This window comes from Podarcis filfolensis, assembly GCF_964270895.1.
Source record: "Podarcis filfolensis genome assembly, chromosome: 9".
NCBI classification, from domain to species: domain Eukaryota; kingdom Metazoa; phylum Chordata; class Lepidosauria; order Squamata; family Lacertidae; genus Podarcis; species Podarcis filfolensis.
The window spans coordinates 48,982,259-49,104,154 of NC_139610.1; the positions used below are offsets into that span (position 1 = coordinate 48,982,259).

The 121,896-nt window shown below is 39.5% G+C and overlaps 1 protein-coding gene across 37 annotated transcripts; it reads right to left on the reverse strand.

Annotated features, from left to right (window-relative positions):
- Positions 1-4,684: 4,684 nt before the first annotated feature.
- BLTP1 (bridge-like lipid transfer protein family member 1) lies at positions 4,685-107,875 on the reverse strand. 37 transcript variants are annotated; one of them, XM_083631478.1, is made up of 88 exons: positions 107,714-107,875; positions 99,553-99,679; positions 98,143-98,259; positions 96,709-96,787; positions 96,126-96,190; positions 92,546-92,732; positions 91,115-91,196; positions 90,250-90,443; positions 88,238-88,317; positions 87,599-87,749; positions 85,423-85,579; positions 84,769-84,847; positions 83,961-84,052; positions 83,071-83,188; positions 81,663-81,818; positions 79,685-79,782; positions 78,603-78,781; positions 78,349-78,455; positions 76,613-76,818; positions 75,879-76,106; positions 74,711-74,848; positions 73,697-73,873; positions 71,366-71,494; positions 70,697-70,816; positions 69,957-70,237; positions 69,028-69,278; positions 68,318-68,573; positions 66,815-67,658; positions 65,859-65,929; positions 63,882-64,055; positions 61,945-62,065; positions 61,515-61,658; positions 61,055-61,182; positions 60,392-60,594; positions 59,975-60,172; positions 59,677-59,888; positions 59,184-59,335; positions 58,319-58,469; positions 57,077-57,229; positions 56,469-56,709; positions 54,395-54,543; positions 53,611-53,830; positions 51,690-51,848; positions 50,444-50,619; positions 48,956-49,131; positions 47,432-48,138; positions 46,951-47,196; positions 46,215-46,308; positions 44,624-44,674; positions 41,205-41,411; positions 39,945-40,183; positions 38,745-38,989; positions 38,177-38,282; positions 37,305-37,402; positions 36,832-37,017; positions 36,253-36,421; positions 35,754-35,965; positions 34,587-34,646; positions 33,832-34,030; positions 32,421-32,480; positions 31,288-31,514; positions 30,089-30,289; positions 29,763-29,893; positions 29,284-29,407; positions 27,600-27,709; positions 26,910-27,000; positions 26,381-26,443; positions 24,747-24,991; positions 23,766-23,981; positions 22,224-22,404; positions 20,917-21,013; positions 18,949-19,110; positions 18,700-18,839; positions 17,854-18,034; positions 15,776-15,979; positions 14,697-14,876; positions 14,289-14,426; positions 13,180-13,437; positions 12,578-12,728; positions 11,625-11,782; positions 10,886-11,078; positions 10,466-10,683; positions 8,554-8,805; positions 7,850-8,053; positions 7,411-7,605; positions 6,045-6,179; positions 5,564-5,729; positions 4,685-5,312 (listed from the first exon to the last, which is right to left on the reverse strand). In XM_083631478.1, the coding sequence occupies exons 1-88, from the start codon at positions 107,858-107,860 to the stop codon at positions 5,096-5,098; spliced, it is 15,390 nt and encodes a 5,129-aa protein (XP_083487604.1). In that variant the 5' UTR covers positions 107,861-107,875; the 3' UTR covers positions 4,685-5,095. The 37 variants fall into 37 exon arrangements, with proteins under 37 accessions (XP_083487604.1, XP_083487603.1, XP_083487580.1 ...); XM_083631477.1 differs by having other exon boundaries at positions 13,180-13,440; XM_083631454.1 differs by having other exon boundaries at positions 20,836-21,013.
- Between the last annotated feature and the right edge of the window lie 14,021 nt (positions 107,876-121,896).

Genomic DNA, 121,896 nt, shown 5'->3' on the forward strand with positions numbered 1-121,896 from the left:
TTCACTTTGATCCTAAAACTTAGCTTATGAAGACTCTTGAAAGCAGCTTAAACACAATAAAAGCCTTTTCCAATATATCTTCCACGTATATAAATCAACTCCTTAAGGGGGACACAAACTTCAAAGAAATGGCATTAAATATACTTTTAGTCACTGGTTTGCACATTTTAACCACTCGGACAGCAAAAAAGCAGCAGAACATTTGTGTGCGTGCTAGTTCTTGGACGTGAATGTATCACACACAACATTTTACAAAGTTGGCTGAATTAATTTAAAAGGCAAACTATTGTGCGTGATTAAGACCGCGCAGTCTTAAAGCCCTTCCTTCTAAATCCTTAAGTAATCAACATCATTTCTGAAATAACATTAAATATTTAAGACACCTGATACAATTTCCAACTTGCTTGCATATGCAAACACAATTATGCGCAAAATACCAGACCTGTTTTCCATAATGTAGCCTCAGTAGATCACATATTTGGTTGGCACTTTATTTGTGGGGTTTTCTGCTGCTGTAGTTTCCTACAGGCTTAAAAAGGTGAGTGCCCACAACTGAAAAAAAAAAGCCCACAAAGTTTCACAATGATTAATAAGGAAAATTGTGGTTTTTAAAGCCAGAATAGAAGCAACCAACCTTTAAAGCAAGGTGATGGCATGGTAATTTGCATTGCCCTTACAAACAGGTACCAAACCAGCAAAATAATAATTGCCAGTCACACAATTCTTCACTTTTAAACTGTTCAGCCTCACTTATTTTAAAGCATCATAGCCAAAGTATGAGAAATCATGTAAATACTGATTAATTTATGCAATAATTTTGTATGGAGGATATATTAACCAAATCCAACTTATAGTTAGGAAAAAGGCTTTCAAACAGCGCAGAGTCACTTCACATTCAAATTCAACAGACCGAAACAATACTTTTTAAAGAAAACAGTTGTTTTTGAACCTTTGCAGGCAGAGCCAGCAATGTGGATTCTCAGTGTAAGGAAAAATAATAACAAACAGATACCTGAGCTCTGTACATCTAAGAAACCCAATGCATGTGATTGTGTATCTAAACACCCATCTCTGGCGGATTAGATTGTCACTCACTGTAAGAGAATGAGGAGAATGTAGATCTAAATACACTGCATAAGCCAATACTTAGGCACTTGTGCAAAATGACTGACAAGTTTCAAGGCCAAAGGATTTTGATTAATATTTTGTCAATCTAACAATGTCTTATACATTCATCATCCATACTGCCACAATTTTAGTGAATTCCTCCCCGCCCCCCCCCCATTCCTGAGATATTGTAACATATCAACCAGAGAATTAACATGGACACAAATTTGAGTCACTTCACAATCTGATTTTAGCAAATAATAATAACCACTATTAATTCAAGAAGGACGTCACTAAAAAGGTTCAGACAAAACACAAAGCCAAAATCTGTTTGGCTTAGAATGCCACAAGCCTCCGCACTTCTTTCCAAATTTGCTTATCGTTACTGATTAAGAGACGCCTGCTTCTTGGGAGGAAAGCAATGACCAACCTAGACAGCATCTTAAAAAGTAGAGACATCACCTTGCCAACAAAGGTCCGTATAGTAAAAGCTATGGTTTTCCCAGTAGTGATGTATGGAAGTGAGAGCTGGACCATAAAGAAGGCTGATAGTCGAAGAATTGATGCTTTTGAATTATGGTGCTGGAGGAGACTCTTGAGAGTCCCATGGACTGCAAGAAGATCAAACCTATCCATTCTTAAGGAAATCAGCCCTGAGTGCTCACTGGAAGGACAGATCGTGAAGCTGAGGCTCCAATACTTTGGCCACCTCATGAGAAGAGAAGACTCCCTGGAAAAGACCCTCATGTTGGGAAAGATGGAGGGCACAAGGAGAAGGGGACGACAGAGGATGAGATGGTTGGATAGTGTCTTCGAAGCTACAAACATGAGTCTGACTAAACTGCAGGAGGCAGTGGAAGACAGAAGTGCCTGGCGTGCTCTGGTCCATGGGGTCACGAAGAGTCGGACACGACTAAACGATTAAACAACAACAACAACAACACTGATTACTATATTCAGAAGCAATTAAAATTACAGGAAGTGCTGACTGCACAGCTAAAACAGACGCAATCTGACACACCCAGCAAGAATCTGACAGTCATTTTAATAATTCTGTTCTCTGATTGTCTTTGCCTTATCCAATGAAATGAATAAGAACAAGATACATATATGTATAGCCATTAGAGAAGACTACAGAAGTTTCCAGCATCTATATTCTTACACACCAACAATAAGTTCAGCCTGTGTTTGAAACCATGAACATAAATGCCTTACCAGCTGCTGATCCTCTAGTTCAGTGATGGCCAAACTTGGCCCCTCCAGCTGTTTTGGGACTACAATTCCCATCATCCCTGACCACTGGTCCTGTTAGCTAGGGATGGTGGGAGTTATAGTCCCCAAACAGCTGGAAGGCCAAGTTTGGCCATCACTGCTCTAATTGATGGATGCTGCTAAGTTGGTCTTCCCTTTTCTGTGATGTTGTTCTTCGTATGCAAAGTATACAAACTCCCAGTGGCTCTTGATTCCCTGGCTATAACATTTTAGCTTGCCTGAAGGAGTTCAGAAGGTTTGGGCAAGTTGTTTTCATTGGGCAGAATACTTTTGGACCCATGGTGACATTCACATTGGGTTTGAAGGCACTTTTTAGTGATATGTGTGAAAATGTCCTTAAAATGTTAATATGCTTTATTTTCTACAGTCCCTGGCAAATCAAGTTGAAATCCTTCTCAACCTGTCCTCCCTCATCCCCAAATACTGTATATCATTTTATAACTAAATTTAAAAAATGAGGAGATGAAAATATCAGAAGCACTTTGGAAACCAGCAAGACCAGCAAGGCTCTTGGATGATTTGAAAAAGATAAATTGTTTTAAGAAATCCCAAATATTAAAATGTTTTATTCCTTCAGGATGCTCTGGACCCCTGGGCCTACCTGGCAGCGAGTTGTTATGCCAAATCCAAAGGTCAGGAAACACAGTCTAGGATAGTGTCCAGAGTCAAACCCAAAGCACAGTCCCGTAAAAGTCCAGGAGTGTCCCAGTCAAAGTCCAGCAACACAGGCAGTTCAGCAGACCCAGCACCTCAGCTCTGCTTGCCTTTTGTTCTCTGCCTGCTAATTGCAGCATCTGGGCTTGATGAGGCAGGTGACCCTCACCTGTTTCAATCCAGCTTCAGCTGAGAAATCACACACCTCCTCTCAGAGCTAATGAGTCCCAGCTGGCCAGCTAGGGAGCTGAGTTGTGGATCTTTTTTCTCTCACTATATTTTTAATTAAATTTTCTGTTTTACATTTTAGAATATTCATTTAAACCACCTTAAGATATCAATGACTTCCGTACTTCTCTTTTCATAGTTCATTTTGCAAAACATAAATCCCTGCCTATTTTACACAAACTAAACCATTCAGTATTCCATTTTTACATCCATCAAAACGTATTTACACTGTTGATTTTATCTTAATGCTGCCAATGTTTTCAAGTGTACACAATTTCCCTCCATATATTCAATAAACATCTTCTTTAAGCGTGTGTTCTTCTTGTTTTCTTATTCTATATGTTAGGTCCACAAGTTGCGCATATTCTATCAGTTTAAATTGCCATTCTTCTTTAGTTGGGACCTTGCTCGTTTTCCATTTTGGGGCTAACAAAACAAGGGCCACAGTAGTGGCATACATAAATAACCTTTTCTGACACCTGGGAATTTCCGTCTGAATTATCCCCAACAAAAAGTACTTTTTAAAAAAAAAGTACTTTTAAACATTTTTTCAGTTCATTCTGAATTATTTCCCAATACACTTTTATTCTTTTACAGGTCCACCACATATGGGAACTGGGCTGTGGTTCTTGCCTGTCTCAGCCTCCTGGAGTGTCCTTCCTGCTGCTCCCTAAGCCTCAGAGCCTGCTGTGTTTGGGGGCCCTTTGGCAATGGGTCCAGAAGCTGTGGTTCCTATGCACTGACCCCAATCTCCTCTTCATCCTCCATCACACTGAGAGCACTTGCTTCCCCAGTCCCAGCTACACCCCTTGTAAAGACCCCCTTCCTCCTCCCCGTTGACCTGCCAGTTCATGACACGGGAGGGTATTCTGATTTGTTATCTATCCCCTTGGATTCATTGTCTGGGCCAATCTTCTGTATCTCCAAGGGGAGGCAGGTCCTCACCCTTCCAGATTGGTTCAACCCCAGGCTTCCTCAACCTCAGCCCTCCAGATGTTTTGAGACTACAGTTCCCATCATCCCTAACCACTGGTCCTGCTAGCTAGGGATCATGGGAGTTGTAGGCCAAGGGGGTGGGATTAAGTGGCAAATTCTCCCTCCTCCTCATTCCTCTGGACTTCAAGGGAGATGTACTTTCAGTTCCTTCAGTAAGTCCAGACTTAGTACTAGAGCTGCAGGAGGCCATGGGTGTAGCATCTGAGTTCTTGTTTGCTTCATTGTAAATGATTATTTAGGAAGGTGTCACAGCAAAGCCAACTTTTCAAAGCTACTATCTGTAGGCAAATCCCATGAATGCTTTGGCCAAAATGCTGATCACACTGAATTTAGTGTTAACAGTTTTGTCATTATTCGCCTGCCTTCCTCACTCTCAGCACTCCTAGGATAACATTTTTTTAAAAAAATAATAATAAAAAGACCAGTGTGTTGACATTAATTTTTATTCCAAGTATAACAAACTTAAAATGATTTAGCACTATAGCAATCACGGTTCCATAAATTAAATACATATAGAATTTATACAATCTACATTGACAAGAAAAAGCCATTCAGGGAATCACATTATCCAAAAGGGTTTTTTCAGTGTTATGGCAAATAAAAGTTATGAAAATTCACAGTTAATCTGTAGCTTAGAGATGCAAAATATTGCACATAATACAATTGTGAATGCTAAACAGCAGCTTTACAGTTTTTCTTCACAAACATTGGTCATGTAGTACTAGACTGAATACAAAATGGCATCATGTACACCACGGTAAACAGTTATTCACAACGTCAATCAAGTTTTAAATAAAGTAGCAAAAAACTGCTGGGTTCTTTCAGTTGCCCTGTTAATTCAGTGATCTTCTTTATCTTTTCCTTTTCTTTCTTTCTCATCCTGTAGTGCAGTGCCAAGCTTCTTGATAAGAACTGACAGAACTTTGTCCAGTGGGTCCATGACCCCACGCTGAAGCCATTTAGGAATAGTAGTTCTTGCATGATGGAAGCCTAGCTTCTGAAGAATGTAGTCAACACCTACTGGGTCAATTTTCCTTCCAGTCCAGGAGATTAATCTAAAAGTTAACATATGTTAGCATTGTCAATAACTGAACATGCAAATGAAATAAACATGACCACTGAGAAGGGGAGAGGAAAAAAAATTAGGGAATGGGGAACAGAATGAAGTGGCTGCAATACTAAACAGAAGCACTCCACACTGCAATGTAAAGTTCCCTTGCTTCTCTCTCACTATGTAGAACCAATCTAGAAGGGTGGGAATATTTCAATTTTCCCAATTTTACTGCAAACAGAATGACTCATTTACCTGAGTGTGGGCTCCAGATGCCATGTATTGCAGATAAATTCTCTCCAATCCACAGTAGTGTAAGTAATACTTTCTTCTGCTCCCTTCTCAGCAGAGCTCTCATCAAGTACACTGATGGGGCTTTTCTGTCCCGGCCGACTAGAAAAAATACGTGGTGGAAAGATGGCTAGAAAAGGGTAAAAACAATAAGGCATAGATATTAGATTTCTTTAAAATGCAGATTGAATTGTTAATGTAATGACCAAAGATGTTCCTAATTATAATTACTATTCATTAAATTTCTATATTGCCCTTCACTTGAAGATCACAGGGCGGTTTACAATATAAAAATAAAAGCAATATAATTACAAGGCATGTTTACATATAGTATTTTAACTGTAATAAACTGTAGTTAAAAAAATGCTCATTTTAATGTGCTAGGCTTCATTAACTATTTGTGAAGTGTATCATTTCCAAATCATCCCGAAATTGATCTACATACCTTTCTCCTTTTCTTTAAGATAAGCTGATACCAGGTCATGCAGAAACATTATCAACTCAGCATCCATAGTTACACATATGTGATCAGTGAATTCTGTAACAACACTGCACTCCACTTTTGGCTTAGCACTGGGATCTGTAACAAAATGTTATAATTTTGGCAGAGGTGATTTGCATGCAAACTTTTTAATGGCAAATGTTAAAATGCGCTAGTATTTTAAAAGTGCTAATCATTTGCAGTGTGATCTTAAAATAAAAATCCTACTGATACATTTGGCATCTCTCCTTGGCGAGGCAGGCACACACTGGCTTCAAGATGATATTACAACTACTGCTCTACACCACATCTCCAAACAGAAGTTCTAAACCAGGAGTGGGAACTGGATCTGGCCGGTGCACCAGATTATCTTTCCTGCCCTTCGGAGGTTGAATCTGACAAGTGGGGTGGAGACACCCATCTGCCAGTCACCTGATACCACAATTATATCATGTGACTATTTTGCCCACAGGGGCCTTCAGAATCCATTTTCAAAGTGGTATTTTAAGCAGTGCTTTGAAAGGGACTTTTGAAAATTAAGCTAAAGTTCTGATATTTGGGTTTTCAGAAGCCTCTTTCAAAGCGCTATCTTGGCCCAGGGTTTTGTATAGGGCTTTGCAGGCCCCACTGATCAAGCTTACTGGTGATGCCAGCAAACCTCCTTTACCTAACCCCACTCCAGATGCAATGTTTGATGTCAGGTGTACTGCAGGTAGCTGTAGTTGGGGTGAAATGGCCTTACAGGTCAAATGAGAAGCTCTAGTGAGCCGAATTAGGCCCACAGACCAGAAGTTCTAAATAGGACACTAGTGCAGTGCAACTGGTGTCAAGGAAGCCCATTAAATGGTATATATACCATTGCTTGTGGGATCAGAGTGACAGCAGACTTACTACAGTGGACCCTCAGGTTATGTTACCTTCGGGTAATGTAACTTTTGGGTTGCGAACATGGCAACCCCAGAAGTGTACACTTCCAGGTTTCACTGTGCATGCATGCACAAAAGTGCTCTATTGCACCACGTGCATGCACAGAAGCAGTGCCTCTAAATGCAGACTTTTTGGTTACGTATGGACCACTGGAACGAATTAGGTTCATATCCAGAGGGTCCACTGTACTTTCTTTCCTTCTTTCCTTTGGATTAAACAGTTAGAACTGATTTAATTTTTCAGCTATTGAACCAGATTGCTAAATGGTCTTCATCACAAAAACAGTTTATATGTTTAATGCTTTTATGCCAGATTATCTCAGATTTTGAATAATACTCAATTAACTGTTCATAAGGTATGAATTAGGTTTGTAGTTCAGAAGGTATAACACATCGCATTTTACCTTGTAATAAAGGTTCCTGTGGCTGTTGAACATGAATAGATTTAAAGTCCAGCTGCATCCTTGGTAATGCAAAGATAGTTTCGGTCTCATGATTGTAACTGGAGCCTCCTCTGAATCCACTTAACAAGCTAGAGCTTTTCACTGTTGTGCTGTTCTCTGGGTTGTTTGCATCAACATTTCGGAGAAGGTTCAACTCTGCAAATACAAAGGAAGTAGAGCTATGTTTTGATTTCACTGGGCTTCGGATTGTTATCACTGCTACTCACAGATCATTTCAGATACTATAACTGAAATTAATTCAGCATAGTTCTGCTGAACTCTGTAGTCCTATGTGCTTAGTATGCTGCTGCCCCACCTTCTTTCACTTTGAATTGTAAATTCATGCAATTCCACCAGCAATAACCAGATCAGCAAGCAGAAATGTGATAGAAGGCCTCACCTTCATTCCTTGTGGCTGTAACATAATTGAACCATTCTTTCACACTCGCCACTCCATGTGGTGGGTTTTCATGGCGCCTCCTTGTGATCTTGGTGATGGTTGCCATTGGGCTTTCCAGGGCTCCACATGGCTTTGTGACCATAGTATTGTGACCCAAATGGAAGTCTAGTGTTTGCACAACATAGGTAGAATGTTCACTAGAACCTGGAGGGGTGGGGTGGTTTAAAAACATGGTTATTTGCTTACTGAAGAGCCTAATCATGTTGAATGTAATTTTTAACAAAAAAAAGTGTAGTTTGCATAATTACAGAGCATGTATGCAATAATTGGAAGTAGAGAAAAACTCCCACCATGTATTGTATCAGATACTGGATTTAATTTGGTATTTTCCTTTGTCTGGAGACTCTTGTCGGTATATAGACATGCAATCACTAGCTTCATAGAATACTAGACTGTCACACCACAACCACAATTCATCTTGCTTCAAGAAGTCATGGAAAAAACTTCTCCTGTTCCTGAGTAGTCATTGGGTTATAAACTCCTTGGTCTGATGATTCCACATGCAGCCAAGCTTTGGCCCAAGAGGTCAGCCCAGAGTATGAAGTTGTCCAGCCCAGATCTATGCACTTAATGCGCTTGTAGAATTTACAACTTAAAAGGATAAAAAATATCTATAAACAGAAAGGAGAAATAAGTTTTGATACCTTCTTGCCAAATTTTTTGTGCTTCAGTCCAAAAGGCAATGTTAGGTTCTTCAAGATGAAACAGAGCCCATGATTTTGAACGAAAATTAGGTCCATGGAAACATGCCAATGTCATGTGATTTCCATGCAGGCTCATAGAGCCTCCAAACTGCATTCCATCTTCCGGTAAAGGAATCTGAAATAAGGATATGTGGCACCCTGACACCACCTTTAAAACTCCTGGCCAATGACGATGATGTGCTGCATCCAGTACTGTGGGGAAAAGCATACAGAATAAACAGTGGCATTAATACCAACTTAACAGAATCTCTGCCTTTCTGTGTGTGTCTCTAGGGAATCTAAAACTTCTGAGCCCATCCAGAAATATACACATTAATTATATATACATAGGTCAGGCTCTTCCAAAGCTGAAGGTACATTTATTGCAGAGAGATCAGCAGCAATGGTATGAACAGATTCTTGAAACTATCTAAGTAGATTTATAAAACTTAGATTACTCCCATATATAAACAAAGAAAGAGCTATACTACTAAATAAAAATATGAATCTCAATAGCATTTTTAAATGAGGGTGTTTAAAAAATGCATGATGTGAAAAACCACAAGAACATGGACTAAAGTCTTTTGAGGTGAAGTTCCATTTTCTTTTACCCAAAAGGAAGTAGCTTGAAGTACAAAGTACTTCTAAACATCTAATCTACACTTGCATCAAAAACGAAGGCATAAAGAATGAGCACGCACTTTACAACTCTGCATACCACTTCACTTTCTCATACACTGGTACTCTGCATACCAAGTCACTCTCTTAAGACATGGGTAGTCTGCCCAAAATAAGGTATTATTTTGATTGAGTAGTATGGCTCTTTTGATGCAAAGTGCTTGCTCATCTTTTGTGCCTTGCAATGCTGATGTAAGTAGATTAGATGTTTAGAAGTACTTTGTGCTTCAAAACTCCTTCCGTTTGTAGAAAAGAAAAATGAGTTTTCACCTCAAAGGACTTATGCCAAAGTTCTTGCGGGTTCTCACAGCAGGATACATATATTTTTTTAACACACACATTTAAAAATAGAGATGTTTTTGAGATACACATTTCCGGGCTTGGAGATACAAGGTCTGTAGGCTCATGATACTCACATCTAATACAAGGTGAGCATTACAACCTGTAAATTTTCCTCTGCTTTGTATTTTAATGCAAGTCAAATAATTCAACTTCCCTCCACTGTCCCAACAAGCCCCGAATTAATAGCCTTTTGTTAAACTATATTATCCCAGGACTACTTGCACCCGGCAAGCTGATATGCAAGAAGCCTCTGGGCAGTATAGTTTTTATCAAGGGCTTCTAAAATCAGGGGGGAAGAGATTGCCCAGCCACTTGCTACCACATTATCAATAGCAGCCAGGTTAAGTGGGGTGGGAGATGCTTGAGAAATGTGTCAGCCTATGAACTGGGGACTTAGTGGGTGGGCTGCCCCACCAAGCAGAGCTATTTCCTGATTCTTAGGAAACAGCTCGTATTATTCCAAGCCAATCTGGCAGAAGGCGTTCTCGGTAGCGGCGCCCACCCTGTGGAACGCCCTCTCATCAGATGTCAAGGAAATAAACAACTACATGACTTTTAGAAGACATCTGAAGGCAGCCCTGTTTAGGGAAGTTTTTAATGTTTGATTCTATTTTTAATATTCTGTTGGGAGCTGCCCAGAGTGGCTGGAAAAACCCAGGCAGATGGGTGGGGTATAAATAATAAATTATTTTTATTTTTATTAGCTTTTTATTTTATAATCACATTTTTGAGACTTTGGAACCTGCAGTACTAACACCGCTACTTAAATTATTAAACACTGTTCAAGCGTTTCATGAAATCGGAATATAAAACTTTTAATTATGAAATGGGCTAAAGCAGTTTCAATACGTACATTGCTGGTGTGAGCTTTTCTCTGCAACATGGACCACACTCTTTGGGGGAAGATAAGGAACAGGTCCCCATGTAGACAAAGCTCTCTTGCTGGTATCAAACTGCTGAGTAAAGAATTCTTGGAGCTTCATTCCTATTTTGATGAGGTCAGGTGTGGTTGATCGGGAAATCATTACTTGAAAAATATCCCACTTCAAATCTCCATGGACAAATATCTCACTGAAACATTGAAATGAGATAATATCCCTTGTGAATTCATATTGTTTTACTTGGTTATAATGGGAGGATAGTCTATGTGTTTAAATGTAGCAACTACAGTAGAAATGGGATAACAGCTTAAGAAGGCAATTTTTAAAAATAGCTTTGATTAGAAGCCACATGAGCAGAAATGTACACCATTAGATATGGCAAGAAACCTTACCTTTTATCAGTAATACTGGATTCAAAAGTATTGTAGAGATTAACTTTCCATTCATCCTGCAGTTTAAGGTCTGCGTTACTGAAAATGCCCATTAGGATGCTGGACCCCATGTAATCAACCCGTGCCTCAGTAGAACCCATGGTAATCTGAATTTTGTGATTTGGCTGCTGATTGGGATGTTCTGAAATATGAGCTAAAAAAACAACATTTGCATTATATGGGAACAAGATAGTATCTGGCTTGCCTCTCTCCCATAGTTTGCCAATACACAGCCCAATCCATGTCATAAGATTTGAGGTCTCTCCCAGCTCCGGATGACAGTAGGAGAGTGGATCACTTGCAACATGAGAATTGGACTGCCTGAGACAGCTGCTTTTCTGTAGCACACCTGCTCTCTACTTTCAGCAAACTTTCTAGTGAGCATGGGCAACTGACAGTTTCCTGCTATTAAGAACTGAAATGTGCCACAGAATTCAGCTCAAGATTTGAACAGCACAGCGGAAGCTAGGAACTGCCGGGCAAAAACGGGACACAATCTAGCCAAAGTTGTGCATTTCTTAGGCCCAGTAACTTGAACGAGAGAGGTTTTAACAACACATTAAAATCCATACTTCTATGGTTTCACTGAGGCTGGATTATAGCCTTTCTCTGCCAAGGAAAAGTATATGTAACAATAAAAATGATTGACGTATTGTGTGCATGCACACATACAGACACACACACTGACATTCCAACTTACCCACCATCTCCAAGGCATTAACATCTATGGTACCACCAACCACTCCACCTCTAGAATCCAAATGTGACCTGCCAAGACCGACTGACATGCTGATTTCCCGATCTCTATTACTGCCCACAGATAAACGGCCCTGGCTTTTCAAACCACTAGTAGTCCACCTAAAACAGGGACAAAAATGAGAAAAATACATTGTATGCCATCTCTGCCTCTCATATGTCAAAAATAAAAGTTGGGAAAAGCATTTAAAACTTTACAAGTAATTTAAGTATTATGGAAAACGTTCCTTTTTTAAATCATACATGGGCATAACAAAAAACAAGGAAAGCCGAGCGCCAAAATTTAAATTTTAGAAAGGAACTATATTTATGGATCTAGATGAGAGAAATGTTTCCCTTTTTTCTTTTTTTTTACTGACAAGGTTAACATGTTTAATTAGAGAAAAATCTTTTTCCCCCTTCAAAATGCAACAACATTTAATACAGACACACAAAAAATAAAATAAAAAAAGAAAGAATATAGGAAGAGAGAGAAAAAAATAATACTATACATTTCTTATATGTAAATGCCATATATTTACAAACTCACAAAAAAGAACAAAAACATTACTGTAAATTAGCTAAAAAAGACTTCCAAATATTTTCATTTACTATATCTATTCTTTCCTTTATAATGCACAGTCTCAAATTAATTATTTTTGTACGTCCAAACATAATATCATTTCCACCTTTTATTTACAAGAATCGCTCTAGTTCTGCCAGGAGATTCTTATTCTTACAATAATTTTGTTAGATATTCCTTAAATATTCTCCATTCTTTATATACATTCTGTTTTGATTGATCTCTTACTCTCCCTGTCAAGCATCTCACTTAGACTACTAGAAGAAAAGGTCACACAGACATACACACATATTTGAAAGATTTATTTTGATTACAGGACTCAGAAATTTACTTACGTAGTATTTCCCATTACATTGCTCATGTTCATTTGGACATTTAATTGCTTCAAATTCATAACAAACACAACCAGCGTTTCCCATGGTGTCACTTGCTGACTTCCAACTTTGTTTGATTTATTAAATGGAGTTGATGTTTTTGAGACAGTATCTAGAATAAAACATCACCAGACTTTGTAAATTTCATATTAAAAAGTAATAATGACATGCCAGTTTTAGATACAATTTGTTTCCACTACTGTGTGAATTTTGTTAGAAAATGTTTCAGTAGCGGTGATGATTTCACGGGGGAAAAACTTCTTACCATTATATATTTGTATGATCTTGTTTAGCATCTCTACACCAACGTCAGCAGTGGCTAAAATCAAAGAGTTGTCATGCAGAAATAGTCCACACGACTTGAATCAATTTCCAAATTTGGCTTCAAAGGAACGGCTAACATGACATCATCTCCCAGTGGCTGATAATAGTGACATGATGGTTGTCAGAGCTGATTAAATTCTTGCATGCTAAGATTACAATCGCTATAAATCTAAATGATATAGGGCATGACACAGTAGCATGCAAAATAAAGCAGTAAAAGGAAAGAATGATATTCGTACCTCTCTGGGGAACTGAAGAGTCTGACACACTCCTGGATCTTGAAACAGCTGGAGATTTTAAGTTATGTGCTGCTGTTCCAGGTGACATATTGCTGTTTGTGCTGTGCTCATTGAAAACATTAGGAGACTGAGCCATGTGTGTAAATGAGGCAGACTGGCTTGGCTGCTCCCAGGTTCTACAGTATGCTTTTCGCGATGATTCAGGAGACATGTGCTGGTTTACTCCTTCAATAGAATCTGGTGTCCCGGGGCCAGATGCTACTGAGAAATAAAATACAGTGGTACCTCGGGTTACATACGCTTCAGGTTGCAGACTCCGCTAACCCAGAAATAGTACCTCAGGTTAAGAACTTTGCTTCAGGATGAGAACAGAAATCGTGCTCTGGCGGCGTGGCAGCAGCAGGAGGGCCCATTAGCTAAAGTGGTGCTTCAGGTTAAGAACAGTTTCAGGTTAAGAACGGACCTCCGGAACGAATTAAGTACTTAACCCGAGGTACCACTATAAAGCTTACATTACCATTCTTTGCACTGAATGGCAGGTTATTATTAGCCAAAAGCAAATGTTATCAGATTGTCAAAGCGTGCGTTTCTCCAGTGTGACCTTGTTTTTTATCAGCCCATCCTATATCAAATTTGTCACGGTTGCAAGATACAGAAATTAATGAATTACTAAGGGTGGGATCCAATAGTGCACCAGAGTGTGTGCACAGAAGTCACTCCCCACCACGCAAACCTGCTCTAGAGGGTCCCCCAACCTCCCAGGGCAGATCTTGGGTATGTGTGATGGGGTAGAAAAGGGAAGAGAGAAAGCCCCATTAGTACAAATGAAAGTATGTTGTGCAAGCAGGACAGCATACTTGGATATAAGCTTAGGAGTGAACCCTGTTTTTTAAAAAGTTCAGATTCAAGGCCAAGACAAATCATACATATATTAAACACACCTTCGCTGTTTACTTGCATCACAGACTCCAGCACAAAAAATGTTCACAATATTAACTAATCATACTGTTGAAATACAGCAAATGAATGAATGAATGAATAATAAAATGAGCAAAGTACAACAGCTAAAAATTCTCTACATTGTAATCTGGATTTATTTAATCACTTACCTGGGAGATTTATTGTTTGGTCCCCGAGAAAGAGGCGTCTTGCAATACTCCTCCTGTACCAGGCTCTTGGAAATGCTAAAATCTCACTTAGTCTCCTCATGTCATATTTAAAGGAAGCAGATCCTATATCACACACAGCTAACAAAAGAATTAAAAAAGTAAGTATAAAACTGGATGTGCAACAATATGCTCCGAAGTGCTTTCCTCCTTTTTAAGTAAGTTTAGCTAATTATATTTACACAGTATATTTACATATTGCTTCACACAACCAGAGGCATCCCAAAATGATTTACAATAATAAAACACGTAAGAAATGCTAATTACTGTTACACCCATAAATGCAATGGAGCATATACAACCATGCTGCATGGTGGCCTAAGTCCAACATTAAACAAGATTGATAAATACCAGATATGTTTATTAATGTAGTATCCATTTTGCTTGCAGATTTGCTTGCAGACATGCTCTCAAAAAAGGTAGCACCTCCTGAACGCCTTATTCTTGAAAGGCTAACTTTTACAAACTCCAGATTGATGCTCAATGAATCTTTACGACCAGTAACTGATGAGGGTTCTTCATCTACATTTCCTGAAACCATAAGGAACAACATAGCAGTTTTCACTTGTTTTGAAGCACCCTAAGTTGTTCTTACTAGTGCCTGCATATTTCAGCTTAGCACAAAAAGACATAGGCACTTTGGGCTGTGTAACACAAACTGTTGATAATAGCAGCTATATATCTCATTTGTTCTTTAAAAAAATTGTAAAAATCAGCTAGGAAAGATTTTGCATATACTAGTGGAAAGGACACTAACACACCCATGAACTCTATGAAATGCATACACAGAAAACTGCATCTTTAATGCACAGTGGTGCCTCGCAAGACAAAAAGAATCCGTTCCGCGAGTCTCTTCGTCTTGCGGTTTTTTCGTCTTGCGAAGCAAGCCCATTAGCGGATTAGCGGATTAGCGCTATTAGCGGCTTAGCGGGCTTAGCGGATCAGCTGATAAGCGGCTTAGCGATCAGCTGTTAAGCGGCTTAGCGGATCAGCTGTTAAGCGGCTTACGGGATCAGCTGATAAGCGGCTTAGCGATCAGCTGTTAAGCGGCTTAGCGGATCAGCTGTTAAGCGGCTTAGCGGCTCAGCTGATAAGCGGCTTAGCGGCTTGGGAAAAGGGGGGGGGGAGGAAAAAACCCCCGCAAGAATTCGCAAGACATTTTCATCTTGCGAAGCAAGCCCATAGGAAATTCGTTTTGCGAAGCACCTCCAAAACGGAAAACCCTTTCGTCTAGCGGGTTTTTCGTCTTGCGAGGCATTCGTCTTGAGGGGCACCACTGTACGTCCACATGTATTGAAATGATTGGCTTTTCATAGCAATAGAAAAATACTTTTTGCAGAAACTCTTTTGTATTTCTCTAAGAACAGCCACCCCACCAAAGCTTAAGAACAACCAATACACGTTTGTGAAATTTTATATTCTGCAATTACCTAGGGATCCTGATCCAGAAGACAATCCTGCCACACTGGACTTCTGCTTCCCTGCTCCATACGGATGAAATACATAGAGAGAGAAATCGGACATGCAGGCAGTGAAGCTCAGACCTGAAGAACTGCTGCTAGCGCCTGTCAAATCTGACTGGCTACTACTATGCCGTGTTCTGCCAAAAGGACTGCCCAGTCCAGGCGATGAACCTATAGTGCAAAATGAAAGAACAATTTAAAAAACAGCACAGATTAAATAAATTACATGTACCTTAGTTCAATCCTAAAGATCAGCCATGAGCTCTCTCTTGATTATTCCATTTGAACCATCAAATATGATGATACAGACATGTAAAGATATGAGCCCAATTCAGGAGTTATACTCCCATGAGTAGGGATATGAGTATGTTAGCTCAGGCCCCCATAACCCTCCAGGTATTCAGCAGGGAGCATCTATACTTACAGAGGCTCCTCATGCAATGTAGAAACCTGCCTTTTCAAGATTCTGTTTCACGCTGGAAGTCTTCATGGGCAGAGCAAGCTCTGCACTGTAGACGGCTTCCCTCCATTATTGCGCTTATTTTCACTTACATATTCCACTTACTTGTGAGTATAATGCCCAAATAGGACTATATTCTAGGTAAAAGGTAAAGGGTAAAGGGACCCCTGACCATTAGGTCCAGTCGTGGCCGACTCTGGGGTTGTGGCGCTCATCTCGCTTTACTGGCCAAGGGAGACGGCGTACAGCTTCCGGGTCATGTGGCCAGCATGACTAAGCCGCTTCTGGTGAACCAGAGAAGTGCACAGAAACGCTGTTTACCTTCCCGCCGGAGCGGTACCTATTTATCTACTTGCACTTTGATGTGCTTTTGAACTGCTAGGTTGGCAGGAGCAGGGACTGAGCAATGGGAGCTCACCCCGTCACAGGGATTCGAACCGCCGACCTTCTGATCGGCAAGCCCTAGGCTCAGTGGTTTAGACCACAGCGCCACCCACGTCCCTTCTCATGCAATGTACAAACCTGCTTTTTCCTTCAAATTAAAAAAGTAGCTTTACATGAGACAAAACAATCTACAACTCAAATTCCCATTCTGATACATGCAACAAATTATTATTTATGTGCACATGGTGCTTTACTGACAACAGAAACAAAATTTTGATGAATGTTGCCCTTAGGATATTAAATCTAAATTTTGACAGTGAGGAGATAACTGGAGAAACAGAACGAAGATCGAAGAGATGTTTCCCCCTTCTTAAAAAAGTAAATCACTTAAACATTAAATGTTTCCAAAGAGGAAATAACAATGCACTGAATACTTTGGTTCAGTGTTACATGCACAAGCCTCAAGGCTCATGCACATCCCTCGCCTCCTCCTGCACAGGAGATTAAAAGCTTCCATTTTCAATTAGCTGAACCCAGACAAACCTTAGTGTTACCTATGGTTTAAGGCAGGCATGTCCAAAGTCCATTTCAGGGCCTAATGTGGCCCGCTGGTCGGTTTAATCCAGCCCCTGTGGCTGCCCATCTCCTGGGGGTAAAACACCCCCAAAAAGCTCAACAACTTCAATCCTTAAAAAAGGTGAACAATTTTGGTCAGCCCTCACGCATGTTCACTTCATCAAATCTGGCCCTCTTTGAAAAAAGTTTGGGCACCCCTGGTTTAAGGAAACAAGCCAACTTAAACTGTGGCTGGTTCTTCTTTCCCTGAACCATAGCTAACATGAACTACAGTTCTCTATTTGCACAAAATTAGAATCATAGACTAATAGAATTGTGGAGTTGGAAGGGACCATGAGGGTCATCTAGTCTAACCCCCTACAATGCTGGAATCTTTTGGGCAACATGGGGTTTGAACCCATAACTCTGAGATTAAGAGTCTCATGCTCTACTAGTTTCTGCAGTTTGTTGAAAATGTAAAATGCAGCTGTGCCAAATAAAGAAATATCAGATGGGGGCGGGGGGGGGAGCTCATCCAGGTTAATTCCTGAAATGAATCTAAATGGAGCCATTCCATAATTGAATTGTTTTGCACACCTCTGAATAACTAGAAATGTAACAGGATTTTTTAATTTCATTTTTTTACCTGGAGAGACTGTTTTAGAAGGCATCTTAGATCCACTTTGCATAGCATTTTCCGTAGGACAGCTTGTACCTAAAGTTTCTAGTTCCCCTCGATTCGAAGAAAATACAAGATCAAGGGAGGGAAGTTTCAACATGCATTCTACCCGTGACACAGGTAAGCAGCTGAACTTGATCTGTGAAGGCTGAACAAGAGAGAAACACATTTTTAGGACACATATCAAACCATATAATCAGAACAGAACAACTACCAGCAACTTCTGTTAACTTTTCTTTTATGCCTTTATGCGAGTGAACTATAATGATAGCCACTTGGCGGTGACATAGCACCCACTGGAGAAGACATCATTCAGCTCCAAGGAGCTTACCATATAAAGTCTGACAGCAGGGAGAAAACAGTAAGGAATAAGGAGGTTAGTATCCTCTACTAACCAAAGTGATATTGTTTGTGGGAGAAATGCTTGGAGGACAACTTCCATATCAGCAAATCAAGAAATTTAGGTTGCTTTATCACACTTCTCACATAACAAGAATGACACATGAATCAGCCTGTCTTAGGCTCTTATCTGTGCTAGCATAGATGCATGGATTATTATAATTTGGACAACTATGCTAAGTGCACAGATTGACTGTCCCCTCTCTAGCTGTTTCCGCAGTCTTAGGATTTAGCTATATTGTAAATTCATTGGAATAAGGGTGGGATACAATGTAACAAATCAAGATATTAAGGTGTCAGTTCTCCCTCTTTAAACATTTCCAAAAACTGTGTAACACATACAAATAACTATCAGTTATGCCATTGACTCTAATGGGACATGAACTGCCCTCAATATGTAACTCATGTCCTCACCTGGACTCTTACATAAACTACAACATCAACAGGGAAGGATGAATATGCCGATGTTGATGAAGATACTAAGGAGGCTGTAGATTCTTCCAAAGGGTCTTGCATGTCAAACTGCCCCATATCCTCATCCTGTGAAGTGACAGCTAAAAAAGAAAAGAAAAAAAGAACCAAGGATATCATTAAAACAGAAAGGAACATTTTAATGGAAGTGGATCATAAAATAAAAGATGTGGTAGAAACAATCTGTGATACCTGCATAATTCCTTTCTATTGGAGTTATAGGGATTGTTTCAAGGGCCTTCTCTAGGAAGTCTAACAGGCAGGGGCTAATCACCATTTCCTCTGGCAAAGACTGGAGTGCAACCCAAGCGTATAGTTTTGCTGTTTTTACACCACCACTTCCTTTTCCTTTGGCTGAAAAGTTTGAGGAAAAAACGGTTTAGTGGAATACTAATTCAACCATTTCAATTAGAGTACAAATTAAAATACAAGGTGTGTTTATTTAAGTCAATATCACTCAAACCATTCTGGATGATTAAGACAACAATTTACTCCTGTCCAATGGACGAAATCCCGTGAGGTTTTTCCATGTACAATGTTGCTTCGTGTTGATTCAACTAAAACATATTTCAGTGCTTTGTCTTCAGCTCTGCTAACTCCTGCTTTCAGCACTCTCCCCTCCAACAAGCTGCCACTGCTGTTTCCCCTCCAATGCTTGCAGCTTGGTCCCCCATGGCACTGTTGCATTCTGCTCCCAACCCGTGGTTGCTGCCACACAGGAAGAAGTCAAGTTCCTTTTGGCCTGCCTTATAAATTTCTGATAGTGCCACCCCCACCAATCCCTGCAGGGAAGAAGGTAGCCTCACTGCAGACACTGATGAGAGAGATTGTGAGGCAGGTGCTGACTGTGCACATGTTTTGGACATGAGCACAGCGGTCTAGACGTTAGTATTTTGCTCACTGCTGCTGCAGCTAGCGACCTGAAGCAGATGGGACAGACAAGGGAGCTGAGGAGACACAATGAACAATGGAAAAAAGAACAAATGGGGAAGAGTAGAAAAAAATCCTGTAAGACTTTCACAGGCCGCAACAACTAAGTAGAGACGAAGAGTGAGGCGAAAGTCTCTGGTAAGGAGGAGGGGAAAGGCTGAGATTAAACCACACTGAGGAGAAAACAAAGTAAACCACTCAAGTCTCAAAAGATCAGGAACTAACCAGAGACATGGGTTGTTACCTCACAACACACTCACACAAAAACACAAATAATAACGCACAGGCCTGAGAAGCAGAAGACAAGAGAAAGAACACACTCTAAACATCTGCTTCAAGTAATGGCAGGAATGAACTGAGACTGCAGAGGGAAAGAAATCCAGAAACTTTCTTTGCAGCAACAGCAGTCTCGCTTTCAAATGCTAGGGGGAACTCAAGTCCCAGCTGAGGACATATTAGACTCAGAGAAGAATGGATAAAAAGTAAGAGCACATATTTTCTGTTTTTTCGAGATAAGAAACAACATGCAAGAACAAAGTGTGATTTGTTCTTCGTTTGTTCTTAGCTTGTGGCTGGTGGGGAGAGAGTTTAACCCTGAGTTATGGTTCTGAAGACACAATAAATTAAACCTTAGGTTAGCATAAGAACAGGGCAGGAGCAAAGCAGCTGCAAGCTCCTCTCCAGAAATCTGTACATTCGCACGATCCTGATAAGCCGCAGTTTGGGTTACACTGTGTCAGGCAAACCAGGCAAATATGTATGTAGACTGGGTCATATTATAATGCTTGACTTCAGTCACACAACTTTCAGTGCCGAGGCCTCTGAAGTAAAGGCAAAGTAAGTAGGGAAAATTAGTTTTATTTGGTGAAATAAAGTTTCTACAGAGAGAAAATCTAATAGAAAAAGAACAAGAAATCGATGAGAGTCTTTAAGGTGCAGGGAAGTTTCTATCCTGTAAATTTTAGCAAAAATTAGAATTATTGAATAGTACTGGATGTCTGTCAGTGTGTTTTAGGAGTTAATAACCATGATCGTATCAATCAAGTAGGATGCTTTATTAAACTATGAAGCAGATTTAGATCTAAGCATGGAACTCCACAGTATGGAGAGAATTAAAGCAAAGGTACAGCATGTAAAAGAAATCTCTACCTGATGGGAGAGGTGGGGGTTGGGGAGGAAGTAAAGATTTAGCTTTGCTGTAGGTAGGAGGCATGGCAGTATCTTTCATACCATACAACTTGGATTCTTTGGAAAGGGTTCTTGGCAGAGATGACCCTCGGGATGCATTTGGCGATTCAGTCTTTAACATCTTTGAGTTATAATGTAGCTGAAATGAAAGAAAAGTGTAGATCCATCACCAGTGTGTGCCACAAATGAAAAAACCCTGCCTATTTATGCATTCACAGCCACAGTTCCCACATCTAGGCAGAGCAACAGTTTCTTCAAAACTTCTTTTTGAAAAGAAGGAAACCTATTATTTGAAGCAAAGCTTTATATTGAAACATAAACATCTTCAATTCAAAACTGCTCTAATGCACTAGAAGAAAAGTCTTGCCAAACTGGCAATATTCTAGCTGTCATTTTCTCACAGCTAATTATTGTCTTTGCGTTGGGTTTCTGGGCTGCTGTCCTTATATCATTTATACAAGTTTGATAATTTTATTATTGTGATTTATCATCTATTATATTTTTAACTGTTACTGGGTGTTGCCTGGAGTATTTTCTTTAAAAGAGAGAGACAGAAAAGACGGTGTATTTTAGAAGAAAATAAACAGGCTTTGTTCAGGCTCTAGTTTGCATTCCATAGTGTTAGAAACTCTGCGTATTTGTTTTGCCTAGAAATATCGCAGGTGGTATCTTCTGCATTTTATGGCCTTTAAGGCTCATGGTACAAATGCCCAAACAGTACATTGCCAATGCCATGTCTACAGAAGAGCAAGAACAGCAAAAGCACCATCCTTGTAAACACTTTATGTAACCTAACTTTCACTACATGAAGTTTCCATCCACTCAAAACACTGTCAATATCCAGGCATTTACCCACCATAATATGCTTTAGAATGGAATGCTCATCTCAGCAGATATATCTCAGGGTTTGTACTGATACCTTATTTAATGGTAAAATCCAGGTTTTGCCACGTACTGATTTTATACTAGAGGCTGGGTTAAAAATGTAAGTTCCATCTAGCCCAACATATTGTTCCTAAAAGCTGTCTGTCTGGTTAGGTTAGCATTTCCAGGATTTACCTTATCTTGAAGGTTTCCATACTTCAACTTGGTAACAAGGTTGCTCTGTAAACTATGGAGACTATAATAACAGACAATCCACATTTGCATCATACCTTGTAAACCCAAAATAACCGTCACTTATCTAAAATAGGATTTGTACTTCAACGCATATGTGTAATTTTCAGCATCACTGAAGCTGCACCACTGAGATTAGGAGTTAAGGGATAAAAAAAACTTTGGTTGTACTTGATCACCTTTGTTTCAAGGAAAAGACCAACATCTCCCAGCTTTCCTCCATGCTTTTTTACCTTCACATCTACACCAGGAATGTAAAATACTGTTGTTTCCAGGTCACCGGACTTCGTCTGCAGAGATGATGGAACTTTCTTTCCAGCCAGTAAGTGAGTAGTTGATGCATAGTTAGTTTGAAATTTCTTCTTTCTTGAAGGAGACTCTTGATCTAAACTTCTGGAACTGCGATCATAGCTTCTAAACAGTAAACAGCAAGGCACAGCATGACTTAACAGGAATGTAAGTGTAACATTATGTTATTTCCAAAGCTGAAAGTGAGCACTGCTAGGAATAATTGAAGATAAACCATGGGTTGGATTCAGAATTCCGTAAGCAGAATTCTGTACATGGAATGAGGTGCTTTGTGTCCTAGCTTCTCCTTCTCTTGAAGGCTCCTGTTGCCTCAAAAAATATTCTCCAGAGAGTTGAGGGCTCCAGAGAGTGTAGGAGATGGTGTGGAAGGCTGTATGTGGAATTAGTGCAAAATGCTTCCTCCTTCTGTTCATGGAAGCCTCTACTGGATCCAAGCCTCTTCTGTCAATGCAAAGACTCCTTCCATTTGTAGAGGAGTACCTCTGGGTCTCGGGTGGCGCTGTGGGTAAAACCCCAGTGCCTAGGACTTGCTGATCGCAAGGTCGGCGGTTCGAATCCCCGCGGTGGGTTGAGCTCCCGTCGTTCGGTCCCAGTTCCTGCCCACCTAGCAGTTCGAAAGCACCCCGAAGTGCAAGTAAATAAATAGGTACCGCTTTATAGCGGGAAGGTAAACGGCGTTTCCGTGTGCGGCGCTGGTGCTGGCTCGCCAGATGCCGCTTAGTCACGCTGGCCACGTGACCCGGAAGTGTCTCCGGACAGTGCTGGCTCCCGGCCTCTTGAGCGAGATGAGCGCGCAACCCTAGAGTCGGACACGACTGGCCCGTACGGGCAGGGGTACCTTTACCTTTACCTCTGGGTCTAACTGTATATAGTTTAATATTTATGTCTGTTTCATTTATTATATTGCCTCCTTGAGCATTTTATTCAGGACTCCATTTACACAGACACAAACCAGAAGTAATAAAATATGATGACTGCTGCTGCAACCCTGCAGACGTTTTGGTTGCTTAAATTCAGCTGAAGTAGATACAAGTCCCATCTATGCAAAACTGCGTCCTAAGAATCTTTCCTATCACAATGGAAAAGAGCCACCTGAATGTAGTTATGTTCCATCTATATATTCATGATTTAGAGAAGACAGACAGATCTGATCCATCAAGTTCTGTATCAGAGTTCTCAATACTAACCAAGGTTTCACATCTATAAAAAGAATGGATATTATTTAATGTTGCTGAATGGAAAAAACAATGGCTACCTATTTAGATCGTTGCCTTAAAATAAAATTGTTCATTCCTTAAATTTTTTGTATACGGGACATAAAAATTACCATGAACCCTGTAGCATATGGCATATAATGTAAATTGCTGGTTAATCTTATGGAGACTTGGAGAAGATTTGTGTCAGAAGCATGCTGCTCTTCTCAGTATGGCTTAGTGAACCTGCTCCGCTTCCAGCAGGGCTCTTACCTCCTTAAGCTTATGTCATCATGTTCTTGCTGAAGCGTTGTTGGATGAAGCACACACTTTCCACAATCAATTTCAACTCTCACATCAAGTTCAAAGTCAATATTCCTCTCTGTAGTTGTGCCAGTCACACTTCTGCTGGCCGGAGATGTTGGCCACCGTTCAGTAAACAACTGGTGGACAGCAGCAAAACCTGTTGCTTTCTTGCGAGAAAGAGTCCTGTAGAAAGCAAACAACTGTTTTGGAGCTCTTGACGAAAAGAAGCTTATCCAACTTATTTCATGCGAGGACTTGAAATGTTTCTTTAGTGTTTTACTATGCTACATGCAAGGGCCAAACTATATGCGAAGTGGATGCGTTTTACTTTCATTGGAAGCAGCTGTTCTAGAGTAAGATTACCAGATTTTTTTCCAATGCATCCGGGGACACTTTTCAACTTCAGTAGGAATGATATGATTTTGTATGGGGACTGATTTGTAGAAACGGGGACTGTCCCCGGGAAACAGGGACATCTGGTAACCTTATTCTAGAGGCCGCCCCCCAACTTGGTTGGATTGCGCTGTGATGCTGGGGGAAGGAGGCTTACCTCTTTCCTCCAGGTCTCACTTAAATCACTTAAATTTGACTCCCCCAAAGCCACAAGGGGGCATCCAAATCACCCTCCCTCTTGTTGCTTCCATAAAAGACACTGGGAGATCCGTAATCAGGTATACTCTTCCGGTAAAGGGGAGGAAGTTAAAAAAAAAAAATCCGAATACATGCAGCACACTTATCTTAAGTTGATATTGCAGTGCACATGTGATTCAGATCATTCAAGCATTTACAAGGGATTTAGGAAAACAGCAAATGCTTTATATGGAAGCAGACTATTAGCCAACCTGTAGCCCTCCAGATGTTAAGAGTGATGGGTTTCTTTATCTAAATTACTGTTAACTAAAAGCTTAACTTTCACAATTAAGGTATTGTTTTTAATAATATGCTCACTGTGTTTTCCTGTAAAAATAAGGCCTCTCTCTTTCATGATCATCTTCTTTTTCAGAATCCTCACTAGTTGAAGACAAGCTGTCATCTCGTCTTCCTTCTTCAGGCTGGAAGGGAATGCTTGGTGAGAAGACAGCTGGAGTTTTGGGTGAATTGAATACTGAGCATGATCCTTCACTAGTGGATGAGTAATGGGATGGACCATCAATGGTTACTGACAAAAGATCCAATTCTGTCTCCTCTGGAAACTAATTGCAAAGAAAAAAAAAAGACATCCAAGTTATAGCTACTATCTCTATCAGAGGGAGTGGGGAGAAATCAGGTGTCTGAAAGGCAAAGCACATCAAAAAATTATCCGAAGTAATATTTATTACTTTGGACTGTCCAAGGAAATTAAGCCATGAAACATGTTTACAAACAGATGAGTGAATGATCTAAGACAAGCACCTTAGAAAGAGAAATTAAAAAACAAAGCAATAAGCTTAGGTTGGGAATACATACTAATATGAATGGTGATTTTATAAAAAAAATTAAAAGCAAAGCTACAGAACAGCAAGAAACCCCAAGACCACCTGCAAATAAGAGGAATGAACAGAAATTGTTAGTGAATGGAAGTGCATGCAAAATTCTGGTGGTACAAAAGGTATAATACTATCTTTACAGATATGCTTTTAAAGATCAAAGTAAAATAATTAATACGACCCTGGGCATTTTTTAAGGCTAAAAGGTTTCAAGAGGCCTTCATGTATACTGGTTTGGTTTTAGACGAGCATTTAAGTTTCAAGGAACGCTGCAATATGTATAGGGATCAGGATGTTCCAACTTTATGCTTCTATCCTGGCTTGCTTTCCTGGTTTGTTAACCGACAATAAACCAAAGTTCATTGGTTTGGACATAATAGGGAATATGCATATACAATTCGAATGTCATTAGAAAATGACATGTTTAAAGTGTTTTGATTCCCATACTTTGAGTAATGATTTATGCCTCAAGATCTTGGGTTTAAACAACCTGATATAATGTTTTGGGCACTCATTTAGATTGTCATTCACCGCCCATTATTTTAAGGAATGGAATCTTGTCTTGGCCTTTTTAGAACTATCAGTGTCAACATTCTTGGTTTGTTTAGCGAGACAAAGGTACATTTCTGATGAGGAATAACATATCTCAAGGCTTTTATATGTTATTTTTTCTTTTATTGTTTTGTTTGTATAATGCCTAATAAAGGTTTGAATAAGTAAGATGAGGAATAACTGATCTTTCATCAGCAATCTGTCACTGACCACATCAGCTGAAACAGTCAGCCTATGACAATAATCTAAAATTTAGCTTCATATTTCTGATTTACAAGGTCCTCTACCGCCTGCCTTTGTTTTAGAGATATCTATTTGTAGTTTTAAAGTTTTAGCAATCCAAATATGTTAAAGACATCTTACGACCTACCAGACTTCCATGGAGAACAAGCTCCAGAAAAAGAGAAATGATTAACACCACCCAAGAAAAAGAAGTACTGCACTTTGCCATATTGCCAGGTTTGCGAGTGTGTTGCCTGTATGCGTTATGATTAGCTAAGAGAGATGATCAATGAAGCGCTTTTCCATGCGATTAATTAGTATACTTATTGATTTTGCAAATACCTGAAAATACCCTTCCCCTGGAAGGCTGGATTGTTGTGCAATCCCCAAAACTGTTTTATTCAACTTAATTAAAAGTGAAAAAAGAAACAAAAATTAAAATAAGCATATCAAAGACACTGGCGTGTTTAATGTGGTAACGTTGTATAAAAACCAAATTTCATTAGTGAACATAGCAATGGCTATATATGACAAATTACTAAAAAACTTAACACACCAAGCATGACAGAATGCATTATATGGATAACATGCACATGTATGTAACATTATATACAAATACACTAATGAATACACATATTAAAATATGTATATCTTTCACACACTAGTTACTGAACTGAAGGTAGTCTAAAGAATGCAGAATTAAATCTGAATACATTTTAATTTTTCTTTACTTGCGATATTTGAAATATGCAGCTAGGGTACTGAATTGCCAGACAAACTTTCCCATCTCTATGTAACAATCACCTATTCTTAGTATATATTTCATCATGGGACTTAATGAATGCAGCACAACAGCTGATGGCTGTCTTACCGTGTCCTGTATGTTGAAAGTGACTCTGGGTCCTGGAGATGCTCCATCTACACGTATTTCTGGGAGGTCCTCACTTTCTCCAAGACGTGTACTATTACATATATAAAAAGTCATTTAATATTATTAATGCAGAACTTCTCAGTTATTTTATTCATATAGTAAATCTAGACAATAAAGGGTAAACACAGAGGCATTTCTGACAGTTGCTCCGTTATTGTGGGACTCCTTCTCAATTTAGATCCACAACCTGAACATCTTCTAGATGTTCTAGTCCTGAGTCTTTGGATTAGGCAGATTAAATGGCAATTCACTGACTTGCAAGAAACCAACTATTTCACATGGTTAGGAGAGACACAGCTGCACTGGATACAGAAGGTGTATATAATACTTGATTTAAAGTGGTAAAACTAAAGTGGTAAAAAATTTAAGTGGTGGGGCTCTTCAGGGGGGGTTGGCTCAATTTTCAGTCATTTCCATCCAGTTCTATGGGACAAAGAAAATGGAAGGCAAAACCTGAATCTCCACCCCCAATCTGAATTCACCTATGGTGGTGTATATTAAGTTGCTGTTCAACCCATGGGGAAACCTAAATTACTAGACAATAATGAGCAGATGCAGAAAACATACAGATTAACACCTTTGACCTCTGAACAAGTACATGCATTTGTGTGTGTTTTTTAATCACCTTACCTTGCTCTGTCCATTCTTTTCAATGGTGGCCTTCCAGATGCTGTAATACTTTTGGATCGATTATAGCTAGGTTTGTAGCCTAAGCCCCATTTATCTTTCAGAGATGCTGCCTAAAAACAATCAAACAAAAACAACATTATTTCAATATTCCATCAACAGGACACTTACATAGCTTGACACTAAGGCAAATCAACTATTTAGGAATGCTACTTACCTACACATTCACACAGGCTACAAATATTGTACATCAAAGGTATGTACAACATACAAAGGTATGTTCAGTATGTAGAAATATTGTACATACTGAAAAAGTTAATTATGCTGAAGTTCCATTGAGGTCTGAATCTATTTGGCCAGCTGGGTCACATTCTACATTAGGTCTGCTTAACGTAAGGTCTGTGAATAGATTTAGACTCGCTCCTTAGAGCTATAGGTTCCAAAGGAATTTCAAATGATTGTTGGGCTGGATCAAAAGGTTGAGCAGGGTTTCAAGAACTTCTCAAAAGTGTAGTTTAAAGTATCTCATGCACTTCACCTGCAAGCAGATGGTTGGCGCTGTTTGCTTACCGGAGACATGCATAAGATGCTTCAAACAGCGCTTCTGAAAAGCAATGGAAGGCAGTCTCCACACTCATGTTTCAGCTGAAATGGGAGTGTTGGGGTTTTCTAATGTGTTTCTCCTTCATTTAACATAGAAGGGGACAGCTGCTTCAAACAAGACTTTAGCAAAAGGCCCCTGTGCTCCTGTTTCAAGCTGAAATGGAAGGGCAGCACAGGGCTGTCTTAAAGCCTGGGCAAGTCTCCTCACGCTCCTTTTAAACTTCCCAGATCAGATGTAAAAATGGAGGGGGGGGCTGGAAGGGGCTCACAGTGCTGTACATTAGATTTGGCCCGGGAAGCCAATCTTGAGAAGGATCAGGCCTTTGGAGCTGAAAAGGTTCCCCCACTCCTTTGGTGTAAAGAAGGAAAAAAATAGTAATTGTGAACACAACTCCAGAGAGAACAGTAAGCCAGCACAGATCTGTGGTGGAGAGTATGGGATGAGAGAACACATTTAAAGGGATAAGACAGCAGGTACTGTGAAATGGAGAGAGGAAAAGGAAGATGGGTTCATATAATCTATATTATATGGAAATAGGTGCAAAAAACCCAGAGCTGACAGAAATTGCTAAAAATGAAACTGCTGACTTGCACCAAAAAGGCTTTTCCATAGTTAACACAGAAATGCATCCCTCTTCTGTAAAAAAAAAAGTGGCTCTCAGAGTGATTTATGTACCTGTGTCTTGATGATATTTATTTAAAATTTATACCGTGCTTGGTTGTAAAACAAAAACTCCCCTCAAAGTGGTTTACAAAAGGTAAAACAGTAAAATTATCAATAAGAAGAATTAACAATAAGAATAATGCAACATTTTGAAAAAGAACATTTCAAAACAAACTATAGCCAATCATTTCAAAGTAGCAGTCACCAAATGCCTGGGTGAACAGGAATGTTTTCAAATTCCACCTAAACACTAATAACAAAGGGGACAGCTACACAGGGGGCATTCTGTAATTGGGGGGAATCACTACAGAGAAGGTCCTGTCATATCAGATACAGTGTTCTACTATCTTTTTAAAATGTGAAAACAATGTTCATGTAGCAATGCTACGGTGCTACAAAGGAATCTTAAGAATTGCTCACCCGCATACTTGACCTGCGCAGTTTTTTACGAACATCTCGGCGAATATCATTGACAGCAACCGACTCCAATTGCTGATAACGTTGAATTTCTTGGTTTATGGTTCCTTCACTTGCACCCAGTTTCCTGAGGACAGAATGGTGAAAACTCTGAATAGAAAACTAAAGACAATTTGGTGTGATGATTAGAGCGGTGGACCTGGAAAGGGGAGGCACGGGTTCAGGCCATTGGACTAGATGACACTTGGAGTCCTTTCCAACTCTACAATTCTATGAAATCCTGACACCAGTCACTTTCTTCTTGCCTGACAGAGTTGTTGTGGGGATAAAAGAGGACAACTATATGCCATGGAGATGTTTGGAAGCATAGTGGCATAAAAATGTAAGATACAGTTTTAATCAAAAAGGCAGGTCTCTCAAGTTGATTTAATTATTCTGATTAAAAGAATTTTTTTTTTTGGAAAGGAAACACGCACACTTACTTTAGATCATCAATTACTTTGGCTTGTTCATTCAGCTCCCTTATGTCCACTAAACGTTTCACATACTTTCTTCCTCTCTGCTCTCCAGTCTGGTTATTAGATATCCCCTGCCTCCTATAGTCAGCATTCTCCTATTTAAGAATTAGAAAAGCATTTCATGTCATTGTCCGTTAAAAGTGGTAGCATTTAAGCAGAAGACCAGGTTTTCTACCACCAATCAAAATAGCATGCAAAATCATTTTGAAAAGAAGCCAGCTGATTCTTGATTTGCCAGTGACCCACTGATTCCACCATTCATTTAAAGAGATGCTATATATGCTACATACATGTCCCCATGAGCAAGACCTGCCCGCTTTTAAGTGTGAATTGTTAGGATAAGCAGTATCACTTGATGCTGATCCCGACAGATATTCTACAGGAACAGAGTGACGATGGCTTTTGGGGCTCAAGCCCAGCAGGTGATTTACAATCCGCTGCCCAAAAGTGAGCTTGTGTACATCTCCACATAGTGGACCACCTTCTGATTTCTAAATGATAACAAATAGCAAGATTAATAACTCAGGAAACGTTGCCACCATTCTCCTTATCGTCTGGCCCTTCTCTTAGGGTTCCTTGCAGGTTCTCTTTCTATTCTTTCCCACAAACCTTGGCTCCCACATGGTCTACAAATGCAAGCTACTATGTATTACTGTTAATTCTAGAAAGATGTAGCAAATTCATCTACCCTCCACCCGGTCCTGTTATTCCTGTACATAACCAAGCTGTCCCTCACCTGACATCAACTAACTGGAATTTCTACTTGTCAGGGTCTGCAGATTGACACTGGTTTGCAGATAATCTTTGAACTAGATTTAGGTTTGTTGTTTAAAGCAGTGTTAGCCAATGTGGCACCCTCCAGAGCTTGTTCAACTACAACTCCCATCATTCCTGGCACAGGCCATACTAGCTGGGGCTGATGGGAATTGCTAGACTACAACATCCAGGGTCACTATGTTGGCTACCCCTGACTTAAGAGTCTTCAACAAATCATTTCTTTTAAAAAACCCTACTACTACACTGTAAATAAATTTCAGTACTGGGATAACTAGCTCTTTAATTTTAACTGAGGAGACCAATACTATGCATGCTTCTTTGGAAGTGAGCTCAATTGGACTTGCCTAGTAAACATATGCAGAACTGCAGCCTTAATCCAATACCAACATTCAAAGAACTATAAACCTAGTTCTGGGGGTCCAAAGAAACTTCTTTTCCTCTAAACAACAGTTCAGCAATTGAAACTAAGGGGAATTCTAAAAGCAGTTTGTGCTATGTTCATTAGCTGTTCAAACAACACAAACACATTCCATTGAGCTTAATGAAAGCTCCTTGCAAGAGTCTGAGCCCACAAATATAACTTGAATCATGCTGCACTCTGTTAATACATATTACGAAATTCTTATGTCTAAGCAAATATGCAGTATGCCAAGCTGCTATTTTGCTTCATGTATTAGAATTATATTTAAGATTTATTAATCAGTTTACTAACCACACTAACAGCAGGAGACATGTTATCAACTTCATCCTCATCTGATAGGTCAACCATGTTAACAGAGTTAAGGTCAGCAATGTCATCTAAATCTTCTTCTCCTGTCAATGTTGTAAGGGTATTTCCTAGAGCATTTAATCTTTTCCCAATGTTAGGATCCATGTGCACATCAATGCCACACATCTTCCATAGCACATTAAGAGTCCATGTCCCAGCACTATTACTTTCTGTTTTGATAGAAAAAAGGGGTGGGAGAGAGAGCATCACATTTTTTATTTAGGTATCAAAAACTAGTATCTAGTATTTCACCAGCAGCTTAAAACATTTTTTCTCAGTTGTACTGTACATGGTTAGAAACATCATAGGCAGTTGACCACATTCTGCAACACACATGCTGCATACTCTTTTTGTCTTTTTGGCAGATGGGAAAAAAGGATAAAATAATGAAGGATTGTCACAGGAACAAGAAAAAATGTGCAGTGCTTTCTTCAAGTGGGCAATTAACCTTTATTTACTATTGCTATTACTTTAACATTTACCTCAACATCTCTTATATTTTCACATTCTTATTCAAAGGCTGAACAGAATAATCACACACTGAACTAGAACCATAGAATTGGAAGAGACCACAAGGGCCATCTAGTCCAACCCCCTGCGATGGAATAGTTTGCTCAAACCCATGACACCAAGATTAAAAGCTATACAGTGGTACCTCGGGTTACATATGCTTCAGGTTACATATGCTTCAGGTTACAGACTCCGCTAACCCAGAAATAGTACAGAACTTTGCTTCAGGATGAGAACAGAAATTGTGCTCCGGCGGTGCGGCGGCAGCGGGAGGCCCCATTAGCTAAAGTGGTGCTTCAGGTTAAGAACAGATTCAGGTTAAGAACGGACCTCCAGAATGAAGTAAGTACGTAACCAGAGGTACCACTGTACCAGCTTTTGTAACATTCTATAATGTTTTAATCCAACTGTTAAGACCCACCCCCTAACAAGGTTACAATTTGTTCCTGAATATAAATCTCCTGTATTAAAGACTAAGATGGGATGACAGGTGTACAATAAAAAGGAAGACTCACACAGAGACTAAAGCTGCTTTGAAATAAGTGCTGATTTGAAATAGCTCTTACCTGCAGCTGCTTGCCCTGTTGTTCTTGAGCACACTTCGTAGGTGCCATCTGGCACTACGCCTAAAGATGTAAGAAAACTACAGTGAACCTAACATCACATCACAAGGCTTTTTAGGTGAAACTTGCACTAATATATAATCAACCATTTCCTAACGATATTTTGTTCTCCTGTGGTGGTTAAATAAACAGGAGTGGATCAAGATGCTCCTTTCAGCAAACAGAAGGATTCCTTCTGTCCACAGAATGGACTCTTTGTAAATCAAAGATCAACCTTCCCTTCTTCCTGCAGTGCCCTGTGCCACCTCCCCACATGGTTCTGATTGGTTCCTCACCGCTGGAGAACTTTTTTGGGGGGGGGCATAGAGGGTTGCAGAAAGAAGCAGGAATCACTGAAAATCACTTTCCTCTATTAAATTGGCAGGAGTGGCCCATGCATGGAACTCTGTTCATGGGAAGACTGTATCCACCCCATTAATTTTCTTGAACTGGCATTTGGACATTTCTTATAGTAATACTAAATTCTTATTTCTGTATTCTTCTATATAGGGTAGGCATTCCGCCCCCCAAGCACTTTTGGATGCCATTTGTTCTGAAAGTGTCTGTCCGGTGATGGAAGGGTCCTATCAATTGAAAGATACAGGAGCCAGTTTCAGCACACAGACACCAACCCATGTCCCCTATAAATCTGCTCTGGGAAGAACTTCTGAAGGACAGCAAAAGTGAGAGGAAATCGACAAAAAAGACTTCTCTTCCTGTTCCACTAGATAAGCCTTCCGTCAGTGCTGACACACCAATGGATGATCCAGGAAATAAGAAGAGTTTGGAAGAGTTTGGATTTGATATCCCGCTTTATCACTACCTGAAGGAGTCTCAAAGCAGCTAACATTCTCCTTTCCCTTCCTCCCCGACAACAAACACTCTGTGAGGTGAGTGGGGCTGAGAGACTTCAAAGAAGTGTGACTAGCCCAAGGTCACCCAGCAGCTGCATGTGGAGGAGCGGAGACGCGAACCCGGTTCCCCAGATTACGAATATACTGCTCTTAACCACTAAACCACACTTGTCTTACTTATTTTTCTAAACATGAAGGTGAAACACAAGTTAGGGTGGTATTCCATGAATGCATACCATCAGTACAAGTATTCCCACTTGAGCAATGAGACACCACCCCTTTTTTCCTCCCCTTGTGCATGCCCACACCCTCCCCAAATATATTCCAGAGGGTTCGGGAAACCCTGAGAACAGATTTAGTAGGGGAAGGAGAGGAAGAGAGAGTTCTATTGTGCAAGCAGAAATCCTTGTGCTGAGAGAACGTTCATGGAACACTATGTAGGAAACACCTTATGCTTTTTTGTGGAGCTTCTCAAAATGTTCAGAATTAGCAATAGCCGAGACAATAAGATAAAGGCTTACAGGCATTCATGACTAGATCTCCCCGCACTTCTGGCTTCCAGTCATCCCAGCTCGTTTCAAAGCCATCAGCAAAGCGAATGCAGAAGTTTTTAAAATGACCTTTGCTGACAAGAGATTCTGAAGAGCAGGCAGTAATTAAAGTACTTTCAATGGTCAGGACTAATGCAGAACCAGTGTCCAGATCAGCTGTATGATTAGACTGAAAAAAGCAAGGAGCTATTGTATAAAAGTCTATTTCAGAAATAAGAAAGAATTCAGGCTGAATTCCTCACTCATAGTCATTTCTAGTCTCCCTTTATGAAGTAGGTAAACACACACACATCAAAATTAACTTATATAAATTAGTATTTAATCAATAACTGGATCCCTGGCAGCTCTCTTAAGATCAACCCCCGACAGCAAATTCCTGCTTTTCATTACAAGTATGCACAAACTTGTAATTAAGCCCATCTTTATGAGTTTTAACTTTAAGGGTTATTTCCTAATGTTAGTTATTTACTTTACAGTACCTAGCATTATCTAGTTTTACAAAACATCCTTTTCATGGATAAATCCATGATAAGCAGCATTTTTAACAAGCTAGCATATATCTAGAGGCTGCAGCACAACATATAACTGCAAAAGGCAGTTTTTCAGTTTCAAATCTAACATGAACTTCACAGGAATATATAAAGCGCTCTCAGTTACATTCTACATTCTATTACACATGGGGAAATACAGCTCATCAGATGTTATTGATAACACTTATTACTTACACAGTAACTCTGTTTTTCTTTCTGTCCCCCAAAATTAATCTTGTGGCCCTGCCTCTGAATCTGTACCAATATTAAAAGCATTACATTGATATGTTTTGGTCATTGAGATCTTTTAAAAGCAAAAGTATAACAAGATATGTATTGTATTCAACACTAAGTCACCCAAACCTTTTAGCTTTAGTTGTACTACAAAATTCAATTTTATGGTACATATCATACAATCCCAACTGTATCCATCATTATAGATAATTATTAGACTATGATATAACAGTAAATATACATTCTTTCATTTATTTTAATCCATATCAATTGCAATTTATTAAATTATATGTTGTGTTTTCCTTATAAGGCTTTAAGAGTAGTGTATATTATATTAATTCTTTCAGGGACAAGGTCACATCATCTAGTTCCAACATCAGTGTAGTTTTTAGTTACACTGTGCTCTAATGTGCAAATCAAAAGCAGGTGGACATAAAACATATGCTTCTCATTTATTTCAGCTGTACCATCACAATAATAAGAAAACTTCACTGTAGAATTTGGAGACTTTTAAAAAAAAAATGTTTTCTAACGAAGTGAGTAAGAAACATAGCTTGTGATATGTGCTCTCTCTACAGCATAAATACAACGCAGTACTAATTCAAGTTTCAGGGACTCAAAGAATTGGACTCAACTATTCTACTAAGAGCAGACATTGAAATTAATGAACCAAACTTAGTTGTGTTTACTAGCATCAGCGGAACTATTCCAAGTAAGAGTAGCACTGAATACAACCTAAACTGATTAATTTATAAAATATTCACAGTTTTAGTTTTTTAAAAGATGTACATTGTTAATGGTTACTATGTAGGTATACTTTAAGATCTTATCACATACTTAAAAGAATATTAAGAAAATAAATTGAATCTATAAATATTAGTAAAACGACCATATTAATTATAATCTGAAAAATGTATTTCTGAAATTAAGATAAACCACTTGCAAGTCTTCAAACATTTCAACACATTCAGTTTTGAGATCTCTAACCATCAATGAAAAGGATTACTGAAATTTTTGAGTTTTGTAGCTTCTCTCAAACAATAATTATTACCCAGAAGAATACTGATACCGCAATAGTAAACTTCAGTATCATTTAATTTTTAAAAATTATGTTATTTTCTTTAATACCTGTGGTGTATTGGTGATGGGAAGGCAAATTCCCAAGTCATTAACTGTTAGCTGGAGGAAGAGTGTCCCAAAAGCTTGAGCAGATGTCTGCTGGATTCCAGGTAACATATCAACTATTTCCTTTGTAGCCATATGAATATCTTTATTCAAGGCCATTCTCTGTTCATTCCAGTTGTCATAAGCAGCCTTGTAGTTCAGCCAGAAAAGCACAGCTTAGCAAGGGGAAAAAATGTTTTCACTATTTTAGAACAAAATAATATAGAAAATCATTCTAAGTTCAGCTATAATAAATTGCTGTGCCCTGTCAGTTATTGAACACATGTTTCTCTGTCTTGTTCTGCTTCTGGGCTACAATATATGTTAATATGGCATGGAACCAAGTCAACATGATTCTGGCTTTTGGCCTTTTAATTAAAGTAATATTTCCTTGCCTAACCATAGTTTTCAGTGCACACGTCTATTTTGGTAAAACAAAAACCAACACAGGGTCCACTAGTACCTCTGTCAAAGGCCACAGGCTGAGCAAAAACAATTGGTCGGTTCAAAGTAATGAGCACAGCTTCCCGATCTGACGAACCACTGATTTCTTCTCTCAGAGCATTTCTTAATCCAATTCGGGTTTTAAAATAAGCAACTTGATGGAAGTCTGATCCAGCTTCTTCATAAACCTTAAGACATTCCAAACATATCAACAGGGAGAATACAGCAGAGTAAAAAACCAAGCTTGGCAGGATCCAAACATAATAATTTTAAAATGGAGGTATAAACGTACACTTATTGGCTAGGGACCAGAGTTGGAGCAGATTTGGGGGAGAATGGGAGACCAAAAAAGAAGCTGAAAGCACCTCATTTTGTGAGTGGAATTCAGCTTATTAGAACAGGGTGCTTCCAGCTCCCTTTTCAGCTTTCTGTGCCCCCTCTATTTCCACTCACTGAAGCTTTTCAGGATCCTGTTAACAGAAGGGCACATGGGGATCTAATCCAAAGTTTTATAAAGCCATGTTTAACATTTCTTTCTTCATTCCATTTTGAGAACCAGAAAATGTCACCAGCAGGCTGTAAAATCATAATTACTCACCTGATGTTTGACGATTTGTCCCAATGCCAGATTTAAGTCCACTTGGCATTTACCGAAGAGCTTTAGGTAGCTGGCACTACCAGGCATTGCTTTGGTTTGCAATCTATTTGAGAGCTCCAGTTCTATTAGCCCTGTTTCAAATCTTACAGCCCTCATAGATGGTGTGGTGGCTGTTACCTGGATACCCTAATAATGTAAAGGAAGGACACCTCAGTCTCTCAAACACATTTTTATAAACATATCATTTAAGAAACCTTCTGCCTTTCACAATAGTTTCCATGAAAGGTAATAATTCTTTTGTTTGTTCCTTTAATTTGGAAAATATTATTAGAGGAGGAAAACAAAGCACTGAAAGACATCCTAATACCCAAGAGATACGAGATTCCCTGCATACTCATTCACTATTGATTTCACATTTCATTACAATATAACCACTGGCCACACTTGGAAGAACCCATGAATATCAAACATACTTTAAATTGCAGACTCAAAGAGTAGAGGAGAATCTTTGGCTTTTCTCCATCAGTTGTTCCATCATGTTCATTCCAAAGAGGAATAGGTTGCTCCCCTCCTGCATTTATAATTAAAACAACACAGTTCCAGAATTCAATTAAGCATTTGTCATTTCCACAAGATTAAGGCTGAGGGAGGGTTTAAAAAACACACCTATCCAACTTTCTAAATGCAACTGCCCAATATGATTTAGCTGTCACTTCTCCAGTCCCAAAGGTAAAACAATATTTGAGAACTCAAGAGTAGTTGTAAGAACAACAAATATTAAATGATTATATAGTATTAGAAATGGACAGACATTGTTTTCATAGTACCCCAACCCATTCAAAACATGCTGGCATGTATAAATGGCATACCTTGACTTAGAGATAATTGCTACAACACACTGATTACTATTATATCTGACTAAAACAATAACAGCACAGTTTTAATGACAACAAAGTAACTGTGCCATCTCTCCAAAAATGAACGGCATTTGACGAGTGGTAACACTGTTCCAGAAAATTACATAATAAAAGAAATAGTAAGTCAGTGAAATTTTGCAAAAACGCATTCCTACCAAAGGGTGGTATTTTAGTATTAATCATTTCCAGAGCAGATTCACTAAAATAAATTTCAATTGGTCTATTCCGAATATATGACTTAGTTGGACATCACCCACAGTGTGTAACTATTGCCTGCTTGTGTCTAATACAGAATGGAAACATCACAGTCCACATTTTTTTGAATAAAATGTGACTTCAGATACCATAAATAGTAGGAAGCAACATTAGTGTGGAGCTTTGAGTGCTGACTGTTCAGTTTAGTAATGTTTTCAAGCAGTTAGGCTTACCTGAGACTTTCTGTATAACTTCATTGACCTCTTTCATAAATACTTTCTGCACAAAAACCAAATGGTTCAAAAGGTCTGTTGTAAGGTTATGCTCAAAGGACCCAACCTGGGAGGAAAGGGAGAAGCCTTTTAACAGATGTTGATTCATGATGAAGGGCTTGAAGCAAACAATAGGAAAAAATGTAACATTTATTTTTGAGATGGAAGAATTTCTAAAACTAAAATGCACACAACTCAAGATACAATATAGTTAGGAAGATTTATGTGGCAGAACCTGGATGTAAGGAGCCACATGGTAGAAGCAGAACTGTTTCAGACATCTTATGGTTACATAAGCACAATCATAAAAATATATTGTTATGTAAACTTTAAATATACAGTTGTAATGTATAAATGCTAATGCTTTTTATTGGGAAAAAAATCAGGCTAATTTGCTTTTAACACCTGATTCTATCAGTAATTTAAATGCATATTTTATCTAAACCCCTGTGAGGCTTTGAAGATTAAGTTGCATATAAATCCTGTTAAAATAAAAATGATAAATAATATATATATGTAGACTACATACCTCAGCTACACAGCGCAAATAATTTCCCTGGAGATAATAACCTTGCTTAGTGGGCAGCTCATCTATACTCCATATTTGATCTGAATAGGTATCATGTTCTTCCATTATGTATTTGCCTGACATAGTTACAGGAGGAAGATTAAGACTGGCTGAAGGAGGTATAGTAGACATATCAGTGGCAGAGACTTTGGAAGTGAACCGCAACCTGTGATTTGGCAGCTCAAATGTAAACATTGTTTGTGCACCTGTGAAAAGAAAACAGTCAATTGACTAGTCTACATTAATTCACTGCAGCTACAGAAACAGTTACCCACTTCCTACTTTCCATGCCAATGCTATCCCTTCCCCTTGATGAGGCTGGATTTCAACAGTTTTTATCTCATATAATTCCTCAGAGGGTATGGAAATTATGCAAGTGCAAGGGAGGTATGCCTACCAGCTGTCCCAAAACACAACCATTACCATATTGGCCCGAATATAAGCCGCACCTTTAAAATTCAAGGGGAGAAAAGACAAAAAGACAATACCTGAATATAAGACACTTCCTTAAAATTCTATAGGCACTCACACCCGTTCTGTTTTACCGTACATCTGTTTCAGCAGTGATATCGCAAAAGACAATTTATGTAAGGTTGCAAATTTAAGCCGAACTTTAAACTTTTCACAGTCAGAATTTGGGAAAAAAAGTGAGGCTTATATTCAGGCCAAACAGTACTTTTTAGGACCTATTCTATTCCATTAACGGCTATTCCACTCCATTAACAAGCTAAAAGTAAACAACAGAAATCAATGAACAAAGTACACTGCATATGCAATATTAAGATAATATATCATCTCTGCAAGACAGGAGGAGGTTCATATTTAAAAATTTGAGAGTTAAATCCCCAAACTTTTTTGTTTCATGGCACTCAAACATCACTGAAGACCTAACTGTATATTGCACACAAAATATTACATATTGCTGTCTATTTAAAATCCTTCCTGAGTGTGGCAATAGCAATTCAAGCAGCCACTAAAATGCGAACTAATGATGCTTTGTTGTGATGCAGAACTATTCTCTTTGCAAAAGGAAAACAGACAACTGCTGTTTAATGATTTAGCTACTTTCCACACACCAAATCAATGCATTTTTTTACACCTAGAGCATTCCCACATGTGCCAACCAACCTGGGAACACCCCCCAACATGAAGCAATGTTACCTGTCATTCCATGACTTCTCATTCTTCCCATCTTGTATTCCGCTTTCAAAGATGGCAGCAGTGCTGCTCCAATCGCAATTCCATCAATCATGGCACTGAATTTAAGAACTATGGGCTTCTTTTCCAAACCTTCTGGCAACTGTGGAAACTCATTGGTTTCTACAGGCGTCTGATTTACACTTGTGGGTGTTTTTTCTGCAGGCATTGGTGTTGCAATATCTTCTTTTGTAGGCTGGGCGCTATTTGTTTTTTTTTTTAAAAAAGAATACCAATTACTAGATATTAAAAACATTGTAACATATGAGCTTGAGCATGCAAATTTAGTTCACCCTAGCATGCGGATCAAGCCTCGAAATAGACACATAATAATAATAATAATAATAATAATAATAATAATAATTATTTATTATTTGTACCCCGCCCATCTGGCTGGGTTTCCCCAGCCACTCTGGGCGGCTTCCATAGAAACCAAAAATACACTAAAATATCACAGATTAAAAACTTCCCTGAACAGGGCTGCCTTAAGATGTCTTCTGAATGTCAGGTAGTTATTTATCGCTTTGACATCTGACGGGAGGGCGTTCCACAGGGCAGGCGCCACTACCGAGAAGGCCCTCTGCCTGGTTCCCTGTAGCTTTGCTTCTTGCAATGAGGGAACTGCCAGAAGGCCCTCGGCGCTGGACCTCAGCATCCGGGCAGAACGATGGGGGTGGAGACGCTCCTTCAGGTATACTGGGCCGAGGCCGTTTAGGGCTTTAAAGGTCAACACCAGCACTTTGAATTGTGCTCGGAAACGTACTGGGAGCCAATGTAGGTCTTTCAAGACCGATGTTATGTGGTCTCGGCGGCCGCCCCCAGTCACCAGTCTAGCTGCCGCATTCTGGATTAGTTGTAGTTTCCGAGTCACCTTCAAAGGTAGCCCCACATAGAGCGCATTGCAGTAGTCCAAGCGGGAGATAACCAGAGCATGCACCACTCTGGCGAGACAGTCCGCGGGCAGGTAGGGTCTCAGCCTGCGTACCAGGTGGAGTTGGTAGACAGCTGCCCTGGACACAGAATTGACCTGCGCCTCCATGGACAGCTGTGAGTCCAAAATGACTCCCAGGCTGCGCACCTGGTCCTTCAGGGGCACAGTTACCCTATTCAGGACCAGGGAGTCCTCCACACCAGCCCGCCCCCTGTCCCCCAAAAACAGTACTTCTGTCTTGTCAGGATTCAACCTCAATCCATATATCAACATATATCAACTGCGATACTCACACTACAGTTGGCTGTCTGATGAGGTCAGAGATTTGTTTCGAGAGCTGATGAGAGCTGCGTACCATCATGCTGTGCAGTGTAGCTGGATGCTGAGGAATGTTGATGCTAATAGCCCCTACTTTGAAGACTGCAGCATTGTTTGTTTTCAGCCCCCTTTGGGCACTATAAAGAGCCTGCGATTTGGCAATGCTACATTTCACCACAGTTCTAAGAAGAAGAAGAGACTTGTTTACATGTTTTAAAACACAAAGCAGCTCCAGTGAATCATCTTGCATCCTCAGTAAAATTTATCAGCAATTCACGCTCTAACCCTATCCTCACTTACCTAAGAGTAAACTCCACTGAACTAAATGGGGCTTACTTCAGCGTAGAGGTGTGTATGATTGCATAGTTGCAGAGACTAATAGTCAAATTTCATATTACATGGGAGATTCCCATTCCAGGAACCTAAACTGAAGCTGACAATTGTGGCTAGAAACCAGCAAAGAACGACCGCAAATTAAGCATGACTACTGTCAACTGATGCAGTCATTTGCTTTAATTACATGCATGGGCATATGCAGCAAAATAATTCCAATCATTAAAAAAAACAAAACACCACACTCTGGGCAAAAAGACAACACAGACAGACTACCATGCAAATCTCCCAGTAAAGGATTTTACTTTTACTGTTTAAGAAGATAACCTTTCCAATAGCTAATTTCAAACAGACAAATAGATTACCTAATGAGAACACTGAAATATATCTTTCCCCACTAAAATGCAAGCTTCAATGAAAACTTTGTAGCTACTTTATGTTTCTGAAGTAAGCAGAAAAAGAGCAAATGCAATATATTTTAAATAGAAAAATAAAGAAAACTTGAAACACAGTTATTTCATCACAGTTGACTGACATGTATGAATGACAAATACTACTCGTACCATATCTGTACTTTAAATAGCCTTTCCAATTTTCTTGGGGATCAAGAAGCCAACATTTCATACTTTCAACCAAGACGTAAGTATACAAAATGTTATCTATCAAAGGAGAAATTTCCCCTATACTTGCCTTTCAAACACCTGCAGCCAAAACCTAATACTCTCACAAGTCTTGTGAACTGCACTCATTATATAGAAAAAAATGTGAAACATTTCATTGAAATTTACTTTTGTGTATGTGGCTTAGAAATGCAGCCTTAATTGAAATACTTGATCTTAAATGGTCTTGTTGAGACCAATTGCTTAGATCAAAGGTGGTGAATCTCTTGCCTCTGGGTCTATTTAGATCCACCAGATCGCCTCATTTGACCCTGTGAGGCTGTTTTGGCCAAGCTGTGCCACCTGCTGTACACCTGACATTTTATATGATGCCATGTGAGGGGCAGGTAAAGGAAGAAATTGGACAAAAGAGGTTTTGCAGGCACCTACAAAGCTCTTCCCCCAGTGCTTGCCCAGTGACCAATTAGTCCTGTGCTTTAGCACTTCCCAAGTGTCAGGCACAGAGCTTGCAAAGGCCATTACATCACTTTCCAAGCAACTAACCATTAGCAGTCGAGTGATTGGAAAGTACTGCACAAAGGGGTTTGCAAGCTTTCTCTGGAAAGAAAAAAACACATTCTGTTTTGAAAATGAATTTCTTTTCTTTCCAAAGGAAGCAGTATGTATTCAAAGTGCTGGAGAAATTTGAACATTTTTTCTTTTCATTCCAGAGAAGCAGTTATTGTGGAAACTGCTTTGAATACAAACTGCTTTCTCTGCAGATGGAAAATGCTCCAGTTTGGGAAGCATTTTGTCTTCTGCAAAGATTTCAAAGGGCCTTTTGGAAGCCACCCCCTCTGTGCCAATTAGCTGACTGGTGGGCCTGAAAGCACATCTTCAAAGGAAGTTGCTTTATCTATCAGCTGGTCACCGATGACTGGTGACCTCCTTTGGACTTTGACAAGTGCCAATCAACTATCATCAATACTGATTTCAGTTGATCAACAGGTAAGTGGTCCCACTGACCTGTCAAACTTGGCCTATGAAGGGTGGGTAAGGCAAGGCTCTAAGCTTGCTAGCTGGATCCAGTTTCCCCGCCCCTGGTTCAGATGAAAAATAATTCTTTCCATCATATGCCTGCGCTGCCCAGGGCGGGGCGAGCTCCTAAGGGGCGTGGGGTGTGCCTTCCCAGGTGCGGGATAGCGGCTTGGGTGCATGGGGTGAGCCACCGATGGCGGACATTTGGCGCGCCACCCGTGACTGCCAAATGTTACCCCCCTCAGTGAAGGCACCCAGGTCGGTCCGCCCAAACCACACACCCCTTCCTCTGCCCCTGCTTTCCATACACTGCTTTCATAAGTCAAATATCCAAAATTCATAAGCCAAAATATCTCTCACACAAAGCTGCTCTGAATCATTCCTTGTGTCAGTTATATTGTCCGAAAGAAGAGTTCAATTTCACCTTGGTGATATCCATCAGTTCCTGAGGTAACCTGAACCTAATGCTTTTTCTTTATTTCTGTGCAACATCCAGAGTTTTCATGACAGGTTTTTAGAATAAAGTTTAGCTGCATGATCACAAGTTATTTGGTTTGTCAACTTCCTTGACTCATGTAGCAGAGACCTAAGCAGAAGAGGTAAATATCTAAGTCAGGCTTCCTCAACCTCGGCCCTCCAGATGTTTTTGGCCTACAACTCCCATGATCCCTAGCTAGTAGGACCAGTGGTCAGGGATGATGGGAATTGTAGTCTCAAAACATCTGGAGGGCCGAGGTTGAGGAAGCCTGATCTAAGTCCACAAAACCACAGTTTCGGCTTCTGCCACTTGAGGTGTGTTTGTGTATGTGTGCACTGCAAAATCTAGTACCTTCAAAGTACAGCACAACTGTGGGGATGAAACCCAGCCCACCTATCCAGCTTCAATATTAAGAAAAGGGCTGCATCTTGTTATTCTTACTAGAGGGAGGCATTCACGTAAAAAGCAAAATTGTAGACTCTGGAAGCATGGAGTCTCTAACTCACATACCGAGTTGCCTTTACACTTTTATTTTTAAAAGTTGAGGTGAGCCCACCCACCCATTGTTGAATACATAAAGTCATTACTGACATGTTAGCAGCTTGCATAACTTAGTGGAAAATCGTAAGGTAAGATATAAAATCAATATAATTTACCTGGGTTATCCTCATAGAATTGTCTGACATTTTACAGTCTATATTAGTGACTCTAGACAAATAGTTTGTGATTAGGGAAGAAAACCCTGTTTCAAAACTATTTTATGTTATTGAGCAAAAATAAAACACTTAATCTTTTCTAATATAGGCTGATCAATATACTATATCAATTCTATTTCATGTTAATTACAATTAAGGTGCAGCTGGTTACATTAAACACAAGAAAACCACATCTCAGCTACACTACACACACTGTTAACTGCAAGCCATTTAAACATAATGTGACATACAGAAATTCTTGTTTGGCTGTGCTTGTTGGTGATGTAGGGAAATCCTCCAGTCTACGAGTGAAGATTGGAAGAAAGCAAAACAAAAACAAAGCAAAATAAAGAACAGTCATGCAGAAGAATTAGTCATATTTGTAACCCACAATAAGACCAATTGTCTGAAAACACTATTTTTTTAAGCAATGGCGTTTTGCAAGCATGGGGGATCCAAGGAATCCTCAGCAAACCCATTCATTTCAGTGCAGATAACATTTCTGCCTGTACCAATAGGGTATGTGCAGAGCTGTTCCTGCCCCAGCTGGGAATAAGGAAGTCAACTCATGCAAGAGCCTCTTGGTTCCATACTATACTGTCAACAGAAGCAACAACTACACTTTGAACCAACTTTTAATTGCTTCTTGTGAAAAACTTCAACTATCCTTCACGACAAGACAAACTTTGCTTGCCTATATTAAATTCATATTTATCTACAAATTATTGGGACTAATACAGATTCTAAAAGTGTGTTGGTGATGAAAATGCTGCCAAAAAATAAAGAGTACTATTTCATATAGTACATAAATCAGAGGGAAATGGTTTGTAGTGTCTTGCTATTCTAGTTTAAGTGCTCAAGTGTATGACAATATCATGCAATTACAAGTGTGTGACTATTAGAAATGTGAATATATTAGGAAAATCATTCAAGATGCTCATGCAGAAAAGGTGGGTAGATTTGTTTTAAACACCCAAGCGCAAATATAAAAGTGAAACAATAGGGCCACACTTAAAGGAAGTTCAGATTGTCTTATAAGATGCAACCATAAAGAATTAAAAACTATAAAGCATTAAAAAAAACAAATTGCTGTTCTAAGAATTACTGTACACAGTGGATCTGTCAAGATAGAATAATATGAAAGGATATTGAAACTAAGTACAAAAATTTACATAAGTCTTTTCATATAAATATACATATATAATAGAATCATAGAATTGTAGGATTGGAAGGGACCCCAAGGGTCATCTAGTCCAACCTCCAGCAATGCTGCGATGTCATTTTCATCCAGTCACAAAAAACTGTACAGAATTCAAATAGTTATAATAATGATAATAATAAAATGAACAGTGGTATAAAAGAAATGGGATTGGGGATAGTTTGAAACTGATAAAAGCTTTTTGGTCAAATATATGCCAGAAAATAGGGCAAAGGGTAAGATACTCAGGGAGATCCTTTTAGGTTTATAAAAGGTGGCTGGTTTGACACACTTCAATGATGATGCAAAATCTGCTGAAACAAAACAGTCTTGACTACGGAAAATATTCTGTCCATTTCCTACTATGAACTGGCTGCTCAGAAATACTGTGCAATGCTATAAATATTTAATTTTAGTCATCTCAGATTATTATATTTTATGCAGTTGTATCTAAATGCTTGAAGCCGGACAGAAGAGTACACAAAGGCATTTCTTTCTCGTCACTTTGTCAGTTTTAGCTTACTTACATATGACAGCTCCTTGTAATCCAGTCACATAAAAGCCTTAAAAGAGCAGGACGGGCTATAATGGAGGCATAACTGCTTTTTAGAGAATATGTATCACTTTCTAAATTGTACACTCACTGGATATTTGGTGTGATCCCTTCCAGAAGGACAATATTAACGCCACCTATATGAGCAGTAGCACATGTCTCGGTCATCTTTTGATGCAGTACATCTTCAAACAGAAAAAAAACAAGACAAATGCGTTTGATGTAGTACAAAAATATGTATTTCCTGCATGCATATTTGTGTTGGAGAGGCAACAGGCAAAGCATAACGAAGATGCTGTTAAATTTTAATTCTAGAACAGGGGTTGTCAACAGGGGTGTGCATGTGCTCGCAGAGGGCTTTTCCTGTAGCCCACAGGGGTCCCTGACCCCACTGAAATTTGGCTTGAAAGATGCATTCTGCTGTAACCAATAGGGCAGGCTGCTGTGTTTGGTTGCAGGGTGTGTGTCGTGCCCATAAGAATTTATTCAGTCTGAAAATGTGCCCATGGGCCCCAAAAAGCTGGCAACTCCTGTGCTAGAAGATATTTATCGTTATCACTGTGGTAAAAGCTAAACCACCTGGAAATAATTTTACTACCACAGTGGCATGCTATGAACATTTCAATTTAAATAAATATTTTACACTAATTTGATTTGATTTTTCTACTCACTTAAGTTTGGCTGGGAATTTTCTCTCTTTCTGTTACTGTGTATTTCAGTAGCAAAAACAGGATTATCAAAAATGATCTGATTATCTCACACACACTTGGCAAATATTATATATAAATTCGACAAAACAAGTATGTTTCTACAGATAATTCTTCTACCTTTCATTTTTTCTTTGAGTGTGAAACTGCCATGGATTCTCTTCAGTTCTGATTCCATCGTTAGCCCACCAATATCCGCTTCAAGATGTGTGCGATTTACCATGCCTATTCCAAAGACTATCAGGGTCACATGCTGAGGTTCAGATGTGACCAAACTGCGTTTCCTCTGTGTTCTACTTAAGCTGCTGTTATCCTGCTCATTTTCAAATGCAACCCTACACGCAGGTTCAGTAGGGCTCCGAACACCTACGAGAAAATGCATCAGATCAGGAAGTATTTAGGCAAAATTGACAAGACCAGAACCTACAATTACTTTATTCATCAAAAGATTCACATGCTACACTTATGTATAAATGCTATCAGGGCAGTTACTGCAGTAATATTCTGCTAAATTCAATACAGATATTATACACTTGCCTATTAAGCCTGTATAAGTGTGAACTAAGAATTATGCATGTTCCGTATCTTCAAAAACTCTTACCTGCTGGATAAAACGTTTCAGAAGATTTTTCTAAAATCCCTGTTGGATCAGATATAAGAGAATAAAAGTTCAACAGTTTATACATATTTTGCCAGCACTCTGCAGAAGGTTCACTCTGCTCTGACACTGTAATTGAATCAGAGTCGTCCATATGAATGGTCACATGATCAACAACATCCTTTGAACCTTTCCTGGATACTTTAGAAGTTCTTCTTTCTGATCTCCCCAGTGAATTTTTGTTTCGAGATTCTCTTTTATTGTTCTCATTGTTCGATCGCTTGTTTTTTGCATTGTTCACTCTGTTGACACCATTGAGACTCCCGCGAGAGCTGCGACTGAAGTCAGAGGAACGGAAATCTCTGTGTTTGCGGGTTTTGAAGGTGGGCGTTGGAGAAGCTGAACCAGCCGTGTATCTGCTGAGTTTGATGTCTGTCTGCGTGGCTTTGATGTCATCTATCATGGTACTGAACTGATGAATAAGACGAACCAGTGCCATATCTACATGCTGGCTTATAGACTGACATGAGATTGTAAAATTGCAATGGAAGGTGCTATAATGACGTTTGTTAAAGTCATGAAAAGCAAGGGCATTGGTGGAGTTTTGAGGTGTGCTCACTGACTTCTCCATTATAACAGCACTGATGCTAAAAGTTTCCAACATTAATGCTGGTTTGAATTCAAGGGGAGGAAGATTGACTGCTCCTTGCCTAAGAAAGAAATACAAAACATTTTTAAGATTCTGCAACAGCTAAATGTTAAAATCATTCTCTGATTGAAGACTATCCCTTCATATATTTTAAGATATTAGGAAAGAGCCATAGTTCAGTGGTAGAGCAAATGTTTTGCATACGGAAGGTCCCAGCTTCAACACTGGCATCTTAAGGAAGGCCTGAACCCTGGAGAGCAATTGTACATCAGTTTAGACAATACTGAGCTAAATAGACCAATAGTCTAATTCAGTACAGTTGTACCTTGGGTTGACGAATGCCTTGCGACTTGAACATTTTGGCTCCCGAACACCGCAAACCCGGAAGTGAGTGTTCCCGTTTGCGAACATTCTTTGGAACCTGAACGTCTGAAGCGGCTTCTGTGGCTTCCGAACACTTTGGAAGTCGAACAGACTTCCGGAACAGATTCCCTTCGACTTCTGAGGTACGACTGTATACGTATACAAGTATCCATGTGATTGCTGACACCCTCAAGGAACTCAGTGTCACATACTGACTCGAAGTGTTAAGTTTTAAATTTTGCACTGTTTTGCTTGTAAGCTTCTGTTGATGGGCATTTTAGCCACCAAAGCAGCCTAATGTTTTAAACACATCTATTCTAAGCTTAAAATTTAAAAGACGCAATTGTAACTTCAACTCTTAACTAGTTTTCACTTCATAATTTCGTTAAAGTCTAGGATTAAATTATTTTTGACTTTTTAGGAAAAAAGAAAGCAGATAGAATAGAATGAAGTAATAAAGCAATACGTTCATGCTCTTTAATGCTGAATAGATTCATGTAACTTGACTACTATACCTTCGGGCTCTTTTGCTTCTCCTCTCTTTTGCTGTATCTGAATCCACAATATCTGCCCTAAGGCAATCCAGAGTCCCTGAGAATGAAAGATGCTCTCCAAAGTACATCCTGTAGCACAGGGGCGCTGCATCCTGAGACTGAATTCCTGTGTGGCTTAGAAGTGGTTTGAAAACAACCTATTAAAAATAGAAACAAGTTATTTCTTTAGAGCTATAAAAATTGCTCAACACCTGCAGAAAACATAGCTGCAATCTTAAAAGCACCTCTCATACTTTAAGCATTTCAAAATGACGGTATTATTGGAATAATATAGTGTTCAAATCAGTGTGTAGTCCAAATCAGAAAGAAAAACATACATTTGTAAAAACCAGGCTCAAGACACAAGTGCTCTCTGTTCCTCTCTTTCTTTGATGTGAATTCCCTCTCCATTCCATTTGAGTATAATATGGCAAAAAAACCTTTGTTTGAGCAGGAGACTGTGACAAACCCCTCCCTCCCTGAACCAGGGAATTCCACCAGGTGTTGGTCCAGGACAGGCAAGTTCAAGAACATGGCAGTGACCTTGATGAGAAAAGCGGCCCCAATAAAATGGGTGGTTGCCCTGCCCATGAGGGTCCATGTTTTGAGTCAGGCTGGTGTAAGTGTCCATGAACCACATCCCCTGTATGATGTCTCTGTGCCACACAGCCACTCGCTCCAGGTTAGCCTGCCACGAGGGTATGAATAATGCCACCTTTCAAGGAAGGATTAAGGAGGGGTTAAAGAAGAAAGGGGGCTGGCTACCTCACTGCCATCAGAAAGAGCCTAGCACAAACAGTACCTACCCTGCGCATCTGCCACTACTGCAGGAGACCCAGCATCCAGGCATGAGAACTGGCTATTGCTGTGGCAGCAGTGGGATTTGTGCCAACAGTCACCCTCTCCCTCCTCCACCCTATTTTTGGATGAGGCCCCTGATGTTCAGTTTCTGTCCAGCTCCTCCTGAGGAAAATACCTGATAGTTAGGGGCCATAATCTCTCTCTCTCGTTCCCCGTGCCGTTGTAATCTGCAAACCCTGTGAGATAACTCCGCTACACCCCAGAGGTCTATAGCTCACACAGTGGGAAGCACTGGTCTAGATCAATGAAATTGATCTATGTGCACAGGTGCCTTCCATTCTCTGCTTAGGAGAGCTGCCAGACTTGCCTCAGTTCAGTGGCCTACTGCTCTCATGGCCCAATATCAGCAGTGTGTGATATGCCTTCAGTTATTCTGGGATGGCAAGATATAATTATTACTCATTTCAAAGGTTGTCATTTCATAATGAGATGCTGGTGAGACATCACAAATTGATTTGGAGAAACAACCTTTTATAGGTTAGGGGGAAAATGAAATACTGGAGCAGCTAAAATGTTACCATAATTGGACACTGGGGTAACTATTTTAGCTCCTTCTTTGGTTTCTTGGATAAGTTATTTATCCTCCAGTTTTAAAGGCAAAACACTCACCTGGGCATCTGCAAGTTGAACTGCAGGAAATCCCTGGTTACCTTCCTCGATTCCAGCAATGTCATCCTGACTCGTACTGTGCTGTGAATGTGTACCATCCAATGTGTTCTGATCACTGGACAATACTGTATTGAAGTCAGATGCTGACGGTATAGTCGGAAGATTTGGAGCTACCCCTACAAAATAGTTCCTGCATTAATTATACACCAGCATACGTAGTGCTAAAATATGTAAAGCTGTTTAGTTTACTGAGCAAGAGGAGAATTAAATTCAAGTCAGGGAAGAGGGACATTTTTATGATACAGCACCAGTTTCAGCTGGCATATCATCTACTCACAGAGGAGCAGGAACTGAAGTATGAAAATTACCACCCGCAAGCTGTATTCCAGCTGGTGAAAATCAGATTTAAAAACTATATCCTTTAGTGCCTGGAGTCTGTACCACCTTTGTTTAGAAGGACAGCATGATAAATGGCCTTAAGTCTCCAATCATTTGGCAAAGCAACACATATTGACACAAATATCAAGTGAACCTAAGGGTCCCTTTCCAATTCTACAATTCTAAGATTCTAATAACTGCTTTGTCTACACCCTTTTATTTTTGAGAAGAGTAATTAATGGCTGGCCTTTCTTCAGGAAATCAAATGCCTGAAGTTGCCATTCTGGTTTTTCACAACCCATGGCCTTGATAGCAACTTCATGTTCACAGATGGCATATCTCTGAAAACCAGGTGTTGGGGAGCAAACAATGGGGGACGCCCTGCTAGTGGGTTTCTGGAAGAATCTAGTGAGCTCTGCTGGGAATGTAATACTGGACAGGATAAATCAGTAGTTCAATCCAGCAGGACTCTTAGAATCATAGAATTGTAGCGTTGGAAGAGACTCTGAGGGTCATCTTCTGAAATGCAGGAATCTCAACTAAAGCATCTATGACAGATGACCATCCAACCTCTGCTTAAAAACCTCAAATGAGAGTCCACAACCTTCCTGATGTTTAGTTGGAATCTCATTTATTGTAACTTGAAGCCATTGGCTTGAGTCCCACCCTATAGAGCAGGAAAAAAGAAGCTCACTCCAACTTATGTTTCTACTTTGTCTGAATGTAGCAGCCCATGCCTGAAATTTATCAGATTCAGTTAGCAACCAAAGAAGATTATTTCTAAATGAACAGTCAGCTCCTTAAGTATTTCATAAGAACTGCATACAATAGTCAATATTCAAGCAAACACTGAATTTCCGATCAGTACCTGTTGGCAGACTATTGTGTGCAGATTTGGTGACGGGAGACTCTTGAACCACACTTCCTCTGTTGCCCACAGCATTTGACATCCAGTTATAGAAACTCACAGATGATGGTTCCGATAATAAAGGATGTTCAGATAACATTTCAGAGGGCATGGTGTTCACTAGGATATAAAATAACAACTGACCACTTCATGCACCATAAAACGTGGGTTCTGTAGTTATACTTGTGATATATTTTTCAACTTCTGACAGACAGAAAAATATTTCAAAGCACACAGAGAATGTCAACTTGAAAGCTCTTGTTAAATAAAAATATCACAATTTGGGAATGAAGAGGAGGGAAGAAGACATTTGCCCATACCTCTCACTGCGCTAACAGTCCTTTCCTTCCTGTGCTTAAATGAACACGTTTATCAGTATGTCACTGATCTGAAGGTATTAATATTTTATCCTCCTGCCTCTGAAAATTCTTCACTATTATTCTCTTCTGCTCTTTTACAGAGAAACGCATTGGTGCTAACTAGTGTGCTTAAAACTAGCTGTACATTTTAACTATGTAAAAATCTGTGCACACATTTCTATTGTTGAACATCAGTAACCGTCAACAGAGCATTAAAAATAAGGTTGCAAAAATAAGACTTCTACTTGTTCATTAAACAATGCTCCAGTCATTAGAGTGAATTCTTCACTGAAGACCTTTATTGGAAGGAAGAGTTGTCTGAGGAACAGACTAGGAGGCAGCTAGCATTTCCTTATTAGTCTCAGTTACTACTGGTAAAGTTAAAATGCTTTAGGTCTTTCCTTTTCTTAATATATCTTTGCAGTAGTGTTTGAGCTAGGTAATATAATGCTATTTCAATAGGAACTATGAAAGAAGAGGGAGGTGATATTTGTCTAGCCCTTGCTGAGTCTTTCTCCAAAGGACAAAGGGAACGTTGGCCTTTACAGGAGTGTAAAGATGTCCTCAAGTGGAATATGAGCTGAAGAAAGCAATGGGAAGACTTCAGAGGGTCAGGACACATCACCACCAACAGGTGATGTGCTACAAGTATGTCACAAAGCGAAGTCCCTGAGAAGAGCAAACAACTATCAAACTACTGAAGGGGGAAAGACAAAAAAAAACCCCAAGCTATAAAATTGTGTTCATTGAGGACAAATAATAAAGTAAAAGGTAAAGGACCCCTGGATGGTTAAGTCCAGTCAAAGGCGACCATGGGGTGCGGCGTTCATCTTGCTTTTCAGGCCAAGGAAGCTGGTGTTTGTCCACAGATAGTTTTCTTGCTCATGTGGCCAGCATGACTAAACTGCTTCTGGCGCAAAGGGACACTGTGACGAGTGCCAGAGAGCACAGAAAGGCCGCTTAGCTTCCCACCACAGGAGTACCTATTTATCTACTTGCATTGGCATACTTTTGTACTGCTAGGCTGGCAGAACCTGGGACAGAGCAATGGAGCTCACCCCGTCGTTTGGATTCGAACCACCGACCTTCTGATTGGCAAGCCCAAGAGGCTCAGTGGTTTCGACCACAGCACCACCTGCTCCCTATAACTAATAATAATTAATAATAATAATACACAATACTATCTCAACTATGCACAAACAGAAGACACAAAAATTTAGACATTTGAGGAGCAGAGAAGGAAGAGAAAGAGTGGAATTCACTGTCCACTTTCAAGAAAAGACAAGAATGAGGCTTCAGAGAAAATGAGCATGTCCTTTGAAACAACAGTGTTCCTGCCTTCAAGCACTCGGGGTAGCATACATCCCACCTGAGGACATCTTACACTTAAGGAGGAAAGAACATCAACCTTAGTGTCTGGGCTATTGGAAGGCAACAAGTAGAGCAACATCAATTTCGTGAAATTAAGCTATCAATCAATGCTTTCACGGCTAGAACTGAACCATAATACAAGCATTCTGTACCTGCTCTTGTTAAAGAACTACTTTTAGGGGCTGCAGCACTTCTTTGAGGGGTCCCTTCCAAGAGATTGTGTAGGCTAGGAAAGCTTCCTGTCAAGTAGCTGAGTAGGCTCTCTTTTCTTGGACTTTCTTTGGTAAGCAGCCCAGAACGACCAGCATGTACCGGAGAGTCTGTAGCTGTATCCCCACTAGTGTAGCTCAGGGAGTGATATGGATGGATACCCTGAAATGTAAACATAGGCATTGCAGTAAGTCCACCAACAGCCAGCTCCTGCACATGTTTATTTATGTACAAGTCACACCAATTAGAACCAGAGGAAGCATCAATTCCTGTAAATTACAGCCCAAAGCATAGCTTGGATTGCAGCCCAAGACATAGCTAGACATCAGTAGGTCTGAATTCTCAGTAAACACAGTTAAGATCAGATGGTAATATATATATATATATAATTCTTTTGAGGTTTCTATTTATTTGTAACTTTTAGGCGCTGCTGCCCCTTAGTCACTCTGCTTGCCACAACACCTTTGCCAACCCCTCCTCTCTTTACACATGACGAACCCCCACCCCTTTACACCTCACCCACCTGCTTGCATATTTCCTCACACTCGCCCCACAGCCCTCACCCGCTTTAAAGAATGGAGAAGAGCTTCAGATTATGGTTTTCTGAATCACCTCCTCTCTGTGAAACCTTCATGAAGCTACATTTGATGCTGGGGGAAGGCACTGCACAAAGTGGCTTGTTTTATATCCGATCTCCTCCTCGTTTTAAGAATAAAGCAGTTTTACCTTTATTTTAAGACCAGAATCACTATGTGTATGAGTCTTGGATAATTTCCTCATAATCTCAGCCCCTGTCACAGGACCAGAAGAAACACCAGCGGGCGGGGGGCGGGCACCAGTTCCTTCCAGAAGCATTGTATGTTCACTGACAGTGGCTGAAACATCCAACAGTTGCACGGATTAATTATAGGAGAAATGTAGCCAAGGCTATTGGTTATTGAGGATGCTTATTACTAGGTTGCCCTGTAAGTGCTCATTTACATCTGGTACACGGAATTGCAGACATCTGATTTAAACCCAGTTTGAGACCCTAAAACGTGGGCCTGTTGACATTTCAAAGAGTATAATGCATTTCTGAAGACTGAGCTGTTCACATCCATTTTTTTCCTTGTCTCTTTGCCACAACTATAAAGTAGTTTTCCATTTGTATGCTCTTTTCACAATTGCCTTTGCATCAAGATCTTCTTTGTCAATTTATGGCAATCTAAGTGAAAAGCTTTATGTAGCAGCATTGTTATGACTGTTCTTCATATTGTACTTAAGATACAGCAAAATTACTAAGAACCACAAATATCGATTTGTTGAGTCTTTTCTAATACACACGTTTTTCAATAGTTGTGTGGGAAGCAAAATTGTAATTCAATATAGTTACATAATGGTAACAAGACTGGTGTTCAGAACTGCAATATTTTCTTTCTTGTTGGGCTAAAAAGCTTCAGAAGGTGCTGCCAATTCTAAATAAGTATGTACTTGCTTCCAAAATGTAATATTTGCTGCCAACTTCCACACTCTAGCATAGTTGTCCATTTCTAAACGTTTTGATTAATTCCCCCCCAGTTTTCCCTAACAGAAGAGCCCTCTTCCAAGTGTTCCTTTCTCCATGCCATTAACAAGGTGAACAGGAGACAGCAGAGACAAGCAAATTCACCCAACCGTCCACCTCCCTGTATAAACTGTAGAGCAACTATCTGCAGCAGGAACTGGCTCTTCTCATGTAGGTCCATCACGTTCTAGAACCCTGGATAACCAAGATCTTAAAATACTCAAGGATCCTACACAATTAAAATATGCTTCCAGCTGCAGTCACCCTCCAACTCATGTAGGGCAAAAGAAGCAGGGATGAAAGGGATGGGAAGAACATGCTTATCTCTGTATGCAATGTTAATCGTGTGGAGAAAGGAATACCTGAATAGACAAAGACTGCATAACCACTACTAATTAATTCCACGTGGCACAGACAACACTTCTGTGTAGGTTGAAATCAAATATGTTTGATAAATTTGCAAGAAGAAATGCAATAGCAGATATGTAACTGAACTTACTGTCCATGCTAACCATGTTTTAAATTATTACACACTAAGATCTCTTTGATTCTTAATTGCCTGGGTGCCTGATTCAGCCACCAAGCAATTTTTTCTGGCCCTCCAAGATCACAAATTTTGGTAGCAAAAATGAAAAGTATTAAGTAGACACGGTTTTGGGGCTTACATCTTTTCACTCAGTCAGCATCCTGACGGGGATGCAAATTTTCAGTCTTCAAATCAATCATTTAATGAGTGGGCAGGGAATCATAAGTTCTCCATCTCAACTGATCAGAGGAAGAGTCTGAGTGTCTTCTGTCCTGTTTGCACATCCTGTGTGTGCACGTTGAGTGCAGCATAGTCACACCTACTGCTGCCATGCAGCCCACAGAAGGCTGGCCAAAGGTGAATGTAGCCAAAAAGGTTAACTATTCCTGTATTAGAGGCTATAACTTCAGCTTGTGAAGCAACTAATTCGAGTACCTTATTTCATGGATAAGCAAGGAACGTATATACTAGCCTTAAGCATTCCATTCCATAATGAAATACGCATAGCACACAGAAGGAAAACACAGAAGCAATTATTATTATTTATTCCCAAAACAAAGTAGATTAACTCAAAGAAAACAAAACCCAATGTGTGCTTGTGCAACTGACAGTCATTAAATAAGAGGACATTTATGGAGTGGGAAATAAGAAAGAAGAAAAAGAAAAGTTTGACACAGTACATTTACAGAAGCAAGTTAATCTGAGAAAGTGTAGCTGAAATACAAAGATACCTGCATCAAACTCAAATTCTGCTCCGTCAGCACTCGTGTCACTTTGAAGACCACCTCCATTGTCTAGGCCAAAGCCATCCTCTTGCTCATGGTGTACAGTTGACTGGAGTTTCATCGGCTGAGCCGGCCTATGTAAACTCACCCCTTTGAAGGCTGGCGTTACCACAATGAATTTCATCCACTGTCTAGCAAGCGCAATGAGACCTTTCTTTAACGTCACCAGAGCAGGAAGGCCATCGCTCTAGAAGACAAACACATAGCACATTCGAAAAACAAATTCAAAAAGGGGAACTCCTTTTAGGCTGTAAAAGGGGGACCCAACCAGGGTATGCAAGGAGCCAACCCATACTTCTTTCAGACAACAGATTCTACCAGCTAGCCCACAACAGCCCAGCTGGGATGGACCTTCAAGTTCTTGATTTTATTAAAAGAAAACAAGGTTTAGTTTTTTCTTTTATCTTACCACATTAATGTCTCTGTGCTATTTCAATAGAACACTTTATGGCCAAAGCAAGTCAGACACTTGAAAACATACAGGTTTGGCTAGGAAATTTAAGAAAATAATTTCTACTTAAATACATTTGTAAACACATGACAAATTAGCTTACCATAGTTGCATCTTCAATGATGGAATAGTTTGCTTGATGAAGATAGTGGTGCAGTATATTACACAGCAAACAAGAAGGATTTTCTTGTAGGTAACGGGCTAATTTAGTGAGTCTGTTGTACTTGCTTCTTAAAGGAAAATGTATGCTTTTGTTCTGAACATATAAAAGTGGTTACATTTATTAAATTCACTGATTCAATACATCAGAATACATCAATACACAACACATTACAAATCTAGAACCAGGCCTGCACGTATTGTGCATATACCAAAACCTAGATACAGAATTATATTAGGATTTTACTATTTAAAGGCATTACCATTTTAGCAACATTGTAATATTTCATTATTTTTGATTGATGTTAAAACAGAAGGTAGACAAAACCTACCTTCTTATGCATTTCACATTATATGAAAACTGCAGAAAACAAATAAACCTAACAACATGTTTTATGAACCCACAATTTCTTTGTTGAGAACAAATCCCTAGTCTTTCAGTCTCTTCCTATAGGACCCATGCTGATGTTTCCATGTGGTTTTACTCCTTTTCTGCTGAATTCAGTTGCATGTCTAGTATTCATCTTCTACCACAGCCACATCAGTACATGACAAAATACTAACTACTCAAGTACTGCAATTAGTAGTGAAAATTATTATGCAATCAGAATAAATTAAAATACAAGTCACCTGAGCACCAAAAAACATTCATTCTGTTTCTGCAAGGATCACCCTAAAAACAATTTGAGATGCATGGAAAATGTAACGATATATTGAGTAATGTTTTGGCCTGGTTTCATATGATAGCCTACTAATGAAATATTAGGGCTAGAAATAACTACTGTAAGGCAAATAACTAGTTCAAAGCCACATGCAGAAGGACAGTAGAAGTGTTAATATCAGGCCAGAAAAAAGCATTCAGCACTGTTCCAGTACTTTCCAAGGTTCAGGTATTTGAATGTACAAGTAGAATTATTTTTAAAAGGCAAAGATGCCAATATCAATATCCATTTCCAGAGTGGCATTACAATATGCACATTTGCATTCTGTTTGTCCTCCAAGATAGTATACATGAGGTTATTCCATGTATTCTAAAGGAACAGGCTAGGAAAACTATACTGGGCTAAGAAGTGTTTGCAACTATGAATCCAGTAGGGCCTGCCAACACACTTCTGAAAATTATACCACTTTTAAAGGAGGTAGTGATACACTTAATTGTTTATCTATTCATCAACAACACACCCACCTCTAAGGCTTCAGTCATTATACAGCCCATGACAGCACAAACTCGTAGTGTTCCTTCTGTTTCTAATTTGTTTAAGGAGGACTTCACTTGATCAATAGGAAGAAGCCAAGCACCAACAGCAGGAGTTGCTGTGCTCAGAAGGTTCAGCTGCCTGTTGGGGGAAAAAATCAGATATAAAAGGATAATTTCCTTAGTAGCAACTCTGGTGATTGAATATGGAATTTCCATTTAAATATCCTTTAACTGTACACTTGAAAGGTTGAATTATTTTTCCATAAACACTAACAACCCTGCGTTGAAGCCCAGCTTTCATCTGTACCTATTAGGAACCCAATCCAAAACCAGCTCATATAAAGCATGTTAAGTTCCAAAAGTTTATTATAGACTTAGCAATGCAGATCAAGGAGACAATGCTAGCGAGCAATGCCAAATTTGGATAATTATGAACTGAGGTAATTGTTAAGTAGACCTTTGTTATGACAACAACTACCTACTGCAACAGTTGAAGTGAAAGCTCCTCAGCTCAGGAAACTCAGGCGAGGAGCTTGATCTGGATCAAGACCCTAGCATGGATAGCTGGGGGCTTTAACTCTTTGTCTCCTGCTAGGATCCTGATCTAGAATGCCAGCAATTTGCATAGGAAGAAAGGTTTAACTGGGAGTTGGGGAGTTCCCCCACCCAATACAAATTATAGACACTGAGGGGAGACTCTTCTGGACTGAGAGCACATCAGGGTCCCCATTTGTGTATGTGGAGGGGGGGACCCTGTACTTCAAGGCAAAGATACATAGCTAACATACCATGTGGTTTGGCCTAAAAGACTATAGTACACAGCCTGAATACTCTAAAGCGGAAACCACCATACCTTGAAAATATATGGGCAGGTGAACGCACATTTGTAGGAGCAGCAAAACTGAACCAAATTTCTTTGATTGTCAATTTCATGCTACAAGAATCAGGCGGAGGTGGCCTTAGAGGGTGGTCTTTTTTCAGATCATCTGATTCAACCCCTTCATCCTATATAAAAAAGATAAAGGGGAGAGAGAAGAAAGAAAGGTGCAAGATAAATCTGTTTTTCAGAATGGAAGAAATGCTTCCAGTTCTTTAAAATATTCTGAAAGTGCTTGTGGATTGCATGCTTCCCCAGTGGGATGCATCCAAAGTGAGCAATGACAGGAAAGTCAGATCCATTTAGCAAATAAGAAAATGTGTTGCTACCAAACAAGAGCAATAGAAAACATGCCTTGTACTGTTAAAACGGAAAGTGGTCAAACCATCGCAAGAGGTTATTTATTTATGATTGTTTTGTCAAAATCAGTATATACATGTATATAAAGAAAAAAGAAAACATGTCTCACCTGCTCATCTGAAATGGAATTTGGATGAGTGTCTGATGCAGCACTTAACTGATCACAGGGGAGATTTTCGTCAGAGACATCAGTATTGTAACCACTACCGGTTGGAGAATCAGAAGAATTGTTGGATGCAAGCAATCCACCCCTTTCTGCAGCTGAAGATTTACCCATGTTCCCAAATGTACTATATAAAACAGCACCAGACTGTCTGCCACCTAGAAGTATAATAAAAAAGGAAATGTTGGTTTGCTCAATTTATTATGTTAGGGCACAAAAGAAATGGTCCAATATGTTGCTTTACCTTTTATTGTCAAGTTTTCGATTCCACACTCAAACATTATCCAGCCCCATTTCTCTTGGCTGGGACCTATCCGTGTTACATCTGGAACTGCCTGATGATCCGTTTCATCTACAAATGAAAAGTCGTCCAACTCTTCCAATGTGAAAAGGACTTTTGATTTTTCAAAAGGAATCGCTGTTATGGCACAGGTCCCAATATCTGCAGGGAGGAAAATATTGTTGATATCAGTATAGCTGTCCAGTAAAATGTTATTTATTTCATTTGTGGGAATGTAGATACAGTTCAAGACATAAGACTAGAGCAGTGCACATTTTAGGCATTGTGCTATGGCTATACGTTATTCCAACAGTGAAAATTTGCTGCAATGAGTCAATTTTAACAAGAAATAGGTAATATTTCTTGTTAAATACAGTTTACCTGCTGTATCAAGGCCCCTGAGCTGCCCATGAATACGGTGAATATTAAGCTTTGCTGCAATTTCTTTTCCTTTCTCTGCTCCAGCATTTGATCGCAGAGAACCAGAAGACTGAGGCTGCATTTTATTGGTATGGACATACTTGTCAAAAGTTACAGAGCTTCTCCTCGTTTCGGTACTGTTTGGATTTTCTTCAACAACACCCCTTTTAAATAAAAAGGAAATATTTGAGTCATTTCTTAAACTTCATTTGTACCATCAGCAAACATATTTACAATTCAAGTGCTTTTGTTGCCTAAATAAATGCTAATAGCAAACAACAATAACTGATTAGGGCAATCAGGTGAAAGTCATAGTTCTCACAGTCATTACTGCAAGATATACATCACAAGTCTGCCCTATATCATCTAATATGAAATGCCTATCGTACATAGGACAAGATGGTTAAACCGTTTTTAACGTTTCCCCCAGAAATCTACACTGCACTCGTTTGGAGACAATCTGGAATGATTTGAACCCATCCCTTTCTTTTTCCATCTCAGTTTGAGACTTACTTTCTAATTTAGGAAGAAGTTGCTATCAAGAAATTGCTCGACGGGAACTTTATTAAGCTCTGCTATGTGACTACAAACAGACACTATGAATTATCAAAGGTACTCCCTTACCTGTTCATACGAACCTGTGTAGCAATCCTATCAAAACACAAAGCCACTAAAGAAACATGGGTAACATTTTTGCTTGCAGCTGTGCCTGACGATTCTTCCACTGACGCTTGCAGTAAACACAAGTTTACCTACAAAAAGCGATCCGAAAGAATAATGAAAACCTTTGCCGTGTTCTTTAAGGATATAAAACAAGGCTTACTTTTCATCCCACTGAATCCAGAAAAACCAACAACCTGAATATCACTTCACCCAAATGCTGCTAAAATAACAATGTTAACTGAACAGCCAAACTATCTTGTCTGAAGTGAGATCAAGAAAAATGGAGTGTCTTGTCCCCACGCAGCTCTCCATTTTATGCCTTAGTGCCCCACTCCATGCTGCTGGCACAATAAGATATAACATTAAGCTAATGCATAAAATTACCAGTCTTGCAAGTTTACTTGATCATATTGCTTGTTACCTTGGGCAGTGAAACATTGGCTTGAAGACCTTTAATGGTCACATTATCTTGCTTGAGAGAAAGATTTGTCTGTGTTTTTACTTGTGTTGTTCCTGCAGCAGGGGTTTCTATTTTTGTTCCTCTGATATCCTGCTTGGAGGACAGCTGGGGAGAAAGTGATGCCAGTTAGTGCTCCATTTAGCCCGTTTAAGCTAGCAGAAGTAAAAATGGCACATAATTCAGAGAGTTCAGAAAGATCTTTTAGGTAAGGAACTAAAGCAAAGTAACTTAATCAAAAGCTGTGATGTCTCTCCCTGTTCTTAAGCAGGCCACTACTACTTACAAAAGAGAGACAGAAGCAAACATCACCATGGCTATTTCCTTTCCAACCCCACCTTCTGTGAATAAACCTTATGCATTTAGTAAAGATACTATGACATAATAAACATACATTTTCTGAGAAGGTTGTTTTTCTGTTCTGTACAGCTTCTCTGAGGACCTTACAATGTAAATCATCCACAATTGCTGCAGGGTGACATGTGCAAGCGCAGTGAACCATTGCCTCGATATACCTGTAGGAAAATTAGTTCAAAACAATCTCATAAGAAATAAAATCAAGACACGAACCATACATAGGTTACAAACATTTATTAGCTTAGCTTTTTAGAAAAATATGGGTGTGAGGTGGGGACGATGGGAAGGGGAGATACTGAAGCAAGTTGAGTCTAAACCTTTTCTCTAAAACCATTTGCCAGTTCTGAACCTAGACATTTGCTTCTGGCAACTGATCAAATTTCCACAAATATTAGGTTCTCCTACAAACCCCAAGCAGGAGTCTTGTGCTTCCTCAATACATGGGAAGCCCTCCAATCAATCCCTGCAAAGAGACAGTAGTGACCTGCTTTTGTGGGTCCCTTTGCTTAACTAAGTTTCACATTTGGCAGCCCTATGCTTCTCCCAACCTTTTATGGTCTGGCAGAACATGGGATAATGGGGTAGGGTCTCTGTCAGGACCAGAACAAGTCAGTGTGTTGCATCACTGGAGTGTGGCACAACATGAACACTTAATAGTTTGTTGGGACTGCCTAGCCAGTTGGCCTTGGCATGTACTACAAATTATCCTCCTATATTCTTAGAAACGTAATGTGTTGTCACATGCTGCAGTTCACTTTGCTTGCCAACAGGCAGTCATATCAACATGAGGAATGGCAGGTAGGCCCAAGCAAGCTGTTTAACAGAGAGAGGCCCTTTACTCAGCAGTTTAGCAAACTATTGTGCAAAGTGCTTCCCTATACCTTAAAAAGGGTGTGGGGCAATAGGGGAGGGCCTTGGGTAAAGCTGGAGAGGGATAGGCAAGGGGGTGGATAAGGTATAAAGGGAGGAGATTGGTAAGGTGTGGGAGAAGGGCAATGGGGTAGGGAGGGTTGGTGAGCAGAGCAAGCAGAGGTGACAGCCAGTGTGGTGTAGTGGTTAAGAGCAGTAGACTCGTAATCTGGTGAACCAGGTTCGATTCTCCGCTCCTCCACATGCAGCTGCTGGGTGACCTTGGGCTAGTCACACTTCTTTGAAGTCTCTCAGCCCCACTCACCACACAGAGTGTTTGTTGTGGGGGAGGAAGGGAAAGGAGAAGGTTAGCCGCTTTGAGACTCCTTTGGGTAGTGATAAAGCGGGATATCAAATCCAAACTCTTCTTCTAATTAATACTGGTGTTTTGCAACCACAGTATTTCAACAATGCAAGAGGGAGAGATATCTCTAGTTCCAGTGAGACAGATAAGAAAGGACATTGAAGTGATCCTTATTTGGCTGCAACTCATTTCTTAAAATATGTCAGGCTAGCTTCCTGTGATAAGGCTGGGTGATGGGCCATTAAGGGAAACAAAGGAGAAAGGCTTTGTGTGAGATGGCAAATGTGAGATGGCAAATGGGTGACCGCTCCCCCAGCTCATAGTTAGTTAGAAGTTGAACCCAGAGTTTGGAGCTGTAGAGTAAAGCAGCAAACTATTTGAATCCAAGGCTGTGGCTATTGGAGAAACAAGACCCTTTTGGGGTGTTGATGCTGTGAACTGCTCTATTATAGGCTCAGGTTGTATATATGTATAAATAAATTATATATCCTAAAAACACCACAGTTGCCACGTGCCTCATTTCCAAAAGGAAACATGAACCCTGGGTAAGCACCTGGAACCTCACACCACTCAGAGATTGGGCTGACATGCAGCAATACTTTACCATGTCAACATTGAGGCTGGTTATCCTTGACCATTTGAAGCACCAAAACAACACCATGACTTGTGCTGCGGCAACAAGCCCATGTATGTGATCCCATCAGCTGTTTGTTATAAGTTCAGACTGTTAGGTTCATTCTTCTCCCCAAAATGTGAAATACCTGTCTAAAGCTTCTGCTACAAGAGGAGTGAGAACTACATCCACAGTTCCTTTTATTTCCACAATAGCGGTTGTTCGTGTCTGGGAAACTGGGTGATCGAGCGTCCATTCCTCCGTTATTGTTTCATCATCTGTATTATCAAGGATTTTCTTATCCAAGGGAGTATATGGGTTACTAAACAAACAAAAGTACAAATTATTAGTTTTTAAAGAAAATATGCAGCTGCTTTCTATTGTTACTTGACACAGCAGAATTTATTAGAAGCATTTATTTGGCTAACCCTCTTTTCAAGATACAACTATCTTGCAGTGCTAAGAGCACAAGGTGAGAGAGTTTAATAAGCTGTCTAATTTGAAGAATGGCAGGTGTTCACAGAAGGCCAATTCAATCACAAAGATAAGAATCCCAGTAAGACTGCAGCATTGGCACATTTATTTGTTGGGTGTTTTCTCAAATGACTAGCTTAACCTAACCTCAAAAACATATTTTTGGTTCATAATTCAGTGATTCGTAAATAAGGATGTAGTTTATGCTGTCAGTTCAGGACATTAAAGGCATAATTGCTTTAGCCAATTAGCAAGTGCCTTCAGTCACAATGTAAATCAGAGATTACTAGTACCCACAGGGCACATATACTTCTTTTGTCTCCTTCAATATTTCCTAGAAGACTCAGCCCAATATGTCTAATGAAATGTACTACAAAGCATTACACGGACATTCAAAGGGGAAAAGATGCTAGGGAAGAAATGTGGGTTATCTAAAGAGAGCTTGCAAGCTTTATGCTTCAAAGAAATCCAAGTACAATCTCAACAGTGTCAGCATTAAACAGCTTCTACATGCTGAGCTGTACATGACTGCATGCATTATGGAAAGCAAACTGCAAGTGACTAGTATGCATGAGATTATCAACAGCTCCAATGACTGAAATTTGTTTTGAAAGCAGCATGCCTTGATTCATCATCATAAACAAGCTACCCTGAATGAGAATTTTTTAATCGGAAACAAACGTAAGGAAAATGACACATAAGACTCTCACATTTACACAGTCTGGCACCACTTATCAAGCCTGTGCATGCTTTTTATCCGTCAGATGGTAGAATGTTTCACAATCATTTCCATAATCCCCTGAAAAGCCATTTGTGCTTAGAGCAGATAGCCAATGGGGAGGTACACTTTGCTCTTTAGTCTAACAGCATCAAATTGCAAGGATGTTTCAAAGCAAGCAGAATTTTAACACAGGGATCATTGGAAAGGAACAGGAAAGACGTCTATCTCTGATTCAGCACCATAACTTTGTGAGATTCTGGAAAGCAGAAGCATGTTTAATGATGCCCTGGTCTTATAGATCAGTATAGTCGTTACTGCAAAATGGAGAAATTGTTCAAACTGGGGAAGACTCAAAGAAAAAGAAAAATAATTATACAGTGGTACCTCAGGTTAAGAACTTAATTCGTTCTGGAGGTCCGTTCTTATCCTGAAACTGTCCTTAATCTGAAGCACCACTTTAGCTAATAGGGCCTCCCGGCTGCCGCCGCACCGCCAGAGCAGGATTTCTGTTCTCATCCTGAAGCAAAGTTCTTAACCCGAGGTACTATTTCTGGGTTAGCAGAGTCTGTAACCTGAAGCGTCTGTAACCTGAAGCGTCTGTAACCCGAGCATATGTAACCCGAGGTACCAGTGTATCAGCCTATTTTTAAGATTTCCTTCTTATATGCTTCAAGCAGCATGGAAGCTGCTTGGGTGGTGTGCAAATCCATGGTGTGCATGGGAATGTGACACAATTAGCATCTCACTCCGATGGAGGGTGGCAACTGGGTGGGAATGATTCAGCCCTGTTGACATGGTCATGGTTTTTACATATACCCTTTTGCAGTGTAGGACTGCATCCAACAGAAGCAGCTGCCACAGTCTTTCAAGCACACATGAAGGGGAATTGACTTTTACAATATAACAAACATATTGCAATTTGTTACTCACTTAGATGTTGATCCTGTAAACTGCATACCTCGGTCCAGGAGAGCATTCGCTGTGAGACCCTGCTTAACAATCTAGAAGAGAAAATTTCTTATTACTTCTGTTCTAGGGGTTTTAACCTTATAAGAGTTTAACATGCAATATCCTATTTGTATTTCCCCTATCACTATGAACACTGCTACATGTCTACATTTGACTTTACAGTTGAATTTACAGCTGAAATCTGCACTGATGATACAGATTTGTTAAAAAAACACACCAAGAGCACCACATAATTCCACGTTATACTTTTAAAAACATTGCTTGAAAGCAACACAAGGGGTCAGTGTGTCTGGCTGTTAACCAGGAGGTTGGCTGGTTTGAGCCCACCAAGGTACGGCTGTGGGCAGGATCCCTGCACTGCAGGGGTCTGAACTAGATGATGCTTGGGGTAACTTCCAACTGTACAATTCTATGATTCTAACAAGACGCCTAAGTCCTAAGTGTTCACTGGATCGATACTTTGTAAAGATGTTACACAAAACCACATATTTAATAGATACAAAACACCCTGACTGAACCTTGAAAGAGAAACCCAATCAGAGCACTTCTTCATGAAAATCAGTCTTATGAACACTTTGAAGAGATTTGCAACAGAATATTTCAGCTCTTGTTTACTGATTCACAATTCAAACAAATTGTATGTATGGCTGTGAAGAACTGAATTGTTTTTGGTAAAGCAGGTATGCTAACCATTTAACAGGCTCCTATGTATCTAACCCTAACTCATTCCCATTTCCCAAGTTACAACTTTAATTCCAACACATTTATCCATGATAATTATTTTATATAACTTTAGCACGCCATTTCAAAGTAACAAAGATTCACTATCACTATGCACTCCCCATGTATTTTTTACAACCCAATCAAGTGCTTGCTTTCCTTTAAATTGATTTCAAATTCATTGTGCTATTTTTTACCTTAAAGGTTGGGACAGAAAGCTGTTCAAAAGATGAGGAACTTTCCTCACTAGTTGGAGTGTCAAGATCTAAAGGGCGATGTAAGGATGATTTAGAGGTTCTTTTGTTTGTCGGATGTTTGACTGACCAGTTAACCACTTGATACTGGGTAAGGTAACTTTGGTAGCAGTTCATTACAGGCTGCTGGGAAGTAATTTGCTCATTCTCTGGAGCCTTCTCAGCTTCTATGACATATAAATGCTCTACAAGTTCATCTTCTACTCCCAAAGCAGAAACAAATGATGCTTGGGAGGGATGTGTTTTTATTGGTATGACCTTTGGATCGTGACTAGTTTCTCCATGCAATGTAGTAGTTAAGGGTCCTTCTACACTGTGATAGATTGAGCCTCTCCCATAATCAATTTGTTTGGCTTGCTTTCTCTTCTTTTTTCTCCCAGGATACGTTCCTGGACCCTCGTCGCTGCTTATGGGTTCAAAGTCCTCAGCTGCTGAAAAGTAGGCTTCGCTATCAGCCATTGACATGCTGGAGTCCATGGAGCGATACTGATGAAATGAATTTGAGTCTGCAGAAGGGGTATATGGGAATGAACCGAAGCTTCTCCGTTGCTTTGGAGAGTCTAAGACATTTTCATCACTGCGGGAGACATCACTGCTGAACTGCACACCAGCTGGAACAGGTTGCTTATCTCCATAGAAGGCTGCAGTAAGACTTTTGGTACTTCCAAGTCGAGTAGAACATACTGATGCTTGCCGTTTCAAAGGAGATCTAAGTGGAGATTGTCCAACAGGTCTCTCTTGGAGGTTAGGAGATACAGGACTACTTTCCGAACCTTCTGCTGCAGAACTAGAAGGGGGAGAAAACATTCTTCTCAACAATGATACACATGTTCTCTATAATAAGAAACTTTCCAGTTGAACAGTGGAATATGAATTATTTGAATAAATAAGTTTGCATATAATCCATAATCACGGGATTCGTGGAAGATTGCAACACATGATTAAACAAAGGCCACAATTCCACAAACTGTGGCACCTGCTAAAGTCCCAATTATTTTCACTGTATCTTCAGTATACAGTATATAATGGACTGGACACTAGCCACTATATATAATCCATACACTGTATAAGCTAATGGTTCCTCTCTCCTGCCCCTCACTCCTCCAGTGCTCTACATAGCAAGGAAGCAACAAGTCTAGACTTGATGGGTAGCATCAAAATCAGCCATTTTGTCAGCACTAGGATTCCAACCTGCGCCAAATAACTTTACCCCCCTCCTCTCCTTGTGCCCTCCCCAAATCTGCTCTGGAGTGTTGGGGGAAAATCCAGAATAGATATAGGGGGCACTCATAGGGGGGATGAATGCTGCCCATACGGAAATTTTTGCACTGCTGGAACAAGTTAGTGGGGTACTATCTGTTGCTAGCATTGCTACAGATGTTTTTACGTTCTATACCCAAAGCTTTTGTTGTGTAGTAAATGAACATTGAGAAGCAGCATATTCACCTTCCATGGGCATCTTCTCTTTTTGCACCTGCCAAGAACTCCTTTTGCCCCAAGTGGTCTTCAACAGCGGAAGAAGGGCTTTCTCTATCACCTGCAAGCAAGGGGAGTGCAGCACTAGAACTACTATTCTCTTCTGAAGAGGAGGAAGAACTATGAGATCGTAGCGGTACTTGTAAATTCAGGTGCTGAGATTTTCTCTCTTCTATTCCCACAGTTCGGCATTCCCAATCTTTCCTTTTAATGCCATTTGCCTTGCCTAAGAACAAAGCAAGAAAATATTATATACAAAACAGTCAATAATAAAGGTATTAGCACTTCCCCTTTGTTCTTGTAAAAAGGATTTCCAAATTGAGGAGTAAGTACATATATGTTTTATTTGTAATTTTTTGTAAAAATTGTAACAAGCTATCCATGAATCAACCCAGTTACCAATTTGGAATATCTTTTTACAGTACAACATATTATCCATCTCCAATATTAGAAACTAGGCATACCAATTGAATTATGTATGTAGCAATAATCATAACAACAACAGTATTTCAGTGACAGCTCTTTATGTCACTTTCCCCTAAATAATGGCTATTTTATTTATGCCACTAGCTAGCTAGTGTTAAATGGGAAATTATTTACTATGATGTTAAATAATATCCAAAATATATTAATATTATGTCAAATATATGCATTTGTACAGACACACACACACTAATTACCATCAATAATTTTGGGAAGCTCTTTGGTAATAATCCATTCTCCAGGCTGTAGCAAAGATTGTCCATAAAACATATCTGATTCGGCACTTGTACTTGAAAAAGCAGAGCTACTTGATGGTGTCAGCTCTTCAAGCTTGAAGAAGTCTAATCCTGAAACTGTGCCACCGAAAAACCTACAACCTCCAAGACAGCCACACTTGTTCTTACTTCTCTTATTCTTTGTATTATCATCTGGCCATAAAAACCATAACCTACAAAAGAAAAGGTAACATTTTAAAAAGAGGCATATTTTAATTCAATGGAATAATCTCATTCCAAGTATTACTAGCCCCCAAACTTCCACAGAAATTGAGGCTAATTATTTCACCCATTTAGCAAACAAGCAAATGCTGGGTTGGATGTTTTTTAGAAGCAGACAGGTGCTTAAGGAAGTCAACTGTCACTAAAAATAATGGGAGCGTGCCTCTAAAGCAGCGGTTCTCAACCTGTGGGTCCCCAGATGTTGTTGGACTACAACTCCCATCATCCCTGAGCTCTGGCCTTGCTAGCTAGGGGTGATGGGAGTTGTAGTCCAACAACATCTGGGTACCCACAGGTTGAGAACTGCTGCTCTAAAGACTTAGGCTATGGCACGGGGGTTGCAGCACAAAATTAAACTAACCCCACCCCCCAAAAAATCCTTGTCACTAACTCTCATGATTTAGTACATCAGTTCCTAAACATGGAACCCATTAAATCACAATGACAAAATTCTGCCTTAGTATATTTATTCTAGTTATTAGCAAAGTACTTACTAAGATTCATTCATACAAGATCCTAAATATAAGCATTTCACTTGTGCATCATTCAATGGCCCATTAAGCATGACCACATTTTCACTTTTAGACCCATATGACTAAAGACATTTTTTCACCTGTAGCTTCTCTTACCTCTTAGTTCTGTTATCATGCGTTTCCAAAAAATGTCTCTGTGCTTCATGCTTAGAATGGTGATCTGCTGCTAAAGCAACATCAGCAGTGATAAGGCCCAAATTGACTGACCCTGCTTCTAGCCAATATGCTCTCCGCAGCACTGCAGGCTGAAGGCCAACTCGGCAACTGTTCACTTGCTCAATGTATTGTCGTAGCTGGACATCTTGAATGGCAGCACTTACACCTTCACCAACAGACTGATTGTGGAGGTTACAATTGGCAAGGCGTACAGCACCCATCTAAAAGTTAAATAGAGAAAAAATATCAGTAGGTAGCAGTAAAAAGTCTGCCTCTCCCCCTACGCATGATAAATGAAATTTGGATGGCATTACTCACGTCCCTCCCTCCTCAAGCACCTCCTTCCCAAGCACATTATGTAATATCAACAGCTAATCATTTTAAAGAAAAGTGTAAAATAATGTTTTAGAATTACAGTGGTACCTCGGGTTACATACGCTTCAGGTTACAGACTCTGCTAACCCAGAAATAGTACCTCGGGTAACTTTGCTTCAGGATGAGAACAGAAATTGTGCTCCAGCGGCGCAGCAGCAGCAGGAGGCCCCATTAGCTAAAGTGGTGCTTCAGGTTAAGAACAGTTTCAGCTTAAGAACGGACCTCCGGAACGAATTAAGTACTTAACCCAAGGTACCACTGTACTACAGAAATGAAGAGTCATGAGATACGAAAAGAACACCTACCTTTATATTAGTGGCACAACCATGTTCTACAATGTATATATCTGCCCCATCTACTGCAAGTCGTGTCATAGTGTACTTTAATGCATCTGATGTTGGACAAGGGCCTGAGATGCAACTTATCTAAAGAAGATTTGGAACAGAAAACACAATTATGCAAAGAAAAGAAAAGAAAAGAAAAGGACATAATTACATATTCTCCTTGGTATAATTTGGTATAATTTAAAAGGCATGAGAACAGTGATTATTCTTCTGCAAAGTGTGGAACATGTGAACAGGATTTCCACCTTCTAAACAGTAAAATTGGTGTCCTGGGGAGGGGGTGTCTTACTTTTCTGCATAATATCTTAACTTTTTAAGAAATCCCTCTCTTCCATATTGCCATTTTGAATGCTGCAACTGCATTTCTGTTTTCCACAAAAAGGGGAGGCATGGATTTAAAGAATCTATTTCAGAAGCTTGCATCAATCTAGTTTATGAATTCCAATGTGTGCAAAGTATTTCACCCATTTCATGAGCAAGTGGCAGCAATGGCTGTGGGGGAGGGGCTTCGCCGCAACTACTAATAAAGCTGGAAGGGCATTAACCTCCAAATGTTCACCTATTTCTTACATGACCAATTTATCTTACCAAACTGTAGCTAGTAAATATCAGATCATAGCTAGGCTTTACCTTAGCTTCACAGAAGCGGCGATCAATTCCATGCTGACATATGATTACAGATTTTGGCCTTTCCAGTTCAAATTCACGGCACGCCACATGAAACACAAATGTCTGTCCCCATTCGAGCAGGCACGCAAGCTGCAAAGAGGTAAGAACACGTTGACTACAGTGAAACAGTCATTAAAATTGAAGGTTTTCATAACTATTTGAAAAATGGCCCAAGAAACTGAACTTTCATGGCTTCCGATCCTTGCAACTGATTCTATAAAATGAGCTCAAAATCTTGCCGTTATAATTATCGTTGTAATGACATACTTCCTAGGTCTGCAAAAAGGGAAAGGGCAACATACAAGGTAGCTTTTGAATGCAAGCTGCCAGGTGTAGTCAACATTACCAAGTATTTGCTATAGAGTTTTAACTCACTTGTACAACAGACTTGTGCTTGTGTAAAGGTGGCTTCACCTACCGCTCCCCGCCCCCATAGCCCCCCTGCATTCCCCAAATATCTGATCCAGAGATTTGGGGGACTATCCACAACAGGTAGGATGGGGACAGGGGCTGCAGCGAGGAGGAGGAGGAGGTGTGAAAGTCCCATCGCACCCCCTTTTTATAAATAGCATTTGTTTGTCACCAGGTCTGCTTCTTTGTTTAAATCCTTCAACCAATAACTTCTACTCTTCATATTCACACTAAAGCAGCACACAGGAAAAACTGGAAAGGATCAACAAATGAAACATTTAACATTGAAAAACACGCTGCTTGTTCAAAGCTGCTTACGTTGCATGACAACCAACGTATTGATTCACATGTTAGTCCAAGTATTTGCCAAAATACACAGACAAAATAACTGGACTTTTAATTTTTAAAAAGTAATTTCAGCTGGAAAAGAGGCCTATGGACTTTCCATTCTAATTTTATATACAGTGGTACCTTGGGTTACATACGCTTCAGGTTACATACGCTTCAGGTTACAGACTCCGCTAACCCAGAAATATTATCTCGTGTTAAGAACTTTGCTTCAGGATGAGAACAGAAATCGTGTGCTGGCGGCACAGCGGCAGCAGGAGGCCCCATTAGCTAAAGTGGTGCTTCAGGTTAAGAACAGTTTCAGGTTAAGAACAGACCTCCGGAATGAATTAAGTACTTAACCCGAGGTACCACTGTACATAATATATTCAGTTATAACAAGCTTCTTATCCCTAGAGAGTATGAAGCAGCACTTTGTTGAGAAATCTTTTTAGTAAGCGTATTATTGTGAACAATTGTGCTGTTCTCACTGAAAATGTATTCCACAGAAACTGAAGTGCTAAACATAATGGTTTCTCATGCAACATTTAACTACTTCATAAAAAGAGGGAGGGGGTGATGACGTTCACATAGAAAAAGTAAGAATGCATTCAACATGCAAGTTCTCCAAAAGCCTTTTTCTTCAAGTCTTTTTACTAGGTGTTTTCTCCTATGCAATCAGAACCGAAACGGCCATGAACAAATGAGAACCTCAACGTTATCTACAGTAGATTCCTGAAAAAAGGAACACAAAAGCTGACAGTGCTTTATCCACCTTCGTTAAGTTTTACTAATGCAGTCAGATTTAAACAGATTAGCTTTTTTAAAAAAATATTGTGTGGATCCAAGCCAAGTAAATCAAAGCAAACCAAACAAAGGGGCATGTGGAAGCTATTTGAAATTCTTGATCCTTATCTTCTTAAATTGTGGATAAACAAAGAGCTAAGTCTAACATTTTGAGGTTTAAAAATCTGGACCAACATTTACAGTCCATATACTTCTCTTTCTTTCTTTCTTTCCCTTTATCTAAAAGTCCTCCCTTGATTATCATTTTGGAATTTCAATTCCTTTTAGATAGAAACAATCATGTGAATATTCCCTTCAATATCTGGTGTTTCAGAAAAACAGAAAGGAAGCCTAAAATTAGTGACCTAACTCGTAGAATCATAACCTAGTTTAATAAAGCCAGGATATACAAAAGTTTCAGGGATTCACAAGCCACCCTTTAATGAGAGCAGGAAAACAAGCCAGAAAGATGCACTCAATGAACACTTCCCGTTACATGCAAACCATGAGTTTTGATGGTTTCCAAGCAAACCAGGATTCATAAGCCAACTTTAAAGAATGGCTTCATAGTCTGGCTTGTTTAACCAGAGTTTCCCAGATTGCATGGAATGGAAAGTTATGATTAACTGAGACTTCCTGACTTGCATCTCTGCCTATATGAAGAAAGGAGGTATAGGGGCTGCATATGGCTTAGCGTGTTTGGATCAGACGCTTGGTTCATGCTAAGAAAACAGTGCACACATTCAAATCCAATGCTAAGTGGCATACCTGCGGAACTGTAACTTTGGATGTCAGGCTCCCAGCTTGCACATCAATCAACCATGCATATTCTAAAGAGTCAGCTCCCAGGGGCAAACCTTCTGCTGAAAACATAGCATGGGCCCTTAGCTGCAGACCTGAAAGGCTCATATGACCCTCACGAAGAACTTCATCCACACTGGGCCTCTGTGAAGAATAAAAGACTGGTCATGTGGGGGAGAAAGCCCACTAAAATAAGCCTGCATTATCTGGCTATGGATTAATATTTTGCAGCTATGCAATAGTGTTGCTCTTCTTTTGAAATAGAAAAGCAAATGTTTATAGGTTCATCAGATGCAAGTAAGCTATAATTTTGCCAAAATGCACAAATTAGATCAAGATGCTTATGACTCTTACTTATTTTGTTTATCTATGGTGAACAAAATAAACCGTTTAAAATAATTAATATGAGTTAAGGTTGCTGAAGCAACACATCTTTATGGGGAAAAAACATGGTTGTAATGAGCGACATCCAATAGTGTCATCCTTCATGCACAATGGACTTCCATTTGCAGAACTGGACTTCCTTTTCTTTCCACCTCCCTACAGCACCCAGTGTGCCCCTGAAATTTGCTCAGAAGGTGAAGAACTGGCCAGATAGATGGGGAACAGAGTTAGTTAGCTGAAAAGAGGAGGAGGAGGAGAAGGGGAAGTTCCATCTCATCTGCTGCCACAATGTTGATTATCACAGAATACCTGTACGTTCAGTGCCATCACTAATGTATCTTAAGGCATAAAATGTAAACACAGTGGTGAGTGCTGGCAGTGCTACAGCACATGTTTAAGAAAGGCTAGCAGAACTGACTGACCCTTAAGGAAAAAATGCTTAGAGGTTTTATTTACAGTTAAGCAGTATATAAATTTTGTTAAACAAATTGTCAAATTAACAAACAGCTGTTCAAGCAGCTTTGAAAGTATGTAGTCATAGAGAACCTTACATGAAGGCTTGAACTAACTAACAAGAAAATGATTTACCCATGTTACCTGATAGTTGTCATTCAAGAATAAATTCAATGGTGATAACACAAGCTGTAACATAGTTTCCTTGTATCCTTTTTTCATCTCAAAGCATAACCTTTCCAAGAAAGCTGTGGGACATTCAGGGCCCTCACTGTTGCAGTGCTACAGTACAAAACACCACAAATGCCATCAAATGTTGTTCAATGGAATATCAAAGCTGTTCAAATAGTCAGATTACGAAAAAACCTCACAACACTCTTCAAATGGAGCAGGCCACATAGGGAAGTAATTCAATCCCATAAATCAGCATCATATCTTAACTATTTGTGCAGATCCTTGAGTGCTGTATGGCAGAAAGTTTGTGCCCCTCCCTTTCCCAATACAAGCAGCAATGTCCCTATGATGGCCCATCTCGCTAGGGCCAATATCTGAAAGAGTGGGCTTCTGGTTGTGGCACATGCCTACATCTATGTATGGGTGCACATGAGACAGGGATGTCACTTTAACACTGTCCAAGACACATATGGGTCTTGAAATGCAATTCAGAGACTAACTGACATTGAGTGCTCCCAAGGAAAATAAAGCTCATGTAACTCTTAATAGCTAGCTTCTTGCCACCATTCATCTATTAGAGAAGTCTCTCCCAACAGATACAAGTTTCCTTGTAAGCCTGGAAGGAGAGCACATATTTTTTAAGTTTAAGGCTTAGTAAAATACTCCACAAGCAGCTGCCGGAAAGAAAGAGATCATGTGGGATATTTTATAGAAAGATAGAACCAAACTCTTGATAATGAAATATGATTATTGGCACAATATGGAGAGGGAAGAAGCACCAACAGCTTCTGTGAGAGACTCACTACTATAATGGCTGCAGCTATTTGCAGCTTCTGCATAACCTTATGGCTGCACCAACATCACTACCAAAGAAAGGAGTGAAGGAGTGAGGAAGAGGTAAAAACTGCCCTACCTCAATAAGATATCTTTGTCCAAGGAACTATACATTGCTTTGCCATGTGCCTTTACAATATTTTCTATTGATGTGTGTGTACTACTTAAAGGGACACACCCAAGTCAAACATGACCAATACACCAAAGTCAGGAATTCTCTTTTTCTATGTGTGTACTTATTTTTTTTAAACAACTGGGTGCACATCTGATGCTTGGGGGTAAACAAAGCACCCAAAGCACTTACCACTGGCAGTCGCCCATGAACTTTGTACACATTAACAAGCACAGTAATATCCCAAGGTCGCAAAGTGAGGGGGTGAGCATGTCTGGCTGATGTGTCGCTCTCCTTTTTGTCAGCATCAACTCCTACTGCAGTCCACCCAGAGCTTGAAGAAGTTGACATGGACAGTACGGGGCTTGAAATCACTTCCTCAAAATCAGTGTACATGTCATCTTCACCGAAATAATTTTCCTGGCAGGACCAATTAGCAAAACACATCATAAAAGAGCATAACGTAAACCTTTGACACCACAATAAAGCTCCAATCCCACAATCCATTTAAACTAATAAACAAGCTTTCGTTTTTAAAATATATGTGAATAGTTAGTATGATCGGGGTTAAGTATCTTATCACAGAGATGAAAAGCTTCCAGTTACCAAGCTTTTTAAGCAACGAGGAAGGCTGATTTGACAATAACAAAAATATATTCATTATTTATAAAGCACCCAATACTAGAGCAAAACAGAACAAACTGCAAACACTTAAAACTTGGTGGTAGACTGCACAGCTCACATTTCTGCTATCGCCCACATGAAAAGGCAGCACACGCTGACCCACATCTACACAGAAACATCACACTCAGTTCCCCAAGCCAGAACCATCTAGACTTTCCTTCACAAGGTAAAATGACTCATAGATCAAAACATTGCTTGTTCCATGTGCTTTAATAAAGGTAAGACCAGCGAGTCCATCATACCTTTATAGAAAGGAAGGCTTTCAAAAGAGGCCCATATAATGTTATGTGGGAGTCTGGAGAGAGTTCCAGTTCTACACGGAGTCTGTCCGGTGGAAGCTCTGAGGGGTCAACAGGGAGACGGGAAGAACCAGAAGGGGATATACCCCTGTCTGTCATTTTCTGTGATGGTCTCGATGCAGATAAGATTGATTCTTCCATTTCTGACACTTGGGAGTAAATGAAAATAATTTTGCACAACAAGCTAAAACATTTATGGATTTATAGTTATAAAAACTCAAGGAAGCTTTAACGTTTGATATCAGGTAGGCAACTTCACTGTATTCCTTACAGCACCTGCTGAAGACATTCTTATTTAGACAAGTCTACCCAGATGTTTAGAAAGTCAGCAGGAGTTTTAATTTGTTTTAGTCTGTTTTATTGCATTTTTTACCTGTGTGTTTTAAATTACAGCTGTAATTTTTTTTAGTGATAATTTTAATGTTTTACCTTTTGGGATAAACAAAGCAGTTAAGTTTGAGTTTTTTCCTACGATAATCAAGTGGTATGTAAATTGTATTTTTTTAAAAATTAACACATAATGTTTTATGCTTTTAGACCCTATATATTCACTGAACAAAGCATGGGTTGTTGCTGTAATTACTGCTATGCAGAGTAAGCCCCATGAAATTAATGGTCATGACTAATTGGCATCTATTAATTTCAGTGGGTTTACTCATAGGTAACATAGGTTAGGAAACCATGGCAGGAAAAAGGAGTCAAGAAAACTTAGAACTGTTATTAAGCATGTATACTACGTACTTCTGAACAAAAAGTTTCTGCACTTTCTTTTTACTATGAGCAAAAAAATGAGTAACAAAGTGTACTTTTTGTCCTTCAGTCAACCACTGTCCAAGTAAGCAGAAAAGAAAAAAATCTGTAAGCCACAAAAGTCATTAAAATAAAATGCAGGGCTCATGTTGCTCTATCAGTGACTTCTAGATGATCAGCTCACTCCCTATCATATTAAGAACAATTAATATCGGACTAAGACCATCAGAGGAACAACGAATAGCATTCACCAGTATAAAAGAAAGATGCCTCAGTTGTGCACTGAAAATTATTTATGGTCCAACATGTTTCAAGTTTTCTAGACCGTACAGAAACCCTTCAAGTTACCTTTTGAAAGTTTTAAACTTGTTGCCCCTGAAGGAGCACAAGATGCAAATAATTTGGTATACGGCTTTAGTCAGAGACTAAAGTGACATAAAAAAACCTGATAAATTCATTAATATATGGTATTGCTTTATTCAATACTTAAGTAATCAGGACCATCCAAGGTCTCAACCAGCCACACAAGGACAGTTATGGATTGACCTTCTGAGATTACTTGTGAAATGGAAAAAGAAATACAATGCAACATAGAAAATGTAAAAACAAATACAAACAAGTAAACTAGTTAACTTTGGTTACCTGACACTTTCTAGGGGTAATGGGTTCTTGTTACTGCTCTTTTTGTAAAAAAAATGTAACGTATGAATACCTTGAAATCCAGGGCATGTAGCATATGTTTGTATAGTGGAAAATCATAAATTAAAGTTTTTCAATGCATCTTTGAGGTCACCTTCCTTCTACTTTTGATAAGAACTCTACTGCTCGCATCCAAAGAATCCTGATGAAGTTCTATTTTCTCTTTCAAAATGATAACAGCTGCCATTTTCAACAGTTTGAAACATAATAGGGACAAAGTTGGCACTTACATGACTGCTTTAACTGTTCATCAGCCTTCTGGGGATAAATTGGATGCCACACATAGTCAATTGTGAGCATAATGCTTGGTACAGTCCAGCATTCAACCCAGCCAGCCCTTAAAATAAAATAAAAGATTTTTGTAATAGCTGACTGCTTTATTAACCATTTTATAACACTGAGAGAAAACACAGGAACCTAGACGAATAGTAACACATTAGCTCCTGGTTACATTTTTGTATTTAGTAAGAGAAACAGAACTCACTCTTCTTGAGTCAAGTTCCTCCACCTTTGTTTGCTTGGTTTTTGACCACTTTGACTATCAGCCGAAACGCAAGACTCAGGATTTGCTTTGTTAGGGTGACAATCTTTCACCAGCATAAAAAGAGAATATTTACTGGGGTGGCAGTCAGGTAGAAGTAAGTGAAGATCAAGGCCTTCTCCCTGAAAATATAACATGAATATAAGACTTACACAATATCCATACAACAGCTGCGAAACCTTTATGGAAAATATTTTTGGCCTGAGGACTGGTATTTGCCCTATGCCATTTTTGTACATTACTTTTTTGAACACATGTGCAACAAAATCATTACTTTCATGCGCAATTCATATCTACTGTTCTCACCAATCTAAGCTGAGTGTAGAGAATAACAATTTCAAGGAATGTAACGGGGAATTTACTATTTTGTTCATAGTAAATAACATAACTTGCACTTTTAAAGAACATTTTATAGAAGGAATAATAATACATCATAACATTTTTACAAAGAGTTATTACTGTTTTGCACAATTACAAAATGTATGATAAAATCAGTTACATTAAAGAAAATGCATATCACTGAAACAATCTCAATAAATTCACCGCAAAGCAAATAACCACATTTTCCTACTACTGTTAGTAAACTCATATATTCAAAGCTATACAAAAGGCACTGTGCTTATCGTTCCAAATTGTTAATCTTCGTATTTCTATTATTATTATTTAACTGCAAGACTACAATTGCCACTGTGTGCATGCCTTTAGAATGAAGATTAAAATGCCTAGCCAAGGATATGCATGTTATGAAGAGTTATTGTCCAAGTAGAAATACAGTTATTTAAGGTTTTGGCCTTCAATTACTAATGCAGTTACTTAGCATTAGTCACACCAGCACTGCCACAGTCTTTTGAGATAACTGAGTAAAAGATAAAAAGCATTGGGAATATGCACTAAAGAATGAAAAATAAGATTTTTTTTAGAACAGTTGTGATGAATTATGTCTCCTCTTCTTTAAAGCTCAGGGTTTCTTTGCAAAGAACGAGGAGGCATATGGAATTTACTGTTTTAATAGTAAAGCCACTTACCCTTAAAGAGAATCTAGTGCTGCATGTGCTTGGAACAAAGTCAGTAAAAGGCAAGGAGAAAACTATGTTTAATGTTTCCCCACAGGCTGCAACATAAACTGCAAGAAAATAAAATGGGGGGGGGGGGAATCAAATATTAATTATTTGTTAAAATTCACTTTAAAAAGACCACACTAGTGCTTCAGCAGATATAAGAGAGGACAGAGAAAAGAGCTTTTTATCATTCCTCTTCCTAAACTAATTACACACTTATATCACTCAGCTACAGAAGGTTAACAGAACAAGAAGAAAAACTGAAAGAATTTAATTCAATAGATGTCATTTATATGGATAATGAAACAGCCTTTTCCATTTTTATTCATATTCAAAAGAAAGATTATTCAAGCAGCCACTCGATGCAACCATGTTCTTCTCCTTACTGCAATACCAAGCACATTGATGGAGACCCCAAGTCTTTTGCACAGAGCCTCATCTCTTCTGCCCCATTCCTTCCATCCCTTCTTTCTAACTTATTCTTTTTAAAAAAAAACTTTACTTACAGAGTGACTTTTCCCACTGGCCTAAATTTGCATCTATATACATAAATAAGCATATGCAAATTGCAAGTAATTTGTGTCTTTTAAAGACCCAGCAACACATCTGTGCGGATCATTAAAAGAACAATGTGTCATCTGCATATTTCTGATCCGCACATGGCACAGCCATGCTGCTGTAACAAAAAAGCAGGACTGTATCAAATGCAAAAGGGGACTAGACACCTGCAAGAGGAGGAAAAGAAAGGTGTGGCGCCATAAACCCAGGTGGCACCAAAGAGCAATGGAGCTGAAACCTATCACACATGTTTTAAATATATGAGTGTTCCCACTCTTTATTTAACATATGATAGAATTCATCCAGAAAATATTTTTTAAAAACTCACAAGCAGCAAGGAGAGTGGGGAGCAGAGGAGAGTCACTCACCATCATTCATAATGAAGACCAGTATGTTAAGACTATAAATGACTGGATAGAGGGTGATGAGGTGTGACCTTTTCCCAATAACAACAGTATGAGTAGTACAACTACGGGAAAAGGACAGTTTCGCAGCATGAGAAAGTATCCAGGAAGCCCAAGATGCTCCCACAAATGACTGAGTCATGTACAGTCATGCTGTATCCTTGTAACTGATAGATTCAGGACATTTGGGCAGGCTATAACCTGAGCCATCCCTACGATGGTCACTGCCCTTGATGAAAAGTCATCTGGCATCGAAAACAGTGTGCTCACTACAAGCACAGCCCTGAAAATGGCAGCACAGGTCAAATATATCATCAGGCCACACTGGTGCCCAGAATCCTCTGCATGGAGATGGGTTGGGCCCGCCATCCCTTCTTGCATTCCTGACTTTGGTTTTTGTCAAAACAGGTGGATTTCCATCTGCTTATTTAGACGGCACATAAGCCACTCTTGTCACCTCTGAATTCATTCAGTTTTGGAATACTCCTACTTGGAACAAGAGAACAGGCATCTTAGGATTTTGTTTGTACCTGCTTCCATTCCCCTTTTGATGAGTCAATACCTCTTCAATATCAATTGCTTTCTAAATGACAATAAAGGACAAGCGATACCCTCAGTGTTAAGGAATGCCTGAGAAAGGACGCCCAATGGGCGTATGAGAAACAGCTACCCTAACATGCAGGCAAATCCATACTTCCTGGTTAATCACTACTGATTTATTTCCCCTTTCTGTGGAGCACTCTTTAAAATATACAATTAGCTACACTGAAAAACAGTGGAAATTTAGTGACTGTAAGAACTGGACTCTATTAGTAGAACTAGCAACTAGCGCTGCTACATCAAGGATTTAAAGGCTTTTCACAATTAAAGGGGAAACGGAGCTGAATATTATCTTCAGATAAGAAGGAATTTGTTTTGGTTAAGCACGTATTACTGCTGCATATGGAAAGGAGTGTAGCATGCCTGCTTTAAAATATTCTCACCATTTTCCTGTTGTTTTGTGGAACAATCAATCCAGTTGTGCTGATTTGCTGCCCAAATCATTTCAAACTGATGAAACATGATTTTAAAATTCCATGAATAGGGAACAAATGAGAAGATATCAGGAGCACTGTCACTAGACCAGTCCTGAATCAAATCTAAAAATAAAGGAGACGTGTTAATGCAAGTCACTTGTGGGAAAAGACAATTGTAAAACTTATTATATTTTGTTGCATTAAAAAGTCAGTTTCCTTACCTTTTCTGTTTCTTAATGCACTAAAAAAAAACCCCTGCCCTGTTGCAGTTTTAATCTATGCAATTTTTTCCTCAGAAATAAATCCCAATTTATTCAATGGGATGTACTGCTAGTTAAGTATGCAAAGGACCACACTGCAAAAAATGAAGCATCTATGCCTACAATAACAGCAATAGTAATATCCAGCAGTGGCCAGCTAAAACAATGGGACTTGCCCATCCTTTCCTCCCTCCCCGCAGCACGGCCTCCCTGCCCTCCCATTCATCTTTAAGATCTGCCCTTTGGATCAGATTTGGAGAGAGGAAGATGTGCTGTTGTGCAAACAAAACTCCATCTCTACTACTTTAAATATGCAGTTAAAGGCATTTGTGGGAAAGAGAAATACACATTTGCCTCATTCCCAGAACTGTAATCCAAACGGTCATTTTCAAAAATCTTAACTTTTGTAGTAGTCTCATAGACTGCAAAAGTCAGTTTTAGTGTTGTGTTTCCATTTTAGAATTTTGACTTCAGTTTTAAATAAGTATATTTCTGAAGACAAGAAATAATACACTTGAATGAGCTCTCAAAATTTAAAATATTACAAGTGCTGAACATTATGCAATTAAAGTAGTCCAACATTCTTTCCTTTTTTTGCAAAAAGAAGCAAAAATGACTTCGGAAATCACCTCTGCTTCTCATTTATTTCATTTTAACTTCATGTTTGGCTTAGGGTGTTTATGAAATGAGCTGTATTTACAGAAACCTTTAATTGTAAAAAGAATTAAATGTAATGTCTTATAATTTGAAAACACAGCTGCAATTTTACACAGCTCAACTTCTATGGAATATTGTGGGAGATTTGTTAATATTTCTAATTTAACACAAACATATGCATCACGACAGTATAATTTCTGTGAAACATGAATCATTTAGATGGCCGGTGCACCAAAACCTCCTTACTGAAATTGCTGCGCAGGCATGTTTTTTCATGCTCTTGTGATATAAAAAAAAGTTCCACAGATGGGTTTGATGACTAAAGCAATAGGGAGTGAACAAGAAAATAGTATACATTTGTAACAATTCTGAATAAGCATACATCTTTGCAAAAACACACCCCATATCAATGTTGATACCATTTGAAAAAGCAAAGTACACAAAAACAGAACAGTTACCTGAAAAGAAACTTTTCTGAGCAAAAATAAAGTGGTAGGTTGCTTTGTAAACTTCAACTTCACACTGCCATGACTGTGGCATGTTCCATATCCGGGGGTAGCAGGCATTAATATGAAACTAAACAAAATAAACAAGCAGCAGGATTCACTCTTAATATGGTGATTAACAGCCAAAATTAAATGACAACCGTGTAATCAATGGGTAATTTAAAAATTATTTCTTCCTAAGATGAGCAGAGAGTTAACCCAGTTTACTAATGTTTAAGTCTGTCAAGTTAAAAGGTAAATTCCCACATGATTTATCTAAAAACATCTATAATAAATGAACTCAAACTATGTAATTTCGCAATCTGCTTTCACTGTAAAAATATCAAGCGGCTTTCAACCTAAAGTTTTTTGTATTAAAAAAAGGACACACCCCTGTACAAGAAGCCTGCTAAATCTGGAAGACCAGATTCTGAGACAGCAGCAATGAAGTATTTAGCAGAACTGGTGTGGTATCTTGAAATGTGCAGCAAGTTCCAGAGACTGAAATTGGCAAGATGGGATGTTCACAAAGACAGTCTGTGACAAATCCTCACACTGGCTGAAGGATCAGAAGAGGCTTTGTGGGCAAGGCAGACTGAATGAAAAGTTCCAGAAGGCAGGATTAAGCTAAGCCTGATACAGAAGCTCCATAATCAGAATCTCTGTGCTGTTTGGTTTGGTTTGCTACTTTGCAGTCCAATGCAGGTGCTCTGAAGACCAGGAAAGGGTAATAATGAAGGCAAAGAATCCTTAACATACACCCAGGCTAGACCTAGCCAGCGTGTCAGGAAAGAACATTCAGGTAAGTTTCAAAGCAAATTACAGTAGAAATCACTCAGATGCTTATGCAAAAGAATACTTACTGCCAACATTTCTGCTTCTAAGAGAGTCCGGAACTGCATACTGCTGGTGGCATCTATATGCAAAAGCTGTCCTTTAATAGTAGGAGAATAACCTAGTAAACAGAACCAAAAAATTCAAGAACTGCTGCTATGTCTTTCTTCATTTTTTTTAAAAAAATGTAGTGGTCCCCCCAGTCTATCTGTGCTAACCACATAGCATGGACTGATAGAATTAAAAATTAAGATTTTTTAGATGAGTCTTCTACTCGGTTAAAAAAAAGAATCTGATGCTGCAAGGGAGCGGAGCATCTTATGAGTACACAGAACAATTTTCCTTATCTACAGTGTTTGGGGAAAAGAATCTATCATGTCCCTGCAATAGGAAAATTTGCAAAGAAGTATACAAAGAATACAACCAAAGGTGTCATATCTTGAGTTCATCGCTTATTAATTCAGAACTATCAGCATGATAGTTCTTTAATGTTCCAGATCATTCATATACTTAAAAAGTAAAACTGTATCTCGCTCCCAAGTAGATAGCACTGGAACTAAAATTCACAAATCTTAAGAAAGTATAGAAGCCAACAACAAAAAAGTTTTAAACAATGAATGCAAGCTGCAGACAGACATAGATCCACAGACTGTAGATTCAAAAGGGACCATGAGGGTCATCTAGTCCAACCCATTCCAACGCAGGAATTATTTTGAGAAAATTCTTTGGTATTACTGAAACTCAACCCTAACACATGTAATCTTATTGAACCAGGTTCTGCAAGTAACTGTTCTTCTGGAATTATTTCAACATAAAACGCTTTCAGTCTCAACCTACCATCTTCTGCTACAGTCATGGGAATGTTAACCTCCAAATAAGAGCCTGCTCCAACGTTTACATGAACAGCATTAGTTTCCTGCCAATAAAAAACAGACATTATTTTGATTATTTGAACTCAGACTACATCACGACTCAAGTTATCACTTTAGAAACTTCCAGGATTTATGGAAGGGAACTAGTAGGCCACAGCTGATTAAAAACTTGATATACATTTAAAAACTGAAAGAAAAACTCAATGAAGCTGAAGAAAAGCATGAGGAGTATTCATCTGAAGCTGTATGAATGGCAACAGATAACAGCTAGACAAATTAATGTTTGCTCATGAACAGCATACTATATTTAGTGGTTATGATTCAACAGTCCTCGCCAAGGTGAGCATTTCACTTTGTGAAATTTTACTCACAACCAGATGGGTGGAAATATTGTTAGTAATTTAAGTAATATATTTTGGTAGGTTACGATTTATGTGATCAGCCAAAATATATTGGATATGAATATTTATATATATTCAAAAACAGAATGACAAAGAAAATTCCATTTTATTTCAGAAGACATCTTTCAGAACTGAAATAATGATATTTGAAAGACTAATCTAAAAAATATACATGTATATTCCCAAATCTCACATGTAGATATGTCTTTCCTATTTACCCTATTTTTTGTGAAGAGCAGATCAATAGTGGCATCTGCAATGATATTCATACGGAGCTCAAAAGCAAGGATTTGTCTTGGCTTCCCAGGCTGTGGAATTTCTGAGACTTTCATGACTTGGTAATCTGGTGGGAAAAAGAATTTCCACAAACAGTCCCTACAAAACAACAGCAGAATATTAATTCAGTTATTCATCTAGAAATGAATATGAGCTATTTATATATTTTCTCTAAGACACTCTACACAAGAAGCAAGAACATGAACTGGAGAGTGAAAAAATACGTGTTTTGCTATATTTCTCAAAAGGCTTGATTAGTGAAGCTATATTCCAGATTTATCTTAAGGCACTATAAAATTCAATTACCCTAGAAACTGAAAATAGAAGTAAGAAAACAAAAAGATTTACACAGCTGACCTTGTGAAGTTAACTAATGAGATTTTAAATAAATCAATGTTATTTGAAAGTTACAGTAAGCATCCAACAAATGCTAACGTCAAAATATAAGAACCTCCTATAGCAGAACCACTGCGTCCTCTCAACAGTGCATATGAACATATATAAAATGCGATTCTGTACAGAAACCGATCCTGCTCCCTAAAGCAGTAAAGGACAACAGGCTGCAGAAGTGAAGCATGCTACCTATCCCTGCCTTGTTCAGCACAACTTACTCAAGATGAAGTTGCTGAACTTCAACAAAATTGTCCAGAGAAGGGGTGGAAAGCTACAGACCTTGGCCTAGTTTTATTGCAGGGGGAGCCAGGATGGAGAGGGGGAGAGGGGGGGGAAACAGAATGGGGGAAAGCCAAAATGGATGAAGCAATGGAAGGTGGAGAAAACTCTCTGGAAGCAAGCAATGTTGACCTATGGCAAGAGGGGTTTAACTCTCCCCTGACAACCCACTGCATGGAGAGAAACAGAAAGAAAGTGGTGCATCTATTTTTGGCTTTACAGTCATACCTTGGGTTGAAGTAGCTTCGGGTTGAGCATTTTCGGGTTGCGCTCCACGGCGACCCAGAAGTAATGGAATGCATTACTTCCAGGTTTCGCCGCTCGCGCATGCGCAGACTCTCAAAATGTCACATGCATGCGCGGAAGTGACGAATCACGACCCATGCACGTGCAGACGCAGGTTGCATTCACTTCAGGATGCAAACGGGGCTCCGGAATGGATCCTGTTTGCATCCAGAGGTATCACTGTATACCCTTCTTGCCCACTGTTGACTTTGGCCCTGCCCACCACTGCCAAGGGAATGCAGCCTTCATTAGAAAGAAAAAGTTATCCATTCCAGACCCTGAGATCGTAATCTGAGGTCCTTATTCATGTGTCCCCTCCACAAGAGGTCCAAAGGGTGGCAATACAATAACAGGCCTTTTCTGCAATTTGGAATGCTCACCTGACACCATCTTTATATAACTTCAGGTGCCAGGCAAAAACTTTCCTCTATAACCAGGCCTTTGGCCTTCTATCTGTAGCCATTTAAAAGTGGGATGGATGTTTTTAATGTATTTCTTTTTTCTCTTTGTTTAATGTATCTATGTGGGGATTTTTATCTGGTTGGTTGAAAGTTGCTTTGGGTTGCTCTGGGCAAGATAAAGCAACTAACAAATTCAATAAGTAACAAAATAAGAAGAATCATTCTGAAACACCAATCTGCTTTTGAAAAGCCAAGTTGTGTTCCTCAAACAGGCGAACAGCACCGTGGACCCAGTGGCAGCCTTACATAAAGTTATTCAAGACTCAGGAAGGAAAATCCCTACGAACAGATGAAATGAGTTTCCAGGGAAGCACTACTGTTCATTCACCACTGAACACTTGATCAAAGTTGTCTTATAAAAGAGCTATATGAGACCTCTGTAGCCCAAAACTTTTAGAAGACATCTGGTGCAGAAGCCTTCCGTTTAAAATTATCAAACTGTAATATGTCTAATCTCTGAACAAACAGCTAGACTCTAAACATGCAGGTGCATGAACATGGGTGTGAACTATAGAGAAAGCAAAATTCATAACAGAGTATAATACAAGCAAGCATTTTTTTTTTTTTTTTAAAAAAGGTTGATGTCCTCAAACTCTAGGCACATGAAAGTAGCTAGGACAACTTTGCTGGAAAATCTGTTTTGATTATATTCTTCATTTTTTACAGTAGATATAAAAACAAAATAATTAAACAACAGTACCTTTGCCTGTCAGCCCATGGACCATAGTTGAAATCTGTTCCTTTGCCACAAACTATATCTAATCCCCAACAGGGCGGGAGGTCTTGCAATTTACTATCCTCATTACTTGTTTCTCCTTCATTAGTTTCCTCTGATTCTTCTGGTACAAGCCCTGTATTTTAGAAAACAGCAGAAGCATTTTAAATATAACAAATATTCAAGCAACATATCATCTGTAAACTACTACCAATTAACATAGAACCATTTACTCATTACTATGCAATTAATATATGGAGTGCTTTTTTTTCCTAGAGAAAAGGGTACAGGAATATTTCCCTGTCCCTCCTGCATGCGTGCCAGCCAAAGACACAGGTCTGCTCCGTGGATGGGCAGAGCTAATGCGCAGCAGGGAAGCTTTCCTGCCCATCAGTTCTGCAAGGTGCCCTGTCCCTGCTGCTTGCATGAAAACTAGTTAAAACTAGTTAAAAGTAACTACCAGAGGCTAGAGGGGCTGGGATGCTTTGGGGTGACTTGAACACTCCCCCTCCCCCATACTATTTTCCCAATCTAAAAATGCCTACTTAGCAGCTGTTTACTAAGCAACTATGAGAACTACGTGCCTGTAACGAATTTTAGCCTCTGAGCAGAAGCTGAACTTACCTGGTTCATCCATATAATAGTAGATATCAACATCATTTGATTGCATCACAACAAAACCTTCACCCATTAATCTTGGTGGTCTGTTAAAGAAGAAAAGGGGGGGGATATAAACACTGTACACTCTAAGCTTGTGGTTTATCTGGGTGAGCTAACCAGGAGCCCAGGTTCAGATCCACATTGCACCAAACCGTGGCTCAACTCAATTCAGCAGCAAAACAACCAAGGAGGAGCAAAGTGGCTGTAATCTCTCCCAGAGCCCGCACACTTAGCATGATATGGTTTGGCTTAGTATGATATGCAAACCACAGAACAGAATTGTTACAGATTGTACTTTTTGATTTTATGGCCACTTGGTCCCATTTTACTCTTAGCGATAACACTTCATATATCTGATGTAGTAGTCCCCAATCAATAAGTTAAGTCTTCAAAAGACTAATTCCTCTGGTAGTTGTCAACTTTCCGTAGAAAGAAAACCTGTAACACTATTTTGAAAACACACCAGGCTAGTTTAAAACTCCAATTGCTATAATGAATTTATTAAGATATCCAGTTAGATCAAAATTGATATCCAAATCAAGATAATCCAATGTTAGTCAACCATAATGGCGAAACTCTTATGTTTTCACCTTCTACGCTGAAGACTTGATTTGCCTTTCTTTTGCTTTACCCTTGCTCTATATTCACTCTTTTAATTTGCTAATAGTTTTCCAGCTAAAATAGAATCTGAGCCCACAGGGAAAGACCATCTTCAGTAATTAGACCAATAGGTGTAACAAATCCATACAAAAAAGAGCAAAACAATGTTACCCTGAGAATGACATCCACATTTTATAACTATAAAGAAAAAATTCAGTTATTTTGTGACTTTCATATGAAATAATTTCCCCAAAATGTAATTACTTTAGCCAATTAATTGAGCCATGTATAGTAGCTTCACTTCTTGAACATGACCTTGCTAAAGCAATACATGATAATTTCAGAATACACCTTCTCACTGTGTTCTCTCATATTACACTTAATTTGTAGTCAATAGAAAACCAGTGTTGCCTCACTTGGTCATTTGCTTTACTGCAAGTTTTAAATGATACAATTATTAATTTAGTTTGGCAATTTTGATTGCTTAGTATGTTTATACGTGTTCACTTTCACAATGGTGGGTGACTGATGCAAATAAATTATCCATCAATTAATCTGTGGGATAGAAAGCCTAATTTTTATAAGATGTGCATGTAATAATATTAAAGTTTGCAACAGTTCACCATGACTTGGATCCAGACATACACTTTCATCTCATTGAAATCAATGGGCCAAGTTAGTCACCACTAACTTAAATTCCATGGATTTCAGTGGGGCTAAAATGTGACTAACTTAGTATGGATTCAACCCTACTGATTTGTAATTTATTTAATCATTTTCAATTTTTTCAAAATATATTTCTTTTCAGTTTCTAACTGCTTGCAGTTACACTAGTTTTGAAGCGTTGAAACCTTAGAACTAAATGTTTAGCCTCATTTGAGCTTCAGAAAGAATAACACCTCTCATGATTATGACAAACACACATTGAGTCACTTAGAAGGTAACTTTATAGTTGTGTGGTGATTTTATCTTGTTATACAATATTCAGTGAAATGAGAAGCCGAGGTGAGGCTTCTATGTTGATCTTTACTAATACGTACGATACCAATTACTATACCAATTCCTTCTAAAATATCAAGTCAAAATTATCTTATATCAGCAACCAAGGATTAACACAACTAATTCTAATGTCATTTTAAAAATACAGTCAACAAAAACATGCTGGGGGTCCACAAGTTAACCACCCCTCACTAATGCTCCCCTTTAGTGTTGGGTGTTTATCCCCAATTAAAATTGTGCATTAATATTTGCAGGGTACTTGAGGATGCACAGTGGTCCTTTGTATGAAGAGTTTTGGACCCAATTTTGTATACACTACATAGTACATTTTTCAAAATATTTTTCAAAATATTCCAACATAAACTGTAAACACTTACTCATCATTTTGAAGGCCAACGTATCTTGGACTCGGAACAAGCATAACCCTCACATTTTCCAGTTTTCCTTTCACAATGTGCATAAATTGATCAAGGTGACTTGAAGGTGGTTTTGTGGTATATGTTAAGAAAGCATCATCAAAGTTAATGCAGATGGTTTGAGGCTGATAATGATTCCCAAAGGCTAAACGACCCTTAAATGAGTAAGACAATTAAATGTTAGCTTTTAATTCATCGTCATAAAAGTCATCCTTCTCAATTATTTCTTTATTATTGGTATTCTCTCCAGTTAGGACTACAATCAGTCCTGAGCAGCCCATTAGTGTTACAAACTTATAACCAGAATAATTGGGCTTTATTTCTTAATGAAAGGTTATTACACTTGAAAACAGCAAGGTTTTTGTACTGAAAACACAACATTTAGAACAAGAAGATTAGACTCAGGGAAACAACCAGCATGATTTTCAATCCAGGTCAATTCAATGAATGGCATTTACAATTTGCATATTTGTTTGAGAATAAAATACATCTCAGTTATGGGGCTGCCACTGCAAACAGGGCTATTCTCTTTGCAACATATTGATCCTAATTTCCACAAGGCAATCATAATTTCTCCAAGCCATCTAATAGCAATCCCTCACCAAACTCTTATAATGTCCTTCCAGAAACTATGGTATAAAAAAATCAATTTCTGAAAGACTTACTCAGAACCCTAAGGAAGTCACGTGACAAACTTCTTACGTTGCCTAAATTAGTTTTTTTATTATATAAAAGTAAAATATAAATTGCTACTAAAGTGGGAGGTCTTCGAACTGCAGGGAAAAAAAACAGGTAATCTGTAAACACAACGGAACGTTTCACTTACTGTGCTGACATTGACTTTGATCACAGGAATAAGAGATCTCCATGATGATGAAGGGTCATGTGATTCACTTTTTACTTTAACACTGAGGATGGAAACATACTTAGATTTATATAATTAACACATTCAAAAAAATATTTCACTGATGCGCCAAACATACATGGAAGTCAGACAAAAAAAGAAATGGAATCAAATTCCTGATACTCTAAAGCATATTGAAACTGACTACAGAAAACACAAGAGTTTTACTAAGTACCTTAAAAAGCCAAGTGCACACAACATACCAACCTATCAACTTATTTATTTATTAATAATGGGGAGTCTCACAGCTTCACAAGATGTGATACAAGGAAGGGGGTTTTGCTGCTTCCATCTAGGCATTACACAGTAACATTTCCTTTCTCCAATTTTTACTTAAGCAAAAATGACTTTATAGCAGTCATCTATTGCACGAAAGTGACTGATTTGGGTAATTCTCTTAGGCCATTAAACCCCTGGATATGCTCTCTGCTGAAGTTAATTACAATTACTCTAAAGAGAAACACAAAACAGAACAGATGTAGGTAATTCCATCGACCTTTAAAAGTAACTGCAACTGCAATATGCAAGGCCATTACCAGCATTCTAAAATTCACTTTCTATTTAATGTCCCCATTTATTTACTTATAAAACTGTTGTCATCCTACACCTTCCATACCAATAGGACCCTCAGGGCAGCTAGCAATTGATAATAACAATAAAAGCACGAACAATTTAAAACACAAAAAGCTAGCAAAACAATACTGACAAAAAAGTAGCAAAGACCTGAGACAAAGAACAACACAAAAAATTGAAACATAGTTGTTTAAACAAGAGTACCTTAATCTGATAACTAAATGTACCCAAGATCTATCTATCCAGCTTTCATGAAATAAATGATTACACAGACTGGGCACCGCTATCACTTATTCCCACATTAAATGGGGCAGTGGACACACACGCATAAACACAGTGTCCCTTCCACAGGTAGAGATTTAGATCATGTCAAAACAAAACAAAACATTTTTTTTATTAAAAAAGGGAGTAATAAAGTTAACAAATACTGCTACTCTTACTTCAATAGTGGCACCGTTCACTTCTGACAAAGGTGTATATAGTAAAAGTGCATGTTCCAACTATGTTGAACAAGCAATGCTCTGTGCTATATTCCACATTTCAGAGGGTTAGATTTTCCAATATCAAACTATCACCTAAAAGCCTGAAGAGTTTATGTGGCTGAGTGGCCTTAAAAAATAGAGCAGTTTATGTTCAAACATACTCTTTAAGTAAGAAGAAGGTGCTACTTTATGGTCTTCAAGGAAGAGGCTAGTTAATCAACTGAACAAAAACGCAAAATGAAATAACTCAATCTGACACAATGTTCAAATAGATACTCAAGTGAATAAATAACTGTACCTTTCCAGATTTGTGTGTGTTCGTTCTCTCCCATTTTCTCGTGCTTTCTCTTCCTCTTTCTTGGGAGGAATTATGGTTGGATCCAAACCAAATAATTCCTGAAGTTGCCCATAAAGGTCAGAACGATTATACACATGAAATTCAAAATCATTGACCATGATATACAATCTTGTTTCTGCCTTTGGGTCTGTAAAGTGCAACAAAACAGGGGGGCTTTTCATGAGACAGCCTCAGAAAACGAACACACTTGTTTTGTAAAAACTGTAGTACACACAAAAAAAATATGTATACTAACAAATTTATAGACTAATGAAGTAACAGAGGTATACAAATGCCCAAAGCTTTAAAAGTGGACTTTTGGGAGAATTAGCCAGTATGAATGACTGGCAAACTGAAGTTGAGGCCTGTAGATAACTACTCACCGTTTCACCTGTGGCTTCCCCCTATTACATCCTAGCACTGAAGTAAGGAAGAATTACATAGATTGTTTTAGGACTACATGGGCAGGTAGGCTACTTTTAAAATAAATGGTTCAATTATATAAAAACCCACACTGTGACAGTGACTGGAAATCTCCTTAGCAATAGACAGAAAAAGCTGAAGCATATTACAAATAGGTAAGGAAGCAACGTAGAACCTGGTGAGATCTTAAAGATTTACTGCATAATAACTTTTTGTTCTCGTATCCTCATTCAGCCTGTTTCTACCGTGATGTTTACTCATTATATGTATAGCTTATACTGCCACCCAATAGCACTGGGTTACCATATTCGACAAAAAGCAAGCTTTGTGTTTAAGTCCCAGCCTACTAGCCACAGCAAGTGAGTGCATGAAATTCCATTCAGGCAACTGAGCTGACAAAGCAGGCTACCAGAGGACACAAGTCTAATGCTTCACACTCAACAAAAAAATGCGTAAGAGTTTTGTCCCTCCCAGTGGCGCAGCGTGGGGGGTGCAGGGGGGGCGGGCCGCACCGGGCGCAACATCTGGGGTTAGGGCAAATCCATGGGTTAGGGGGCGCAAATCCACGGGTTAGGGGGAGCAAATCCACGGGTTAGGGGGCGCAAATTACTTGCCTTGCCCCGGGTGCTGACAACCCACGCTACGCCACTGGTCCCTCCTCTGCCAGTCTATAACAAGGTAGAAACTTTCCCTCCACTGATGGGTCATGACTGCACCGTTTTGTGGTTCTGCTTCTTTTCCTCTTCTTTTTAGATGTAGCTGCCATTGTGCCACACCCTCACTGCCATGGTCTCACAGTAGCCATTTGTTTTATGCCACACACACACCCCAGAGCACCCATTTCACAACTAGCATCCACAACACTTTCTCAAAATTCCAAATGTGCCGACTGGCCCCAAAAGATTGGCAACCCCTGGCTTATTATAAGGCTGACATATACCTTTGAAGGTGACTCGGAAACTACAACTAATCCAGAATGCGGCAGCTAGACTGGTGACTGGGGGCGGCCGCCGAGACCACATAACACCGGTCTTGAAAGACCTACATTGGCTCCCAGTACGTTTCCGAGCACAATTCAAAGTGCTGGTGTTGACCTTTAAAGCCCTAAACGGCCTCGGCCCAGTATACCTGAAGGAGCGTCTCCACCCCCATCGTTCTGCCCGGATGCTGAGGTCCAGCGCCGAGGGCCTTCTGGCGGTTCCCTCATTGCGAGAAGCAAAGCTACAGGGAACCAGGCAGAGGGCCTTCTCGGTAGTGGCGCCTGCCCTGTGGAACGCCCTCCCATCGGATGTCAAAGCGATAAATAACTACCTGACATTCAGAAGACATCTTAAGGCAGCCCTGTTCAGGGAAGTTTTTAATCTGTGATATTTTAGTGTATTTTTGGTTTTCTATGGAAGCCGCCCAGAGTGGCTGGGGAAACCCAGCCAGATGGGCGGGGTACAAATAATAAATTATTATTATTATTATTATTATTATTATTATTATTATTATTATTATTATTATATAGAAACTGTTTAAAACTGCCAAATAACTCAATTCATGTCATAAATCCAAAAGACAACATTCAAAGCTATAAATGATCATATGAATCTGAACACCACTTGCTGGGGTTCACAAGCAGAAGATTGCTACTGTCCTGGTGTCAAGACAGACATCTGGGTGGGCAGAATAAAAACAGCATGTTGGACTACATAGCTTTTTGTCTGATGCAAGAGGGTTCTTCATATGTTCTTCTATATAATAATGAAGCACATTAATGATATATCACATCTACATTTTCAAAAGCTATGACCTAGTTAAAACAATGTGGTTATAATTAACTAGTTTTTCTTTCTTTCTTTAAGACAGCCCTATTACTTATTTACTCAAGAGACATGAACTCCTTTGATAATCCAGTAAACTGGGTCTCTTAAAGTAGATTATTATCTTGCCAACCACTTCTTTCTGCACTTACCTACAGAGACAAAAGTGAAAACCTACTTCTAGCCCACAATGGCCCGTATAGATAGCAAAATACAAATTACTAATTTTGAATGCTTTCTTTACATTTCAATGCAATGCAGCAAAGTTATTGCCACAAGCAATAAAGGACAGTGTTATCATTTTAATTTTTTAGTATGTTTTCAACTTCAAAACTGTGGTACAGGAAATAAACAAATCCAATTAGTCATTAAAAGTTTGTGAAATAAATTAAAGAAGGTCTATCTTTTCTGATTTCAGATTAGAGACTCACATGCAGCTGTCATTTAAAAGATAAAATGCTTTAAGTATTTTTAAAAAGACATTAAGGGGCTACAGAGTGTACAGGTTGTTTTTACTATCAGTAAGTTTTCTTTAATTTATTGTAATTATGCTACAGTTCTGGAGGAGCTGGGATCTGGCACAGTTTGTGATTAGGCTACTAGCTTTGACAGCTTTAGGAGTGAGTAAGATAAATTCATTAAGGATAGGTCTATCAATGCCTATATAGCTATTTGAAGACCTGTGAAACCCCTGCTTCCAAATACACTATACCTCTGAATACCAGATGCTAGAAACAAATGGGGGGAGGAACAGCTGCTTTCCTGACCTATTTGAAAGGTTCCCAGAGGTATTCAACTAGCTACTTTTAGAAAGGTAAATCAGATGGAACTTTGGCCCAACCAGCAAATCTCCTCTTACGTTATTCTACTTTCTTTTTAATTTGAGACATGACTGGTGCATTTGCCTGCTTAAAACCTCTTAGATAACCATGTTGCAATCCTTGCAAGTTAGGATAGCTCAAATGAACTGAAACTCATGTAACCATAGAGATGCAGGTAGAATTTTATTAACATATGAGCCACATGGGAATAATTAAAATGCAAGACCAGAGAAGCAGTAAAAGAAAATATTAATTCAGCCCAGCTCTAACATGGAAATACTGCCTCTGATAAGAGTAAGCTACTAAATTAAGAAGATATACACCATTTAACCTTTAAAAGCTATTTAGTTGTTTGTTTGGTTTTTTTTTTCTTTACTGAATATTTCTAAGAATAATTTGTTTTTTTAACATACAAACACTATTCAACCCATGCAGAATTGCTCCTTCAACAGAAAATCAAGTAACATGTCTATTTTGGGGGTGAAAACTTACCATGTTGCTTCTGCTTTGGATTGTACATCTTCCACCAACGAAATATAATAAAGCCATCTTGGATTCTAAAAATATTTTTACACAATTAGAAATAATAAGTATTCTTGTTATATATAACGAATTTGAAATGAAATGAAATTTATTACGGTCCCCGACCAGCTTCGGTGAATTTAAAAACTATTTCAAACAATGCAAAAACTAACAAATTGCCATTTTGGTTTTTATAAATGTATTTATGGTTCCTCTTTCAGAACCTTAAAAAGCACCATAAACCACTTGACTCACTGTCACTCATCACTATTTGCCATTAATCCTCTATGCCCTGGACCAAAGATGAAAGTGAATGTTACCAGCATGGGGAGCTCACTATCTTGAACAAGAGAAAGAGAGAGACCATTTAAGAAGTCCTCTTATTTTTACAGAAATGGCTAACTTTACCCTGTGTTCATGCTTTTTCTACCACTACTGACGTCAAAATGGAATGCATCATCCAAAGCATATTAGAGCCTAGCATTATATAAGGATGAAGAATCATTTTAAAACAACCACTATTTTGAAACAAATGGTAAGCAAGGTTAAGTACCTAATAGACATATCTTCTGTAATGTAATATATTTCACGAACCATGACTTTTCCAGACAGGACAGAGAATGAGAAGGAACCTATATTAAAAGTAAGATTTCTGGTAAGTCAATCATCAACATTATTAGCACAAATTTTTGTTACTTTAGCTAGATGAAAAGTGCAATATTATACACCACTGGCAAGGGGCTACATTTGCCAAATTCAAGATATACCGTAGAACTTCTCAGATATGTCAGTGGAAGGGCAAAAATTAAAGCATGGGTAGGCAAACTAAGGCCTGGGGGCCGGATCCGGCCCAATCACCTTCTAAATCCGGCCCACAGACAGTCAGCGTGTTTTTACATGAGTAGAATGTGTCCTTTTATTTAAAATGCATCTCTGGGTTATTTGTGGGGCATAGGAATTCGTTCATTTCCCCCCAAAAAATATAGTCCGGCCCCCCACAAGGTCTGAGGGACAGTGGACCGGCCCCCTAATGAAAAAGTTTGCTGATCCCTGAATTAAAGCATCGCAGCAGGAATGGCTGGTGAGGAGCACGTATCAAATAACCCTTCGATTCACAGCCATGTCCCCATCAAAAGTGCAATTTTATGCCAGCCGCAGACCTAGCTAAAGAAAATTCCCTGCCATTTACTTTAATGGGTGGGAAATAAAAATATAGAGAAGAGGTACGCTGTGTCAACTGCCCTAACCATGTCACCACAATCAAAAACACAGGATGATGTAACCTCTAACCCTATCACAGCACACCATCGTCACTATACTAAACTAGGAAAATTGTCCGTGCTCTCTGCAGATGTACTGCTGTGGGAATTATGTAGGTGCTGTACTGTGTGGCCTCTATCCTTCCCTTTGCATACTATGCTTGTGAGGAGCATAAATGACTTGAATCCTTGCCTGTAGGGATGCCTGGCCTCCCATGTAACAGGGTCATTGCTGACTACATCACTGAAGCAGAAAAATTGGGTGTTATGGCATCATGGTGTATTGTGATGCAGGAAGTGTGTCGGTGCATATCCTTGCAGTCATTAGTTCACTGTTTCCTCCATGTCTTCTGCGTTTTGGCCACATGTAAGCATAATTGCCAATGCAGTTTCTAACTGGTTGCCACTCACAGCCTTTCATATGTAATTTTTGTATTTCCTAGTTGCGTGCTTTCTCTTCTCCTCCTATCTGGACACACATAGGATACTGTGGTCATGCTGCCATTGTAGTAGCCACAGATCTGCCACCTAAAGTAATTTGGGTATAGGATTGCTCTGCCTATCTCACGGATGTCAGTGGGACAGCTAAGCATGTATTTACATCTCTCTCTTATTGAAAACTACAAAACTTAAAGACATCTAACATTGGCTAGATGGTGCATTCTATTATTAACACAATATTTCAGTATGTATTCAATAGTATATTATATATTTCCAAGAACACTTACCAATATGGATGTAGCCATTTTTATGTAATCTATTAAGAACCAATGTCAAAATAAGGCCAATGTTCCGGGAATTGTAATAGGTTAGATAAATTATCCAGCCACAGGACAAAATTGTAGCTGCAAAAGAAATGATCATACGTTCTAGAAAAGTGCAAGTGCATTATTATGAAAGATATAAGAACAATTGTATTGAAAAACACACACACAAACCCAGCTGTAGCATTTGAAACTCTTCTTTATGGGCCAGAGAGGGCTAAACTGCTGTATGGGAGCCCTAGACACCTCTGCTTTGGGTCCATTTATCACACAATATTAAACCATTTTTTAGCACTGCAAGTATGAACCTTGGCTTCTTATTGTTCTCACTTCTCTTCTCCTTAGCAAAGTTGGAAGGAGAGTGGAAACATTTACAATGGAACCTTGAGTTGCGGACATAATCCATCCCAGAAGCACATCTGCAACTTGAAGCGTTCGCATCCAGAAGCGCCGCGTCTACGCATGTGCACAGCACAATACAGCACTTCTGCGAATGTGCGAGTGGCGAAACCCAGAAGTAACCATTCCGGTACTTCCAGGTTGCCGTGGGATGCAACTTGAAAAGACACAACCTGAAATGGATGCAATTTACCAGAATTTGTTATGTCCAAGCCAGAAACTGTGGTTAGTGCGAAATATGGCTTACTCAAACAAACCACAATAATTAATAATAGTCCAAAGATGGCTTGTTTTAATATACCATATTTAACACTAATATAATTTGTCCAGATTCATACACAATGACAAACACAGTTCAAACTGGAAGCAAATGCCTTCTATCTCCTCATATTACACCGGAAGTGAGGGGAGGCGTGCTTCTGCACATAACACTAAACTATGGTGCACTGTTACATGTGAACAGTCATTACTTGGCCTTAGTCACACCACTATTGTTCAAGCCCTCTTTCCTATATATAAAATGGAACAGCAGTGGGGTTGAATACAATAAAACAGTAAAGCACTTTGCAAATAAGAAGTGATGTATAATTATTGTAATAATGATAATAATAATAGTAGCAGTTACAACGATACCAGCTTTGTCTCAGATATTGTTGCAGCATTGTATTCCAAATCACAAACTGCTCCTCTGAGGCACTGACAATGCTGCAAATTATGCATGTTGGCTCTCAGCCCATGAGTTGTGTATGCAAAGGGACAGAACTTCTTAGGCAAATAAGCTCTACTGATTTAGCCTCAGCAGCCCCCACAAAAACTGGGAAGAAACCACCGTTCAGTAGTTTAAAAAGCAATGTTTTGCTCCAACTTCTCCAATTAACCAGTATAGCATGTTTGTTTTGGATGTATATATTTAAGATGGGATATTTCACAGCATTGAAAATACATGAAATATTCAACAAAACAACTGTTACATACCAACAAGAAGCCAAACAACATTGGAGTCATGTTCAGTAAGGAAATTTTCCAACTGGGTTATACTGGGAACAATGTTACTTTCGTTTCTTGGATCCATTGCTAGAATGTTGCAATAGGGTCGAGATGACTGAAGAGAGGAAAAAATAATTACTTTTCAAAGTTATGAAGTAGCTTCATTCCTTATTACAAAGCATCTGCACATGTTTTACTTTGGAGATATCTAATGCGTTTCAAACAGTTTTAAACTTTATAAGCTATCCGATGCTATGATTGCCTACTCTATAGCAAGTCCCACTGTGTTCAGTTATTCCCATATAAGTGTGCACAGAATTGTGGCAGTAAGCACATGTTAAAATCATGATAGAATTAGGAAGTTCTATGGCATTGTCAAGAAAGAAGAGGAAGGTAATGTTTTCAATATCTGAAGTGCTTGCACTGTTATCACTTGCAAGAGTTCTTTGGTCAAGTTCTCTGCGTGACACAGTTCATTGGCTTGGAATTTTGTTGCCTTTCCCATGCTAAAAAGACTTCCTTTCTCAGTGATGTTTTCGTTTTTTTTCTCTCCTGAAGATAATATTTTATGTCCTAACAACCAATGTTTCTCAAAAGCACCTTTATACACATTCTACACTGAGACGGCATTCTAAACCTTTTATACAATCTTTTGACCTCATTACAATAATTAGGTGTGATTAGCAGGAAGTAGTACAGTTAAACCCATTTTGTACATAGAGCTGGAATCCCAGCCAATGTTAGTTCTAGCATATTTTTGCTTTAGCTCAACTTCACAGTAATGTAAACAAAAACATTAGCTAAGCTTTTTTTTCTACTGTTCTATTTGGACTCCTGCTTGTATCACAAAGTGCAGTATTTCTTGCAATTAAAGGGCGAGCATACCTTTCATTTTTCTACTTGTTCTGACATATTTCTGAGAGCACAAAGTCACAAATAGCCTACCAAATACTTTTCTTTAATAGCAAAAAACACATGCAGGCAAGTCTCAAGGAAAAAGTGTTCTTCTGACCAAGGAACAGCTTCAAAATAAGTTACCAAAATTCCAGAGGAGTAGCCTTATTTGTCTGCTGGAAGAACCTGATGCACCTTAAAGACTAACAAATATGTTGTGGTATAATTTTTTTATGGGTTAGAACCCACTTCATAAAATTCACTGGATTTTAGTTGGCCCTTCGTATTTGTCTCTCACGTCTGCTTGAAGCTGGATCAGGAGTGTGGTCTGTGGGAGTGGTGTTGGGACCTTTAAATCTTTGTTCCCAGAACTGTTTCATTCAGCATCAGAACCCAACTCCCTTGCATTTGCTTTTCATAAAAGGAAGAAAGCTCAAAAAAAGCTTGTGTGCCAGATTACTGACTTTGGGAAATGTAAAGCAAAGTTTAGGGTTCTGTGGGGCACTTTCTGAAAGGGAACCTTTTTGAACAATGGTAAGCTTCCAAGCATACACAACCACTATAGTCATTGCTATGGTTTTCAGTCTTTTGCAGTTGGGCTTATTGGGTGGGATTCAATCACAGATGAGCAAATTCAGGTTGCACAATTATAAATGATTGGGAGATATTGTGCAACAAACCGGCTCCTTCAAAAGACTGGACTTTTTGTGATAAGGAAAGCGATGGAAAAATGCACTGGAAAGTATGGGGTAACACTTCCTTTGACCCACCATCATCTAACCTCTGCACAAACAAATAATAATGTATTAATTAGATAACCAATGTCTAAGCTCAATAAACAGGTCATTGCTATAAGACTATTAGGGGAAATGCTCTCTAACTGTGAAAAGGTTGAGAAAATAGACTCAGTAGTGATGTAGACTGCAGACAGCCACTGAAGGAAATGTTTTTAAAATTCTAGCATCTATGTAATTTATGTGTTTAGATGATAAGACAGACCCAGTTCTTTAAAATGCTATGAAGCTCTAAGTGTACTCAAATATATTTTCAGTCTTTTTATGCTAAATACCAACTATAGTTAAGTTTTCTGTGTTTGCAGTCTGTTCTTTGAGCACTTCCCCAAGTTTATTAATGTTATTCTCTCATAAAACTCAATAGTATTCTAACAACACTTCATACTACTTGGCATTTACATGTTTTTGTTTGCTTCCTTTTTCCATCATGAAAAATATAAACAGAGAGAAGAACTCTGTTTGTTTAGCTGTGGAAGGGTCAGTAGAGGAAGCAGCGTTAGTTATCTTGGCAAAGGTATTGCCTCAAAGGCCAAGTTGTAGGACATTTTAGAACAGAAAAATATTTACTGCCACATTAGATAGCAATGTAATTTAAAATACTTTTCTTACCAGCTGCAGTCGTAATATTAGAACTGAAAAAACAGAACTTGTTGTAATTTCAAATGATATCTGGAAGTTGGTAAATGGATTCTCTTAGGTGTTGTACCCACAGCTATGTAATGTAATGTTAAACGGGACTATACTGTACTGGAAGATGAGTAAGGCAAAAATCACATTCATCATCACCACAGCACCTGCAAGTCCACAAAAAAGCTCATACCATCAGTTCCAGAACAGACATCCACTGACCAGCTTTTTCATTATCCTATCTTTTCTATCTTTCCCCCTGCTACACACACAAAAAATTGCAAAAGGCCTTGAGAGCCTTGGTAAAAATTAATACAATAAATTAAGTGAAGACTCCCCTCCATAATCCACGAACTTACCATTTTAATATTTTGCTCAAGGGAACGTGTTTTTTAAAGGGGGCACTCATCACAGTAACCATCATAAAGACAAGAACACAATATTAGAGTTCCCCAACCACACCAAAGACAAACAGACAGATGCTTCTTCTCTCAAACAGGAGATAAAGAGATCAAAAGCAAGAACACTGACATCAAGATTCCAGAAAAGCCACAAGACAGTTGTTTGACTGATCCCCAGAACTGATAGTCAACACTAAGAATTAAGCATGCATGCAATTGCAAGAAAGCAGATTTATGATGTGCATTCAAGAAGCACCATTCTATGCATATTTGCTCATAACAAAGTTTCCACTTAGTTCAATAATACTTTGTTTTGTATAAACAATAAGATTGCAGCCTTGACGTGGGTTTGTTTCCTCTTAACCTTATTGAACCAGGAGAACTTGCGTATGTTGTGCCAAAGATTACAAGTGGATGGATAGCTGGTGACTTTATTAAACCAAAGGATACACTAGATAAGACAGGGGAGGCATTCATATCTCATCTGTTATATACTTTACACATATGCTTTGTTGAAAACATTGAAAGAATTAAGAACTGTTGGCCTCACAAAAAAAACTTATTGGTGCTGTGCTAAATAGGAAAAGGAAAAGGAAACCGCTGTTCATATTAGCAAGAGCATAAGGCGAAAGCAGCCACTCTCACTAAGACTAGAGGACATTTGTTTGGTTCAATGATGCACTAGCTGCTGTACTTCTATCCTGGAAAAGTTATGAAACTAACTGACAATTCCTCACACAAAGATCCATTACAAAGAAAAGACATTCTGTTTCTTAAACTTCTTCATCTACCCCAAATACGCTGCTTACATATATACACACAGTTAAAAGCTAACAAATGTACAGTGCAATCCCATGCATGTCTCTTTGAAAGTAAACTCCATCAAAATCAAAAGGGAATGACTTCCAGATATGTCTTTATAGGATTGCAGCCTTACTGAAACATATAAGTCTTTTTGGACCATTGTTTATAACCAATCTTTATGGATTGATGTGCTAACTCAAAGCTCATCATTACAGTGGTACCTCAGCCCTGTTTATGAACTATTTGGTATACGAACTCCGCAAAACCAGAAGTAGTGTTCCAGTTAGCGAACTTTATCTCTGTCTACAAATGGAAGCCAAATGGTGGAAGGGCACCAGTGGTGGGAGGCCTCATTAGGGAAAGCACGCCTCAGTTTAAGAATGGCTTTGGTTTAAGAATGGAATTCCGGAACGGATTAAGTTTGTAAACCGAGGTACCACTGTAGTAACTTCCATGGGAACAAAACATTTGCTGAACAGTTTCAATTCTTAAAAGCCTATGCCATTATACTGTGAAACAACTTAGAGATAACTTTATGTTTACTACCTGAACTGGCCACCAGACTTTAAAATATGCTCAAGCTATATTTAACACAGCATTCTTCTCATGTTACTCTGCCCTTTTAAACAATATTGCAAGAAAGACTATTATTAGTCTTCTTTCCCTGCCCGTGCACAAATTGTTACAACATTAGCGCCACTATAAACATCTTCCAAACATAGTTCATTGCTCAGTGCCAACAAGTTCGTTGAATGACTGCCATCTGAAGTTCTGAATGATAGAGCTAAACTTAAAATCAACATGTTTTCTATTAAAACTATGTAAGTGAATCCTTAAGTAACCAGAGGGTTTTCCCAACATGAGACACCACATGAGTACATCCTAATCCTCAACAACAGCTTAGAATTGTGAATAACTAAAAGCTACTTTTCTTTCTTTTAGTTAAAAACAAACCAGCCCCGATCATCTCCATCAGATTTCACTGACTGTCAGCTTTATTATGACATTGTGCTTCACTTTTCAAACTGTATGATAGCGTGTCACAAGAGGAGCTGAAGTGCGCCTACCAGTGCAATCTTATTGCATAGGTACACAGAATTAAACCCCTTTACATGCAATGGGGTTTACTCCAAAGTAAATGTACACAGGATTTCAGCTGTGATCATCAATACTGCAACCACAGACACATATTCGAGAATAACCTCACTTAACATCAAAAAACTAAGAAAACATGATGCATGGCTTCCTTCTTGCTGCATTGAGCACTACGTTCTTTTCAGAGTGGGAAGACCTTATGCAACACTGATTCTCCTTTTCTATTAACATAAGGTAAAGGACCCCTGGACAGTTAAGTCCAGTCAAAGGCAACTATGGGGTGTGGTGCTCATCTCACTTCAGGCCGAGGGAGCTGGCATTTGTCCACAGACAGCTTTCTGGGTCATGTGGCCAGGATGACTAAACCACTACTGGCACAAAGAGGATCGTGACGAGTGCCAGAGCTCAAGGAAACGCCGTTTACCTTCTGCTGCAGAGGTACCTATTATATCAACTTGCACTGGTGTGCTTTTGCATTGCTAGGCTGGCAGAAGCTGGAACAGAGAAATGGGAGCTCACCCTGTCGTGTGGATTTGAACTGCCGACCTTCCGACTGGCAAGCCCAAGAGGCTCAGTGGTTTAGACCACAGCACCATGCGTGTCCTTTTCTGTAAATATATGATAGTCACAAGATCCCAAAAAGAACCTGCTGGATCATGCCATAAATCCATCTTGTTTAATGTCCTATTCTCACACTGGTCAGCCTGGATTCACAACTGTCCATGGAGGCACAGGACAATTTTGTGTCCAGGGTAGCTGTCCACCAGCTCCATCTGTTATGTTGACTGAGACCCTACCTGCCCACCAACTGTCTCACCAGAGTGGTACATGCTGTGCTTATCTCCCGCTTGGACTACTGCAATGTGCTCTACATGGAGCTACCTTGGAAGGTGACTCAGAAACCACAACTAATCCATAATGCAGCTACCAGATTGGTGACTGGGAGAGGCCACTGGGACAATATTACCACTGGTCCTGAAACATCTACATTGGCTCCCAATATGTTTCTGAGTAAGGAAACCAGCCCTGAGTGCTCACTGGAAGGACATATCCTGTAGCTTAGGCTCCAATACTTTGGCCACCTCATGAGAAGAAAAGACTCCCTGGAAAAGACCCTGGTGTTGGGAAAGATGGAGGGCACAAGGAGAAGGAGCGACAGAGGATGAGATGGTTGGACAGTGTTCTCGAAGCTACCAACATGAGTTTGACCAAAGCTGTGGGAGGCAGTGGAAGACAGGAGTGCCTGGCGTGCTCTGGTCCATGGGGTCACGAAGAGTTGGACACGACTAAACGACTAAACAACAACAACAAATGTTTCTGAGCACAATTCAAAGTGTTGATGCTGACCTTTAAAGCCCTAAATGGCTTTGACCCTGTATACCTGAAGGAGCATCTCCACCCCCATCATTACGCCCAGACATGGAGATCCAGCTCAGAGGACCTTCTGGTGGTTCCCTCATTGAGAGAAGTGAAGTTACAGGGAACCAGGCAGAGGGCCTTCTCAGCAATTGTGCCCATCCTCTCATCAGATGTTAAGGAAATAAACAACTATCTGACTTTTTGAAGACATCTGAAGACAGTCCAGTATAGGAACGTTTTTAATGCTTGATGTTTTGCTGTGTTTGATGTTTTTATTTCATGGAAGCCACGCAGAGTGGCTGGGACAACCCAGTCAGATGGGCGGCATACGTATAAAATTTATTATTCTTATTATTATTCTTATGCCTATGGGAAGGTGACAAGCAGGACCTGAGCAGGACAACACTCCTACCTCCCAGGGTTTACAGCAACTGGTATTCAGAAGCATACTGCCTCCAACTGTGGAAGTAGGATTCTCTACTATAGTCGTAGCTGACAAGGAATTCCCTGAGGGTTTGAGACCCATCGGCCACACTCACAGCTTAAGCCAGCCAGCTGAAACAGTGTAACATTATTAATTATAATAATAATTTTATTATTTATATCCCGCCCATTTGGCTGTGTTTCCCCAGCCTCTGGGCAGCTTACAGCATATATAAAAACATAGTAAAACACCAAACATTAAAAACTTCCCGACACAAGACTGCCTTCAGATGTCTTCTAAAAGCTGTGTAGTTCTTTATCTCCTTGACATCTGAAGGGAGGGTGTTCTAGAAGGAGGTCACCACTACTGAGAAGGCCCTCTGCCTGGTTCCCTGTAACTTCACTTCTCGCAGTGAGGGAAGCAGCACAAGACCCTTGGAGGACCTCAGTGTCTGGGCTGAGTGATGGGGATGGAGACACTCCTTCAAGTATACTGGGCCAAGGACATTTAGGGCTTTAAAGGTCAGTAGCAACACTCTGAATTGTGCTCAGAAACATACTGGGTTTCCCAGGGTGTGGCTGCTGTCACACATTTAGTATGAAACATGTACCCAATTTTAATAAAGAATTTCTTTCATGAAATCACTTTTACCTTCAATACAACTTTTTATTTGATTGAGGGCCATGCAGCTACATTAAAACATCAATGCATTTTGTGACACTTGAGAATAAACTTACAGTACTTTTAAGTAAAGTGTAGGTAGGTAACTAGAATACAGGCAGACAAGTAGGGGCTCTAACTGAAGGCGGGAACGTTTAAACTATATAAACTAAGTTCATAGTAGGTTAAGCTGCATCTTGTATACACACCTGTACACAGAGTCAACAATTCTCAGATTATAAGCAGTGTACTTTTACTTTTGTTTTACTGTAAGCACAACTTTGACCCCGAGAGTAACAACCCACAACTATTCCATACTTAAGGAGAGATATCAAACCTCATTTCAGAGCGAGTGTGCCTACATACTAGATACCTCCTTAATGTGTGGTTTAAATTGCTTTGCTCTACAGTATTGACAATCGGGGTGCTTATCAGAGGGCTGGAAGAAAGGGGTTTATTTTAGACCTTAATCATCCAGATTGGAACTGCTACCTTTTTTTTTTTTTTTTTTTTTGACGGCTTCAGGTTATGTGCGTATTATATGTGCTGTTATAAAGCTACAACCCTATTGAACAGGCCGTGATTTACTTCAGTCAATAGACACAGAGCTCCACTGCTGGGTGGCGCCGTTCTAAACCCGCGCGACGGGGGAGTCTCAAACCCCCACGTGCAAGCAAACCTGCGAGAAGCGTCGCGTCTGAATGAAGAGCGCGCGGAGAGCTTGCGTGTAGCGTTCACGCGCGCCGTTATTCGGGGCCAAGTCCCTGCGAACCCGAAAGTGACGAGCCGGGTGCTTCGAGGCGGGAGAACAGGCAACGGGGGGGGGGGGGCTGCACAGCCCAGGGAAAAGGCGAAGAGCCTAACGGAGCCCCTTCGCCCGGTTGCTGACAGAAACGCAGGGCGACCCCGAGGCGCCGCCGGAGCCGAAGCCTCCCTGTTGCTCCAGGCAGAGCAGGGAAGGCCTGGCTGGAGCCCCTCCGTCAGCGCCCCTCTTCCTCCCCGGCGCCCCCCCGTCGGGCCCACAGCTACCTGCTGTGCGGGGGAAGCCGGCCCGCGGCTTGAGGGCGCGGCAGCCCTTTCCCTGCACTTACCCCATGGTCCGGGTACCACCTACATCCAAAGCCCCCTGCTCGGCTCCTGCCTGAAGAACCCGGAAACCGGCGCCGCCTCCACCTCCGCCGCAAAACACCGGTGGGCTCCACCCAAGCCCTTCCCTCAGGGACGATCCTGCCAATCATGGGGCGCAGGCGGTGCCCGCCGTCCAATAGAAGCGAGCCGCAGCCGGAAGAAGGGGGTTGGCAAAAACGAGGCTGCTAGCCAATGAGGAACGCGGAAGCCTCGAAGCGCGGGTGGGGTGGGGGGCGGAGGCCCCGGTTGCGGAGCAAGGGAGCGAAGCGCGTATATAGATGTATATAAAAAAGGGAGACGTGCGCGCGCCGCTCGGCTTCGGGGTACGCTTGGGAAATTTTCACGCTGCGCTTTTACGCTGCCGTCAGAAAGCGCCGTCCGCGCGGACGTCACTAGGGCACAAGGCAATTTGATTGGGGGTTGGGAGGAGGTTATTTGGGGCTGCCAAAGAAGCCTAATTAATAAGAAAAGCGAGGGGGGAGCAGTTTTTCAAGTTATCCAGAACTCTTAATCACTTCGTAGCATTCAGCCTGACAAAGACAGCGGGATAACTCGAAAGCTCACTCGCTATTTTGTGACATTTTGGTCGGTCCAAATACTGTAAAGGTATTGCCTGGCTGTGGATGCAACAATTTAATCAACACGCTATGTAACAACCAATAAGACTCTCACTAAACTCTTGTTTTAAGAAAGGAAAGGAAATGCAGACTGGGGAGGTTCAAAACTGATTTTGTAGAGGTAGGGCGGGAGGGTGTGGCCATTTTCATCATCAAAACTGCTGCACCCCACGTGCTGCTTTCTCACCTAGGAGAGTCCAGACCCTCCAAGTGTCCCTATTTTCCCGGGACATCCCTGATTTTGAGAAGCCGTCCCAGTTTCTGATACGATCCTGGAATGTCCCGCTTTTGTCCCTGTTTTCATTGGAGAAATGTTGGAGGGTTATCCGACCCTCGAGCCGTCTGAAGACAATCCTATATAGGGAAGGTTTTTTTTAAAAAAATGGTTAATGTTTTATTATGTTTTTATATAAGTTGGAAGCTGCCCAGAGTGGCAGGGGCAACCCAATAAGATATGGGGTATAAATAGTAAAATTATTATTAAGGAATTGGACACCCCTATTTCCATCGAATAAATGTTGGAGGGTATGGGAGTCTCCCTGTTTTCCTCTCACATGTGAAAGCAGGTTATCTTAATAAGCATTTAATAATGGTCCACAACACAGGGAAAGTGCTAATCACCCTCCTCCCCAAAAGCCACCGCCGGGGTCAACCACCGCAGGCTCCCAAGACACTGGGTTATGCTGCAGGTTCATTCAGTATTCTATTTGCCTCAAGAAAACCTGTAATTTAGGCTGTGTACACACATAGCCTTTGAAACACACAGGGGTCATTTCTTCCACAATGCCCTTTCGTACATAGCAGTTTGCAATTGTACACACCTTATTGTGGCAGCTACTATCAGATGGGTGTGTTTTCAGATTAGTGAACACTGGTGTTACCCACTCCTCTACCCTCAAGTACAGTTTCCACAGTGTGTGTGTGTGTGTTGCATTTTTTTGAGAGACAGGTGCTGGAAACTGCTGTGTTGATTTACAGATATACAGAGGATATATATATTGGTATACAGAGGCTGCTGTATTGCTGTACTGCTTCCTATTTCATTCATAGACAAGTTAAACATAGCCCTGCAATGTCAATAGGCCTGCCACAAAAGGAGTTGACCTGAGAAAGCACTCTCTGCATATACATGTGGCCAGCAAGAACTTGAGAAGTGCATTCTGGGCACCAAAAGGATTGTAACTGTTCCGGTAGAATGCACTTTAGATGGACAAATAATATGGGAGAGGGACAGGGACAACATGGGGATGACCTCATGTGTACAGCACACCGGAAAGGTGCCTGCATCTCACACTGCAGTTTACATTATCTCACAGAATGTACATACGCTTAGTAGCGGTGGACTATAGTGCAGGGCTGCCAAAAGACAGAGACAACCTAACCCATAATATGGAAATAATAACAATAGGCTGCATTTGCATTTTCAGCAGAACATGTATTTACATGTTCTAAAACTAAGGAGAATGCCTGTTTTTTAAAACAAAAAAGACCTGCAGTTAGCAAGAATCCTGTCTTTGTTTCAGCCTCTCATTTGTGGGGTTTCACCTACCGCCCATGCCAATCACACGAAAATCCTAGATTCCCATGTTATTTCCTATAGGTAGTTCTCGCTTATGCGGAGAGCGGAGGGGTGGTCACCAAAAGGAACCATGAACTCCAAAGATAGGAATTGTATGGCTGTTTTGAAAGTACGCGCCAAAGAGCATAAATCTGTACAATAAGGGAAACCGGGCGTTGCGTGGAGGCACATTAGGCCATGCTTGAGCATAATATTTGGATAAAGGCAAAAGAAAACAATGCACAAAGAGCATGCCTCCTCTGCCTATCTTGAATGGGTTAGTGCTGGGACAGTGATTCAGTTCATGTTTGACTTGCACCAAGTAGGAGTATGTGTAAATAAACCAGGCGAAATGGGACAAAAGAACTATAGAGGCAGGCAGCAGCAGAAACTGTAGCTTTAGGGAATCAGTAATGGCTATGAGAACACACAGGCAGAACAATGCAAAAGGCTGCAAGGGACCTGTAAAACATTAAAGTGGAGCTTGCTTCCAAATACACCTTTAGGATCATTTATAACCGGTTCCTAGAATGTTGTTTGGAAGTGTGTCTCAGTGGCAATGCTTGAATTACCGGTACTTACTTTTTGGAGAGTATTGTTTCACCCTCATCCTTCAAAATTTGTGCTTCTGTGAATTTTACAATTCAGTTTTTCAGCCAAGTAATGTGTACAAAAGGGCATACGGTATATTAGGGTTGAACATGTATAAACAATGCATGTATTTTTGACAATGACATGCAGGAAAATATGTTATATTTGGGAAAGTGTTTGCAAAAATGCATCTCATAGGCTAAGCGGGGTTTATATTTAATCCCCTTATCTCTCATTCTGTTTCCCAACTTTTTCTCTAATGGTTGCTGTTTCTGGTTTTATTATTTTCACAGTAACAAAAGCTACTGGATTTCCTATCAAGACTTCCTCTCATATCTGGAGATTGGCCAAAAACAACTTTCAGGCCTATATAATATATTTATAGAAATGACCTTTGATCTTGGCTAAGTAAACAAATAAATCTTCTGAATGTGGGTCTATTAATTTATACAAGGGCCAAGCAAGAGATGGGGAATCAGCTAAACATTAGAATATAAAGTGTCAAATGTTTTCCTCTTGCTAAAGAAATACCTGGCGTCATACACTCAGTCCTTGAAATAAAATACAGGACATGCAATGTAATAAACAAGACTTCTGAAACTGACTGTAATGGGATGTGAATCAGCCATGGGTGACTTGACATCAGTCTAAATTTTAAAGGACTTTAAGTAACAAACTGGGATATCCAATATATTACCCAGCTGGAAGCTGTTGAGTGTCAAAAGAATCGTCCAAATCCCACTGAAAAGTAAATCAAAGCTATAGAACACACAGTACAATTCTTTTACTCAGTAGTAAGTCCCATTGGATTCAATGGAGTTTACCGTCAGATAAATGAATAAAAGAACCACAGCAATAGCCTGTACATAATAGCAGTGTAACCAGATGAATTCTATAGCAGTAGCTGTGACTCCAGGCACATATTTCATTTCTAACTTCTCAGCAAGCCTAGGTTTTTCTCATGGCTCATAACTAATTCCTGGTAGTATCACAACTATGCTTTTTCATATGGAACATTAAAAAAAAAATGTTATAGAGGCTGCTTCACAATCTGCCCCTAGTATTCAATCCAACAGACTAATCACCATACTAATTTATTATGCTTGGTTTTATTATTATTATTATTGCTCACTAAAGCACCATGTGCAACTATGTCAATTTCTACTGAACAACTTTTAAAAAAATGTCATTAGGTTTCCAATTTTACTTCAGGGTTGGAAGCTGGAACCTAGGAGGAAGAGTATTCTGTGCATGCTAGATATCAATCAGTTGAAAATAAAGGATGAAATCCAACAGTATTCATACTCAGAGCAGACCCATTTAAGTAAATTTGATTTTAGTGGGTTTACTCTGAGTATGACAAAGTTACGATATCATCCAAAATTGCCAGTATCTTGGTACTTTTCTATAGTCATTCATTTACATTGGGGGGGGGAGGGGGACGGATTTTAGTGTGCTATTGTTAACTCTAGCCTGTTCTTTCTATTAAAGGATAGGTGGCCAGGCCCCAGTTTAGTGGTCTGATCTTCCCATCCCCAGGCAATTTGTCTGATCCTTTCAACGCCTCACTGATTTGGGGGAATAAACTAAATTAAAGTAGGTAGCACTCTGGGATATTGAAACCCAGCTTCCTGGTGGGGATGCTCACTGCCCCCTCCTCAGTCATCAGATGTCTCATTAGATGAACAGAGGGGTAGTGATAACCCACTTTCACAGCTGATCTGCATGGGATTCAGCACTGCAATGGCTGCCCAAGCTATGAGGCCAGGTTCAAAGTTCTCATATAATGCCTGAGGAACTTGAGTGCAGAATACCTTAAGGAGTGTCCAGGCCATTATACCCAAGGGTAATCACTGATATAATCTGGAAGAGTGCTATTAGTTGCCCACCATATTTCAGAAGCCCAAATGATTGAAACTAGAAGTTGGACATTTAGCGATCTCATACTATGGAATAAAATCTTACACCAGAGATTCATTAGGCATCCACATTGCTAATTGCATTTATGCTAATAGGCCTATTAATATAACAACTATTTAGTTGTTTAAGCTGTTTTGGGATTTTTTGATGCTTATTTTGTAATGTCTTTATGATATAGTATGTTTTATTGTACCTACATATTTAGTTGTTCATCACCTTGGTGTTTTATATGTGTGGGGATGGTCAATAAATAAATAAATAAATAAATAAATAAATGGAAATAAATTACCCAATTTGCCACCCATTGAAATTTTGGGAATGCAATGCCTCTGCAGGTCAATAGACAGGACTGAAATCACTGAGGAAATTTAACACGAGTATAAAAGATTCATCTTCAGACTATGAACTTTAAAAACTTCGGCATCTACACAGTGTTGCCAATAATCTAATAGCAAAGTTCTGATGTGACACCTTGAACACTGACTAATTTATTATAGCATATGCTTTCATGGTCTGAAGGTCATTTCAATTGCATGTTGTAAAGCAGCTCTTGCCCCGAATGCATAAAACATCATCAGTTTGTTATTTTTTGAGACTCTGTTGTTTTCACTGCATCAGAGAGACTAACATGGCTATATCCTTCTTGAACTTTTATTCTTGTGGGATGTTCCAGTAATACATTTTATGATTCCCCAAGGGCCGTATTTAAACAAATACTTGATTTAGAAAACCAGTAGAAGACAAATTAAAGAGAAAGTAGATATATCTTATCTCTTTTCAGTAATGACCAATAAATATGTATCTATCTCAGAACTGAATGCATTTCAAACAAGGCTAAATTTATAGGATTACACAAAGAATACTCTTCCTCGATACATTAATCGGAAAACAAGTGTTTCATAGCACTTTTGGCTGTATCTGAAATATTGTAACAACTTTGGCTCCCATAGACCCTGGCCATTAGTCATGCTGCTTGGGCTACGGGGAACTGTAGTTCAGTAACATCTGGATGCCACCAATTTGGCTACCTGTGATGTGGGGAGCTACCATTTGGAATAATAATAATAATAATAATAATAATAATAATAATAATAATGGGAGTCAGTCTTACCATACTTGAACTCTTGTGCAAGACCTCACTGTTACAAAAAGCACAAATGCAAAAGGATACCTCGTGTACCCATCCCCCAAAAGCACAAGCCTCCATTTTGCCCATTTCGGTACTTGATAACTAGCTGAAGAAAGCTCGTAACATTTGTCCTTGTGCCCATGTCCAGAATGAAAAAAGGTTAGTGGAGGGCAACCCAGATGCATTCCATTAAGCTCTGTCCACTGGTGTGGGCAACAACCAGCAGAAAAGCAATGAATTTCCACAGCTGAAAAAATAGGAATGCATGGAAACTGACATGCCAAATGCACACACAGAAAAACTGGGTCTGAATGACCCCTTTGCAATATACAGTCCATGTTTTGAAGCTGTCTGTATAGAGTTTCCTGGCAGAGAACTCATAATTTGAGCATGTCTATATGCAGTACAGAGCTTAAATTGCCTTTGGATCTTTCTCACCTGATTGATTTAAAAGCAGAAGAGAATGTAGAGAAAGGAATTTGTTAAGCAAATAAGCATTGTGGCCTGTATAGATTTTACATTTGCACTGCATATCTATTGAAGAAATGACAGGCTTTGGGTTGTTGCCAATGATTTTTATAGGTCATGCTTGAAGCCCTCTCCACTGTGCTCTTTAGCAACAATGTTTTCCTCTTCTCCCACACCCACCCATTTGTTCTACAGTATTCAGTATCCAGCTCAAGGAACTGTTCTGTGAAACCTGAAAAAGTTGGTGGAAGGAGTGCAGCAATAAATGCAAATATACATATATAAACACTCCCAACACAGACACATAATTTCTGTCCAATACATTTTACTACAAAAACAGAGGGAAATGTCCAATTTTTCTACTGCACCATAAATAACAAACCATGTGGCATGCGGCAAGGCTACAAAACTATGCACAATTGCCTATAAGTCAGCTCCATTGAACTCAGGGGTTCTGACTGCATGGTCCAACTTATGAAATATACAGAGCTTTAAGAAAAAATCTTCAGCCAGCTGAAATACAACCTTTAGCTTTTAGTTAGAACTGCAGACAAATCTTGCAAAGAAGAGTTACTATTTTAACTGCAAGTGTGAAGGAGGACCCCATCAAAGAAATGGAAAGAAGTATCCAGTCTCTGCTTAATTCTTTCCCCCTTCTCTGACTTCCTCTATGCTGATTTCTACACACATCAAAACTTGAAATCCTCCTTATCAGTTTTGAGAACAAGGTGGGTCCTTCAATTACCCTGATGTTCCAGCAGATGCCATCACCAGCCCTGCTCTCAGAAAAGTCCAGAGCTGCACTGGTCCATAATTGCACTCCACTACTCTGTAGGTCTTAATTATTACAATTCCATGGAATACGTTCTGTATATGAAAAAAATCAGACTATAACAATTCCTTATACATATTTGTTCAAGAGTTCAATACATAAGGGACATAACAGGTTTGAGGTGGATTAATATTCATTTATTACTCTACCTGTCCTGAAATACTAAGAAAACACAGGTGCTCTCATGACGTTTGTCATAGTCTAGCAATCCAGACAATGTTCCTTTTGAAAATAGCTCTCCTGATAAATTTTGGGTGGTGTATCTGAAATCACAAGAGACTAATTCACCAGTGATAGGTCTCATAGGCATTGCTGTCTTCAGATCAGATTGAAGTAGAGGCGATAAGGGTGCTGTAATGAAAGAACTAAAAAAAGGGGGAAACCTGTTTCTATCTATATCTTTCCTCTCTCCCTCTCGAGGATAGGAATGAGCCAGAGGTGGAAAAATCGATAGAAAATAATAGCTTTTAGGATGTTGTTCTTCTGTGTATGTAGCATCCTAGAGACTGAATGGGCTTTTGTGGATATCCAGGCAATTTCCCTGACCCCAATGGAGCTGTCATCACCCTAATGTAATTTAAAGCAAACTTTTAATCAAGAAGGGCAGAGTAGGCTATGGGTGCTTCTACACAGCTAAAATAACACATAACAGGGTGATGACAACCCATGGTTTACCATTTTTTAGGCCACAGGACATACACTGGGCAAATTTTACCTAAGGTATGTATGACCCAAGCTATATTAGCAGAATCTCTTCCCTTTTAGCTGTTCATCTCCCCTTCTATAGATGTCTGGTCCTTGCAAAGTGTTCAAGGAGAGACTCTTTCTACATCTCATTATGTCTTCTGGTATACTAATAAGAAGTTAAAGCCTATGCTGTTTTCTATCAACCTGGCAAAAGACCCCCAACAGCAAAGCAAAACACTATCTATGGTGGATCTAATTTAATTGTTTTGGGTGGCTTGTGCCTTTATTACATATTCAGCCCGATAGTGCTTTTCTTGGGCTTGCCTGCCACAAAGACTAAACTGAGTAGCTGCTTGATCTCTTGACTGAGCCAATGTGATCAAAGTGCAAAAGCCGCATAAATTCTCCTGAATGACAGCAATAGCACTGCTAAACAGTAACCTGCTGTGAAGTATTATGGTAGGGAAGGTCCAAGGATGGAACTTGGATATTGATGTGTATCCTTTCAAGTAATTCAGCCAAGATTGTCAGCATCTTGTAAATGACCTGTCCTACAGCTAATTTTACAAATAGGTCAGATTCCTGGGGATAAAGCATTTTTTCCTGAGATTTTTCTGGTGAGCCATGTGTTTTGATTTAGTTTTGTATTCTCATGACATGATTTGTTTGTGTTGAATAATTCAGATGTAAGCTACTCAAGAAACAGTATTTTTAAATAAGCATCTTGATTCATCCAAGAAGTATGCACAGATCTTCCATTCACTGTAATACCCAGTGGCTCACATCTTCACCTGCATACATGGCCTGGAAGAGGCAGGGGAGAGATAAACAGGGCTCTGTTGAGGCTTATGGTGATCCGTCTCCATATGGCTACTATTGTCTGTGAGGGTAAGAAATGGACCTAACATGTTTAGTAATTTAAAACCATTCTTAGATATGGAGGGGGGGGATAAACCAATAAAGCACACCAAAGCAAAACAAAAATTATAACATTCTAACTCAAGTTTTAAATCTCCCAGTGAAATCAGTGGGATTTAAATTGCTGGATTATGCTAATTGTTTTGAACTAAAAACTCTCTCTCTGTGTAGATATACAATGGCAATAACACAGTGATGGAGAACATTTTTCAGCTTGGGGGCACATTCCCTTGCAGGTAACCTTCCTAGGGCCATATGCAGTGGTGGGAAGGGCCAACACAAAGTGCATAGAACTACTACACACACCTATTCACACATACCCATTCATATATATCTACACATAACATTGACACATGTCCATTCTCAAACATACCACCCACCCACTGAAAACTGGGTTGGTCGTCATCAATCTCACCTAACACACAAATAATTTGTTCATCCTTCTCTTCATCAGCTTGTGTGTCTTTTCAGCTGCAAATATGATCATTTCCTTGTCAGTTGGGTATTGAAGTTCCTCATTCAAGTTAACTACCATTGCCTAGGTTTTACATGCGGCCAAAGTGGAGCCAAGAACTAAACACTAGCATACACTAAATTGGAGAAAATGGACTAAAACCTGAAAGGAAGTGATGTACTTTACCAATACACAGGTAGTTCCTCAATGAGAAGGAATCATTGAGAAGGAAGAACAGGTTGCCTTTCTGTCACTCCCCACTGATTCAAGTAACTTATTGGAAGCATTGTCCCTTTACCCCAAAAACTTTATAGATGCTCTAAAAATGCCTAAAGCTCAGCATCTGACTGTTTTTCCTTGCTATGAAAATGGCCACTGTAAAGCAGGCAGCTGTACATTGAGTAAAACACCCCATTTTCCCTGTCCATGGGTCAGCACTGAGGGCTATGCTTGGTTTTGTCCTTTTTGTGTGTGTGCCTTTTTACTGCCCAGTATGGTCAAGGTGCTATTACGTTAATAGTTGTTGTCACAAGTACATTGCTTTTATGTTCTCCGCATTAATATAATGAAGTCTTGTCACACCTCTTTTGTCATTTGCAATCAGCAAAGTCTTTGAAGGTTAACATCTCCTTTATCCTGTTTCTCAGAACAAAGGCTTCCTCTACATTCCTCTGCTTAAATATAATCAGAAGAAATACAGAGGACATTAATGTTACATCCGCTTCTGAACCACAGAAATGCTAGAGAAACCTCATTTTGAATTGCAGTATAGGACGGCGTGTTGACAGAAATGTAGCCTTGGTACCCGGCCAGAAATTGTTGTCACCATCCACGCTATTCATCCCATAAAAAATGGGAAGGAAGAGATCTTATCTGTGAAGCTGTATTATGCTTCAGAAATGCCCAGGAGCTAGAAGAAGAAGAAGAAGAAGAAGAAGAAGAAGAAGAAGGAGAAGAAGAAGCAGCAGCAGCAGCAGCAGCTGCTCAGAGCGAGTTCAGAAATGAGTCCCTGCTGATCTCTCATTTTGTTGTCCCCTCAAATTGTGTACTAAACACATAATCAACATTGGTGAGCACCATTGTGGACCCCCAAATATGACTTTTAGATAATATTTGAAGTATCAGAGGAAAACGTATTTGGCTCTAGGGTATTAACTTCTGAAGCCGATGACTTAAATTCCTTGCCAAATATAGCCTTATATACTAAAAGGTAATCTTACACCAGCGTTCCCAAATGAACACTGAGTTAGGGTAATGAATTTACAACAGCACTTTATGATAAAATGGATAGGCAACTGGCATGGCTAGGCAACTGGCATGGCTAACCCTAACCCAACATCTGGAGGGTTCCAGAGTCTCCATTCCTGTGTTAAATGCACCTTTGCCAATCCGATCAGTTGACGAGTAGGCTGATAATTATTGGACTGCAGCAGTTGTGGAGGGGGAAACTAACCTGTTCGCTCCATGTTGCAGTCCTGAGGGAAATTCCTATGCAGCAGCTGCTATTTGCTTTTTGGGGAAATCCTCATGTCAATGGGAATACCAGCTTCCCAAGAATAAGCAGTTTGTTCCTTTGCCTCCTTTGTTTCAGGACTATTTCAAGGGTGGGGAGCAAATTGTATGTATTTATTTATATTCCATATTTTCCCCAGGCAAGGACTAAAGGCAGATACAGCTAAAATAAAGAAAACCCCTAAAAACAGAGCAGGTTAACTTTTTAAAGACAACACTAATAGAATAAAAACAATCTAAACAGATCTATCTAAAAATACAAATTATAGCAAAAGAGGGAAACTATCATAGCACTAGCCCTTTCTAGTCAGTTCCTAAAGTCCTGTTGTAATAGAAAGGTCTTTTTCAGCTGGTGGATAGACAACAAGGAGAGAGCCGGCCTAACTTCTCTAGGAGAGGAGTTCTAAAATCTGGGAGCTGCTTTTCTCCAATTCAATTCTTTCTGATTTTCAAAATTCTGGAAACTCAAATTTAAATTCAGTGTTCATCAAAAAATGAACCTTCCCAGATATGCACAGAAAGATTTCCACAAAGCATTTGGATACTTACAAAATGAGCATTTTCTAATTGTAAAACTTGGCAGTTTAATGCCAGTTTTCTGAATGTAAACAAAATTGTATATAATCATGCAATGGAATAAATTATGTGAAACTGCATTGTGGTCTGCTGTCTATTTGGCAACATTTATTGCTATCTAGTTTTGTAGGGGGTTGTCAGGGTTTTTTTTTTTTTGCCTGTGTGACCCTATTCTGAAGCTGGAAGTTTCCCATGACACTTTCCAATAACAAAGCTTGTTGTATTATTCAAAAGCAAAGGGATCACTTAAAGGACATGTTTTCTTGCATCTTTTTGGTGGCCTGCAGTAAGCATAACTACCAGTCTTATCTCATGCCAAAGCCTGGACTAGTTAAGCAGCCTTGTTTATATGACCAGTAATGTGTTTCTGTATCTAATTCATGCCAGCATGTACTCTTGGCTAAATATACTTCCAGAGAGAAAGAGGAATAAATAGACAGAAACATTTGAGAGAAGAAGCAACACACCACCTCGTTCATATTGTTTTGGGCTTTACTTGACTTTATCCAAGCTCTTTTCACTTCAGGGTCTTATATACCACATGTTATATACCAGAGTGGCTGGGGAAACCCAGCCAGATAGGCGGGGTACAAATTATTATTATTATTATTATTATTATTATTATTATTATTATTAATAATAATAATAATAATAATGTTGGAGGCAGTATTTCTCTGAATTTTGCTGTGAATTGCAGATGAGCAGTGTGCTTTTGCACTGATGTCCAGCTAGCTAGCTTCCCATAGGGATCTGGTTGTCCACTCTGGGAACATATTGCTGGACTAGATGAGCCTTTGGCCTGATCTAGCTCCTCTGGAGCCAAGTGAGGATTCCCAGGTAAGATCCTCCCTCTATTGTGTGGGCAGGTAGTCCCTCCCCTACCTGGCCTGGTCTCCTTGGCAACGCTTCCCCCAGGCGGGATTGGAGAACTGACTGAGGTAGGCGGAGACCTCCAGGTATCCCACCTGAGGGAAGGCGAAGCCAAGCCTATGCTGATGGAGCCGCTCCAGATCCGGGGGCTGCTCGCATCCATGCAAAGGGCGCCCCCCATTTTATGTGGGAAGCGGTCATTGCTGGACTAGATGAGCCTTTAGCCTGATCTAGCTCCTCTTTCATTCACTTTTGCTTTAGCCATGTTTATTAAGTGCTATTAATATGTTTCGGCTGTTGTGTTTGGGACTCATCATTTGGATTTGTGGTTTCTCTCTCCGTGACAGAAAAGAGGGAAATAAATAGCTCATTAAGGTAACTACAGAAACTGCAGCAATACCTGTGGGAGACCTGGAGTCGAGCTGGGTTTTACCAGACTTCTAGACTTGTATTCTCAGCTGGTTTCCTAGTCAGCAATCAAGGACTCACAAAAATGATAATTGCCAGCCATCACCTCTTCTAAAAGGCATTTAACAATTTTCTGTTTACTCAATAGCCCTTTAGGGATGCCTCAGTTTCTTACATCAAACAAAACTACCTGTTTACTGGTATTATATTGCACAACCAATAACTTAAGTGAACGTAGGCCCACAGGGTTTAAATCCATATTTCCCGGAGCCCCTCCAAAACAATGAAGAAAACCTGCCAGCATTTCTGTGGTGAAAATAGGGACATCTTATTATTATTAATTATTATTATATTATTATTATTATATTTATATTTATACCCCACCTATCTGGCTGGGTTGCCCCAGCCATTCTGGGCAACTTCCAAATTATATAAAAACACAATAAAACATTAAACATTAAAAAAAACTTCCCTATACAGGGCTGTCTTCAGATGTCTTCTAAAGGTTGTAAGTGTAGTTGCTTATCTCCTTGACTCAGGGGTCACATAACTCCAACATTTCTCCAATGAAAATAGGGACGTCCTAAGGAAAAATGGAACATTCTGGGATCAAATCAAAAACAGGGATGGCTTCTGTAAATCTGGGACTGTCTCTGGAAAATAGGCACACTTGGAAGGTCTGGGATGGTGAACTTCAGGACTGTGAGCCAAATGTGGCCTAGAGACTTTCCCCCAGGCCACACACCGCCCCCTTCCAACCCGTCTCCCGAGTCCGTATCCATCAGTGGCTCTGTTTTGCAGCTTCCTCAAATGTTTTTGCCTGGCAGGAGGAATATGAACTCTGATAATGCTTCTTGTCTTCCTGGATGGTGGATAGAGAGGGTTGTGTGAGTATGGGTAGAGACTAGCCTATTGTATAAAGGTAAAATTCACATGCGTTGCTCTGTGCTCTTTTGTTTCCCACCCCCATCACCACTGACACGTGGCCTGCAGAAGGTTGCCCAGAATGTCCCTCAGGCTGAAAATGGTTTTAAGATCCCTGATCCAAACCCATAAGGCTTGGCCAGCAAAAGTACACCTACCCGGCAAAAAGACTGATTAGCATCTAAATAGGAGAATTCCAGGAGGGAAGATTCTTTATTACCTAAGAGAGTTAAACAGAGCAATTAAGCTTTGCTGACTTCAAAATGTCGGGTTCTCTCTGTAAAATGGCAGCAGCTATATCAAGCCAAATCAGGACCACTGTAAAAGTATAAACACTAAAATATTATGAATCACAATATGCAATATTGCAGTGTACAAATCACAACGTACTACGTACAAATCACACACCTGACAGCTAATTGATCTTCTACAACCCAATGTTAATTTGATATAAAAATGCACCTTACAAGGTACACTTGAAATAACCATGAATCATTACAAAATAAAGAAAGGATAATCAGCATTAGAAAAGTTGTTGAACTTTGTATTTCCTTGCAAACCTTGGCTACATACCGTATTTTTCAGTGTATAACACACCCCCATGTATAAGACGAACCCTATTTTGGGGGACTCCAAATTAAGAAAATGGGGAAGATTGCCCACAGACAGTTATTGACCTTTT

Bases quoted from the DNA above. Each gene is read 5' to 3' on its own strand.
- BLTP1 (XM_083631443.1), bottom strand. From the start codon at position 107,860: ATGATTGGCAGGATCGTCCCTGAGGGAAGGGCTTGGGTGGAGCCCACC. The intron at 60,595-61,054 runs GTAAGGGAGTAC...TTTATTTAAAAG, and splicing joins ACACAGGTTCGTATGAACAG to GGGTGTTGTTGAAGAAAATC. The intron at 8,806-10,465 runs GTACGTATTGAA...TTTTCCCCACAG, and splicing joins GAAAAGCTCACACCAGCAAT to TACTGGATGCAGCACATCAT.